The sequence below is a fragment of the Gossypium arboreum genome, chromosome 5 (assembly GCF_025698485.1).
Source record: "Gossypium arboreum isolate Shixiya-1 chromosome 5, ASM2569848v2, whole genome shotgun sequence".
Classification (NCBI taxonomy): domain Eukaryota; kingdom Viridiplantae; phylum Streptophyta; class Magnoliopsida; order Malvales; family Malvaceae; genus Gossypium; species Gossypium arboreum.
The window spans coordinates 7175169-7294857 of record NC_069074.1 but is presented as its reverse complement, the minus strand read 5'-3'; the positions used below and the strand labels follow the sequence as shown (position 1 = coordinate 7294857).

Genomic DNA, 119689 nt, shown 5'->3' with positions numbered 1-119689 from the left:
ATTTATTTTAATTACTAAATCTGATCGTTATCAGTGGAAAATGCAAGCACGAAAGAAATTGAAGCCCCTGTGGTTTTTCAAATATAAATACATTTTAGTTCATGAAAAGGAGAAAATATTAAAATTATACTAAACGCAAAAACCTAAAATATGCCCCAAACTTCTTTATTTTTTGGTATACTTATAATTTGGTCTTTCTATTTTTAGATTTTAAAATTTAGACCCAAATATTAATCTTATTCAAATTTTCCTTATAAATTTGCTGGTTTAATATTTGAAATTAAAAGAAAAAACCACTTAATAACCTTGTAAAAAAATGACATTTTGCAATGAACCTTAATTTGAAAAAAATAATGATGTTGACAATAGAACATATTTTAAAATTTAAAAAATAAAAAAATTAAATTACGTACATATGCAAGTGTTATAGTTACTAAAATTTTTGAAAAAGAAAATATCTATGAAAAGCCCATCAACTTCTTGTTCTAAACTTAAAACTTGAAAGTAGCTTTACTGATAGATCACATACTTGCCCACCCAAAAAAAGGCTCAATTTACAGGTCTCTTTTGGACCTTTAAATCCAGGGCTTCATATTAGGCTTGGGGAATAGGATTTGGACCTTTTACTGTGATTTTGAAACGCCCATAAGGCTGAAATATATAGTAAAGGTGGTAATTGGTAAGAGATTTTCAGGTGATTTGAATGGTTTATTACCAACATATTTCATAAAAGTCAAGATTGCATATGATGGACACTTGATTTGGACGTATTAATTAGAAAAGGATTAGACTAATCTGTAAACCCACTTTGCGATTTATGGTACCCACTCTGAAAATTTAAACTAATTTCAATTACACAGGCTTTAGTCGTATATAGGCAATCTGCAAAATGATTACTTCTCTTTTAACTCATTTAATTCTTAAATTCATCAATAAAAAGTTATATTATAAATCTAAAATTCATAATTAAATTCGAGTATAATATTTTGTAATTACACAAAGGATGTATATTTGCGTAATTATTATAATTAGGAGTCCATCAAATTAGGTTAATTACACTTTTTAATTTTTAAGAAGAGTGAGAATTGAAGTAATTAAGTTGATAATTACACCCAAATCTAATTTTAAAAAATTACTTTTATATATGTCAAAAAATTACTTTTATACAATTTATAAAAATTATATTATAAGCATAAACCAGTACCAATATTTGGAATGGTTATGAGAAAAATAAATTTATATTATAAATCCTAAAAATTCATTATAAAAATAATTTGTGTTTTATAAAGTTATAAAAAATATTTAAATACTTAAAAATTTTAAAGTTATGGCCAAAAATTTTATTTTTATAATATATTTATTTATAAAAGTCAAAGCAAATAAATATGAACATAATTTATTTACCTACCCATGCTATATACTATCAAAATAATACACTTAATCGTAAAAAAATGTTATAATTTTTTATCAAAATTTAATTATAAAAAATAAATTTATAAAATTATGACAAAAATTATATTATTTATAAGTGTTATGAAAATTTTGGACAATTTGTAAATTTTTTATAAATGTTATATATTATAAATTTTATATTATATTTTTATTTAATTTACATATTATAAAGATATATAACCTAACATGAGTCTATCTTCAAATTAAGTTTATATAAATTTTTATAATTAAATTCACAAATTATTTGGACTATAAACCTAAATATTATAAGGTCGATGTTAATTACACAAATAAAAAATGTTTTCTTGCATCATATTATGAGGTATGATACCATTTGAAATAATGGTGCTAGATACAAACACCATGGACAACTTGCAAACTCTTTAATATGAGACATTCAGGGCTTTGGAATGTGGTTGAGAAGACATTTTTTATTCTAAAAAAATATTTATCATATTAACATCACTTTAGTATAGCATAAAAAAGCAATGTTGGGTCGTACTAGCATGTTGCATATTCATACCTTCAATCATATGTGGATTTGAAATGATCCATACTTCGAAAAGTACATAGAAGAATGATATTTTGACAATCTTAATGATGTAGGTTCAAATTCAGATAATTATGAATTCTATCAAGGATCAATAAATAATGATACGGAGCATACGTTAAATATTAAATAGGGGATAACCCAACAAACATGCAGTAAAACAATTAGATAAAATTGCATATGATCATTAGGTTTTTTTCTTGTTATTTTATTAGTAATCGTATTATCCATTAATTTTTTATATAATTATAATGCATATGATGATTTTAATTTTAATTTTTATTGTTTAGAAATTATTTTTATCATATTAATAATTTTTATAATAATTAATATTTTTAAAATATAAATTATATAATTATATAATTATAATTTGTACTACCAAATATGACATATATAACTACGATGTAAGTATATTAATACACTATATTAGTTAAACAAATTTAAAGAATTATAATTCTTTATAATTATAGTTTCTATTTAATAATTAAACTTTCATTTAATTGTTTTACAATATCAAAATAGACTCCTACCAAGCTATATTTAAAAAACAATTGTAGGGTTAAAACGATAGCTTTCGCCAATAAATGCTCTAAGGACAGTTAATTTAATTTATTAAATAAATTATTATTTTCGGTGTGAATTTAACAAATTAACTACAAATATTGTAATTAATATAAAAGGTAATTATTTGGTACGTGTGTATTTTTTAAAATATTTAATTTTAAATATTTTATTATAATCTATTTTTAATCTTTTATATTTATTTGTTAATGATAATGTACCAAATAATTTCTATAAATATAAAATTTTACTTAACAAAATCCTAAAATATTTTACCTCTCAGCATAAGAGTTTGAAAGAAAGTAATTTGCCTAGAGGAAAAAAATGGAAAGGCAGAGCGAACAGCTGGACATCCGAAAACAACTTTCTTTTTCAAAAAAATTACCCCCCGTCCCCCCACCTTGCAGTTTCCATGATAATCTTAAGGAAGTTTTTAACATGGAAACATCATGACAGAATGCACGCGTCAGTAAATGCATGAAAACGCACCTGCCTGAAAGCAAACTACCAACCATAAGCACCTGATCGAAGGCATATAAAACTTCCAGCAACTCAATCCACAAGCATTCTCGGTCATCGTGCATCTGAAAAATTATGCAGCCTTTGATATATATATATATAATACAGATATTGACTTGCTTTTTTCCGCCAGTGACTTATCATTTTCTAAACTAGTGACATGAATCAATGATAAAGGCTGCTAAACGAGCTTACCTGGTAAGTCTTCAAAAGTTTTCAGTGCACAATGGGGGGTGTAAATTTGCACAAATAGCGGCATACAGCAACTCAGGAGCCGCATTTGCATTGGTGGGTCCCGACACCCATGCCGACAGCAATGCTCAAAGCACTCAACAAAAAATTAATACTAGCATAGCACAGTATGTAGTTATAAATATATATATCATGGAAGCAATGATCACCGAGGAATGATAACATATAAGTCAATTCCTAATAACTAGAAACAGAGAGATTTCTCAATCCAGTATATAATGGCATAGGATTCCCCAGCACCTTTAACAAAACATTCCTACATCTATTTTCAAGTTTGGCTATGATTACAGTAAATGTATCAGATAAATTGCTCCTTCATAGTTGTAAGAGCCCCCCACAACAGACCAGAGAATGCAGCACATGTCACCACCTTCATAAGATGAGAGAGCAACTTCTAATCTGTCTTCTACTAGCATGGCTCCTGCTTGCTGTTTCTCAGCTCCAGGGCTCCCAAATTAATGTTCAAGCTATTGAATCAGGCAAAGCTCTCTCTCTCTCTCTCTACTTTTTGTTTACAGCAAAATGCATTGCATGCAACTATATGAAGCCGGCTTCACATACTGGTTTAGGTTCTAAACTATTTACCTTTTTCTATCAGTGCCAACAGTTCGCTTCAAGTTCAGATCTAGAAGCCCCATGCCAAGGCCACGTTTACCTAACTGGGTAAGCACTGAGTACTCTCTTCAGTTTGAACTATCGTATTTATCTTAGCTAGTATAAGAAAATCCATTAACTAAATACTTCTTGCTACTAAATGATTAAAAAAAAAACAGGTTGAAATGAAAAAGATTCATAAATCCCCATCTGGTCCCAACCCAGTAGGCAATCACCATCCACCATCTAGGCACTGAGACAGTGGAAGCAATGGCCAGCATAAATAGAATGAGGTAAACATGATTTGGGTTGGAGGTCAGATGTCATCATGTAGACTTCTTTTTTATGCTTGAGACAAAAATGAATTTTACTTTTATGATTCATGTCAGAAAACATGTATTGTTGTAATATTGTGTGCTCCTATTCTCCATTTAAATGAGCTAGCTCTGGCTTACACTAATAAAGATTAGTTTGCTATGAGAAGGAATGTTTGGTTTTCTTCATTCAGAAGGTATCCTATCTCTTAGTTATGATACTCTGCATAACAATGCTTCTAGTACTTGCAGGTAAGATAAGCCTGAAATGATACGTTACACTATGCATGCAGAAAGAACAATTGATCCTTAAGCGACTGAAACTATATAAAAGAAAAATTGACAAATATTCATGTGATAGGAAATAAATTCTAAACTAAACATACACCCCAGTTCAGTGGTTCAAATCATATCAGAGGAAGCAATGAATGCATAACTATCTACCACTCCAAGATTACTGTTAACAAATAGCTTAACAAGCCACAGAATAAAAGTGTTATTTTAGTGTTTACACAGAGGAACAAAATATTCCTAATTAGAGAAATGCTGAAATATGAAAAGATATGGGCCATTTAGAGCATGGACGTGGAGTTTTTTAGTCGAACAATTTTCTTTTTCATGATTTTGCAATAAATCTCAAAATGAATGTGCCACCATAAAAACAGTCAATATACTAAAAATAATATAATTCCTATATATTCAGGACTCTACCATAAACTACAACAATTCAGTATATAATCCTCCTATACAGCATGCTTCTGCTTAGATCTCTTGCTTCATCTTGGCTAAGAATATTAGGAACCTGTTGCTTGCACTGGAAGCATATGCTTCATCAAGAGCCTCATCACCCTGATGGAAACTTCAAATTAGATATTTTGCGGATAAGGTTCAGATTTGCACAATCTAAAATGGTGAAATATTAGAAAACAACATTACAGCTGCACATCAATATACCAAGCTTCTTCCTAAAAGCCTAAAGTTGAATGTTTCCAGATAAAGAAAAGCAAAACCTCCCAATACCTGTAGAGAGTACTACATTTCAAATACGTAATTCAAATTTAGATTAATTCTTCAAGTTTAGAACAAGAGACTGAACAATGCTATTTTAAAACCAACCACCGTCATCTGCTGAAAATTAATTTTTGCATATAAGACAAATAATTTGTGATTGCAGTCCAATGTCCCATCCTCTTGTTGCCAATTAATTCTCCTAGCATGCTCATGCTTGCACACACATGCTCACAAAAGCAACTATTTGATTTTACTACATAGTTCAATCAGTGTTGGATGTACAGCAGTGGAACCCACCTACTAACACCACAAATTCAAAATTTTGTGATCATGATCATGCTGCCATAAACATGCAATGCAGACAAACATCAGCTCTCTCCAACTATGACTAGCTTTCAATGTCATTATTTGTTTCTTTATTGCTGTCCTAAGTGACAAGTTTAGAAAGTGCACACATGACAGCAAAAAAGTAGTACTGTTCCCGCAAATGAAGCCGTACAATTCAACTTGCAAACAATATTAACACCTTACACCCACGGTCCCACTTTGAAAACTCTGTTATACATGCAATTTGTATCTTCTTGAAAGTGATAAAAGAATATGGCAAGTTCAAGAAGGTTGTAATACTAGTCCACTATCTACTCTACTTTGCATTGGGATCAGTACACATCACAATCATGTACTCTTTTGAAAACTCTGTTATACATGCAATTTGTATCTTCTTGAAAGTGATAAAAAAATATGGCAAGTTCAAGAAGGTTGTAATACTAGTCCACTATCTACTCTACTTTGCAGTGGGATCAATACACATCACAATCATGTACTCTTTTTCAATAGAAAAAGTGATCATATTTTTTCTCCTCTCATTTATGGTGTAAACTGTATGAGAAATTCCAAAAACACGTTTGGAGGCTCAACCTTCTACAATCTACATAGCCTCTAGACACTAAAACTATAAATTTACATTGCCCTTTGGACATACAGTTTGTCTGTATGTAGCTTAATATTAAGGCGTACCTTGTAACAGCAAGTTTGGGTGTTCCAACTCTTAAAAAGTAATGATGTTCTCGTAAACAAGTAATCAAGAAGACTAGAACAAGCCACATGCCTACACTACATTTAATAGGAAAACATGCAGATGTGGAAATCTAGGGGATGGCTGATCAAATTCAAATCCAGAGGGAATCAGATGCAATGAAATGGAAGTAATAAGGTACCTGGGAGGCTTCATGACCTCCATTGAAACAAATCGAAAGACAACAGGAAGCACAGGTAAAACAAGGTATGCAACAGTATGCCGACCAATAGTGGATGACCATTCTGCATGACACCTCATATGTTAGATAACCTTATCAAAGATTCAAACCTAAAACCAGAACAACATCTCAGTGCATTGTCAACAGAAGCTATATCTGAAATCTCGACTTTGCCATTCTACATTTGATCTCACCTATGCCCAATGCAGTTAAATTATATCTTTACAAATTAGTGGCTATTCCAATTACTGTTTTTCATCCATTGCAATCAAAGGTGAAACAGAATCAGTGGCTTTGAATCTTTGATATATCAATAGATTTTCAGGAACAACTAGAGGATTGTCTCGAATAAGCAAAGTAACCAAAAAAGAGAACTGTTAAACTTATAAGTTTGGAAAGTAAGCTTATTACCACAAATGGAATAAGCCAAGAAATCACAGACCCACATTGCCGAGCAGCAACTGTAGTTGGGCCACCCAAAGAAGGGATCCAAAAGGAACCTTCGGTCCACTGACCCTTTGAGTTATAGAAGTTTGCATCCATCAGCAATGAAAGTTATTTAACATCCAAAAGATTTTTCCTACATCAAACACAATGCCCATGCTACATCCACCACTATAATACCTCATTTGCCACGTTTGAAAGAGCTTGAAACAGGCATATCCAGACTGGAATACTGGCTAAAGGTGGGAAACAACCTGCAGATATGAACGAAAAAGATAATACTGAGCACCACCTTGTGAAACTAAATGCCATATGACCTTCAAAAATAAACAGTGACAAGGCCCAAAGAGAAAGAATGGCACAAGAAACCTTTGCATTATCAATTCATAATTCTTTTTTTTGATATAATAATACAAACGCCTAATTTCAAGTTAATTGCTACACCACCATCATAAATTTCACTAAAAAGCTAAGACATCAAAGAAGCAAAGAATCATCTTTCCATAAATTTGATGGAATATGAAAAATAAACAGAATCCAAATGATTAATCAAAAGGATACCTGCCTGAGAATTAATCCTAGCCTACTTACACCGCTACACGAGCAAGATGTTTCAATTTGTATTCCTCCTAACTAACACAAAAGATAACAGTTAAACTAAAAAGTAAATACTCAAATTCAAACTCCATCATTACATGGTTGCCTGCATATCTTTTTTTGATAGCATCTATTTTTGGTTGAAGATTTTGCATAGCTAGTATTGATTCCACGCCTAAACATGTAAAAACCATCGCCAAGTAATAGTTAACTACCGAATAAAAAAAGTCAAGACCAAAGTTAATGTAACGTCCCCTAACCCTATACCGTCGTCGGAACAGGGTTACGAAATATTACCAGTCAGTATAGTCCAATTTTAGTCATTAATTAAAATAAATATTCATACTCATCCTAGTTTTAAGATGTCGTCCATTTAATGGGCCCTCGCGGTCCAATATGGACAGTAAATTCAATTTGGAACTAATTTAGAATCAATACGAATTTTTTTTTTTATATTTCAAAATTCATACTATATACCGTTGCCAACCATAATTTACTTATTTCATCAATACTTTTACAACTTAAATGACTCTCATTAAACATCCTAGGTACATGCCATTATCAATACTCAACATACTTTACCTCATTGAATTCGGGATCGGCCTGGAATGCTGATTCAACAGTCTAGCCTTAACTTAACTGCATGACGAAACAAACCGACGTTGAGTATACACTCGATGGTATTTCTATAATCCGAACACTTGATAATATAACAATTAAACTTAAAATCACAATAACAAATATAACTATTCATTTATTTATTTTATAGATAAGTTTCATTTACTTACCATAAAAATTCTATACAAGCCATATAACAAACACAACAACATATTTGCTCAATTCTTTTCATTTGCTTACCGTATAAACTTTTTACAATATATTCATAATTCATTTGTATTCACACTTTACTTCTTAACAATATACCATTTTAATTCATTCTAACATCAATCATCATCCATTTGAATTTCACTCATTTTATGAACCTTTTGGTTCATGTTTTCAATCTCATATCTCAATTTCAATTCTCAATTCAATTTCTCATTTCATTCCAATAGCTCAATCAATCAAATTCACTCGATTTATCTTTTCACTTATTTACCCCTATTAACAAGACTCGGACTCTGATAGATACGTGGATTCCTCCCAAACACACCAGAATATCCAACCCAAACACACCCGAAATATTATAAATCCTCCATAACACACCAGTATATCATATCCTCCCAAACACACCAATAAGGCATTAAATGCCTCTTCAGATAAACCAAGTATATAATAATGAAACATCTTCTCGGCGAACTACAAATCTCCTCATCACATCATAAATCCAATGGCATGCCATTTGTATCCAATCTGTCCGACATCGTTAATAGGGTATTTGATTCACTTTCTCAATTTAATAAATCTTTCATCAATATACCATTCTAATAATCACATATATTCACACATTTTCATAATTTCATATATTTTCATTCAATTCAACAAATATATTTCAATTATTCACATTAATTCATAATTCAATACAATTCAATTCACTTTTCAATATCAAATATTCAATTATCACAAATCTCATATATTCATATCAATTCCCTTATATTCCAATCAATATAATTTTTCAATATAACATTCATTCAATATTCAAATTTTACACAAATCATATATATAATACATATTTCAATCAATATAAATTCAATCAAAATGATTTCAATCAATATAAATTTGATAAATTCATCACATACCAAAATCAATCCATTTCAATTGTAAAACATCATAATTCTAACACTAACAATTGTAATATGTATATAAATATAACAATTAATGACTGAGTTCGGATTATAGAAATACAAACCGTAATTTTCAAGCTAACTCCCGTTGACTTTGTCTTGTCCTTCCTTAGCCGAGATTTTCGGTACCACATTGACTATTAAAGTTTAAAGCTTCAAAACCTTGATTTTCCCTTTTCTCCCTTTCTTTCCTTTCTTTCTCCCCTGTTCTTCTCTGTTTCGTTTGCCTTTTTTTTTCTTTTTCATTTCTTTTATTTCATTTATTTCTTTATTTTATTATTAAACTATTATAATATTTATTATTTATACATGTGTATATTTATTAATACACATGTATTAATTTTTCACCTTACACTTGTCATAACTTTTATTTATTTAATTAATTAATATAAAATAATATTAATATAATATACTTTAATTATTATTATTTTACTTATAAAATAAGTAAATACACATGTATAATACATGTGTACTATTTATATTTGTACACATTTAACTTATTTTAACCATACATTTGTCACCCTTTTGACTTATTTCTTATTTAGTCCCTTCACTTTTCTTTATTCTATAATTAAACTTTCACACTTAATTCAATTTAATCATTTCCACTAATTACTCTTAATTAAGCTAAATTTACTTAATTAAAGTCTAATTAACCATTCAATTGACTTCGTAAATATTTTTAATAAATATTTACGAATCTATTTTTTTAGAAATGGAGACCCGAAAATTCACTTTCCCGATAACCGTAAAATTTGGGTCATTACAATTCTCCCCCCTTTAATGAATTTCGTCCTCGAAATTTACCTGAAAAGAGGTAGGGGTATAAAGGTCTCACTGTTTCTTTCGGTTCCCATACTGCTTCATCAGTATTGTAACTTCACATTGCAATCTAGTATCTCAATCGATTCTTCTTCTTCATACAATGAATCAATTTAAATTTCAATATCCCTTGTCAAGCTAACATATAAGAGATTTGACCTACATTTTCTGAGCATCACAAATTTTGTGTAGCTTCGGAGGTGAAGCCAATCAATTCATTATCGACTAACTCTTTCTATAATTTTAGGTACCCAAGCAGAACGAGAATCCGACCTTTCTTTTTCAATCTCTTCCACTCTTATTCAATTTCACAAATCAAACAGCCTTGTATTTTTATTTTCTCACCATATTCAATTAGATACTGTGAAATTTTACATTTCAACATGTAGAGCTTCATGCAGTGCGGTAAACTATTATTACATACCTCAAACTTCTTATATTTGTTCTAGAGTCAGAATATAAACCATGTATTTCAATCAGAAATAATAAAAATTACCATACCATGAATCTAACGATTTCAAAAACCCATATTTCAGACAGTTATTAAGTAAGAAATTTATTCATACCAGAACAAAATATGCAGACTTCACCATACCTTTGATGATCATTCAAATATCATCTTTCTTTTTGAAGATAGAGATGATTTCAATCCAAACCCATATAAATTCTATTCCAGTTCCATTCTATTATCATCATTAGTTGTAACAGTTCTGAAGGTATCTGTATTTGATATAAACATTTATATACAAGTTCAAACTACCGTTTTTCATTCCAAGTCATCACCACATCTGCTTCGAATCACAGTACAACTTATTTCTTCCAAAATGCATAGACATGTTACTACTATAAATTTCATACAAAAATCTTCTGTATAAGTTTCTGAATTCTTTGGTACAGCTTCTATCTCTACATAACAGGCAATCATTAGATTCAATCTAAAATATTTAATCAAAGGTCATTTGTATACTATACCCATTTAACCGATAACTCGTTATCACATTTTTGAGCTTTGCAGACCTGTTGTAAACAAGTCAGTTTAACTTTTATCTCAACTACACTTGAGCCATCATCAAGTAATAACAGTCGGATGTCCATAGCTTATAACACAAAACAGAACTTTCAATTCTAAATATACATACCTTCATTTACCTTTTCCGGATGATAATCAATTATCATTTCTTGATCTTTTAATGCAAGAACAATAACTATTATTTCTAAATCAAGTATCAAATAATTCGTCTCATGTAATTCTAACTTTCCAAAATATAATTTATTAGTTTTCTTTTTTGCATCAAAACACTGCTATCTCTGTAAATCACAAGTTTCTTGACTGGATTTCAGACTAAACCAAAACAAATACTTTAGTTAACTGAGTTTTCAACTAATCAGAACCTTGCTAACGTCTATCAGATCATTCCAATTCCACATCTTTCTATATATTTTTCACTATCATTTCAGTCACAAAATCTATAGCACATTCAACTTCTTCAATCAACAGTAGTTCGGGCAACTGTTCTGGAAACACATCAGAACTCTCTCAACTATTGTCACTGATTTAAACCTTAACTTGAATACTTTAATATTCAATACATAAGCAAGGTAAATACCATGACCCCTTTCTGGCATATATCTGTGTCGGCATGTTCAATATCACAATAGACATTTAGTTCAATCTTCTCTGATTCAACAAAACATTTCATCATCTTGATCTTGCAACATATTATACTTGTGCTTATAATTTATCACAAACATCGTGCAAAATTAACCAGTCCATTCTCAGAATCACATCGAACAATAATAATATCAAATCGACCAGAAAACAGTACCTTAGTATCATTATCATATAGTTCATACAGATTCTATCAATCAATAAATACTGACCTGGAAATTTGATACTTCAACCAAAAATTCAACGAACTCAACAGGAAAATCTTTAATGGATGCTGTAATGACATTCGACAGAGAAATATCTTCTTTTATACGATTAACATATGCCGTGGCTAATGTTCATGCTCTAGATTTTTCAGTGAAGTCCTTTATCACACTTCGACTATCACCCATATTTCCGAAGTTACAGAGTAATCTACCTCTGATAGCTGTGTTACTCGGTCTTGAATTCTGAATAATATCTTTTCAACTTTCCTCGAGCAATCACTAAAATAATAATAAGAAGAATCATGTCTAACACATATTCCATTCCTTATTCTATATTATCCAGCTTCTGTCTTCATTTAAACCATCTTCAAACCATTTGTATCATACGATTTCTATCGGAATACACCCTCTGCTATACTTATTCAATCAAACAAATTCCCTTCATACATCGTTACGATCATATGATCCTGTTTAAGCTTCAAGAATTCTGTACATTTTTTATCAAGAAATCTCCAACTGATGTATATATCTTTCAGAACTCATCTCAGAAAATTTCCAAATAACCCTTTCTGAATCACAACAGAAATCAATATTTTCCACACGGCAAGTGAATCTTTTAATGAAATATCATACCTTTCTAACATTTAATCGTTGAACAGAATAATTCATTTACAATCCCGATAATATTCTCTAACTAGATTTCAGTTCTTTCAAAACCATTTTCAGCTTTAATTCTCAATTCATCCACACTATATTTACGAAGTATTAGCAACAGATAACTTACCCGTTTAGACAAACTCCTACCTTGAAGCACTTCGGGAACCGATTGAGAAACAGGAGGGGTAGATGTCGTAGCAGATACAATTTCTTCTATTCACTGTGCAGCATTAGTTATAATTCTAAACAGTTATATATTATCTATTTCTCTATTATTTCATCAGTCAACATTCAATAATTAATTACTTATTGAGTTAATACTCAATATTACCGATTCAGTTTTCATTTAATTCACCAAACTATTCATCTCCAGTATATAATTCGTAATCAATGCCATCGATATGTTCATCTAACATTTCAACTATAAAAAGTACCAAACAAATATATCAGCATCTGATCCCGACTCAATTTCGACTCAATCATGGCATGTACCTCCAGAATCTTTTCAGTACTTGACTTAATCCTAGAATCGGCTAAACTCGGTTAGCTCTGATACCATTAAATGTAACGTCCCCTAACCCTATATCGTCGTCGGAACAGGGTTACGGAATATTACCAGTCAGTACAGTCTAATTTCAGTCATTAATTAAAATAAATATTCATACTCATCCTAGTTTTAAGATGTCGTCCCTTTAATGGGCCCTCGCGGTCCAATATGGATAGTAAATTCAATTTGGAACTAATTTAGAATCAATACGAATTTTTTTTTTATATTTCAAAATTCATACTATATACCGTTGCCAACCATAATTTACTTATTTCATCAATACTTTTACAACTTAAATGACTCTCATTAAACATCCTAGGTACATGCCATTATCAATACTCAACATACTTTACCTCATTGAATTCGGGATCGGCCGGAATCTTGATTCAACAGTCTAGCCTTAACTTAACTGCAAGACGAAACAAACAAACATTTGAGTATACACTCAATGGTATTTCTATAATCCGAACACTTGATAATATAACAATTAAACTTAAAATCACTATAACAAATATAACTATTCATTTATTTATTTTATAGATAAGTTTCATTTACTTACCATAAAAATTCTATACAAGCCATCTAACAAACACAACAACATATTTGCTCAATTCTTTTCATTTGCTTACCGTATAAACTTTTTACAATATATTCACAATTCATTTGTATTCACACTTTACTTCTTAACAATATACCATTTTAATTCATTCTAACATCAATCATCATCCATTTGAACTTCACTCATTTTATGAACCTTTTGGTTCATGTTTTCAATCTCATATCTCAATTTCAATTCTCAATTCAATTTCTCATTTCATTCCAATAGCTCAATCAATCAAATTCACTCGATTTATCTTTTCACTTATTTACCCCTATTAACAAGACTCGGACTTTGATAGATACGTGGATTCCTCCCAAACAGACCAGAATATCCAACCCAAACACACCAGAATATCCAACCCAAACACACCCGAAATATTATAAATCCTCCATAACACACCAGTATATCATATCCTCCCAAACACACCAATAAGGCATTAAATGCCTCTTCAGATAAACCGAAGTATATAATAACAGAAACATCTTCTCGGTCGAACTACAAATCTCCTCATCACATCATAAATCCAATGGCATGCCATTTGTATCCAATCTGGTCCGATGCTGTTAATAGGGTATTTGATTCACTTTCTCAATTTAATAAATCTTTCATCTGTAACGCCTCCACACCCGAGACCGTCGCCGGAGTCGAGTATGAGGTGTTACTAAGCTTAGTTTAACATTTTTAGAACTTTGAATTATTTGTTTCTACATTCACAGCTTTTAAGCTACTTGCGTCATAGTCACAAGAAAAATCATATCTCGAGTTACGAAACTCGAAATTAAGATCCGTAAATTTTTCCTGAATCTAGACTCATAAAACTATCTACTAATTTTTTTCTAGAATTTTTGGTTGAGCCAATTAGTACAGTTTATTAGTTAAAGTTACCCCTGTTTCAAGACTCGACTGGTCTGACCTCTGTTTACTACGAACCACATTTCTCTCTATACAAAATTCATATGACTATGAGATTTGTTTATACTAAAACTAGACTCAACAAGGATTCTGAGGATATAAAATACACCACCTAATTATATCTTTACAATTTATGGTGAATTTCTAAAGTAGGAACAGGGGATTCAGAAACTGCTATGACTCTGTTTCACTAAAATTAAAATATCTTCTAACATATACTTCCTTTACTTGTTTCATTTGTTTCATGTGAAACTAGACATAATAAGCTTCAATTTGATATGTATTTCACCACCAAATTCAATTTCTATGATTTTAGTAAATTTTCAAACTCGCGTTAGTGTTGCTGCGGTATTCTGTTTATGGTAAATTTCATCCTTTTATGAGTTTTATGCACTAAGTATCTTAATAGTTTTCCTTAACATCAAACATAATCTAAACTAACCATTTTCATAATTTATCATTATCAAGCATTTCCTCAACCATTTCACAACCATACCATAAGATCATTTACACAAAATGGGTATATTGCTATACATGCCATACTTAAATTTACAAGCCATTTACCAAAAATCTTCGGATAGTGTGGTGAGCCTTCGACCTATCCCGACTCTCGAAATGGCTTATCCAAAACTACAATGAGTAAGAAGGAGGAGTAAGCATAAATGCTTAGTAAGTTCATATGCAAATAATAAGTAACATAACAAACAGTTATACCGTCAACATTAGCATACATCACTAAAACACATATCACATTTTAATCATTCTTCATCATCTTATTACCTTATCGTGGTTGTATCAATACTCAACCCGAGGGTTAAATACATACCTGTCCAAAATATCCATTTCATATCACTTACCAATACGTCTCTTTACATCTCGAAATTTTCCTCCATTTGAGTAGAACTTTACCCGTTGAACACATCGAATATAATTCGGATACATGGATAACTTGCACATAAGTGCCATATATGCAATCAAGCAATCATGTAACCCGCCCATAAGCGAACTCGGACTCAACTCAACGAGCTCGGGCGTTCGCATCCATAAGTGAACTCGGACTCAACTCAACGAGTTCGGATGCCTAGTTACATCTCACGAACTCGGACTCAACTCAACGAGTTCAGACATTCGCATCCATAAGTGAACTCGGACTCAACTCAACGAGTTCGGATGCTCAACCATCCTAGTGACATGTCACTTGTATCCTAATCTATTCCTAAGGTTCAAACGGGCTTTTTCCTCGAACACTTATCCTTGTCGTCTTGGTACCAAAATACAAAGATTTTGCAATTTAGTCCACAATCTTTTCTTTTCCTCGATTGAGGTCGATTCCACGTCTTTCTTGATTATGGAGCTTGGAAGCTTGAAACAAACCCTAGCTATGGAGAACCCTTGAAATTTCGGCCTAATGAAGAAGATGGACAAAAATTGGCTTTTAATTTTGTTTTTAATTCATTTTAATAACTAAATGACCAAAATACCCTTACTACTAAACTTTCCAAAAATTCCTTCCATGTCCTAATTTTGTCCATGAACTTAAAATTGGTAAAATTGCTATTTAAGACCTCCTCATTAATATTCCAAAACAATTTCATACTAAAAACTTCTAGAATGCAAGTTTTGCAACTTATTCGATTTAGTCCCTACTTTCAATTTAAGCACTTTAGGCATAGAATTTCATCACGAAATTTTCACACAATCATGCAATCATATCATAAACATCAAAATCATTGTAAAATAATTATTTCTATCTCGGATTTGTGGTCACGAAACCACTATTCCGATTAAGCCCTAATTTAGGATATTACATCATTAATATATCATTCTTGTAATAACCCGAAATTCAAGGGCACCGGAAAAGTGAGTTATAGGGCCTCCGTCTTAGTGAAATAAGTTCGAAAATAATTATTAAAAATATTTATGAGCCTAGTGGTGTGTCTAATTAGGATCTAATTAGGTGAATTTAGCTTAATTTAGAGTAAGTAATAAAAAGGATTAAATTGAATAAAGGGTAAAAATTTAATTATAAAGCAATAGAAAATAAAAAGGATTAAAATGGCAATTAAGCCATTGACTACAAATGAGGCGGCATATTGGTGAAATAAAATCAAAGATTTTTTTTAGGTTTTATATATTATAATGATTATTATTATGGTTTTATATTAAATTATTATAATTATTAATTAACATTATGGTTTTATATTAGATTATTATTATTAGCATTATTATTAAATAAATTAAATAGAAGACAATTGTATGGTAATAAAATATACATGTGTAAGAATTGTATTGGTACAATTGTAATTTAAATATTTAATTACTTATAATTTAAGTATAAAGATATTTTATAATTATTAATTGTATTAATTAAATCATGAGATTTTTATTTGATAAGCAAATTAGATAATGACATTTGTAATAATATAAATATGTACACTTGTTATATAATTATTAATTTACTTAATATTAAAGTAAATGATATTTTAATATATGATATTAATACTATATTATGTTAATAAAATAATAAAGCATAAAAAGAATTAAGGAAACAAAAAAACAAAACAAAAGAAACAGAATCGAAGCAGGGAACAAAACGAAAACAGGAGAAGAAAAAGGGAAAGAAAATAAAAAGGGAAATTGGGATTTTAAAGCTTCAAGTTTAATTGGTAAGCTTAATTAAGTCCTTTTCTCTTAATTTTGATATTTTAGAAGCTTTAAAATAAGTTTTGAAGAAATTAAGTTGATAATTCAAGAGTTTATATGTTTCCAAATATGGTTCATGTTGGATAAATTATGGAATTAGGGATTTAATTGAATGAATTCTAAGTTAGAATTGATTAAGGGATTAAATTGTAAACTAGGCTATAAGTTTTATGTTGAAGGGACTAAATTGAAGAAATTTCGAAATTAGGGAAATATGCTGGAAATTTTATAGTTAAATATAAGTTTAGACAAAATTTGAATAGAAAAGAGAGTGAATTAGATTAAGAAAATAATTAAGTTTAGTTAGGATTAAATTGGGAATAAGGTAGGAATTGTTTAGAAATTTAATTATTTATTATAATTAATGCTGTAAATAATAATATAAATTACTATTATTTTCGTAGCCAACAAAGAACCTGAAACGTCAGCATCGAAAGGAAAGGAGAAAGTCATCGAGGACTAAAACGGGAGAATTACGGTGTGTATTACTATAATTCAAATTTTAATTATTATTGATTGCTGAAATTTTAATTGTTATGTATGGTAAGTAAGACTTGAGGTAAGTATGTGATTATTTGAAAAGTGTATTGATTGAAAAATAAATAAATAAATGGTGACAATTGTATGGTGTTGATGGTATACACTTGTGTGAAAATTAATTTGTATATGAATTAATATAATAGATATTTGAATTGAATGAGTATTGAAAATTTTGTGTAAGTTAAATTGAAATTAGAAAAGTAAAATAATACCCTATTAACTTGTCGGACTAGATTTGATACAAATGGCATGCCATTGGATTTGTGATGTGATGAGGAGATTGTAGTTCGCCGAGAAGATATTTCGTTATTATATACTTGATTTATCCGAAGAGGCACTTAATGCCTTCTTGGTGTGTTATGGAGGATTTAAAATATTCGGTGTGTTTGGGTTGGGCATTCGGTGTGTTTGGGTGGAAATCCGCGATATCTCATCATAGTCGAGCTTTGTTAATAGGGTAAATAATTGAAATGAAATTTTGAAAATGAGATTATTTGTTTTAGCACTATTGAAAAGTACGAGAAAGAATGTATGAACAAAATTATGAATTGAGTTAGTATGAGAAAAATGAATTATGAATTTAAGATTTATGAAGTAAAATAATTATATATAAAAGTAGTTTAAATAATTATAAAATTTATGGTCGATGTTTGTAATTTATTAATGTTAAATAGTCTTGATTTATAGTAATACCATTGAGTATATCCATACTCAACATGACGGTTGTTTCGTCATGAGTTAGTAGAAGTCAAGTGTCCCTCAAGATCCGAACAATCCCGACTCCAACACAAACTTGGTGATGTATATTTTCTTTTGGGTAAAGGTGGCATGTACATAGGTGTTGTTTAGTCACTTGAATATGTATATTACTTTGAGTAGTGAAGGATGAATTATAAGAGTTAGATGGTTAAATGAAATGGTAAGGAAAGTACATGATATTTTGATACATGAACATTAAGTCGTTAAATGAATGAAGTTTATAATCAATTTTGAATGATGCTATGATAGTTATTAAGTTAAAATTATGTTAATGATATAAATATTAGTTATATGAATGTGAAACATTGGTGTTGGTGATTTTAGTTTGAATTTGCAGGAGGTTTACGTAAAAATAAGCAGAAATGCTGCCGAAATTTTTTTATTAAAAAAAAAATTGGAATACTCGAACAAGTCCCGTTCTACTTTTAATACGTATTTGAATTTCGAGAGTTCAAGATAGTGACTTAATTATTATATTATACTATGAAAGTTATATTAATTGTAAATTATTCGTAAGTTGTCTGATATGTCCGGTAATGCTTCATAACCTTATTAAATGACGGTTTGGGGTTAAGGGTGTTACAATTCTAATAATCATATATATTCACACATTTTCATAATTTCATATATTTTCATTCAATTCAACAAATATATTTCAATTATTCACATTAATTCATAATTCAATACAACTCAATTCACTTTTCAATATCAAATATTCAATTATCACAAATCTCATATTCATATCAATTCCTCATATTCCAATCAATATAATTTTTCAATATAACATTCATTCAATATTCAAATTTTTACATAAATCATATATATAATATATATTTCAATCAATATAAATTCAATCAAAATGATTTCAATCAATATAAATTTGATAAATTCATCACATACCAAAATCAATCTATTTCAATTGTAAAACATCATAATTCTAACACTAACAATTGTCATATGTATATAAATAGAACAATTAATGACTGAGTTCGGATTATAGAAATACAAACCGTAATTTTCAAGCTAACTCCCGTTGACTTTGTCTTGTCCTTCCTTAGCCGAGATTTTCGGTACCACATTGACTATTAAAGTTTAAAGCTTCAAAACCTTGATTTTCCCTTTTCTCCATTTCTTTCCTTTCTTTCTCCCCTGTTCTTCTCTGTTTCGTTTGCTTTTTTTTCTTTTTCATTTCTTTTATTTCATTTATTTCTTTATTTTATTTCTTTATTTTATTATTAAACTATTATAATATTTATTATTTATACATGTGTATATTTATTAATACACATGTATTAATTTTCACCTTACACTTGTCATAACTTTTATTTATTTAATTAATTAATATAAAATAATATTAATATAATATACTTTAATTATTATTATTTTACTTATATAATAAGTAAATACACATGTATAATACATGCATACCATTTATATTTGTACACATTTAACTTATTTTAACCATACATTTGTCACCCTTTTGGCTTATTTCTTATTTAGTCCTTTCACTTTTCTTTATTCTATAATTAAACTTTCACACTTAATTCAATTTAATCATTTCTACTAATTACTCTTAATTAAGCTAAATTTACTTAATTAAAGTCTAATTAACCATTCAATTGACTTCGTAAATATTTTTAATAAATATTTACGAATCTATTTTTTTAGAAATGGAGACCCGAAAATTCACTTTCTCGATAACCGTAAAATTTAGGTCATTACAGTTAAATTCTAAACGCTTCCTTTTTCTAATAAAATGAGACCAAATTCAAACCTACGGCTTTGTCAAAGCAAATATAGCTATCTTGACAGTAACTGTAAGCAATTTGACCGGGAATACATTTGCGTAGGACATGTCTAATGCGGATAATCCATCTTTCAACACCTACATAATATAAATCAAGAAATAGTTGGTTAGCCAATTAATCAATTACTTGATTGATTCCTCGATTATGTGTTTATACGTAGGAGAGAAGCTTTACCTTAAGAACAAACTCTATCAAATGGAAGATGAAGCCGAAGCAGACGCCATTTATTTTTAGCGCGGCAGAGTCAGTGGACCAACTGCAAGAGCAGTTCCGGCGACAGTGTATAGGAGGCTCTCTGCTTTGGTAAAAAGTTTTTGCAAATCGGCGGATGAGTCGAGTGACGGGGAACCGGAGGGATGTCGTTGAAGATTTTCCTTTCCCTTTTTTTTTTTAACTATCCTTATTTTGATGATTCCTTGAAATGAAATTTACCACCAAAAGTTCCTGAGCGGGCATGTTTTCGGCCAGGCAGTCCTTCCTTACTCGAATGATAAAAGGGAAGGGAGAAAAAATTGTTCGTGCAGGTTGATTCGAGCCCATTTCGTCAAAATCAAAAATTTATTTTATAATTTAAATTATATTAGATTAATGGGTAAACTACACTCAAGGTCACTAAACTATTAGTATATTTATGTCTTGGTCACTCAGCTTTAAAAATTGTAAAATGGTCTTTAAACTATTTAAAAGTTTTCATTTAAGTCATTGAACAATTCAAAAATTTTATTTAAGTCACTAGGCTGAGAAGTTTTGTTTTAGAAAATTTTTTGATTAGCTAGCTCCAAACTATGATTCGAAGATCGGTAGATGGATCGGTATCTATCAACGAGTAGAAGAACATACCTTAGATCTTAATTGATCTGACGGCCAGTGTCGAAAATCAGAGAAGAAAGCTGTTTGGACTTTGGTTCGTAAATTCGTGACACTCAAAGCTATTTCATAAAAAAATTAAACTGTAGAAAAGAAGGTGAACTAGAACTTTTGATTAGTACAAACAGTGCGAACAGAGAAGGTCATACAATAGCAATTTTATTAGCCTAGTGACTTAAATGAAAATTTTCAAATATTTTAATGACCATTTTGTAACTTTTTTAAAATTGAGTGATCAAAATATAAATTTATTAATAGTTTAGTAATATCATGTATAGTTTACTCTAAATTAATTAAAATATTATGAAATTTATTTAATAAAAATTAGTTATTAAATAATAATTCTCTAGTAAAAAATATTAAAAATAATATTGGTCCCATAATAGCTATTCTTGGGGCTATGACAGCTTTCATCGTAGCATTGTAGGAATGAACCATTGCAAGGAATAAGCATTCAATCCCACAATTTTTTGCTCACAGTCGACTCTCTCGCTCGAAATAACAAGACTTTTTCTATTTATATATTTCTAATAAAGTTTAAATTTTTATAAAAGTTTATCAATTTAATAATTTATATATATTATATTTTTAACTTTTAATAAAATTTTAATAATTTCTAAAAGCTTTATAACATTTTAATATTATTTCCATAGTATTTTACCATTTTTAAAGTTTTAATAATTTAACATAAGTTTTTAATAATTAATTTAAAATTTTAAAGCTTAAATGCTAATTTAAAAGTTAATTAAACTATAGTTTTTGCATGTTACATTTTTCATCAATTATAATGTTATTACTTAATAGCTGGTTAAAAGTTTTAATAGAAAAAAATTCAGTACATTCAAATTAGGTGATTAATCAAATGTGGTTATAACTCTGGTTATCTAAATCAAGGAAACAAAATAAAAAAATTAATTCCACCACTCAGATTAATCCGTCCCAATAGGATAAGGAAATTCCAGAAACCAATCAGAAGTATCCTACCCGCCAAAAGAAAAAGGTAGTTTACCGTTTCTTTTCAAACGGGTAAAAGATCTCAGGGGCGTGTGGTCCACACTGTTACACTAGATTTCGAAATCGAAACCTCTGGAACTCCCTAGACAACCTTACTGGTTGACACCCTAAGAAAAGGAGCGGGAGAAAGGAAAATGAATAATCTTTACCCGTCTCCAATTCTTGATCTAACGGATGCTATCACACGATCAGAACTTTCCAGAAACCGAACTTCCTTTATAAACAACCAATTTCTCTTCTTGCGTTTCATCGAAAATCGAATCAGTTGAGCTCTGTCAAGTTCTCTCTCAAATTCTTCAACATTTATTTTTTCTTTCTATACTTGTTTTGTATTTTGTTTTGAGTTGATATGGCTGGCAAAGGCGAAGGTCCGGCGATTGGTATTGATCTCGGCACCACGTACTCGTGCGTTGGTGTTTGGCAACATGATCGTGTGGAGATCATAGCTAACGATCAGGGAAACAGAACCACGCCGTCTTACGTGGGTTTTACAGACACTGAGCGTTTGATCGGTGACGCTGCTAAGAATCAGGTTGCTATGAACCCTACCAATACTGTTTTCGGTAAGTTCTCAGCTCTTTTTAGACATTAGATTGGTTCTTTGGATGCCGTTTAATATTACTTATTTACTGCATTTTTAGTCGTATAATGCCTTTTTTTTTGGTTTTTGGTAATCAGTATAGATTTTGAAGTTTTATTTACATCTTTTTGTTAAGAGTTGGAATATAAGGATGACTGTTAATCAGTTAGATGAATTGGTTGTGTTAGTCTGTTACAAAAAAGCTGTTCCTAGTAGTTAGAGGGCTCTATATACATTAAAAGAAGTGTATTGACGCTTCTTGAAATTGAAAGAAAAATCAGATATTGCGTTTCCACTCGTTTCTCTTTTTCTCATTTACTCTGTTCATTTCTCACAGTTCCATGTTATTTTCTACTTGATTTCTCGTCGTTTCTTCTTTGTTCTTGCTGGTTCATTGATTGGTTTCCCGTAAAAAGCTTAATACGACAGGGAAATCTAAATTTCGGAAGTTCTATTATCTATTGATATTCAATGGCGTTAATGTTTCTGAATTTTCTTTGAGGGTTTAACAGATTAATGATTATGTTCTTTAGAATGAAATATAGATTGAGCTTGGTGAACTTTAAGCTTTAAAATTTACTACTAGGTTATTATGGAGTGAACTTTTGCTTATTAATTGATTGGTGTTGTTTTTTTATTTTCTAGATGCTAAGCGTTTGATCGGTAGAAGATTCAGCGACTCTTCTGTCCAAAGCGACATGAAATTGTGGCCATTTAAGGTCATTCCTGGGCCTGGAGACAAGCCAATGATCGTCGTCACATATAAAGGAGAAGAGAAGCAATTCGCTGCTGAAGAAATATCCTCTATGGTCCTCATGAAGATGAAAGAGATCGCTGAGGCATATCTCGGGTCCACCATCAAAAACGCCGTCGTCACTGTACCAGCTTACTTCAATGATTCCCAGCGTCAAGCCACGAAAGACGCTGGTGTTATTGCTGGCCTCAATGTCATGCGTATAATCAACGAGCCAACTGCTGCTGCCATTGCCTACGGACTTGACAAAAAGGCTGGAAGTTCAGGAGAAAAGAATGTGCTTATTTTTGACCTTGGAGGTGGGACTTTCGATGTCTCATTGTTGACAATTGAAGAAGGAATCTTCGAAGTGAAAGCTACTGCTGGAGATACCCATTTGGGAGGTGAAGATTTTGATAATAGAATGGTGAATCATTTTGTGCAGGAGTTTAAGAGGAAGAACAAAAAGGATATTAGCGGGAACCCAAGAGCTTTGAGAAGGCTGAGAACAGCTTGTGAAAGAGCTAAGAGGACGTTATCTTCAACTGCCCAGACTACAATTGAGATTGATTCTCTGTACGAGGGGATTGATTTCTACACGACAATTACTCGAGCTCGATTTGAGGAGTTGAATATGGATCTGTTCAGGAAATGTATGGAGCCAGTAGAGAAATGCTTGAGAGATGCTAAGATGGACAAAAGCAGTGTTCATGATGTGGTTCTTGTTGGTGGGTCTACTAGGATCCCAAAAGTTCAGCAATTGTTGCAAGACTTCTTCAACGGTAAAGAGCTCTGTAAGAGCATTAACCCGGATGAAGCTGTTGCTTATGGAGCTGCTGTGCAAGCTGCAATTTTGAGCGGCGAAGGCAATGAGAAGGTTCAAGATTTGCTGCTTTTGGATGTCACCCCACTTTCCCTTGGTTTGGAAACTGCGGGTGGTGTCATGACTGTGTTGATTCCAAGAAATACCACAATCCCAACCAAAAAGGAACAAGTTTTCTCCACTTACTCTGATAACCAACCTGGAGTTTTGATTCAGGTTTATGAGGGTGAGAGAACAAGAACCAAGGACAACAATTTGCTTGGGAAGTTTGAGCTTTCTGGTATTCCTCCGGCTCCTCGTGGTGTCCCTCAAATCAATGTCTGCTTTGACATTGATGCCAATGGTATTTTGAATGTCTCTGCCGAGGATAAGACCACTGGACAGAAGAATAAGATCACCATTACTAATGATAAGGGTAGGTTATCCAAGGAAGAGATTGAGAAGATGGTGCAAGAAGCGGAGAAATACAAGTCAGAGGATGAGGAACACAAGAAGAAAGTTGAGGCCAAGAATGGTCTTGAAAATTACGCTTATAACATGAGGAACACGATTAAGGATGAGAAGATCAGTTCCAAGCTTCCAGCTGCTGATAAGAAGAAGATTGAGGATGCGATTGAGCAAGCAATTCAATGGCTCGATGGAAACCAGCTGGCTGAGGCGGATGAGTTTGAGGACAAGATGAAGGAGCTGGAAGGCATTTGCAACCCAATTATTGCCAAGATGTACCAGGGAGCTGGTGGTGATATGGGTGCTGGACCTATGGATGATGATGGTCCCTCTGTCGGCGGTGGAAGTGGTGCTGGGCCAAAGATTGAGGAAGTGGATTAAGCTGGAGATGGCTTTTAGAGGGCTCTTGTTATAAGTGATGGAATTTGTTATTTTGTAATCACCTCTTAAAAAAACCCTAGTACTCGCTGCCAGAGGGTCTAAAACTATATGTAAAAGCCACCTGTTTCCGCTTGAATCAACCATTTGCTTCTTTGCTTTAAAAACTTTAGATGCATAATTTGTGTGTTTTTTAGTTGCTGCAATCATATTGATATGCTCCAAAGTAGTCCCAAATCCATACAAGACAACATTATAAGAATCAAATATGAGGTGAGATGGACAGCAAGAGATCAATGAGGAAAAATGTAGGTTTATTTCATTAAAAATTTCCTTTTGGTACAAATAATAGAAAATTGACCACAACACCAATAAAAGTCTCAAGATCAAAAGTCATGACAGCAATAGCTCCTTTGGTCCGAGGTGAGGACGAAGGCAGACGCGAACCTCGTGTTCTTCAGGACCTGTACGGTGCTTTGGCACCATGATTTCAAGACCTGTTCCGGTCTCATCACCATATGCCTCAAGCTTAGCATCGTCAGGAATCCTGGTTGGTAAAGGTATTTCCCTTATGAACTCTCCCGGAGGACAATGCTCAGGCGATGGATCTGTAAGCTTGAATGTTCTATCGTTTCTCTTTATAAAGGGCATGCAAGCTGTGCTCATAGACGATATCTTTACAACACCATGCGTTAGATTATTCCACCAACTAACTTTCACCCTTTTAAGGTCTGCAAAAGGCAAGCTGATGATAATTAGGTATCCTTCTTCATCCTCATAAATAGTCTTTGCAGCCGTAACCGGCCCATACACATTTCTCATTACTCCACTAAACTCATTTAACCAAGGCGGTTCGATTGGGTGCATCTCTGTGTCATTGACCCTATCATTATGCTGATTAATGAGCAAACAACAGTCTTCATCGTCTCCATTTAGAAACAAATCTTTCTTCCTCTTGTTGCTGACGGGAGAGAGATCCATGACACAACCGTTTGCATGGTTTGATGGCCGAGTTGACAAATTTAAACCAGATCCATTAAGCAACTTTTTTTGATGCGGCTGTGGGTGAGTTTTCAAAGGAGGAAGGGGTCTATCAAGCTCAAATTCCGTGCTAGTAAGGTTCCTCCAGGTACAAAATTCACTTGCTTCGGGTGGGATTGTGAAGTTCAGGTCCCTTCCGGTAAGTTCCATCCACCTCTTTTGATCTTCTTCATCAAGACCTTTGAGGTTGGGTGACGGAACAACTTCAATTCCATGTACACATTGTGGATTAGAGAGACCCCTATAATGCTTTCGCTGCATCCTATGTGATCGAATGAATCCCTTATTGGTACTAAACGGAAAAGGGCGCTCCCCTTGACGTGAATGCCCATTCATGTAACTCCTCAATTGCATCTTACCCAATGCATTCTCAGGCCTCTCCTTAAAAACCCACATATACATGTTCTCCATATCATGCTGTACTAAAAACACATCTAGCTCAAGATCTGACTTATCAAACCCTGAAACTCCACTTCCATCCCTAGTCACCTTGACTTTGGATTTCTCATTGAAGACAGGCTTAAAATAATAGGTAAAGAAAAACCAAGCACCCCAAACACTATCCAATCTCTTGGCACATTTACGCCCACTTTTGGAAACCGTGACCAAAGTATCAACCTCATTGACTTGAGTTCCAAGACCAACATCTAACATATCTAATGGATCAGAGTTCCAGGATTGTGGTGGACTAGGCTCAGCTGATAGAGGAATTAGATTAATATCAGGTGGTCTAGAAAGAGCAATCGGCCTGTTCATCTCTCTGTCTAGTTCCTCATGAGAGACTGAACTTGAATCCATAGATAAAACCGTTGATGGGTGGTGATTCTCAATAGACAAGCTTGTGAGCAAATCTTCTCCCATTATTTAAGACCTTATCCACTATAAGAGTAAGCTGGGAGTATTCCTTTTAAGTCTAAAGAACAAGTTTTAAACTCAAAAAACCCAACTACCTTTCACTTCAACACATCCATAAATATCCTAGAAATTTTCGCTGTTTTTCTTCCTTATCCACTAGAGAGTTTTCTTGTTTTATTCCCAAAAAACAGCTCCGAATCTCGTCAAATCAAACCCCAAGTTCAAGGAATTAACAAAATCAAAGAAACCCGACAATATTTGACTTATGAATTAGAAACTAATGAACTTTCATTGATGAATATCATCAAAAAAACTTATATCACCCAGTTTTTCTTGCCTTATATAGAGAAGAATCCTACGAAGGGTAACAAATAGAAGTATTAATCCAAAACAGGGAAACTGGAAGATATTTTTTTCAAAAAAATAAAATAGATATTAGAAAAAAAAATACCTTTCCAAGCGTTGGCCTAGAATCCCGGAAGAGAGATCTCCTTAGGCAATTATCATCTCTGACAAGCAAAAGAGTCTTAGGGCGAGAGAGAGGAATTGAAGAGGAAAGCAAAGACAACGTCTACCGTTAAAAATACCGTTTGAAAACGTCAGCCTGTTAGAGACAGACATATGAAGTGACGGTGACGACCTTTAATTTTGGTATTGGAAAAGCAAACTAGAGATAATTGGAAATGAAAATAAAAATGAGAAGCTGATAAGTGAATGGAATGGTCAAAAGGATAGGTTTTAGTATAAAAATTATATAATTTTTATTTATTTGGGTCATCGGCCACTGATGTCCCTTTGTTCAAGGGAAGAGCCACAGATTTTGGGTTATGTGGGTCTTTACATACGGATTGCTCAATGAGGTTAAGGGCCCAAACCAAAATCTTGGGCGTGGAACATGAGTTTTTCATTCTTTTTCTTATATTTCTTCAAACAGAAGTCAGACATGTTATATTTATCCAATTTCAGTGTTTCTTTTCACATTTTTTTAATTTAAATTTAACTATAAAAAAAATTACCAGTCATATTTGTGTAAAGTTAAGGAAAATCACATGGAAAAAGGGTTGATCACACATAATCAGAATATGATTATTTTATAATCACCTTTAGTTCATATTACATAAAATAGAACACAGCTAGATTTTCATGGATGACGGGTGTATTATTCTTTTTCCATTGTCTTGTAATTAAATCCAGTTAAGGTTTATGTGGAGGCTACCGCGTGGGCTTATGCGTTCACTACCCATTTTCCGGTTTTTTTTTTTTTGTCCATCTTTTCTTATCAAAAACCTTTGTCTGTCCATGTGAGTTGCTTATTGCCATTTTCCACACACTTCAAAGTTAAATAAGCTATTGTACAAAGAATTTGCCCATACCCCGCCTCCCAATCATATATACCTTTATTTGCTTTCTCTTTCTTTTTCAATACTTCTTTGTTTTCAACTGTTCCAATCTGTATTTCAGCTTCCACAGAATAAAAATTTCCCTTTCTGTTTCCACTGCCTATATCCACACTGTTTTCATGTTTGCTGAGAAAATTTGGAATGTATAAGGTAAATTTTCCTAGCTTGTGAACTGCAGTAAAAGTCAAAAGTTCTCTGGTTCTTTTTGGTTCTTTTTTTTTTCTAGCTACTTCAATATTCCATTGTTGTTTCCTTTAGAATATGTTTGTGTAGCTCACATGGAAGTTGTAGCATGATGGGAAAGTAATTTTTTGCTTTCTTGTTCTTACATTTTTTTTCTATATATATACATTTGGTACAGAGCTGAGAGGGAGAAAAGCTAGTGGAGTTTGCTAAACAAGTTTAGATAGAGATATATGATGTGAATTGGGAAGCAAAGATGAAATCTTTCAGTGGATTAGGGATTGGTTTAAGTTTGGTATTTGGTTGTCTTGTATTGGCTCTTGTTGCTGAGCTTTACTATTTGCTTTGGTGGAAGAAGAGAATTGCTAACGCTGAAGTTGAATACGATTACACCAACTATGCAAAGGATCTTGTTCAACTCTTGTGCTGGAAGAAATCGGCTTCTTTACATGCAACCACAATCCCCAACAGCAACCAAGATAGCAATGGTGTGGAGCCAGACCTGGAACTAGGGTCAACCAAGGGTCTGATGCTAAAGGGTTTTGGAGAAGAGGGTGTTGAATCAGAGCTGATGAGGCTCCACAATCTGGCTGGTCCACCTAGATTCCTCTTCACAATCAAAGAGGAAACAAAGGAAGATTTAGAATCTGAAGACAAAGGATCAAGAAGAAGGAACTTGAATGATGTTATGCTACCTACTGGTGGCACACCTTTCCATAGTCCTTTGTCTTCTTCACCATTGAAGTCACCTTTGGGTTCATACCACCACCAAGGATTCAATCCTCTCTTTGAATCATCGACGGATGCAGAGTTGAATAAGCTGAGATCTTCACCTCCTCCAAAATTCAAGTTCTTAAGGGATGCAGAAGAGAAACTTTTGACAAGATTGATGTTAGAAGCTGAGAAAAGGGTACAAGGAAATGGCAGTTCCCTTCAAGATTCTGGTGTTAAAGCTGTTAACACTACAACAATTTCAACGGATGGGATAATAGAAGGGTCTTTCCTTAAATTCATGGTCGGTAAGAACAGGGAACCTCTCCAATATTTACCACACTATCCTTCAAGTTCGTCTCAGGTACTGCCATTGTCTTCTTCTCCTACAACATTCAGACCACCAGACAAGAAAGACAGTAGGTATCAGATTCCTGCTAGATGAGTTTTTTTTTTTTAATAATTTATTCTTTTACTCTACCAATTAATTCCTAAAGATGGTTTACTTTACAATCTGCAACATTTTGCTAGGCAGTTCATCTTGAATTAAGACAAATTGACAAATTCTAAGATTGATGTTTAGGATGTTGGTTTGGTTAGTTCAAAGTGGGAGCAATCTGATTTTGCCCCATCTTCCATGTCCCCTCCTCCATTGTGCTGCTACCAGTTCTTATTTTCTTAAAAGTAAATTCCTATTAGAGATGAGCAATGATAGAAAATGAAGCTTTTAGACAATGTATTTGTACGAGCTAATGATATGTCGAAATGGTGTACAGCTAATCCTTTTGTTTTTCCCAATTAAAACAGTTGGAGCCCTCCCTGATTACGGTTTGTCTTTTTGTTAATCAAAAGGCAGCAAAACACGCATGGAAAACTAAAGCTTTCCCACTGTCACTATTGATTAACACGATTTTTAATAATTGTATTAAATAAGATGCTCCATTATTGTGCAATTTTAAAAATCAAAATTCAATTATTGTATTTAAATTATAAGGTGTCACATTTTTAACTTGTGAAGTTTACCAATTTTTTTACCCATAAAAATTTATATTTTGGCTGCAATAAATCAGCAAAGTTGGCCAAAGTTGATAGGCTGAGGGAGTTGTGAGATTTTACCTAAACAACAAAATTTTTTCATTTTTTTTATCTCGCGATTTGGCCGAAAGTTTGCCCCCACCTTGACTTGACATCTTCATTTTTTTGTTACTTAATAAATTGCTAAAGAACAGTGGTTTTTAAATTTTAAAAGCTTAAATATGAATGCAAACAAATGCTGCAACGTACAGTATTTGAATTGGGTAAAGGAAAAAGATTGAAGGAGTGAACAATGCAGTGAAACCAGACACAGTTTCAAAGTTTCATGTGAGAGAGAGAAGCGGACAATGCATGGAAAAGTGGACCAAGTGATTACAGGTCAATTTTTGTTGTCTTTCGTTCAATCAAAACCTTGAATGACTTGTTTTCTTTTGTGGGTCTTCACTGCAGTCTGGATTTTTAAAAAAAGTTAAATTACAATGTCATTTTAAAATGTGATTTATCTTATTTTGGTTTTTTTTAAAAATTTAATCACTATAATTGTATGAATTAGTCACTGTTATTAAAGTTTTTATTTTCAAATTAGTCCATTGAATGATTGACATGTGACATTCTTTTTATTGATTTTTAACTGCAATTTAGGGACCTCCCTAAAGTTTAGTGAGAAAAGGATTTGGATTAATTATAAGGAAATCCCTACACCTTAGTCAAAAGTTAATCAAGAAATGGCATGTGTTTAAAGTGATTAATTCGCATAATTAATTTATTTAAAGTGATTAAATTAAAAAAAATTAAAACAATTAAAATAAAATAAAATAAAATAAACCTTATTTTTGAGTGACCATAAATATAGTTTACCTTAAAAAAAAGGTTGGAACCAGCCCGGTTCATTCATTCATTCAGGTTTCCATAATATTGTGGAAAGATTAAAATAAAATGTTATTCCCTTCTTGTTGTCTGGATCTAAACTGGAATAATTTAAGTTTAGGATTACCTACAGAAGCTGATAAGATTGGCTAAACCAAAGAAGAAGAAATAGATGAAAAAAGGGTATATTTTATATAATATTGAGATTGAATAGTGGTGATCCCTGATTTCACCGGACAACAAACTTCTTTGCCTGATTCTCTTTCTTTTGAGCTTCAAAATTGAACTGTATAAAAATAACTGTTCCTTCGCATCAATAAATTCGTAGTTTCTGAACTTGCTGGTTGGTTGATTCCAATTATCTCCTCTAAATATATATTTTTTAAATTAAGAGTAAATTATAAAAATATTAATATGTTAATGTTATTGAAATTTAATATTTTGGTCACACTTCTTTTAAATCATTAATGATGATTTTGATGATCTTTTATTAGCATAATAATAAATTTAATTCTCTGTTGTTTACATATTCTATCAATTTAGTCATAAATCTAAAATAATCAATAAATTTAATCCTCAACTTTATACATTCTATCAATTTAGTCTTAAATTCTTAAAAAATTAAAATTTAAAAACTTTAAAAATAAAATCATTTAAATTTTTATTAAATACATACAATATTATAAAATATTTATAAATAAATGAATATATATTTCTCATTTGTTAACAGAAATTTATTTATTAAAATAATAGTTTTATAAATAAAATAATAATCTTATAAATAAGCAATTTAGGAGGCCATGAAGAAGATTTACGTAAATTTAACTTATTTACGTAAATTTAACTTTTTTTTTCTTTTTAACATTAACAGTTATTATAACGACCTAACAAATCACGAGTGTCGGAAAGTGCATTTTCGAGACTCCGTTATCGCAAATCGAACTTAAGTTAGTTACGTAGTTAATTAGATTTTAGTTAGGTGAAATTGCATGAATTAAAAGTAATTAGGTAAAAGAACTAAATTGTAGAAAGGGTGAAAGTTTAATTATATATTAAAGATAAATTAAAAAATTAAAGGGACCAAAGGAGAAATTATGTCAATGGTCATAATTGAGGCGGCATAAATGTATATATATTATAAATATTTAAAATTAAAATATATATTATTATATTATAATAATAAAGTAAAAGAAAAAGAAAAAGAAAAAGAAGGAGAGAAAGAAACGAACAGAGAGAAGAAAAGAAAGAAATTAGGAGAAAAGTTAGGGTTTTAAGGGTTTAAAACTCAATTGGTTAGTTAATTTAGTCTTTTTTATAATTTTTTATATTTGGAATTCCATATTAAATACTATCCAATTCATATCAAAATTTTAGAAATTATTGAGTTTTTAAATGTTGTTAATGTTGAATAATTTTAGTATTAGGCACTAAATTGATAGATTTTAAGCTAGAAATGAAAAAGGATTAAATTGTAGAACAAATAGTAAATTTTGTGTAATAAGGACTAATTTGTGAAAAATTCAAAATTTAGAAATTTATGTGAAAATAGGGAGTTGAATTTAGTCTAAAGTGGAAATTGAATAAAAATATAGAATTGATTATCAAAAATAAAATTAGTCTCGGTTTAGGGACTAAATTGGAAATTAGGAAAATATTGAGTAAAATTGAAATTTTTAATATGAAATTAAATTATTTTTACTAATGAATTTTAATTGTTTTAATTCCGTAACTAATGTCGTACTGGAATCCTAGACTAAAAAGGGGAAAGAGAAAATTGACGTAGAATAGCTCAGAATTCCTGATTTGTATTTCTGTAATCCAAATTTAGTTGTTAACTGTTATAATTTAATTTAATATACATGGTAAGTGTTGAGGTGAGAATTATTGTGTTTTGCAATTGAAATGGATTGATTTAGTATGTGTTAAATTTATTGAATTTATATTGATTGAATGAATTGAATTGGTAGATATATATATTGAATGGATTGTTTTTGAATTGAAATGATTATATGTGTAATTATGTGATTATATGAAAAATTAGTATTGGATATTTATTATATCTGAAATGTGAAATTAAATCCTATTAATTGTATCGGGCTGAGTCGGATATAGATGGCATGCCATGGGATTGGAAGAGTTTAGGGATTTCTTCGACTTCGAGTCGATGAGACACTGGGTGTCAATTTACTACTTCGGATTACTTCGATGAGGCACTGGCTGCCAATTTACTTCGGTTTAGCCGATGAGATTCTGGGTGTCAATTTATTACTTTGAATTATCCGATGAGGCATTAGGTGCCAAACTGGTGTGTTTTGGTTGGATCCGTGTATCCATCCGAGTCCAAGTCGTGTTAATAAGGGTAAATGAATAATAAGGTTTTATAATTGACATTGAAGTGGTATGGTATGAGAAATGGAAGTGAAATAGTGAATTGAAAATAGAATGTGAAATGTGTTGCAAATATATAGAATATATGATTTATATACTCATGAAATGACTATGGAATGGATATTGAAATTGTATAATGAAATGTGAAATAAATTGCGAAAAGCTATTTATATAGCAAGTGTGAGAATTGAGATATTTGTGAAACAAATGAAATATGATATCGTTGTTATAATAATTAAATATTAATATGTGTTTATATTTAAATTGTATATTTGTAATTTCTTGTCTTTAAATATTCGGATTATAGAAAAACCACTGAGTTTATACTCAACGTACGGTTTTCTTTTCCGTACGCACGTTAGGTACTTAACTTTTGATCGTCGATTTAGCATCCAATAACGATCCCGAATTCAAACGTGGTGATGTTTTTCCTTTTGTGTCGGCATGTACACAAGGTGTCTAAATATTAATCATTTTGTGGATTAATTGTAAATAAGATTATAAGTTAATATTGGATGGTTATATACATATAAATATGTGTTTATGTTTGAGGTCATATTATGACAAGTTTAAAAGAACATGAAATAGGTAAAATAGATTAAATTTGACATGTTTACAAATTGGATTTGAATGATGTTTTATTGATATGTTTTGATGATATAATTGTGGTACCTATTAGGATACATTGGTTAGACACCTAGGATGATTGTTTTGACATATTTTGGATGTGTTTGATTGTGTTTTGAATTGATTAAACGAATAATTTTTGAGTTGCTTATTGTTCAAGCTTGCAGAGAATGATAAACTTGTTGTTAAAGGTACATTTTGAGTCCACACGACCAGACACACGGGCATGTGACTAGATTGTGTGAGACACATGGCCTAACCACACGGGTGTGTGAACCCTGCAGCTTTGAAAATTTTTAATATTTTTAAAAAAATTTCTGAGTCTCTGAATTAGTCCCGATTTGTTTCTAACACATATTTTAGGCCTTGAAGGCTCAAATAAATGACATTATGTATGAATTTAATTGATTTTTGACAATAATATTATGTGATATCAATGTATAAATTTATGTTTGTTTGATCGATAAGTTTCGGTAATGCTCCGAAACCATATTCCGGCAACGGATGTGGGTTAGGGGTGTTACAGTCATCGTGTTTAGGATGAGACAAAATTATTATATGAAGTTAAAAAAATCATGAGAAGTCGTTGTCTTTAGGTTAAAGTCGATGTGCTTGAAGGCAGGGATGATTGGGATATATAGATAAAGATAACATTTGGGAAATCCAGTAGGTGGAAGACCATGCCGATAGTTCCACAACCAAATCCTACTTTAATGGTGCAATGATGAAAGATGTGGAAATTAAGGAATTTGGTGTAAGGGTTATTAGTGTTAGTGGTTGTAGGTAAAGGTGGTGCTCAACGCTTGACAAACTTGACAAGGATTAAGGAGCAAAGCCAGATGTATAATAAAGTTTATTATTTATAAAATAAGTTAAAAAAGAAGAAGAAAAGTTCGAATCAAGTATTGTTTGAGTTTTTAATATATTATTTATAAAAGTATTATTTTATTAAATAAATTTCATGTAAAAAAAAAAAAAAAAAAGGGTAATCATTGATTCATAATTTTGTATACATTTTGTAAAATATTATATATTTTTATCAAAAATTACTTTTAAATATTTTTGTTATTTTTTGAATTGTTAAGAAGTTAAACTAAATTGCCAAATGTGTAAATTTGATGGTTAAATTTGTAGAATTTTGTAGTATTAAAACAAAATTGATAGAATTTGTAAATATCGAGGATTAAATTTATTATTATGTCAATAAAATAGGCTATTTTAGTGATTTAATGGAGTGACCAAAATATTAAAATTTGATAAAGTCATTGACTAAAATAAAAAAAATTTAGACCTGGATGACTAAAATAAAAACACGCTAATAGTTGGATGACTAGTTTTACAATTTACCCAAAAATTAATTACAATGTTAGAAAAGAAGATTGATGAATGGTTGATATTATGGAAGTAATCGTCTGTAGTTGATTATTTAGGGTAGTTGATATATCAATGTTTAGGAAAGAAAGAGCATAAAGATAGGCTAAACACAAAAGAAAACAAATCATTTTCATGAATGGGGACGTCTATTAAAACTAGTGTTGTAGGTTGATCAAAAATCAGAATCAAATTTAGAGACAAATCCAAACGCAATGGTCATATTCATGCCTACACTAATTATAATGCAAATAAATCGATGTTTCGTCCTTTTGAAACAGGGTGTTGTCATTCACCTTTAAAAAACATAGATTGAAGTTTTTAGTTATAATAAAGACTATTCATAGATAATTGTAGTATAAATTTGATGTATTCACCAATATTTAGGGAGAACACAGCTGCTTTTTCTGGGTGATACAAAGCACACATTATTAAAATGGCGAGGAAAAACATCTCAAAGAAACATAAATGGAATTTCCTATATTTTTTTATTTTTAAAATTTTATTAGAAAACTAAAATGTTTAGATTTTTATTAATTTTCTTGAACTAATCACATTAAAAAAATGCATAGAAGCCCATAAAGATTATTGTTTCGGGCTGTTCAAACTGAAACAACTGACCCAACTACTTTATCTTCGATTAGGATCCGACCCACAACATAGTTCCATATATATATAAAAGGCCATACAGGCCGAGGCCGATTAATCCGTTCCTCTGTTTGTTTGCCTTCGAAGGTTGCCTATTCTCTTGTTTATTCTCCTTGTTATGTATGCATTATGCTTGTATCTATTTCCAAATTGTTTGAGAATTATTTCTATGCAGTGTTCAAAGTACATTTTTATGGTGATTGTCTGTTTGATTTAATGTTAGTTTTAGCTGAAAACTTGGTTTTTATACCCGAATAATTTGGAAATTTTGACGGTAGATGGATAGTTTTTGTTATACTCTCATTCATGTCAAGACACGTGGCAAGTCAAAAAGGCACTCAAATAGTAAGCCTACCACCGGTGAACCAAAAGGTCAACTGTGAGTTTTCTCTTCCGGGATGACCATTCGAACAAGTGCAGGCCATGTGGGTCCATAAGCTTCATTAGGAACATAAAGTTGTTGGTCACCAAACACTACGTGTATTCAATTACTCCATATCATCAAGTCAGAATAAATGATAGGATTTGTTCCATCACAGACCTCCTCATCCCTTTGAAAACATTCACTTGACGCGTCTCGTAATGATGGCTTAATAGCAAGTCCAACACGTTAACATGACCTTATATGAAACCCTTGCCTATAAATACCTCTAGGAACAAGAAAGAAATTATCGATTCCCTAAGATACCAAGCCTATACTCTGTTAATTCACCTTTAGCCCTCAGTTTTCATACTCTCCTTATCTCCATTCTTTACAACTTCTGACTATTCGCCTCGACTGAATAAATCAGCCTCCAAAATAGCCACCATTTTCTCCTACATATTATCTCCTTGTTATATCATTGTATCAACAATTCTTTGATTTATGCAATATTAATGCATTTTCCTTGCTTGTTTTAGTGTTTCCCTTGCAGACATTTAGTTTTGTGAATGGGAAAATAAATGATGTTGAGAAGCACAAATAAAAGAAAATTCGATGTAAAAGGTACGGACTTGGGCTCATATATGATTGTTACTTTTGTCAAGATTGTGCTTAAATTTTACTAATTTTGTTATAGATATGAATTCCCTTTGCTTAGGTCATAATAATAGTTTGAGAATTAGCTGTGATTGTGTCAAAGGATAGGAAAATGGACAATTTTGATATATCAGTATACAAGATTGCAAATAGCTTAAAATTCGTTATAAGAGAGTGCATGGTTGTTTTGTGAATAAGTTGTGCAAGTAATGTCTACCTAGTAATCACCATTTTCAGCTTAACCCACCACCTATGAAACTGGCTGTCCTTTGGAGTTCATGGTCTTTTCCTCCTTGCACAGGTGTTTAAGAACAAGGAGGAAACATGCCCTTTTTGGTGTTATCAAACATGTTATGCTGAGGTCAGTATTTAATTTAGGCTATCATGACTGAAACCAAACATTGTGGTTTATTATCTTGTGGTCTACCAAGAATAGGTAACCCTGGGGTAGCATTAATGATAACCTACAGAGGCTTAACAGGGAAACGAAGTAGCTTAGGTTTCTTTTCTTGTCGCAGAGAAAAATGATAAATTTACGCATCATTCTTCAAGTTCATCGATTTCAGTGATTCGGTAGAGCAAACAAGTATATTGGGTTGTTGGCTAGAGGTACATTGATGTATCAATGTCTAATAGTTTCTTTTTTATTGGTGGTAAAAAAAAGATTGTGGATAAAATTTTATGTAGCTCACACTAAAATTTTCCACTATTTATCAAATAAATAATCTATCGGCTAAATAATTTTGGGATTTTTCACCTAAATATTATAAAAAAATAAATTATTTATTTATATAATGTGTTTTTATTAAAACCATACAAAATGAACAATATTTTAATAAAAATTAACAATAAATTGTCATTATTCATGGAGATTTGAGATCCTAAGGTGGTATGTCATACATGGATTTAACAGTCATTTTGAAATCTCAAATCACCAGCGTCATTATTATTAAAAATAATATTTTGATAAATAATTTAGACCGTATGTATTTTTATATTACTTTTCATATATTTAACACGTGTCAAAATTGAGTGTATATTGGTTATGCGGTATTATGTCTTTACTTCAAAATTGAGTGGTTTAAAATTTGGGATTTTAAGTTCCACACCCTATAATGAGAATGATTGTGATTCAAAAGAAAATATTGTTAACATTTATTTAATTGAAAGAAGGAAAAGAAGAAAAGGAGAAAAGTTGCGGCCAATTAATGTTAAAAGCAGAAAGCAAAAAGCTGAAACTGAATTTTCTTTTGGTGTAGGATGTGGGGAAAAGCAAACATACCCCGTCCCTTATCCCTTTTGCTTTTCAGAAGAGATTGATATTTGAAATGCATACTTAATTCCAGCCGAACTTTGGGCCAAATGACTACTGCTTGAATTTGATTGGCAATCTATTACATAAAATTATAGCTGATAAGACAGGCCACTACACTTGAAGCTCAATATTACGGAAATCATTGTGAATTTGGACTCAAATTCAAACACAAAGTTGAGCCAAATTGCTTTGAAATCCAATGAAAGAATACAAAAGAAAAAAAAGGAAGACCATGTTTTTGGCTGACGTTAGCTATGAATTATTAAAGTAATGGAAGTGTCTTTTTCTGCATGCATCCCCAGCTCTTTTAACCTTAAGAACTGAGTCTATGGTAAAAACCATGGCCTAACCTGATAAATTACTGATCTTCTTATTAATGCATGTTGAATACCCTACAAATCTCTATCTCAAAGAACGCTGATGAACGATATGGTGAGGTACAGAAACAACGTTGAAAACTGTAGTATTGCATAGCTTCTGTTTGGGACCTAAAAGTGACAGTGTATCATGTTGTTGTTGTCAGATTTTCATGTGCAATTATTACGAGGTAAAGTTTCGGTCAATCCAATGGAAGGTATCCAATCCAACTTCAATATCTACATTTCTCTTTTATTTTCTCCATTACGATTTACTTCGTGTCCAAAAAAAACAAACAAGATTCGGTTGGCAAGAGCTTGAATTTTTGTGAAGGGTCCAAATCCAAAAATTAACGCGCTGCCACATGTATTTCAGTGTTTTGACAGCAGATAAGGAACTGTATCTTTCGTTTTTGCAGAGTGGGAAACCATGTCTGCGGGCCTTATCTAGTTGCCCCCCTCCCCCTCTCCTCTTATTCCTCCATTTTCTACCAAATAAGTACATAATATTCTTATATATATATGTGTGTGTGTGTAAAAGAAATAGAGTTCATTTGCAGCATCATCTAGGTACAGACCATCCTTGGCCCGCGGGTTAGCTATACATTCAAAATTATAACAAATAATAATGTTGAAACCGTGGTTGGTGCATGAGTTCATAGGGACAGAGAGAGGAGAGTGGAGACGCGTCTCATTGTCTCAGCTAAAACCCTGGTTAATTAGATTGCAGGTGAGTGGTGGTGACATCCATATGTGTATATATATATGTGTATATAAATAAAGTATACGCGGATTTGCACTTTTCCTTTGAAGTAAATGCTGGCGGAGGGAGGGGACAGACAAATGTGTTAAAGCTGCAAATTTACTTCCTTTCCAACTATAATTAAATCTGTACGCGACAGCTTTTGAGTATGAAATTCAGCCTAAGGTCGTACTCTGTCCATAAATTGATAGGGAATTAGATTCCAGGGCCATCAACTCCATTTCTTGTAAGCTTTAGTTAATATATTCAATGTGTGTATATATATGTTCATCATCATGCATGCAAAGCAAAGCAAAACAAAGAAAAAAAAAAGGAAAAAAGAAAAGTTAAAGAGATTGAATAATTAATGGCAATAAAACAAAACTACATGCACGTGGAAGATAAACTGTATAACCCCCACTCGAGAACTATAGCTATAAAGCAATGATAATATTAGATGTTTGCTTCTTTTTTTCATATTGAAGAATATATAGGTTAATATATATATATATATATATGCATGGCTAATGAGCTTCAAATATTTTAAGAAAAACATGCATTAACTTTAAGAAGAACAAAGAAAATTATTCAAACATCTAGAGTTTAGCCAGCCTAGAGCTTAAAGAACAAGGCTGAGGAAAACTAGGCTAAATGTCGGTGCTTAATTATGAATGATGATATGTTATGCTTTATAAACATTTATACATAAGCTGCCCTAAAGTACTAATAGATAAAGAACAAATATATATATATATTTAATTAAGGCTTTTTATTGAAAAGTTGATCATGTTTTCAAGGAAAAGGAGACGTTAATGGGGAACTCGAGAATGTACAACTGTAATAAAAGAATATATACATAGAAAATCAAGTGCAATATTTCTTTTACAGAAACATTATTTTTTACATTCACGAGTGTAATTCTATCGTTAAATTCAATGATGAATTGTATAGCGTTTAGTTGATGAATACGTATCGTGGGTCACTTTGATTGATTCCGAGAAAATAATGGTGAAATGAAAAGGTGATAATTTGTTGAGCACTAAAACTAATAGTAATGAACAGTGGACAAGATGAAAAAAGAAGGCTTATAGGTGAAGAAAAAACTTCACCCACTCAAAACCCTAATAATATAATAAAACAAAAAGGAGAGATGAGAGAATAATGAAAGAATAATAAGAACCGAAATAAATAAATAACTAAACAAAAGCCATCTCCTTCCCCCCACCTCCCCTTCTTTTTATTTCTCTTTTCTCTTTGCTTTCTTGGCTTCTGGTATTCCCTTAGTGTGATTCTCCGCCTTATTTTTCCTAAAGAACATATCAACCTTTATAAAAGAAGGGGAAAAAAAAAAAAAAGAAAGCCAAAAATTAACCATGGTTTTCCCATCTGTTCCAGTTTATTTAGATCCTCCCAATTGGCAGCAGGCAAGTTTTTGTTCTCTTATCTTTTTCTTCATCAATTTCTATCCACAGATAAAAGCTAATTGAAAAGATAAATATTCGTATTCCTTTGTGATATTTTCCTGAATATACCAAATTTTAATTTTCGTTGTTGTATATTATCTATGTTTTTCAGCAGCTTAATCATCAACAAGGATCTTGCAGTGAAAATCCTCAGCTCCCACCTCTTCCTACTGATCATCATGTTGGAGCTTCTGGTTCCATTAGGGCTGGTTCCATGGCTGATCGAGCCAGGCTAGCCAAGGTTCCACAACCAGAAGCCGCTCTGAAATGTCCACGCTGCGAGTCCACCAACACCAAATTTTGCTACTTCAATAACTATAGCCTGACACAGCCACGTCACTTTTGCAAGACTTGTCGGCGGTATTGGACTAGAGGAGGAGCTCTCAGGAATGTCCCAGTAGGCGGAGGATGCCGAAGAAACAAGAAGAAGAAAAGTAGTAGTAGCTCAAAACCCTCGGCTTCTGCTGAGAGGCAAAGTGGTTCAAATTCAATCAATGCTGTTATTCCTTCTGAAATCACCGCTCACCTGCCACATCAAACACCTCATTTACCTTTTATGGCTTCTTTGCAAAATTTTTCTCAGTATGGTATAGGAAATATTGGCTTAAACTTTGGTGGAATTCATGGTCAGATAGGGGCAACAAGTGACGGTAGTGAGCGATCTGATATGGGGTTTCAGATAGGAACAAACTCAGACGTGAGCAATGCCATTTTATCAGTAAGGTCAGGCATTCATCAGCAGTTCCCATTCATTGAGCCAACTAATGGTTTATATCCATTACAAAGTGAGTATATAGAAGCATCACCTTCAATGGTGGAAGAAAGCCAGCTTCTTCGTTCCACAAGTTCAAGCTCTAGGGTTTCTCAGCGAGGTCCGGTGAAAATGGAAAACAACAACCAAGGGCTAAATCTATCAAGACCACTGCTGGGTGTTTCGGATCAGAATAATCAGTATTGGGGAGGGAACAGCTGGACAGATTTATCAGGTCTCAAGTAGTCATCTCGTACTGATCATCTCTTATAGCTAGTTTCAATCTTTCTTGATTGACAGCAGCTTAAAGCTGGCCTTGAAGCTTCGGCTGCTTCATTCAAGCTTTAATGGCAAATGATAGTTGACATAAAGTAGCAATGTCCCTTTATCAGTCTTTCGCAAACTCCAAGTCTACGGTAAATTTGCAAGGTGCAATGTGGAACTTATCTCTTATCATCATCATCATCTTTCTGTCGAAGGAAAAACAAAGATCGGTAAAATTAACGTTTGTTTCATACTCTATGCTTTTAATTTTGGGTTTTCTTAAAACATGTGTTTGGCTTTTCTTTTTTTTTTTTTTTTTTTTTGTTTGCATGGGCTTGTTTGCAGATTTTTCCTATATTTGTGTTTGAAGTTATGGGATCTCTTATCTGACTTGAATGGTATAAGCTAATTACTCTGAAATATCCTTTAGGGTAACTTCATTCTCTTGATTGTTTTTCTTCTTTCATTATTGTTTTTACGAAGGAAGCAACACCATGAAGATTGAAGTAAGAAAGTAGTCCTTTCGGCATTTGTCACCCACATTTCGAAAATTACAAGAATAAGCAAGAAAATAATCTAACACTACTGTATGTTGCATAAAATCATAGTACTAAAATTTGCTTCCCATATATTTTTCCTGTTTTTTTAAAGAATATTGTTGGAATTGTAGCTGAACATGAAAGTTGATGAAGCCGTCTGCAAATTGGTTTCTCATCAACCAAATGCAACTAGAGGGTGAAATTTATGATCATGACACTATATATATATATATACATGCACTTGGAAATCCGTTTGGTTTCATTCATGATTCATGAATTCCCAATCCCCCATTTGAGGTTAAGAATCTCTCACCATGTTTATTGGCTTAGAATCGATATTTCATGTTGCAACTGGCACTTGTTGGTTGTCAAATATTGATTCCTTCTCCCATGGCTTTTCCATTTCCTTTCTTTTATATAAGTACGTGCTTGGATAGAGGTCGAAGTAAAACCACTAGTTCCACAATTTTAACTAAGTTTTTATCAATCAAACCAAAGTTTGAATACCTTTATATCATTCCCAGGGGAATCTGTTCATCTGCATGGATCTGATCCTTACCTTTTATTAATAGTTTTGCATGTATACAAGCATCATTAAATTGAGTGTATATGTATATATAATAGGGACTTCAAATTTTTAAGTTAAATTAAGACAAAGAATCCAAGAAAAACGTCAACAATCCCACCAAAAACCGAAGTTGATTGAAGTATTCTAGCTGTCTAGAAGCTTTATAGAAAGAATAATAGGTAGTAATGTTTTTTTTTTTCTAGTATATAGGAATGGGACGGTCAAAAGAAGTGAACATATCTGTTTTGTTTCTCTTTTCTTTTCTTTACTTTTCTTTTGAATGAGGGTAAGCTTTCAAATAAGATCCCAGAAAACTAAAGATCAGATTTGATAATTAAAAGAAATTAAAGGTGCAAGATCTTTCACTAACAATAATTACAGAGTAAAAGATGAAATAGGGTAATATTATAAGATTTAGAACTCAAAAACTAGGGTTGGTTTTGTCTTTAAAGGAAAAAAAAGGGGGGGAATCAAAGATTCAAGGGAGGGGAAATTTGCTTTTTGCAAGAACCAAGACACTGCCTGTAAGAATGAATAAAGCAAATCCAAACCCAACAAAAAAGACCAAACCAGTCTCCGTCTTTCTGATAGTCAGTTGGACATAGAACCTAGAAAGTAATAATAATAACAAGAAAAAAAAAAAAGCAAGTTCAATCACTTTGGCGACGAATTGTAAAGAAGAAAGCCACAATGTTAATTTGATCATATTTGGGTGGGAAATGGTGGGGATTTGTGGTAATAAAGAGCAAATCAAACTATGAAACGAAGCTGGCAGGCCCAAAGCTCCAAGGTTAACTCCATCACACTCATATATTATAACAACGTTTCGTTATAATATTCAATTTTTTAAAAAATAATATTTTATATTTTATTTTAACTCTTTATAATTATTTTTATTTATAATTGTAAAGTACAATCTTTATTAAATTAGTTATATATTACAACAAATGATCTAAATTTTTAAGCGAAGTTATAACTATTTCATATAAGCAAACTTAACAATTATTATTTATTAAATGAAAACTATTTTAATTAAAATATTGTTTAAATAAAATGATTAAATTTCACATGAAGAAATCTAATAATCATATTGAAAAGAATCTTTAATTAGTGAAATTAAATATATCAATTTAATAAACTATTAAGTTTCCTAATTAAATACTCTACTATGAACTTGGAACATCATAAACTTATAAATTGATTACTCGAATTTAGTAACTCATGATAAATTAATTTAATTTGATAACTCATTGATTAATTATAACTTGTTAGATTTATGAACTTTATAATTAATCATGTGAAAGAATGTAAAATAAAATATGCATAAAAGCAATAATACTTACACCTGTTATATGTTTTTTAATTTTGTTGATTTGATTTCCCCTTTCTTTCTTTGTTTGATGAAAATTCAAAATGTAACGCCCCCTTTACCCGAGACCGTCGCCGGAGTCGAGCACGAGGCATTACTAAACTTATTTGAGCACTTAAACAAATTCAAACAATTTATATCACACTTTCCAGACAAGCTGTCCAACTGTGTCATAGTTGCTAAATAATTCATATCTCGAGTTATAAAACTCGAAATCCAAATCCGTAAATTTTCTCTGAATTTATACTCATATATATACTTACCAATTTTTTCTAGAATTTTGGTCAAGCCAATTAGTACAGTTTATTATTTAAAATCTCCCTGTTTCAGGGTTTGACTACTCTGACCTTTGTGTATTACGAATCAGATATCTCTCTGTACAGAGCTTCAATGACTATGCCGTTTGTCTCTAATAAAACTAGACTCAATAAGGAATCTGTACATATAAAGTATGACTTCTAATTATCTTTGTAAAATTTATGGTGAATTTCCAAAGTCAGAACAGGGGATCCAAAAATCGCTCTGGCCCTGTTTCACAAAAATTTAAACATCTCATAAAATATAGCTCATATACCTGTTTTGCTTCTTCCATATGAAAATAGAATCATCGAGATTCGATTCTATAATTTATTCATTATTTAATTCCATTTCTACTATTTTTAGTGATTTTTCAAAGTCAAACTACTGCTACTTACCGAAAACTGTTTTAGTACAAATACTGTTAACTAGTTTATAACATCTTTACTTCAATTCATTCAAACTCTATACATGCCATATAAATCTTCAAACTTGAAACAAAAGCTACCGGAATTGATCTGGATAGTGTGCTTTGTTGTGTTGATCCGATCTACCCACTTCACTTCAAGTCAATCTACATAAAAATATTAAACACACACAAGTAAGCTTATTGAAGCTTAGTAAGTTCATAGGTTAAAAGTAATGCTTACCAAACATAATATTTCCAAACAATACCAAAACATTTACTAAAGTTTCCTGCGATTCACAACCATTGTTATAATAATTCACATAGTTGAGCTCAACAAGTAATAACTACTCAATCTCTTTCATTTGGATCACTTCTCTTTTATTTCTTATAATCAAATTAGGAACGACTTACGAAATTGAGTACGTCGTTGCTCAATGCCACGATTCACAACTCAGTATGGTTTTCCTCATTGAAATACCATACCTACATTTTTAACTCAGTATGGGAAATGCCATACCTACATTTCTTAACTCGGTATGGATTTGATAATACCATACCTACATTTCACATTTCAGTATGGATAATACCATACCTACATTTCACAACTCAGTATGGATGATACCATACCTACATTTCACACTTTGCCATGGAACAACCATGGTCTTATCAAATCAATTCATCACACGTCACGATCTGAACGTACTCAATCTGTGTTTTTCCTAATTTGCATTTCCACATTTATTCTTTCATTAACAAAATCTACACAATCCCACAACAAATTAGTATATAATAACACATTATATACTTCAATCATTCACAAATAAACATCTAATTTCAACCATATGAACTTACCCGGCTAATTTGTAGAAGATATTGAAATTTTGGGACTATTCGCAACTTTTTCTTTTCCTCGTTCTTCTTTGGATTCTTGATCTATAATATAAAATATTTCTACTCATTAGCATTTATTTGATTTCTATTTCACTTCACAATTTATGCTGTTCAAATTTCGAAATTGCACTTTTACCCCAAAATTTACAGTTTTCACAATTTAGTCCCTACTCAATTCACCCATCAATTGAACTAATTTTCTCAATTAACACTTTATTTTATCATTATAAACTATTTCAAAACCTTTTATATTCTGAATTTCAACAGCAACCTTCAATTCACAACTTTTTCACAATTAGGTCCTAAATATCATTTCCTATCAAAATCACTTAATAAAACCACCTTAATATGAAATTAGAACTTAAATTTCATAATAATTCATCATAAAATTCCCTTATCCATCCAGGGTAACTTCCAATTTCACCCATAAAATCAAAAACTAATGAATTCTACAAGTGGACCTAATTGTAAAAGTCATAAAAACATAAAAAGTATCAAGAAAAAGCAAGAATTAGACTCACATGATGTAAAAATATGAAAACCAGCTTTCTCCAGACCTTCTATGGCGTTTTGGCTGAGAAATTATGAAGAAAATGTCTAGATTTTTCAATTACATCATTATTTAACTATTAACTTTTATCTATTTCCAATTTTGCCCTTGTTCACATTGTTTTCTTGCTTATTTCATACCCAAACCGTCCAGCCATTAACCTTTGGGTCTAATTGCTCTTTAAATCCATCTTTTAAATACTTAAGCTATTTACTCACAATTTAACAAATTTTGTGCTATTTTCAATTTAATCCTTTTCAATTAATTAGCCATCCAAGCGTTAAAATTTTCTAACGAAACTTTAATACTAACTCAATGACACTCCATAAATATTTATAAAAATATTTATAGCTCGATTTTCAACTTTGAGGTCTCGATACCTCATTTTTGACCCGTTTGACCTAATAAATTCTTTTAATTCACTAATTTCACCATTTCACAAATTCTTCTAAATTCTTACTTGACTCATAAATATTAAATTACTATCTTGTTCAATCTTATTTGTCGAATTTAGTGATCTCAAATCACCATTTCCGACACCACTGAAAATTAGGCCGTTACACAAAATGATTATCTCTCTATAACATGTGTTATAGGTGTATAATAGCTGCCTCTCACTAAAATCTGGATGGAAAAATGAGACTATTATAAAGAAGGTTAACTACATTTTTTTATATAATGTCTTTACTCTACAAAATCATAATTTTTTTTTATAGAAATAATAGCATTACGCGATTACAATATTAAAACATAGACTAAAGTATTGATGAACTATTTCTATCCCTCAACAATAAATCATGCATCGAACTTGGAGGCTCTTCAAAGTAGAATAATCCTGAGACATCATTAGGAGCATATTTTTCCATTTGGTTTGCAACTTCGTTTAGAGATATCAGAAAATGGCGAAATCGGACTTTCCAATTCCGGGTTAACAATTGATCTAAGTTTTATTCATGAACTTTTTGTACATTTAAAATCTAGTCATTTTACTTTTATTTGAAGGACTTTGGTCTTTGATCTACTTTTTGGATTTAAAATGCAAGTCTATTAATTGTTAATGCTATTGAAATTCTTTTGTTAAATTTGAGTTCATTACCACACCATTTTTTTTTTGTTACATGGCCTCAAGTGAGTATATTTTTATTTCAAAATGTCACACTAATGAATCTAACAAAATATTTTAACGATGTTAAAAATTAGACCTAAATTTTAAAATATGAAAAATATAGTGATTAAATTCACGAAAGTAGAAGTAGAGGTATTAAATTCCAAATGTATGAAGAATACAAGGATTAGGACCATATTTCATCCACAAATAAAATTAGTATTACTTAAAATTAACAACTTATTAATAATAAATTAACTTTTGTTAATAAAAACATCAATAAATATGTTAAATTTAGAAATTTACAGCACATTCTAGTAAAGAATTTATTGAAATATTAATATAAAAAAGTACCAAATGCCACCTAGCTAATTGGGTAAAAAGACCTTCGGTTGCTCTCAATTTCAATATTTAGTAATTTGGCCTCTCTTAAAAAAATGAAGCAATTTAGTCTCTTTCAATTTTGAAAGAGCAGTAAAAGACAATTAATCGTTATGTTAATTTCTTTGGCCAATTTATTCTACTTTTTATTGATATAATAGCCCTAATTGTTTACATATTTTGTCAATTTTGTCTTAATTCTAAAAAATTAACAATTTTAACCCTAAACATTTACACATTCTATCAATTTAATCCTGATTCTAATTTTTTTGATATCCAATGAGGGTTAAGTTTGTTGATTTTTTTAGAATCGAGACCAAAATGACAAAATTTGCAAGTATTGAATGTTAAATTTGTTATTATACCAATCAAAAGTAAGATAAATTGACTGGAAAAAAAAAGTCACCATTAATTATCTTTAATTGCTCATTTTCAAAATTTAGAATCTAAATAATTCTGATTTCTGTAAGATAGACTAATCTGCTTTATATCAAAATTAAAAGGGATGGAAAAGTGCTTTTTACCGGCCCAATAGTTTAGTATCTACATGATACACTCAAGGAGTAAAACAAACCGTTAGATCTAACATTCCTGTTTTTGAAAACATAGCTGAATCCCTATCTCTAATTGTTCAGAGTCTTGGGTTAATGGAATCTGGTATGAAACTAACCGTAGCTTTAAAAAGAAAATAAATCTAAGGCGCTCCATTACTTACTCTAATGTAGACTGAGTTTGTGTTAAGCATTAGTCATTTCTTTCCATACTAGATACGTACTTGCTAACAATCCAACCAAGGGGTAGTAGTGGCTACATGTTAGTTGAAGCCCACTCAAGTTCATTATTCTAGCTAGTAGATTTTTTTAAGCTACTATATCGATGTATATATGGTTGGGTTGAAAAATATTAAATTAATTTTATTAAAGTTGTCAAAATTGGTCAATTTATTATATTTAAATGAGACTTAGATATTTTTTAATTGAGATGCTTTTTAACTAATAAAAGAATTGTTTATTAGCTTCAAAGTGCAATTTGAACTAACTTGTTTTGACTCCAAGAGCTTAATATATGATTGTTTCAGTGAAGATTGTGCAAACACAATTATATAAACTTGATTAAAGTGGGAATAACAAGTTTTAAATTTTATTTAGCTCTTAAATTTGATTATATATAAGCTCATTATTGTATTTATGAACTTTTCTGTGACAGCCCTATTTTGACCTTAGTCGGGAAGTGATTTCGGGACCGCTAAACCGAGTCACTGAAATATTTGAATATAATATTTTATGTCTAAAATATGTGTTTATGCCTGTGTGAATTTTTAAATGCTTTAATTTTTGCAAATTGATGTGAAATTAATTGAAAATGGACTTGTGTGAAAATTTTGAGAATGTGTTAGGTAAATTTTGAAATGGCCTTGTATTATGTGACTTTAAAACACAAGGACTTGCATGTCAAATTGACATGTTTTTTTTATAGTGGCCGGCCATGTGGAATAATCATTTAAATGTATGTATTTTATACATATATTTGTATTATAATATAATTATAATTATATATATTATTGGTGTTAAAATAAAATAAATAAAATAGAGAAAGGTGAAAAGAACAAGGCTTAGTTCATCTTTTGTTCTTCAGTTGCCGAATATAGGAGGGAAAGCTAGGCTTTCGATCACTCTTTGATTTTTGCTTGATTAAGGTAAAAATTTCATGTTATTTCCTTTGAATTTTTTTTTTAAGTGTGGTTGATAGCTAAGTATTTAACTTAGCCCATTTTGAAATTTTGAATTCTATGGTGATTTGGACATTCGGCCATGATATGGATGGTAAGAAATGGTGGTTGTTTTATGCTCTTTTGAGTAAAGGTCGATAAGTGAGGTTTAAACTTGTTAGATATGCATAGTAGTGGTTTAGGTGCTTTGGGGAATTTTGGCTAACATGTTTGTGCTTACCGAAATTGAATTTGAGGTTTTGAGCATAATTTGTGTAACTTGTGAATGAAATACTTGAAATTATGAATTAGGAACATGAATTTAGTCGGCTACTTAAGACAAATTGTCAAATAATGCTCAACATTAGTGTTGTTTACTTAATTGGCAAATTGAGCTTAGAATAGGTGAATTTGTGGGTTTGGGGCAAAGTATTTATATTCGGTCATTAGCTAGATTTTGTTAAGATTTGGATAATTGAGAATTTAGTCAATATGCTTAAAAAGAAGCTTTCATGGTTGCCGAATTGTAAAGTGAGAAGTTGCTAAGTAAAATTGATGTTAAAATCAATGAAATAGAGAATGGTAGGTTTAATTGAAGAAGTCATGCTTTGTGTGCCTTATTTGCTTATTGAACATTCGGCTTTGTCCCTAGAGAAGGAATGAATTGATGATAATTGTTTATGGGAATTAGCTTTGCCATGTTTATGTTAACAAGACGAGAAATGAATTAAGATGGTCCTAGTGTGCCGATTGGGAGCTAGGAAATTGAGTTAAAGATAGAAGATAGTGAGTAAATATTTCATAGACATTTTTGACACTTAAGTTCACATGAATTTAAGCTTACTAAGTGATCACATATTCGGCTCTTGATGATTATTATGTCATGAATAATGAGTTTGATTAAAAGATTATGTAAACTTGATCAAATCAATAATTTAGTTGTGACTTGTAACATAGTTGTATTTGGCCGAATGTGTATGTAAAGGAAAATTGTGTGTGTGTGTGTGTGTGTGTGTGATATTGGAATGAAAGTGTAATTATTGAATGAGAGGTATGAATAAGGTTTAATATAATTAAACTTGTTTAACATAGCTCAAGAGCATAGAGGGGCAACATCGGATAAGGGAAAAGCTAAAGTCACGGAATAGCCAACCCGAAATTTGTTCAGAAAGATACAAGGTAAGTCTTTGAGTAATGGAACTTAGCTTATGATTTGATAAAATCATGATATATAAGCATAATAAATAAATTGTGACCTAATGGTTCTACTTGAATTACGTAGTGAGATAAATAATTTGTGCATATAACTTGTAGCCGAATGGTTATAGAAATCATGTTGGATAGCGAAACGAAATCATGTTCTTTGTATGTGGCTATTGAGCCGAAAGTGGAATGGTTGATAAGCATGTTGTGCTTGTGTTCTAGTAATGTAAATGAAATGCTAATGTGTTATGATATATATATGTGCATGATAATTGAGGATTATAACCAGGCTAAGACCCGCAGGCCTTGTGTGAGATTTATATCCGGGCTAAGTCCCAAAGGCATTCGTGCTGGTGTTATGTCCGGGCTAAGTCCCGAAGGCATTCGTGCTGGTGTTATATCCGGGCTAAGTCCCGAAGGTATTCGTGCTAGTGTTATATTCGGGCTAAGTCCCGAAGGTATTCGTGCTGGTGCTATATCCGGGCTAAGACCCGAAGGCATTTGTGTTGGAAATGTGTGATCTTACTGTAATAATTCCAATTAATGTGCTCACAACCCTAAGATGGTCAGGTATGTACCATATATACGTTGTAAAATTTGATTCGGTTTAAATTGTGATTATTCATTTGGATAGTGCTCTTCCGGCCATTGCTTAGGGTTGTATGAAGTCTATAGCTTATTCAGGATACATGAATTTTGATTCAAGTGGAAATATGTTAAGATTGGCTCTGAGTGTAACGCCCCAAAAATTGGGCCTAGAAGAGTTGGACTTTGAGTCTGGGATTCGGATAGAAGAAAACCTGAATATTGAGAAGTTTTAAATATTACTAGTGTTTAAAAATATATATATATTGATAAAATATTTATGTTATTACTAATATTTTAATTTTTATGAAAATTATTATCATTATAATTATTAGATACAAATATGTTTATAAAATTATTGTTGTTAATTTAGTGTTTAAATTAAATTATTATTAGAAAATTTTCTTGTATCTATTTTTATTGATTTATGGAAATTATAATTATTATTATTAGGAAAAATATATATATATTATCGTATTTGAAATTTTCATTATTATGGTTATTATTATTAGTTTAGTTTTTAAATAAATTTAGAAGTATTTAAAGTGTGGGAAAAATTCGGTCCAAGACTCTAGCAAAAATTTTTTTTTTTTTCTTCAGGGGATCTGGGCATTAAGGTTTATTAATAAGTTGGGCTAAAATTGGACATAATGAGGATTCTGGCCTAGTGGTTAGGCGTGTAACACTCCTTACCCGAGACTGGCGTGTTAAGCAATAGGAAGGGAGCAAGGGTTCGATTCCCTGAGTGCGCAAATGTGAGTTTTTATTTTAGAAAAACCAAGGGCTGTCGCAGGTAGGCCTTATTAATTGTTCAGGCTAATTCATGTCAAAAGCAAGCATTTGGCCTAGTGGCTAAGTATGCTAGGAGGGCGGAAGAGGTGCCTGGGTTTAAGGCACGGCGTGTGCAATTTGGGTGTTTTTTTAATATGCAGATCGCGGCTAGAATAAGGGTTCAGAGGAGTTGCGAGTATAATTTAACACAAAAAGAGCTTATAGCGCAGTGGCAGTAGGGTGCTAGGAGTTTCACAAGGGTACGGGTTCAAGTCCAAGCGAAGGTATGTTTTAATATTATATTTTTAAAATGAACGGGACTTTAGCAGGTAACCTTTAAGATAAAATGTGACGGTATATTATTGAAAACAAATGCGCGTCCCAGTGGCCAGCAGCGTGCAGGGCAACCTGGAGGTCCCAGGTTAAAACAGCGTTATACGCAAAAAGGTGCTTCTTTTTTGTCTGCAGCGTATGGGAGGACCGTCACGGTATTGAAACGCTACCTGACACCGGGAGGAGTCGGTGAGCGGTGGGCTCTTTGCTCGTGATAGGGAGTTTGAATTAAATTCAAACTTTGAATTTGGCCATGAATTAAGGAGATAAGGAAGGAATTAAAATTGGAAAAGGATTTTATTTTATTCTAATCTTATCTTATTTCTTTTGCTCATATTCTTTTCTATTTTTCCCAAAAGCTGAACAATTCTCTCCTTTTCTATTTTCTTTCCTTCTCTCATCTCTTTCCCTCTTCTCTTTTCTTTCTCCTTTTGTCGATTTTCATCCTATCTTTTTGTCGAACCTAAATCCTTCATATTCTTCTTCTTCTTTTTCTCTCATAAATCCTCAACAAAACTGGTTAGCCGAATTTCCATTGAAGCCAAACCTCGTATTTTTTTTTCTAAAACTGAAATCATACTACTTTGAGGTACTGCAAAGGCCGAACCCTTGGTTGAGTATTTTCCCTTCTTGTGTGGTGGTTGAATCTACAATCGATTGGGAGTAGTTTCATAACGATATAGTTAAACGCTCGAACCTTTCTTTCGTTATTCATGAATTAGGGTAAAAGCCAAAAAAACCTCTATATGCAAAGGGTGCCTATTGATTGTACTCAAAGGGTTTAGTGGTGATATTTGATTTGTTTTCCTATAGTGTGGATTAAAGGCAACTGATCGAAGGCTTGGATAATTGGAACGATTGAATCTGGATCTAGTTCATATTTCGGCAAAGGTAAGAACACTAGTGCCTAAAGTGTTAATGGTCGATTTTTGGTAAGGAGTTTTGCAGATAAGTTACTATGGATTCATAGTTAACGTATTAGTAATTGATTGTAGGCAGTTCGTGTGTGGAACTCGTCAGCGTTTCATCGCAAACAGGTATGTAACTGTCACTCTTTCTTAGCCTAGATCGGCAAAAGCCGAAAAGCCAAAATGCCGAAACATCGGTATTTTGTAGATTTGCGAATGTGCGAATGCTCGTGAGGTAAATCGATTAATATTTTTGGTAAGCTGCAATGTTTGGACTGCAAAGTGCATAATTTCTGTGCCCTCGATATTTTTAGGCTTAATGGGCCAAAATTGGAATAATAAGCCAACGGGTCCAATTCGGTAAGAACCCTCGGTAAATGATTCTGTTAGTACGTGAAAGGTAGGAATATGTATGAAAAACCCTAAAATAGATAAATTACTAAAATACCTTTAAAAGTAAAAAATTTACAGTTTTACCCCTAGGTGTAAAACGACCGTTATACCCCTAGGGTTAATTTTGACTGAAATGCATGATATTCTGATTTTGTTTGTTGTATACCATGACATGTATATCTGTTGCATGGGGTTGGGTTTTGTTATGAAGGAAGAACCCGTTCTGGTGGCTGTGCTATATATTCTGATATAAGCGACTTTTTGCAGATTATAGTTAGTGCAAGAAGTGCTAACTAATTGTAAGTGTAGGGATAGCGTGGGTGATTTATTCCTCACAGGAAGTGTAGGGATGGACGGAGGCAAGTGCAGGGTTAGATGAGGTTATCATGCATTAATCATATGAGACTGTATTGAAATGGGCTCAACTGTGTTGATATGGGCAAGGCCCAATATATCTCGACTTGTATAGGGCTACGGCCCAGATTGATACTAATATGGGCTAGGCCCAGTATACTCTGTTACTGTAAGGGGCTATGGCCCAGATTAATATTGATATGGGCTAAGGCCCAGTTAACACTGATTTCTGAATAGGGCTTAGGCCCAGTAAAGCTTGAACCGATTTGGGCTCTGGTTGGGATACTTTACACACTGAGTTTTCCAAACTCACCCCCTTTCTCTTCCATCCTTGCAGGTGAGCCCTAGTTGGTGGACTTGGAGCTGGGCGGGGTTCAGAGTGGCCACGAAGATTAAGTTTCTGTTTTCTTTAAAATAAGTTTCGCATTTATTATTTTGATTATTTTTATTCTGGTTTAAGTTGTAATAAGGCCGCTCTTTTTATTATTTTTAATATTTTGGGTTATTAAATTGGTTAGCTCTAGGGCGCGTTTTATAAAAGTTACTTATTTTCAAAATATCACGATTACCGAGTAAAGCTTCCGCAACGTATATGTTTTCAAAGGAAATAAATATTTTAAATGGACTTAAACTTAATTTATTGTTCGTGGGCAAGTAATATGCTTTAAGTGTGGCAATGGATGTGTGCATGTCTAGGATTGGATCCATGAAGAGCTTGGTACTTAAGCAGTCCAATAGACCCACCTCCTCTTTTCTGGCTTCCTACCTGGTGCACAGCTTTCATTCACTTTAATCTATAACGAAACTATTATTTTCAAAGATTTTTAATTAAAACATGAGTTTTACAATAACACTCCAATGAGTTTTACATCAAGAAGGGTTTTCAATGAAAACATGGTTTTCGAAAAATACTTCAATGTGACACGCCGAATTCGGCCATAACGTCTGGGCCGGGTTTGGGGTGTTACATTTAGTGGTATCAGAGTCCGGTTGCAACAACTCGGCTGTGGATCGGGTCCAAAAGTTTTTATAATTTTGAAATCTAGTTCTATGGAAAAACACTAAAATCGATTTTGCAAAAATGTTAGAAAATTCTTTTAAATTTTGTTTTCAAAATGCACAAAGAATAAGTTTGAATTGCTGATTTCTGATGAAGTGGCACACTGGATCCCGGGCACCAAGTCTGTAAGTACATTTTCTGAACTTTACTAAGTATCTGTTATATTACTGAGACTCTGCTATGACATTGTAGTTAAAGATATATTGAGACTATAAGATTGAGACTGTAGCTAGGCTGAGATTTGCGAAAGCGAACTCTGAAACTCTATCTGTGCATAAAACTCTTAATACAGACAATTCGATAGATACAATGAGCACACGTGGTACTCGTGGACGGGGTACTAGGGGCCGTGGTAGAGGCCGTAGAGGGGTTCGAGCTGAGTCCCTTGCCTCTGATACTATACCTGTGGTGGACGCTAGTGAGACACCGGTATCGCCTACGACAGATAGTGGGACAAGACCGTATGATCGTACGGCTAGGGATGACGCACTGTCCCAAGCCATGTTTCGTATTCTGAAGATGGTCGCTAGACCCAACACTGGTACCGAAAGTCGTGGGTCAGTTCCGGAACGTCTCCGATCGAATGGAGCAGAAGTTTTTAAGGGCGTTTCTGGAGTAGCCCCAAATGTGGCTGAGTACTGGTTAGAAGCCACGGAGAGAATAATGGATGACCTGGGTAGCCTGAGAATCATGAGGGGGTGGAGGTCTAACTGCCGGATTCGTACGAACGAACTCGGCAAACAAATCATTCAAAGCTCGAAAGAGAGCTTCTCGAGTCACTCCTCCCTGATCAACTATTACTGGCCTATTCTCAGATGGCGCTGCCCCTTCTGTGGAAGCAGGCGCATTACTTTCTACATCATCATCACCGGCTGCTTGGGATCCATTACTATAAAACAAAATATTTAAAAAAAATCGTGAGTCGTCACACTATCAAAATACAAGTATGGCATGTATAGCTAGACTTTTCTCACACTAACTGTTAGAGAACCGACTAAACCTGCTCTGATACCAATAAATATAACACTCCTTACCCGAGACTGTTGCCAGAATCGAGCACGAGGCATTACTAAACTTATTCTATCCCTTAAATAGGTTTAAATTGTTTATTTAAGCATTTCGGAATGTGCTGCCATTCTGCGTCGTAGTCGCCCAAAAATTCATATCTTGAGTTCCGAAATTCAAAATTAAGATCCGTAAATTTTTCCTGAAACTAGACTCATATATCTATCAACTAATTTTTTTCATAGATTTTTGACTTGGCCAATTAGTACAGTTTATTAGTTAAAGTTTCCCCTGTTTCAAAACTCGACTGCACTAACCTCTTGTTACTACGAACCATGTTTCTTCCTGTACAAAATTCATATCACTAAGCCGTTTGTTTCTATTAAAACTAGACTAAACAAGGATTATAACCATATAAATTATACCTTCTAATTAGTTTTTTAAAATTTATGGTGAATTTCCAAAGTTGAAACAGGGGTTCTAGAAATCGCTCTGACCTTGTTTCACTAAAACTCAGATATATCATGAAATATAATATCTTTACCTATTTTTCTTATTCCATAAGAAAATAGACATAATAAGCTTTAATTTCATATATTATTCATCTTCAAACTATGTTTATACAATTTTTAGTGATTTTTCAAAGTTACGTCGTTGCTGTTACTTGAATCTGTTTTAGGTTACTTTCACATTTTCATAATTTTCATGTGATAATCACCATTCAATCATACATATTAATAAACATGCATATCATCGGCCATTTTATTAGCTAATCACTAGCAAGTATTTACACATCATTCATTGTTCATATTATACCAAAAGTGGCTAAGTTTCTATACATGCCATACACAAAACAAAACGTCTAATTATACTGAGTTATTTCTTTGATAGTGTGATCGGCCTCCGGCGTTTCCTTCGATCCCGAGTGGCTAGATAAGTACTATAAGAAGAAGAAAATAAAGAGATTAAGCACTAGGCTTAGTAAGCTTACAAGCAAATAAATCACAACATTCAACATAATGGATAATTATGCATAATATCATCTAACATCATAAATTTCTTTACTTCTCAATTTCTATCTTCTTCTTTATTCCTTACCTTCTTTCTTACGACCTTTCCTTTTCATAAGTATAATCTACTTTTCCTTTGCTGTTAATTCACTGTAATTTAACTCGTATCCTAACCCGTTGAACCACTCGGAATACTAAGGATACTAGGTCGTTCTGTCTATCAATATCACGCCAATGCCATGTCTTTGACATGGACTTACATGAATTATTCTGTCTCCAATGCCATATATAATATGGACTTACATGGCTCAATCCTGTCTCCAAAGCCATATTTCTAATATGGACTTACATGGCTCATTTCGTTCTGTCTTGTCAACCCTAATATCCTAACATTCCTAGGGTTCAACCGGGGCTTTCTAACACTTTTCCTCTGTCACTTCACCTTAAATTCGACTTTAAATATTTTCATAACATAAATATATATATGCTGAAATTGACAATAATAATGTAAAATAAAAGAATATTGCATTTATTTACTGTAAACTTACCTCGATACAAAATGTGACTAAACTTTACAATTTAGTCCTTTACTTTTCTTTTCCCGATCTACTCTCAATTTCGCTCTTCTTGATCTATAATAGCAAATTTAGCTTATTTAATATCAACATTTATCAAAACAACCCTTTACTCAAACTTTGGAAAAATTACATTTTGCCCTAAACTTTCACATATTTGCACTTTTGCCCCAAGGCTCGTAAATTAAACTTCATCCTATTTTCTTATGTTTTATGACATGCTGATCATTTTTCCTTCTATGGCAACATCAAATTCACACACTAACATGTACTTATGACTATTAGGTATTTTTCCGATTAAGCCTTTTACTCGTTTTCACTTAAAACCAAGTAGCACAAGTTGTCTAACATAATTTAAAACCTCATATTCCATCATAAAACATCAAAATACACAAATTTCACCTATGGGTATTTTTCCAAATTTGATTCCTAACTTAAATTATTGCTAGCATAAGCTTTATCGAGCTACCGGGACTTCAAAAACGTAAAGATCATTAAAAACGGGGCTTGGAATCACTTACTATGAAGCTTGAAAGTTGAAGAAACCCCAGCTATGGAGAGAGGTAAGGTTCTGCTGGTAACTTGAAGAAGATGATACAATTTTATCATCTTTTTACCTTTTTATTAATGTTAATAACCAAATGACCAAAATGCCCCTCCTTACTAAACTTTCAAAAATTCCTTCCATGTCCTAATTTTGTCCATGAACTTAAAATTGGTCAAATTACCATTTAAGATCTCCTAATTAATATTCCAAAATAATTTCATACTAAAAACTTCTAGAATGCAAGTTTTGCAAATTATTCGATCTAGTCCCTAACCTCAATTTAAGCACTTTATGCATAGAATTTTATCACGAAATTTTCACACAATCATGTAATCATACCATGAACCTCAAAATAATAATAAAATATTTTTTTTTTACCTGAATTTGTGGTTTACATAACCTTTATTAGTTTAGGCCTATTTGAATGTTACAAGGCGTGTTAAGCAATAGGAAGGGAGTAGGGGTTTAATTCCCTGCGTGCGCAAATGTGGGTTTTTATTTTAGAAAAACCAAGGGCTGTCGCAGGTAGGCCTTATTAATTTTTCAGGCTAATTCATGTCAAAAGCAAGCATTTGGCCTAGTGGCTAAGTATACTAGGAGGGCGGAAGAGGTGCTTGGGTTCAAGGCACAGCATACGCAATTTGGGTGTTTTTTTAATATGCAGATCGCTGCTAGAATAAGGGTTAAAAGGAGTTGCGAGTATAATTTAACACAAAAAAGAGCTTATGGCGCAGTGGTAGTAGGGTGCTAGGAGTTTCTCAAGGGTATAAGTTGGAGTCCAAGCGAAGGTATGTTTTAATATTATATTTTTAAATTGAACGGGACTTCAGCAGGTAACCTTTAAGATAAAATGTGACGGTATATTATTGAAAACAAATGCGAGTCCCAGTGGCCAGCAGCGTGCTGGGAAACCTGGAGGTCCAAGGTTAGAACAACGTTATGCGCAAAAAGGTGCTTCTTTTTGCTGTACGTGCTTGGAAGGGACCGTACGGTATTGAAACGCTACTAGCACCAGGAGGAGTTGGTTGAGCGGTGGACTGCTGCTCAGCAGTGGGGAGTTTGAATTAAATTCAAACTTTGAATTTGGCCATGAATTAAGGAGATAAGGAAGGAATTAAAATTGGAAAAGGATTTTATTTTATTCTAATCTTATCTTATTTCTTTTGCTCATATTCTTTTCTATTTTTCCCAAAAGCTGAACAATTCTATTTTCTATTTTCTTTCCTTCTCTCATCTCTTTCCCTCTTCTCTTTTCTTTCTCCTCTTGCCGATTTTCATCCTATCTTTTTGTCGAACCTAAATCTTTCATATTCTTCTTCTTCTTTTCTCTCATAAATCCTTAACAAAACTGGTTAGCTGAATTTCCATTGAAGCCAAACCTCGTATCTTTTCTTCCAAAACCGAAATCTTACTACTTTGAGGTACTGCAAAGGCCGAACCCTTGGTTGAGTATTTTCCCTTCTTGTGCGGTGGTTGGATCTACAATCGATTGGGAGTAGTTTCATAACGATATAGGTAAACGCTCGAATCTTTCTTTCGTTATTCATAAATTAGGGTAAAAGCCGAAAAACCCCTATATGCAAAGGGTGCCTGTTGATTGTACTCAAAGGGTTTAATGGTGATATTTGATTTGTTTTCCTATAGTGTGGATTAAAGGCAACTGATCGAAGGCTTGGATAATTGGAACGATTGAATCTGGATCTAGTTCATATTTCGGCAAAGGTAAGAACACTAGTGCCTAAAGTGTTAATGGTCGATTTTTGGTATGGAGTTTTGCAGATAAGTTACTATGGATTCATAGTTAACGTATTAGTAATTGATTGTAGGCAGTTCGTGTGTGGAACTCGTCAACGTTTCATCGCAAATAGGTGTGTAACTGTCACCCTTTCTTAGCCTAAATCGGCAAAAGCTGAAAAGCCAAAATGCCGAAAAATCGGTATTTTGTAGATTTGCGAGTGTGCGAATGCTCGTGAGGTAAATCGATTAATGTTTTTGGTAAGCTGAAATGTTTGGACTGCAAAGTGCATGATTTCTGTGCTCTCGATATTTTTGGGCTTAATGGGCCAAAATTAGAATAATGGGCCAACGGGCCCAATTCGGTAAGAACCCTTAGTAAGTGATTCTGTTAGTACGTGAAAGGTAGGAATATGCATGAAAAACCCTAAAATAGATAAATTACTGAAATACCTTTAAAAGTGAAAAATTTACAGTTTTACCTCTAGGTGCAAAATGACCGTTATACCCCTAGGGTTAATTTTGACTGAAATGCATGATATTCTGATTCTGTTTGGTGTATGCCATGACATTTATATCTGTTGCATGGGGTTAGGTTTTGTTATGGAGGAAGAACCCGTTCTGGTGGCTGTGCCATATATTTTGATATAAGCGGCTTTGCTGCGGATTATAGTTAGTGTCGCAACCGGTGCTAACACTGTAAGTGTAGGGATGGCGTGGGTGATTTATTCCGCACAGGAAGTGTAGAGATGGACGGAGGCAAGTGCAGGGTTGGATGGGGTTATCATGCATTAATAATATGATACTGTATTGAAATGAGCCCAACTGTGTTGATATGGGCAAGGCCCAATATATCTCGACTTGTATAGGGCTACGGCCCAGATTGATACTAATATGGGCTAGGCCCAATATACTCTGTTACTGTAAGAGGCTATGGCCCAGATTAATATTGATATGGGCTAAGGCCCAGTTAAAACTGATTTCTGAATAGGGCTTAGGCCCAGTAAAGCTTGAACCGATTTGGGCTCTGGTTGGGATACTTTACACACTGAGTTTTGCAAACTCACCCCCCTTTCTCTTCCATCCTTGTAGGTGAGCCCTAGTTGGTGGATTTGGAGATGGGCGGGGTTCAGAGTGGCCACGAAGATTAAGTTTCTGTTTTCTTTAAAATAAGTTTCGCATTTATTATTTTGATTATTTTTATTCTGGTTTAAGTTGTAATAAGGCCGCTCTTTTTATTATTTTTAATATTTTGGGTTATTAAATTGGTTAGCTCTAGGGCGCGTTTTATAAAAGTTACTTATTTTCAAAATATCACGATTACCGAGCAAAGCTTCCGCAACGTAAATGTTTTCAAAGGAAATAAATATTTTAAATGGACTTAAACTTAATTTGTTGTTCGTGGACAAGTAATATGCTTTAAGTGTGGCAATGGATGTGTGCATGTCTAGGATTGGATCCATGAAGAGCTTGGTACTTAAGCAGTCCAATAGACTCACCTCCTCTTTTCTGGCTTCCTACCTGGTGCACAGCTTCCATTCACTTTAATCTATAATGAAAATATTCTTTTCAAAGATTTTTAATTAAAACATGAGTTTTACAATAACACTCCAATGAGTTTTACATCAAGAAGGGTTTTCAATTAAAACATGGTTTTCGAAAAACATTCAACGTGACACGCCGAATTCGGCCGTAACGTCTGGGCCGGGTTTGGGGTGTTACACTGAGCATGTGAGTATATTGGTTGAAGTGTGAAGTAACATGAATATGTGAATATGCGTGTATGTATTTATTTAGCCTTGTAATTGAATTAGATGTATTCGACCAAATGATGAAGTTGGTTGGATAAAAAGAAGTTATCTACGTGATATGAATTTGTGTTTAAGGAAAAATTTAAAATGACATGCATGAACAATAGTGGTATATTTAGTCATGGTTACATTCGGTCAAAGAAAAGATGATAAGCCTTATGAATGCTATGCTTTAATTTTAAATGATTTCATTGCTTAAAACTTACTAAGCATAGAAATTCTTACTCTGTTGTCCTTAATTCTCTGTTTTATAGATCTCGTTCGTTAGCTACAGTCTCGGGAATCTCAAAGTCGAAGTCGTCCACTCTATCTAAGTCCATTCGGTACTCTAGTAGCTAAACTTTGATAATGGCATGTATAGGCTTGACTTTTTGATGTTAAATAAGTATATTTTTGATGATGTATATATGTATAGCCATGCGAAAATGGCTTGTTAAGTTACTATATGTGTTCCACATAGTTAATGTGAATGTGTGGTTGATATTCGATTAATGTTTTCCATGTTTTGATGTGAATTGAACTTAAGAATGAATCAATGTACCCATTAACTTGAGATGACTCTTTTGTATATCGTATAATTGAAAAAAAACAAGTTGGAATTCGGTTTTGTAAGTGTGCCAACGGCAGTTATTCGAATAAAGTTAAATGGAATTTCGTGCTTGTATGGTAATACTCCTTAACCCTCGGGCGACGGGTACGGGTTAGGGGTGTTACATTTTCTATTTTAAAGTTTTATTTATTATGAATTTTTAAGTATTTTAGATATGACTAGATTAATTGCTTGAAGACATAAGTAAAGGATTAAATCGAATTTTTATAATTTTAGGGGAGGACCAAAGTACAATTTTACCTTTACTAATTTAAAATTTTTAAAAAATTTTAAAGGCCAAAAGAGCAAATTTACATTTTAGGGGGGTCGGGGCCCATGCCAGCCCCCCTCCCCCCTGACTTCTCCCTTGCCATCGTATACATTGTATCTTGATTATTTTTATTAATAAAAGTTTGATTAATACAATTATTTTAAGGGAGTTTCAAGTTCACCAAAAATAACTAAATTATCTATTCAACTATTTGCTATCCATTCATTTTATTTCTTCTTTTCATTAATCCATTTATCACCTTTTATTTCTTTTCTTTAATTCTTTAATTATTTCTTTCTATTAATTTATTATCTAATTTTATTAGAAATTTTAAATTTGAATCTAAAACTTTAATCTAAAATTACTTTACAAATAATAATTCAAATTCATTATCTTCGAATTAATTGTTAACACTCGTAAAATCTAATCCTTGCACATTCCATATGTTTTTTAAGAAACTACGTTATTTCAATTTCAGCTTGATGGACGGCACAAATACTGCCCATCCTCTAACCCCCCATGCGGTAAGTTTGTGTTTGGCAGGTAGCTTAATCCGAATAACCCTTTCATCAATCTTTAGAAATTTAGAGAGGAAATCATTTTCCTGCATTTAATATTCTCAAATTTATTCCGAAACTTCCGCCTTGAGTATCTGTTACCTATGGATTTCCTTGCACTTCTTCCATCCAAGATTGCTGTGAATTGTGCTGCCACTTCTCTTTAACACCACAATCCCTTTCGCTAAGGCTTCTAGATATCATAGGAAAATATATGAATATATATACAACTGCTTGGAAGTTCAAGGTTGACAAGTTTGCGCTTGAGCAACCACATCCCCTCTTTTGGTTACATATATATATATATAACACTAATGACTTTGGAAAACAAAGTACGATCTGAATTTGGAAAACATCTCTCGTATAAAAACTGAGGATGATTACCGTCGTAACATATGTTATAATGGTACAAATTCAAGTTCATGTCAAGTACAAATCAGCCCTTTTCTTTTCTTTCCTTTCACTTCCCTTTATCTTTAGGGAACTTTGAAGGTTCTATGAATAATGTATTCTTCCACACAAACAAATGAATAACTTACAGGTTTGATAGGTGATCTTTCATCTCTGAAGCAAAGCCGCCTCCTTCGATACTGAAAAACAAACAAGGTGATAAAAGGAACAAAAATTAAGGCAATTTGAACCTCATCTATTAACAGTGTATGCCACAGAGGGTGGGTGTGGTTGTTGAATCTCAGACTGAGACTGAGACTGGGACTGTTGAGCATGGGCCTCAGCTTGCGCCTGTGCAAGCTTTTGCTGCTCAACAAACCTGCTCATGCGCTCAAGCAATTGAGCAGCCTTCCGCTTCCCCCTATCTGTACCATTTTGAGCCAAGTCCAACAAAGGACCCATCACTCCTAGTTCCTGGGCCTCTGCTAAATGCTGTTGGTCTCCGGCACAGAGGTGCACCAAAACCGCAGCTGCATTCTCCCTATTCCTAGGAGATCCATTACCAATAACATCTACCAAAACTGGCACTGCCTCTGCTGCTCCTATGGCAGACTTACCTTCCGGGTGGCTAGAGAGTATTGCAAGTATGGCTAATGCCTCATCCACCATTCCTCCTCCAGGTTCTGTCAACAAACGCATTAATGTTGGGACAACTCCGGCTCTCACTGCTTTTCCCTTGTTCCCTTGGTAAATGCACAAATTAAAGAGTGCTGTTGCTGCATCTTTTTTCCCCCTTTGTGTGCCTTCACTTAGCAATGTCACTAGGGGAGGAATTGCTCCTGAGGCACCAATTGTCACCTTATTTTCATCCACTACTGAGAGGCTGAAGAGAGCAGCTGCTGCATTCTCTCTAGCTTCCATGCTTCCCTTCTTAAGCACCTGGACTATACTGGGAACTGCTCCAAAAGATATGATACTTCCTTTGTTCTCTTCACAAATGGAAAGGTTAAGGAGTGCCGTTACAGCATGTTCTTGGGTCCGTGAATCAGGTGTCGAAAGGAGGGTCACAAGGAGAGGTATGGCCCCAGCTTCAGCAATTGCCACACGATTATCTGCATTTCGTTTGGCAAGAAGACGGATTTCACCTGCAGCCATTCTTTGATCTTCAGGACTGCTGGATGCAAGCTTACAGAGGAGAATTTCAATCTTGGTACGTTCAGCGGGTGAGCAGGCAGATGTGACTTTATTGGGTCGAGAACTACCGGGTCTTTTAGGCGGCTCAATGCCATTTGCCTCACACCATTGAGCTATTAGACTACGCAATACATAATTGGGCGTAAGAGCAGGGCTACTGAGGGTCTGTTGTGTCTTTGGACATGTTCCGTGACCTTGCTCCAGCCATTTCTCAATGCAAGAACGTTCATAAGTCTACAGAAGAGAATAAGGAAACCTGTTAAAAATATAGCACAAAAGTAATGGAAAACAAGATTTCAGCATCTGCTTAAATGTGCAATCATCCAAAGTACGTATTTGAAGACACAAGTTTCTTAAAAACACCTTTTAGTTAGCATCTGACTTCTGTTGCAACTTCAAGTCTAGTTACTTAAAGCAATTTAAATAGAGAACAAATCTATGACTAGAACCATTTCATGAACTATCCCTTCGCCAATGCAAGATGCTAGGTGTATAGCCAAACAAATTTAGCAAGCAAATTTAAGCATTTACAGACAGACATTTAAGTAAAGGAGAGAGAAGTGGTTTTCATTTTTCAAGGCTGGAAATGATCTAGAAATAAGAAAAAAGATTGGTCTATCAGGGCAGGAAATCTGCAACAAATGTACCTGCCCTGTGGAAACAATGACAGGGTCCTTCATCAACTCCAGGGATATTGGACAGCGGAAATCATCTGGTATAACTGGAGTCTTGTGATTTCCATCAGTGGTTGCTTGCCCACTACTACTAGGAAGATTCTTTTCCCTTGCAGAAGCATCCAAATTAGGATTTTCTGTCTGTACAAAATCCTTGATTATCTTTAGTAAGTTTGACATCTTTTCAAATGTTTCCCCAGGATCTCCACAACTGGCAGAAACCATCTCATGTAGAGCTAGTGATTCTTGCGTAAGTTCAGCTATCCCAACCAATTGTAACTTCTCGGCTAATCTCCTTAGAACATCTGGATCTGCTGCAGCATCATTGCTTTTATTGTAGAGTGATAATAGATCCTCGTACAGTTCAACATCCGGAACATCAACCCTTCCTTTAGCTCTCCTGAACTGAGCTAGAACAAGCTCCACCTAAACATAGAAATATTCTACATGTAAAACCTTTTTTTTTTAACAAAATGACATATGAAGTAACTTAAAGTTTCTTTAGAGCTTCAAACTCTAGTTGAATAGTTTTAAGATAAAATGATATGTAGGTTTCGTTCCCCTCCTAGAGTATCTCCATGCTTATAGTTGCTATCCATTTGGTTCCTCAAACCAATTGCCACTCCTTTAAAACTCAACCGATCATGATTGTTGTGATATCTTGAGGTCACTTTCTTCCATGTCAAAGATGACTACGGTTCAAGTAATCATCTTTTGTCATACAGAAAAGGACCTATGACATGGCAAGAGCTACAGTGGAATTCTTCAAAAGACGTGTCTACTGATAAATCTATACCTGTTCCTTAACTTCATCTGATATGTCAAGATTCTCATACGAAATTCCACTCAAAGCTTGCTCCACCCGAGCTGTCACTTCATGAAATTTATGCATAATCTGATCCCTCTCTAGAACCTGTAAGCAGAATAAAAAGAGTTTATTGGTCAATAGCCAAATGCAGTGGCAAAGGGTTCACCAACATATAATCAGTTTGGGGTAAAAATTGTCATTTAAAGTTGAACTTGAGTTTCAAACAGTTGATTTTAGAGTAGATAGATGTAGCAAAAATTAACAATATACAATAATATTTATTCAAACAAAGAACATAGAAACACCTTCTCTGGAGGCTATGAACTCATGGCTTCCATCTCAAATTATACAGTGACCAAATATAAGAATAATACAATCATTGGCCATTTTCAAGGATTGATTTTCTGAGACCGTAATTTTCTTAGTAGGCAAGAGCAACACTGTCAATCTCAACCAGAACCTAAAAAACAGTGTTGTAATACAATTCCAGCTTGAAATCCAAAGCGAAAACAGCAACTATGCCCACCCAATTAAGTATCATCGCTTCTGCCAAAATGTTCAAAAAGTTATCACCAAGGCAAGAAACTTAGGATCCATATATTGGGTATGCTACTAGTACCAAGTACCACCTCCCGGCTCCTTTCCCTTTCCATCTCTCCTCTTTTTCCTCCATTCACTCTCAATTTCACAACCTCAAAGAACCTCCGGAAACAGAGCAGGCAGTAATATGTCTGCAGAAACAAATCTCCATAATCAGAATGAAAGACTCAAAACGTCCAGCGGTAAAACTTCCTCCTTAAATTTCACAGGCTCTCGAGCATATCATGTTGGCAATTACAGTAGGGATGATGATACCACTTAGTTTCATAACCTTATAAGCAAAGTAACAGAGGCTGAGATAAGGATGTAAAAGACAACTAATGGAAACAAAAGAGGATCAAAATAGTTATATAGTTATATTAAATGAATGATTCAGAGTTGACAACAAGTTCATACACAAAGGGACAATCCTATAAATTTAATCAACAACGTTATGCAATTTTTATGAAGTAAAACCTATTGCAGGACTACATATTATACTTTAGCCTTGTATTTATCGATGACTGTGACGCTTGAAAATCTTTGAGATGAGAATTTCTTATATAATTATCTGAATGTGTAAAGGGAAATTAAAGATAATAATAATCAGAGATGAATGCAAAGGGAACTTAAAATAATAATCAGATGAAGTTGTGACTAGAACATCTACTGAATTGGCTTGAGTGGTTTTTTTTTTAACAATATCGTTTCCTAGTACTATTAAAAAAAAAAAAACAAGGCATATCAATTTCCTTTATGAATTAATAAGAAAATGTAGCAGTAATTATCATATTAGAATTTCAATATTCCATTATCTTCCGCTGGGCTAAGCTAAAATTAAGCGTAATATATTATCAATTGATTTTAGATAATGTTATGGTAAGAAATGTTCACACTTGAGAAGCTAGTTTTCCTCGACATTTTCAGCAACCAAATAGATCCAAAAGAAATCGAATAACAATACTCACACACCAGGTAAATCTTGCTGCCTTCACTGCCAAACCTGAGCAACTCCTTAGCCGAAACCAAAGCTTCTTTCAGCGAGACCAGAGCTTTAACAGTTTCTTCGGGGATTTGCTCTTTGCTTTCTCTAATCTCCTCGAACATTGGCGTCAACAGCTTCAATCTCCTAGCGAGATTGCAAAACTCCTTCTTCACGGCGCATCTGTAATCGCCGATTGGAGCTATCTGGTTCACCGCATCGATCAAGCTCCGCACCAGCTCTCCTTTCTCTTCTTCCATTCTGAAATCTGGATCTTGCTTAAACACAGCGTTTTCAAACTTAAAGGCTCTGATTTGGATGGAGATTCAGCTAAGTTTCCGAAAGCTAAAATGAGAAGGAACTCGCCTCCGTTGAAGAGAACACTTTGACGGGCGAGAAAGATAATTTATATGCAGCCTACTTGGACCTTTTTCTTCCCCCAGCTCGGCTTAGTGAGCTGAACCGGACCGGATTGAAAGAGGAAGAAAATCGAAGAGCGGAGCCCGAGAGGGCTCAGAATTAGAAATAGATGTTAGATGGACTCATGTCATGTGGTCTTTTACCTACGACTCGTTGCAAAGTTCAGCTTGGCTCGGCTCGGCTAGGATTGGGACTGGACGTTGACTTTGTGTTAAACTAGCGCCGGTCGTCTTGCGGTCAGTGAAGACCGAAAAGGAGTTTAAACAGTTAATTCTTTACAATTTCATGTTTAATTTTGCCGAAAAATCTCAAATTTTCATAACAATTTTGGTTTAATATATAATTTTTTATAAAAATTTTAATTTTATATAAAATTTTAATTTAATTTAATTTTCATAAATTATTAATACAATTATTTTTTTACAAAAATTAATACAATTATTCAGATGCAAAATATTTCAGTAATTTGTTAATTTTGTTTGTTATTACTTGATTTCTTTTGAAACAATTTAATCCTTTTAAAATCATGCATATTTTTAAAGGCGTAATTGAAAAAAATTAAGGTTAACGTTTATGATTGTTAATTTAATAAATAAAACCAATAGTTAGAGGGTTTTAGAATTCTTAAAAAAAATTTATTATTTAAAGATATAATGATAAATTTAATTTTAATTATTTCATCTTTTATTTATTTAGTATTTGTTCTTTTTTAGCTAAATTTTATTATTATTGTTTAAAAGAATAAAATTATTTTTATGAAAATGTTGATTATAACATCAATTATTTAACAATATTAGTTTAGTAACTTGTGTGGCAATCCGCATGTCTTTTGTACTAACATAATAATATTTATCATATATGACACATCAACAAATAATTTAAAATTTATAAAATATTCAAATATAAATCATTTATAAAAATTCAAAAAATTATATAAATAATGTCATGCGAAATGTTATATTTAAAATTTTAATATTTTAATCAAAATTTTATTTTTAAAAATGACAATTTAACATTTTTAAAAATATTAATGATCAAATTCGACTTATTTTAAAATATTTAATATCAAATTAAACTATAAAAATAAAATTAAATTGATAAAAGACATAAACATTAAAAATTAAATTTATCATTTATTAATTAAATTGAAATCAAACAACCTATTATGCAACATACTAGGGAAAATTTTGGTTAACGAAGGCCGTGCGAGAAGGATTCAGAGCTGAAATTTGTGTGTATATTCTCCACTAATGTGCTGTAAAAATTTTAGACTGCACATAAACTTTGTAATGTAATATAAAAAAGTAATTTTGTCTATTCTACATATAAAATGTTAATTAATTTTCTATTATTTATTTATTTACTAAATATATTAGATTTTTTTTAAACTGCATAAGTTATAATTTAGGAGAGAAAGCTTATATCAATAAAATTGGAATAAATCTTAACCACTAAACTTGTATGCCGTGGACACCCCTAATGGTGCCGACCGAAACTTGAATAGAAGCTTTTTTTAGGGACAAAGAACTTAAAAGGCCAATTTTTTAACATTTGGAAAAATAAAAATGAAGAAGACATTTAAGCGGTTGGCTAAGATCCTGTTTAGTATTATTTTTCTAAACTGGCTTTTTAATTAAACGTATTAATATCAGTAAAAAAGAATGATACGGTATTGAGTACTTTAGATTGACAGTACACCGAAGGATAATGCGTATAAATAGACTGTCTTGTAAGGGTCAATGGGAATTTGATTATGATGGTGATTGGCCTACTTTGTCAAGTTGGCTTGTCCTCTCTTTCACATTCTCTTAATTAATAAACCACGTGTCTGGTTAAGTAATAATTATAAACCACTTGTGCCCTCAGTATTAATACTCGGATAAGACCAAACCCATTTGTTATTTCAAAATTCATGACATACACGATAGGTTAGGTCAGGATATGCATACATACATAACCCCAAATCCATTATGTGCACTTTCTTTTTTTCAGATTTCTACTAATTAAATTTAAATATAATTATTTATAATTAGATATGAGTGACATATTTAAATAATCACGGTAAATAGCAAGTCACACTAAAATTAGTATAAATCGATTTTCTCAATTATACTTTTCAATTGTTAGGAGGAGGTTAAGATTTGAGATAATTACACAAGTGATTAGAGGTAATTATCCTATAATTTTTAAATACTTACGTGATTTAAATTTTTAAAAATATTATATAAATTTATAAATATTATTTTATATAATAATATAATATTTTAATTTTAAGAGATATATTTTATTCTTAAAAATTATGGTTATATTTCGTTATTTGATAAAAATATTTTGTTATTGAACATAAGTTCAAACATTTCATCCAATTTTTATCTAATAACAAATTAGATTTATAGAAAATGTAATATGAATTTTATATTTGTAATCTCTAATCCGTATTCGTCGTCAGAACAGAGTTATGGAGCATTACCGAACAAACGAAACATTAAACCAATCAAACCATACATTAATACAAACATAATCAAATTCCATTCAAATACATCCATAATGTCCCTTAATCGAGCCCTCGATGCCCTAAAAATACTATAGAAACAATCCGGGACCAAATCAAAAAAATTTAAAAATTTTGGACTGCAGGGTCACATAGCCATGTACCCATCAAAATAATCTCACGCCCACGTGCCAGACCGTGTGCTAGGCCGTGTAACAGCCTAACTTGCGTACCTTAGACCTATAGAGGACACATAGCTGAGGCGCACGCCCGTGTCTCAAGACGTGTGGCCTCAAAATAAACCTTAAAACATAAGTTTACCATTTCAATTTACTTGAACCTTAAAAAACTCAAATACTAACTAAAATATCAAATCAAAATGACATTAATCAGGTCAAAAATGCATCATAACCAACCTAATATGTGCCTAACCAATGTACCATCATTGGTACCACAATTATATACAACTTTACCTCAAAATACACATTAATTCAATTCATCAACTCATTCAAGCAATACCAAAACAATATACCTAATAAAGTTACCACAATCACAACAATTCAAATATATACAAGCCACACATACTAGCATAACAACTATACTTCATTCTCTTACCATTTGCAAATTGGTTATTTGCACAAAATATCATTCATCACATTTACATAAGTCAAACATTAACCAAAATAGCACAAGAGCCCTATACATGCCATATAATCTGAATTAAACGTTTCAAAAACTACCAAGATAAGCTGGATAGTGCGACTTAAGTGCTAATCCGATCATCCGAACCTTTCAAAAATCTACAATGACACTAAACAACACAAGTAAGCTTAATGAAACTTAGTAAGTTCGACGAGTTAAATAAAATCTTATCGAACTAACTATAATAAATCAAATAATAAATATCATCCAAGTATACTCCCTGTCATTCACAACTTCAATCGATAAATACATTCGTATTCAAATTAATACAAAAATAAATAACATGTCTTTCAAATTCATTAAATAAATCACCTTACCGGTATTTTTCCATTCGAAGAACGACTTACTGGTAAGAGTACATTGTCAACAAAAGCTCATAAGAACTTGTCCTCCTGAATACACCAACAAAAGCTCGAAAGCTGAACAGAAGCTCATAAGAGCTGAACAAAAGCTCGTAAGAGCTGATCTACCCAATCACGCCAAACAGAAAGTAAAATATGAGAGTTCGCAACAAATGCTAAACCCCAACTTACCTAGGTAAACTGCCAATATCTCCTTCCAATACCATCTCCACTCCAAACCCCCGTCATACACCAAATCACGAATATACTCAAATCCCATGTTCAATTCAAACCGAATGTCAAATTCAATATTATAATTCAAACAATATAATATATGCATAACATCAATCATCAATTTATAAAAATTTTAAATTTTAACCGTACGAACTTACCTGAACTGAATTGTAGTAATTGCAGAAGTTCAGGGACTATTCTGCTATTTTTCCATTTCCACGAGTATTTATGGGATCTTGATCTAAAATATAAAATTACTTATTTATTAGCATATATTTCATTTCCAATCTATTTTACAATTAATACCCTTTTATTTTTCAAATTTATGCAATTACCCCAACTTTTACAATTTTTGTAATTTACTCCCTTAATTAGATAATCTATCAAATTAACTAAAATTTTCAAATCAATAATCTATCCAAATATTCTAAACCCTCATACAGTCCCTAATAAACCTAAAATTCACTATCAAACCCTAATATTTTGACATTTTTACAATTTAATCCTAAAATCAATATTTAACAAAAATCACTTTACAAAATCATCACACAACACAATCAAAGCTCTAAATCCATGCTATTCATAAAAAATATCTAATACTTATCAATGGAAACTTCTGAAATTTTTAACAGAATAAAAAACGAAGGTACGAGCTAGCTGGACCTAATTGCAACGATTTCAAAAACATAAAAATTATAAGAAACGGGATCAAAATGACTTACATGCAAAGAAATAAGCCAACCAAAGCTTTCTCCTCACCCTAGTTATGACATTCGGCTATTTGAAGAAGATAAGGATAAAGTTTTGTTTTTCATTCTTTAATTTAACTTTAATTTAATTAAACTTCCATTTATTTATAAAATTGCCATCCAATTCGCACTGTTTTATTATTTCCTATTTAATTGCCATCCCATTATTAAAGGCATAATTGTCACTTAATTATTATAATTAACATATTTTGTACTTTTTACAATTTAGTCATTTTCTTTTAATTAACTAACTAAGCGTTAATATTTCAAAATCAAATTTTAATACGACTATAATGACTCTATAAATATTCTAAAAATAATATTTATGAGTCGATACGACAGAAATTTGTGGTCTCGAAACCACTATTCCATCACCACTGAAAATCGGGTTGTTACAATATTGTTCTTATACCCACAAGTATTTGAGCACCCTAGTATAATTGTTATAAATTCTATATAGTAATTGAGATATTATAACAAAAACATATATAAAGGTGGTTTATTAACTGACTATAACACCCTCTAACTCTAAACCGTCGCCGGAACAGGGTTACGGGCATTATCAGACAATCGAACAATTTACGATTAATATTCAAATAATTATCAAACATATTATATTAATAAAATTATTTTAAAGTCCCTTAATTGGACACTCAAAGCCCAAAATACGTATTAGAGAGGAATCGGGAGTTGTTCGGGTGCTCCGTGGATTTTTTTTTTAAACTCAATATAACCCCTTTATAAATATCTAACCTTCCCTGCAATTTCAAACAGGGACCAATCCAAAACCAATATTTCAACCAATGCAATTTCATGTTTAATCGTATTAAAATCATACCTATAACATTAATTTTGTAATTTACTCTATGAACATTTATGTCACCATTAAAAATTAAATTAGAATTTCATTCATCCATTCTAAATTTAGCACCAATTATACCATGTATATCATATAAATTTTCATACCATTTCATTAGTTTAAACACCAAAATATCAAATTCATTCTTTACAACAAAAAGCATATAGCATTTTAAAGTGATCAAATTAACATTTATGTACATGCCACTTTTACTAAAAGAAGAATACATCACCGAGTTTTGCGCTGGAGTCGGGATCGCCTAGATGCTGAACTGAGACTCTGAATACCTATTAACCTGCGCAGTAAAACAACCGTACGCTGAGTATTTTATACTCAGTGATATTACCATAATTCAAATTATAAGCATAATAACCATATCATTAAATCATATAACTTTATTTATTTATATATATATTTTTTACTAAACTAATTCAAACATAAATTTGTCATTCTCAATATATTCATACAATTTAATTTAGCTAATCAACAATTGAAATCATATACATTCATGTTGAGCCATTATCCATCTCATGAACCATTGGCTCATGCTTTCCATTCTCATACTCACATTCAAATCACATTTTTTTTTATTCGCGTTCCATTTTCACATTTCTTTTAATGGCTCAACCAATTCATTTTATTCAATTTAACCTTTCCTTTAATTACCCCTATTAACAGACTCGGACTTTGACGGATACACGAATCTAACCAAACACTCCAATATAGCACCCAGTGCCTCATTGGATAGTTCGAAGTAAATAATTGATGGCCTGTGTCTCATTGGCCAAGCCGAAATAAGTTGGTACCCAGTACCTCATCTAATCTATTCGAAGTAATATAGTGACACCCAGTGTCTCATCGACTCGAGGTCGAAGTATCCTTGAACTCTTCCAATCCTATGACCATGCCAACTATATCCAACTCAGCCCGACTAGTTAATAAGGTATTCGATTCACTTTCTCAATTCAATATTATTTTCAATTCATTTACGAATCAATTCAATTTCACTTTTCATCAATATTCAATTCTATATCAATACTTATCCATCATCAAATCAATTTCCTTTTCAATTTCATAATAATGCTTACCTCATAATTTACTTACCGTACATATAATTAAAAATTTAACATTTAATAAAAATAACTTGAATTATAGTAATACAAACCCGGATTTCGCGATTACTCCTCGATAACTTTCTCCTTTCCTTTTTGTGTCAATGCCTCGGGTTATTTGTTAGTTACGAAAATAATAATAATTTACACTATTAATTACAGCACTAATTAATAATAATAACTAAATTTCTATCTAATTTATACCCTAATTCCAATTTAATCCTAATTATCTCATTTACTTTTCTAACTCAATTCATACTTTATTTCTATTCAATTTCCTTCCATATTCTACATAACTATATAATGTTCATAATAAAACCCTAATTTAAAACTTCTTTCAATTTAATCCCTACAACACAGAACTTATAGCCTAGTTTACAATTTAATCCTTTAATCAATTCTAACTTAAAATTCATTCAATCAGATCCCTAATTCATTATTTTGTTCAACATGAACTATGTTCAAAAACCTGAAAACTTCCAAAACTTCAACTTAATTTCAATAAAACATTGTTCTAAAACTTCTAAAACATCAAAATTAAGTAAAAAGAACTAAATTGAATTACAAATTTAAGCTCCAATTTCCCCTTTTCTTTTCTTTCCCTTTTATAATAATAATAATAATAATAATAATAATTTTATAATAAATATCTATTTAATAACTAATATTGATGTTACATTTGTACACACATATATTTTACACTTGTCTATTATCATCACCAGTCAATTGTCCTTATTTTATTTATTTTATATAATTTAATATTTTAATATAATAAAATCTATTTACTTAAATAAAAATTAATTAAATAAATATATTACAATTGTACAAATATAATTATTACACATGTATATTTTTATTACCATACATTTGTTTTTATTTTAATTTACTTCATAATATAATAATATAAAATCTTAGATTTTTCAATTCATTTCCGCCTCAATTAGGACAAATGGCATAATTGTCATTTTGGTCATTTATATTTTCTTTTAATATATAATTCGACTTTTTCTCTTTATTCAATTTAGTCATTTTTCCTAATTATTCTTAATTAAGCTAAATTCACTTAGTTAAAGCCTAATTAAACACACAACTAGACTCGCAAATATTTCTAATCAATATTTATGAACTCGGTTTACTAAAACGGAGACCTATAACTCACTTTTTCGGTGCCCGTAATTTTTTAGGTCATTACACTGACACCTTAAAATAAGTTAGAAGCAAATTAGGTTTATATAAATTATTACAATTGAATAAATACGAAATTAGTTTACTTGAAAAATGTTATTTGGTAGAAAACCCTAAATAAGTTAAAAAAAAAAACATATGATAATTCAAAATTTTGATTATGTAGTACACAAAGTTCTCTTGTATCATGTAATAGGATACAATACCATGTGAAAGAATGGAGCTACACACAATCACTAAAAACAGTTTGCAAACTCTTTAATCCCAAGACATTCGAATATCCAAAATGTGATTAAAATGACATTTGTTATTAAAAAAATTTATCATATTAACAATATCATCTCAATATAGTATAAAAAATCAATATCAGATAACATGTTACATATTTCATAACTTCATTAATAGATGGAACTAGGATGATCCAAGCTTTGAAGAGTACATATAAGAAGTTCATGGTAATCTATATACATTCATATTTCGAATGAGACGATGAAAAAAAATTGGCCAAGCATAAGGGCGGAACTAGGGGGTTGACAGGGGCCTCGGTCCTCTTAAAATGAAAAAAATTCCTTTTAGCCCATTTACAACTTATAAAAATTTAAATTAGTATATGGTAAAAGTGCATTTTACCCTCAAATGAAAAAATTGATTTAGTCATTTAAAGATTATAAAAATATAGGCTATTAAAATTATGAAATTGTATTTTTGCTATTGTAAAAATATACAACTTAATTCGACTCCAAAAAATATTTTATGACTTTGCTCTTAGGCAAGGTCTAATAGATTAATGAGTAAATGTTAAATGTCAACGAGGAATAACTCACTAAATGTAGAATGGTAGAGCAATAAGATAAAATTACATATGATATTTTTTTTTATTATTGTTAGTTGCAAATGCATTATGACTATTTTCATAGATTAACATATGATTATTTAATTTTAATTTTATTATTTATTTAGAATTTTTTTACAAGTATTATTAATATTTTTATAGTAAATATCATGTTTTAAAACTTTAAAAGGTAAGTTACCTAGTTGATGATCTAAATTTTTTTTAATATTTTCATTTTCGTCGTTTAAATAAAAATACCTACAATTTAGTCAGGTAGTCAGGAGAGAAAAAATTCATTTTAGTCGCGCAAACCGTTAAATCTCTAAGGCACGCCTCATCATATTTTTGACCCACCACTACTGTTCATCATCTTCTTCCCCTCCACCCCACCCCTACTTCCACCGTTCTTGTTCTTCTTTCTTTGTTCCCTGCTTCCAACCACCACCCCATCTCATTTTTAAATGGGACAAGATTTCAACTCTAAAGTTTACAAGTTGTTCCAATAAACAAAGAGAAAAAACCCGGTTTCTAAGGATTGCAGTAAGATAGGGAAATCAAACCAAAAACCCAGTAGTAAAATCTCAAAAACAAGACAGTGATTCAGCAAGAATACTAAAAGAACATTCTTACTTCACTTCAAATACTAAAAAATAACTCAATTGCTGTTTATCCATTAATATGAAGAAAACCAACAATTGATCCGAAATCAAACTATATATTAAAAATAAATAAAAACCTCGAAAAATTCAGACCACAACCCCCCAAAAGAAAGGATTTCTTTTTCCCCTGTTTCCCACTGCGTGTATGGAAAAAAAGTATGACATTACGGCTAAACTTCAAAAGAAAGGATCAAGGCCAACAATGGCAACACAGGGAAGCAAAATAAACTTATAAACTAAAACACCCCCATCAAGAGATAAAACAACACTCTTACTTGAAACCTGGAGTATGCATATATGAATATGTATTCTTTTATATACATAATAGTCAAATTATGAAATTGTCTATCTATTTTAGACAAAAGACAAAAGATCAAATATAAAAAAATAGTTAGCTTTCTGTTGAATGTAGGTTTCCATAAGTGAATAGTAACGATTGCTTCAAAACAAAACGAGAGGCATAGATTTTTGCCTGTCTACTCTTTCTTACAGTTTCTTCAACAGTCGGCCGGAGACTCTCATCTACGATTTTGGTAATGAGTTTCTCGATAAAAACGCGGCGTTCCAATAACATCGACCACATTCCTCTTCCTGTCAACTTTGACATCCTCTTCTTCTTTGGTAGCATCTTTTAAAAGCTTGTGATCGAACAGTGAGGTTCTTAGGCGCTTAAAAAATTATATTGTAATTTTCAATCTGTTAATCAAACACATTTGTAATTCTTTATAATTTCTAGAGATACTAATTACATTTTACGTCCTCTTAATTCAAAATATATGAAAACTAACAAACAAATTACAGTACTCACAACCAAATCATTATTATTTATCATTTTTAATAAGTAAGAATTCAAAGGTAATATTCAAAAAAGAAGCAAAGATTGGCTTTAGATGAGAGGTAAAGTCTGGGTTTACGTGTCTCGATTCTAGTGTATATGCACTTGGCTCAGCTCAGTCCGGCTCTTACAAGTAACAACCGAGCCGCTCTATAGGGATAAGGCGATAAGCTACGGAGAAAGTTCATGTCCCTTTCGTCAGTGGGTCCCATTGCACAGGGAAAGAAAACCGCGGCACATGGTCTACGCGGACGTAATGATTCTCTTATCCCACGTGGACTATCTAATTTCGGAGCTGGACGACAAAATATCAAATTTTCTTTCCGTTAATTTTTTTTACATGATTATTTATTGTAATTTAATTATCATTTATAAATATAAACTTACAATTCATAAGCAAATATTACACATATAAATTTCGATAATTAATATAATGAAAATGTAAACCGAATCTCAGTTCAGTATTAAATTTAGTTAGCGATCGCATGTAGAATCTTGCGTTAAATTCAATTATCCACCGTCCATTGGAGCGTGGGTTATGGGGGCCACAAGACAGTGACGAAGGTGCACGTGATCCGCCGGAAGGACAGCTCAGATTTCTAATACACGTGAACTATATATATGATTTTCATCTAGAAGTTCAGTTAAGGCTTTAAGCTGGAAGGGATATATTCAAAGTTTTAATTTTTTTTTAAATCCGTTTCAAATGGAGAATCAAATTTACCGGCTTTTTATTTTATTGTAGGCGTTGTTTCTTTTTGGTGGTTGAATTTTTGTCATATGATTCGAAAGCCCATTGAACCCGACAATTTTGAAATTCCGTCCAATTGTTCGCTGGAAATTTCCATATTTCTTACTTGACATCAACAATACTAATATATGGAAAAACTTTGGTGTTTATTTGTATTTTATTGGTAGCAAGTCGTTGTAATTATCATACTAAGTCGATGCAGGGAAATTCCTGTGTTTTCTATTATTGAAGTGGCATTAATTGTATCAAGTTGTGCATGTAGTATCAATTTCTCAAGTCATTAGTATTTCATTTTATTTCATAAATTTTAAAAATAATTTGATAGGTGGTATATATAGTGTTGGAATTAACTTAATTAAGCAGCGAATAAATAAAAATTAACGAAAGCAATTGAGAAATTGAACAGATAAATTTAAGTGAAAAAATCTCTCCAAAAAGAATAAAAATCACATGTAAATATAATTTTACTATAATGATAAAAGAACAAAAAATATAAAAATGAAGATAAAAATTAAACCTCCGAGCCTGAAAACAAAAAAGACTCAAAATTCTTCAAAAATGATATGAGTTTTAATGATTGTAAAGAAACCTATTTATAAACTAAAATTCAACCAAAATAAATAAATACAATTTAACTGTGAGTTTATCTTTTAAATTTAATTGAAATATGAAATATACTCAATATATAATATTAAATTTAACTATTTTTGTAGCATTTCTTTGTCTCGATGCCTGAGCTCCTTTTCAGATGAATTCTGTCTGGAAAAAAAAAATGAAACCAAATCTCAATCTGCTTCTCTGTTATATACTTATATAGGGTTGAAAGGTTTACTGAATATCATGATACTGCAAAAATTGGCATAATCAAGGCTCATGGCATTGTCTGCATCAGTGACCGTTCTGCAATCATGAAGCATTGACAAAGCCACATTAATTTATTCATAACTCAAACACCTATAACACACTGTTACTGTTACATCATTTTCTAGGAAAACACAGGAAATATCTCACGTACAAACAAAATACTTCAACACCCTTTGCTTATTTTTCTCCATGCATTAGTGAAACCTAGAAACATTTGAAATGTTTTAGCCAGAAATATCGACAGTCTTGACCTGAGGTTTCTTGTCTTCTTTCTTAGGGACAGTCACAGTTAAGACGCCATCTTCCATGCTAGCTTTAATCTGATCCATCACAGCATCCTCCGGCAACCTGAACCTCCTCATGAACTTGCCACTGCTTCGCTCAATGCGATGCCATTTATCATTCTTTTCTTCTTCTTCTTTGCTTCTTTCTCCACTTATCTGAAGAACCCTACCTTCTTCAACCTCAACTTTCACTTGCTCTTTCTTCAGCCCTGGAAGGTCGGCTTTGATAACGTGAGCTTGGGGTGTTTCTTTCCAGTCGATCCTTGCATTAACAATGGCTGCAGTCTCACGTGCTGATGAAGGCACATTGTTAGCCAATGCGGAACTGAACAAAGGATCCCATACGTCTAAAGAAAATGGATCAAACACATTGGTTCTTCGACCACCAAAAAGGCTAGGAATGAGTTGGGACATCCTGCAAAACTATGGGAAAAGCTTAACAACCAAACGGAAAATGTCTACGAATCCAGCTACTATTCTTCTTCAGGATGGAACTCGGTTGAGATCGGAATGCTATATATAGAAATGGTTCAAAGTGAAAGAGGGTTCTAGTGTTTGGTATTCCGGAATGGAGAATAATGTATAATAGTTTATTAGTTGCAAGAGTTTTCAGGTAGTTTCATGGCCTTTCTCCCATTATATTTATTCATCACTAACTTTAGCAAAAGAATAATTGAAATAAATGTTCTTTAATGGATATGATTGCATAGCCTAAATATATATTATTCTTCTACGATATTCTACAACATTCGCTAGATTGTAATATGGAAAATTAGGTATTTTTGAGACTATTAGCTATTTCTGAGCTTTGAAATATAGTTATATAATTTTTGGCATTTAATATATTTTAGGATCTAAAATAAATCAATTTTGAGTTTTTTAAATACATTAAATCTTTTGTTTTTAAAAAATTAAATATGTTAATATTAAAGGATTACATATATCAGAGTGAGAGAGTAAGAAGAGATCCAAAGCATGATTTTGTTTGCCACCGTTTTATGTACAAGTTATATTCTTCATTTTCTTGCCTTCTTAGTTACCTTAACCTGGGTTGTTGGGTGGCCCAAAATTGAACGACTTAAGTAAGGCAGTGGCCTTATGAGAAAAGAAATAGGCTGCGGTCCAAGGTTTTTCAGCTAGAATCATTAAGCCTCAATCTCATCACACTGGCTTTAGGTCTTCTAGGCTTTAGCCTAATTTTGCAGCTTATATCTTGTGGTTCATGTTACAGGATTCTTTTCTGAATTTATGGATATCTAATTTGGGTAATTTTTCATGTCTGAAAAATCATAATTTCATATTTATATTTCGGATGCAACATGTGGAATCAGACGTAAATCTTTTAAAGAAAATGAAAATTTTGAGTGGCGTAGTCTGGAGTTTATTAGTTTTGAGCTAGGTATAAATCTGCGTCTTAAAAGGTTCATCCTTGCCATCATGCTCATGCATAAGGGATGATAAAATAGCATATATAAAATAAAAACACCACCAACGGCGTCAATGTTGGAAAAACTTACATGAGAAGCCGAAACCAAACACTAGTGTTATTGTGAAACAAGTTAAAAATCCATAGTGAAATTCAACCAAAGGATAATCTTTTACCAAACAAACTTGAAAACATGATTCAGCTGACAAAACAGCAATAAAAATCAAACACTCTACCCTTCAAACTTGTAACCATCTTGATTATTGCTACAACAGTTACGTAAAAGATCATGCAAGCCTGAGAACAGGGAAGAGAAAGATTGCATGTAACCTTCCAGGGCTTTAGCATCCACAATATAACTTGTTATGTGAGCGTACAAGCAAACATCAGATCTTCAAATGGTGGAAGATCCATGATGTCCCACACTAATTATTATATTATTTAAAAATCATCAATAATGCCCCTTACTTTTTTTTACTAAACCGATAATCAAAGCTTAATCAATCAATATCATTAGTCTTTTCCATGGGAAGAAAATTAAAAAAAAAAAGAAAAGAAAAGAAAGTAAAAGTGGTAGTTAGATGTTGCATACTTCTTAAAAGAAAAGAGCTTGGTGAAGCAAAATATCTTCAAATATTAGGAATTAAATAGCAATTTGAATTTAGGGCTTTGGCAATGCTTGCATCATGTCAGGTGTAGCTTTCAACGATTGATCTGATAGGAAAAACAAAAATATTTATGATACCTGGAGAACAAACAGATGTAATCTTCCATTAAAATAAATGGTTTGAAGCTTATAGATATAGATATAATAGAGAATGATGTTGCTGATGCAGATATCATGTTTATCAAATTTTATATAGTGATGAGGTCACAAATCATACTTAATTAATAACAAATTAATTATAGATTTTTTTCTAAATTAATGTGTTTAGTTGTCCAAATGGATAGAACTTGAACTGAGATATTTATATTAATTATATATTTGAATGAGTCTAAATTTCAAGTGTTAGAGAATATGAGACTTGCGTTTTGAAGCTCCTTAGCTCTAAAATATTGAATCAACCATGTAAACAAATTGACCAGCCGTGAGAAGAAATTAATATTGTTGATGGCAGCCATCGGCAATGTGACATATTTTCTACATGTTATAGTTAATTAAAATTATATTTTACTCAAAGTTTAAGGTGGGAGGTCTCTTTGGCTTATAGTTATACATGTATAAAATAATAGTATTAGGTAATAGGTATAATTTTCTTTGATTGTACATATAAAATGTCATCTAAAACTATATTGTCTTTTATCTTCTTTGACGGTAGGCAAAATCTCACCATCTCTTTTCCAAAAACATTTCTTTCAAACATCAAACTACATATACAAACACATCAAAAAGGGAAAAAAACCAATGATATCAAGAAATCTAAGTTGTAACCCAAGATTTATTTTGGCGTTTCTAAAATCCTAGAAAGGCAAATTTCTTTTAATATTGTAGGTTAAGTTAGTTAAGAATGGGGTTGAAGTTGGTATAATAATAATAAAAAAAAAAGCATTGTATGGAGCAAAGGGATTCAATAATGAGGATTTTCTACAATGATGGATACAAATATAAAGTGGCAGTAGTAGAAGGCAATCCTTGTGAACCATTAGTCATAAGGGGATAAGCTTCACATTCCATTTGACTGATATGATTCGGGAGTAGCATAGCCATTTGTAGTTGATAATGTGGAGTGAAGAGAGAAAACACATGGCCTCCATAGATAGCTTTGGATCCACACGTAGAGGCTTCTAACTTGGATATGCATATATTATTAATTAGTGTATGATTGATGGGCATTCTCAAAATAGGGAACCCCACCAATAAACAGTGAAACTAAGTGACTTGTTATGGCTTCTTATCTTTAAGCTTTTTTCCCAAAATTATTTCAAATGGACAGTTTGCATTTGTTTTCATTTTCAACGTAATAATTCATATAACTACTGTTTTACTTTTCTTCACTTACATTAATCTTATAATCGAAGAAGAGAATTTGATACCATTTGTTAATAAGTTGGTTTCATTCATCACTAGTATTAGCTTGAGAATTGAGATTGGTCCCAAATGCTTTGCTTCGGCTTTGACATCAACCCAAGGTTCCAAAATGGTGGTTAAATTAAACAAGTTTTATAAGAGATATTATTTAGCAGTTTATTTAAATATATAAAAAAGAAAATACTGTAATCCAAATTGTAAATACACAAAGGGATAAAAAAATCCCTTCCTTGAAATGTTTTCTTTAGATTGCTTTTTGCTTTTTGCTTTCTGGGCGAAAAAGAATGCTTATACTATACAAAATGTACATTCCGTTTAAGGAAATTAGCCTTTACACAACAATTAAAAAACAATGGAGTAATAAAACTTTTATTTACATTTTTTTACTGTTTAATTTAGTAATGAAGTTTCTTTTCACGGGTTAAACGACGCCGTAATTTTGTCTTTCGACACACACTGTCATTGTCTATTTGGTAAAAGATAATAGGAGGGAATTGACTTGACAGTAACCAGTAGACCGAAGACAAATCGATAAAATTTTACAATGAGGGTATTTTAGGTAATAGAACCTTAACTTTGACTTACTCGCTGCTACTTTATTGGCTGAAAAATTCGCTTTCTTTATTTAATCAACCTATCCTCCCCTTTTTACCCTTTACAATCGTACGGCTAGAGCCCACTTATAAAAGAAATCTACGGCTGAGATCTTTCATTTGGATTTTATGTACAATAATCTAATTTGATATATCTGATAACTGCCTGACAACTCTGTCCCGGTAGCTGACACGGGCAGCTAAAAAGAAAACTCCAACATTTATAAAAAAGGAAAAACTAAAAACTAAAATAGAAAAATACTTTTTTTTTTCTTTAAAATTTTTTTCCCATCACTCGCTTTTAAAGACAAACTACTTGAATATGAATTTTTTTTTCTAAATTAAGAGAGGCCAGACCACCACCCGCCACCACAGGAGGGCGTCGCCGGCGACGGTGGTGAAGGGTCGTAGGAAGTGTAAAGCCCGTTTTGTTATCTTAAAAGATGGGTCAAGGGCTGAGTTGTGGAGCGAGTCAAGAGAATGTATTGTTTAGTGCAGTTCAAGTTGGAGACCTTGAAACTGTGGAAGCTTTAGTAAAGAGAGAATCCAATCTTTTACATCATACGACTGTTTATGATCGCCACTCTGCTCTTCATATAGCTGCTGCTTATGGCCAGATCGAGGTGGGTAGTCCTTCTGGAAGTTTTTGGAAGATAGCTTTTTGAATTAAGTTTTGTTCTTTTTAACTTCATTTACCTTAGTTTTGAGCTGTTGAATCCATATTTGGTTTCATTCGCTTGATGGGTAGATGAATTTTGTTTTGGTAGATTTTGGCTATGCTTTTGGAGAAATCCGTGAACCCGGACGTAGTGAATCGTCAAAAGCAGGTCATTTTTTTTTCAAAGTTGTGTTTTCTTTTTGGTTATATAATCTTTACTTAGTTCTTTCCCCCTTTTCAATGGGTTTAGACTCCCCTTATGTTGGCTGCAATGCATGGGAATATCTCTTGCGTGAAGAAGCTGATTGAAGCTGGGGCAAATGTGAGCCATTATTTTTTTATTTTTCTTTAAGTTACAATCTAATGCATTATGTGTACTGGAAATATAATAAAAATTGTTTTGAATGGTCTTATATATGCTTTTCAGATCTTAATGTTTGATTCAATTCATGGAAGAACTTGCTTGCACTATGCAGCCTATTATGGTCACTCTGACTGCCTTCAGGCTATTCTCTCTGCTGCTCAATCTAGCCCTGTTGCTGTTTCATGGTGAATTTTATAAAAAAAAAAATCCAAATCCATTTTGATTAATTGGACTATTGATCTCAGTTTACATCATGTTTTATTTTTGGATCGGATTTGATATCAGGGGATATGCACGTTTTGTGAATATAAGAGATGCCAAGGGAGCTACTCCCTTGCACTTAGCAGCTCGTCAAAGGCGGCCTGATTGCGTACATATCCTGTTAGACAATGGTGCTCTTGTTTGTGCTTCAACTGGTGGATATGGGTAATAGTGCTGTGAAACTCTTGATCATAATTGTTTTTTTGCCCCCAGTCTTTCTACAGATGAAAATGACTGAAAATATGTTCATTTTCAGTTGTCCAGGAAGCACACCTCTTCATTTAGCTGCTAGAGGTGGATCTCTTGATTGCATCCGCAAGTTGTTGGCATGGGGTGCGGACCGTCTTCAAAGAGATGCATCCGGGTATAGTTTGGTTTCATTTTATGTATCTAGATTTTTAAGTTGCTACCTTATCAAAGTTCTATTGTTCATGTAAGGTGCTATTTGGGCTGTAAGTTTTGAGCTTTTGTTGTATATATATGTTTTTGTTTCGGCTTATAACTATGTTTTGTTACGTTGGTATGTTTACAGGAGAATACCTTATGTAGTTGCTCTAAAGCACAAGCATGGGGCATGTGCAGCTCTGCTAAATCCTTCATCAGCAGAACCTATTGTCTGGCCGGCACCTTTAAAGTTTATTAGTGAGCTTAATGAGGAGGCAAAAACACTATTAGAACAAGCCTTAATGGATGCAAACCGGGAAAGAGAAAAGAACATCCTGAAGGGAACAGCTTCCTCAATTCCATCACCTTCACAATCTGATTCTGGGTTAGATGACAATATCTCTGAGGTAAAATATCAAATATGTCTTCCTTGAAATGATTGCATTGCTTTTTCTTTCACATTTCTAACTCCCAACCAAATAAAATTCATTAAAACCTTTTATTTTGATTCCTAGGGGCAATTCTTGAATATTTCAGGTTGATTCATAGCTCAACTAGTCCGGTTTTTTGTTCATAGTTAGTGTTCGTTCATAGTTAGTTTTCCTTGTCAGAAGTAATTTGTGTATAAACTTAAACCTTTTTGTCTTTGCTTGAGATCCCTACCATTCAAAGTCGTGCCGCCATCAATGGCTTTAATTCTTCTTAGTTTTCTTTATGATTATATGTATGGAATAATAGACTGGTCCATGACCCTAGGTTTCCGTTTTGGTCCTCACACCAATTAGTACAGTCCCTGGCAAATTGAGATGCTATTCAAGGTCTTGAGTTTCGTGGTCTACAATTTACAGAATACACTTTTTTTTGAAACTTTAGAATGCTCTAAAACCTATATTAGCCCACTGTAATCCATTTTTGGTTTGACCCTATGATTTAGCAGTTGTCTGCTAGGTTTTTGTTATTGAATAAATTGTGAAAGATTGTATTTTCCTTTAGTATGTGAACTATTTATAACAATTGGATGTTGGCTGTAACGGAGCTAATATATTCTCCCGGAAATATTTTATGTAGGCTAGTGATACTGAACTATGCTGCATATGCTTTGAGCAAATCTGCACAATTGAAGTTCAAGACTGTGGTCACCAGATGTGTGCACAATGCACACTGGCATTATGCTGCCACAACAAGCCAAACCCTACAACTGCAAGTCTAACACCCCCCGCATGCCCCTTTTGCCGGAGCACCATTGTCCGATTGGTGGTAGCCAAGATAAAGAATCATGATGATGTGGATCATGACATCGGAGATGTTAGTTCCTCAAAGCTGAGAAAAACAAGGAAGTCAAGGAATTTTAGTGAAGGAAGCAGTAGCTTCAAGAGCTTATCTGCAGTTGGTTCATTCAGCAAGATCAGTGGCCGAGGCTCCGGAAGGATTGCTGCAGAAAATGAATGTATTGATAAGCCTTGAAAAAACATGGGTTGTCAGTCAAGGACATTCTCTTTCACACAATGGGAGAAAAATCGAGCAATCATGGTCAGTGCTAGACCCATTAGTTATATATGTTAGATGGAAGGGAGGTCCATATGTAGATTTTGGGGGAAAATAAGCGAAGGAAATAAGTTTCATGGACTTGGTAAGTTTGAAAATAGCTTCATTGGGTCCTATATTTGTTGTAATCTTTTGTTTGCTTTAGATTGAAGTGGCGTTGGCCTTATTGAGGGTGTATTAATTTAAATGCCTGAATTAATAGTGAAAAAATATATACCAAAAATAAAAGAAATTCTTTTTTTTTTTTTTTCTTCACCTTCTGAAAGGCAACTTTCAACATGCTCCAATGGCTACCTCCTAAAACCGACGAGGAAATGTCAAAGGATATATATAGTCTTCAGTTGGTCTTGACACTAACGAAGTCCCATTTTCTATTTTGAAATATATAAATAGAGAAAAGTGTTTGAGATATAATGTATAAAGCAGGATTGGATGTTGATTATCATGTGATGATGTGTCCATTTCTTAAATAACTTTAGCATCACATTAATACATATAAACATATTTCTTCAAAAATTTGCACGGATCTTTGATTTTTTTTTTTTTAAAAACCTTTTCTTTTCAGATCATTAAATGTATTGTTGTAGTGTCAGACCATTAATTTATAATCCATGAATGAATTTTTAATGTAAAGACAAAGAGGTGGGGAAATTGACGTAGATGGTAATAGTAGTAGGGTCGATGAGTAAAAGAGCGGGCAAATTAATGGGGCAGACACCTAGTTAAGAGCAAGGGTCAATTTTTTGTTGGTATTTTGTTTTTATTCTTTTGTTGTATGCAGGACATGTACTGATGTACCAACTTGTTTGTTATGTGCCATGGATCATGGATGATGATGAATGAAGGATAGGGATGTGAATGGCACGACACATGGCTACAGTCAGACCAACCCCATTCAGCTATGGGGGAAAAAAAAATCTTGTTTTAACTAATGAGAATTTTCTTTTGGCACAAAATTAAAATCAGCAAGTAATACAATTACTAGCAGTCAAAGACGGCCACAAATTTCCATCATTGTTGGTTTTGTTTCAGAGTTCAAACTTTTTTTTAGAGAAATGGAACTCATTTTTATTTATTTGTAATGTAAGAATTACCGGTTTCTGTTGAAATATATAATTTTGTTAGAAGAGTTTGAATTTAGAACGGTCCAACTATTCTTAATTCAACATTATTAAAATATCAAAGATTAAAAAAAAAAAAAAGTATCTACCGGAGAGGTCATTGTCATTGGGTCCTTTAAAATCCTTTTGTTAATTCAAGTCTGAACCACTTTAAAATAAAAAAGGAAAACGCCAAATTAATCCCACTTTCAATTAATTGTTGAGTATTTAATTTTATTACGTTTCCCGGGCTTTTTTTTCTTATATTCTACAGAAATTTGGGCACGTCAGGATTGAAATATTTGGAGTTTTAAGTAGGTCAATTCATTTTTTAAATGGAAAAAGTCAAGTAACAAATAAACGGATTCATTGTTATTATAGGAAATAATAAGAATATGGTGGCCAAATTTGTGGTTCACGACAGGTTTTGGCCAACTGCATTATTTACATACGAAAGTGTTTGGAGCTTTTGATCATCTAAGAATCTGATTATTGATAATAATTTTTGAATTATTATTAGATTTAAGAGGACAATATTTATCGTTATTCGGATTTTTAAAAATGGTATAATTCATATTGTAGTTAAGCTAATGAATTGGATTAACTGACACATAATTTCACATAATGAATCTTAAATTAGATAGTTAAGATCCAATAGATTAACTTTTACAGACTATATTAAAATTTCATTGGCCCTTTATCCCGACTTCAAATAAATAAATAAATAAATTGTGTATCACATAGTAAGTTTTGAATTATAAACTTACTGAATATTCGCATTTTAAAGTTTAAAAATGATTCCCTCAAAATATATATATATACCATGCATCAATTGAATTAATGTACTTTGAATTAAAGCTTGAACTCGTTGCGGACACTAAGATCATGGGGTTTAGATGGAGATGATCTTGACCTTGGATAATTAACAAGATTAGCCGTGGGCTTGACCCAAGCAGAGGATGCTGTTGGCCTTGTTTCGTTAACTAAATTCTATGGTTATTAAACACTCAAATGTTAAGTGCATTAAAAGTGATCAAGATTCAAGGAAGAGTGATTCCATTTCTATGCTAAAAACTGAAGAAAAAAAATGAAGAAATCACAAAGGAAATGAACATTAACAGTTCCTAACACATACATAAAAACTCAATCAGAATATATGAGACCAACAAGTTAGGTGCCAATGCAAGGCATATTTAGAGGGAGGGCTGTCCACACATGCATGAAAACAGCACTGGAACTCCATAATTGTTATCATCATCTGCAGCGTGACAAGAACTTGTTCGAGGAGGAGCGACGCAGCCATTAACAAATAGCGTGTTCGATTCTGAATTAGGCTGAGCCAAGGCAAGCTCATCCGGTCCATAGGCAGTAGTGGTAGGACTGTGGGTCCTTCTATATTCACCGGCGGCCCTCCTTTTCTCTGTGAGGAAGTGGCCGAGCGATGGTGCATCAACATCCTCAGCATCAGTACTATCCCTTGAGCACAAGGAAAATAGCCCAACTTTTGACCTGTTATTGGTGTTGCTTCTTTTTTCTCTGGGGGCTTCGATTTTCCTACCTTTGACAGATCTTTTAGATATTTCCAAAATGCTAGAAACACCAATGAGGCTCCCAAGTGTAACGCTCTTGTCATGGAAAAAAGACCCCGTCGACTGAAATCAAGCAATCGAAGAGTTAACAAACCAGAAATGGATGCCTTTTGTGTGAAGTGTACAAATGATCATCTAATACATCAATCTACAGAAATCACTGCTAGATTGGTGGAAAATCACTAGAAGAAAGATGCATAGGGTTGTTCTTTCTCAAAATCTATCAAACAAGCCAAGTGTATTTTGCTACAGAAGCAGAAATTTTCATCCCAGAACCAAACCAAAGCAATTTAGTATCCTATTACGTACAATCTTAATGAATCTTTAAGAGGTAGTGCAGAGTTTTGGGCTCCGTTAGCGGCTTTAAGTGACATGTTTAAGACTGTTATCGAACAATTATATGATCAGATAGAATTTTATCATTACACGTTTATAAAAACTTGTACCAGTTTGTTGACATAGGGATGATATATGGCATCAAATCCAGACAACAGGACATGAATTAAACCAACAATGTTAGGGCACCCTTTCATGAAATAAAGGGCCTAAAATGTGTACCATCTGACTTCTATATGCTAGGAGCATCCAGCAGCAGTGTTGCTCAGTGTGGTCACACCTGACAGTACTATCTGTAATCACCAGCACCAGTTATTACAAAAAGTAATGCCATCTACAGTTGTTGCCATTATTAAGTGGTGATAGCTCTTGAAGACCTCACTCCCAAGGAAACCATCAAATAGCACCCGACTATTAAAACTATGGTAGAAGCTAGAAAACACCAAATCAGGTTCAAGGTGCCAACCTAACAACAGGCTCTAAAACAGCCTTTACTCATAAATATATACCAAAACTTGGTCTAAAGCATTATATGTTATGGAGGACAATAACTGGGGGAAAAAAAAGGCTATTTAAGTACAATACAATCATATAATTCATTAGTCATGAAAGGTGATATGTAAACTGAAAAGGGGGGTTAAAAAAACAAAAATGATTGTCAATGCAGGAGCATTGAAAATGTAAGAAATATAGGGGAAATATTTGAACTAAAAATGCTGCGATTACGACTGAGTCACTGACCTGTGTGTCTAGATCAGAAGAGGAATCTGCAGAGGAAGTTGGAGAAGCAGTGAGTGTAGTGTTGAATGAAATTGAGCCAGAGTAATCATGGTTTCTAGCCAATCCAAGTCTCACATTCAGGGGCTGCAATCCCAGCGGCCAACCTCCTTCCTTCAATCAAATCAAATCAAATCAGAAATTTAATTCAGTACCCTCCGATCAAAGAACATCACTGTCAATAAAATGAAAAGAAAAAAAAAATGAACTTAGCATAACTGTACTGTCATGAGAAACAGAAGGCAATACGACAAACGAGAACTGGACACAATCAGAGAACTTATGAGAAGAAAGCAAGGTGACCCTCAATTATAAGATAGAAAATATATATAAAAAAAAAAATCTGGGGCAATCCACAAGAACTAGAGTGAAGACAGTCATTACCTGTATTGCCATGTATCTGCCAAGCTAAAGTACTTTTGAAGTTGGATGTTTATGCTTTTTATTGTTCTTAAGCAAAAGAGGTAGCTTGGAAGTTGAGCAAATGGAGTTAAACTAGTTATAGATGTTCATAACTTCGTATGTAATAGCGACATTGAAGAACAAGACAGGTTACATGTCATGAAATAGAGTGGAAACTGGAAGGTCAGATTAAAAACAAGCCGAAGATGGTCAAAAGAATGGAATGAAAAAGGAGTCTTATCAAATGGAAGGGTTTTTTTTCCCCTTCTTCCTTTATTCTCATTGGTTTTGTTGACTGAGAAAAAGAAAAAGAAAATCATTATGAGCTTTGAGAAAAATTAACTAATCAAAAGCCAATGTCCAGGAGAACTTCAGATGTTGTCCTCCACAAAATTACTTTTATACCCAACTTGCTATTAACTGCCTTATTTTCTTTGAAGACTGTAAAATTTTTTCCATACTATTGAGTTATCGACCATCATCTTAGCTAAAAAATATTTTTTCTATCTTTTTAATATATTTTTATATAAAATAATAAAATTTTACAAACGGTTAAATTAAAACCTAAAAGCTGAAACACCATAATTTTAATTACTCAACTTTATATTAATACTTACATAGATTTTAATATATATTTTTACATTTTTTATTCGCATATGTGACCCAAAACGAGTAAAACTTTAGTAAACCAGATAAAATTAATTGCATCTGTTCATATGGTGGTCTGTTTGATTTTGTTTTCCCATTATTGAAGACAGAGAACTAGATTTTGAAGTAAAAAAGATTATTATTAGAGTTGAGACATTCTTTAATTGTCCAAATTTTGTTTATACTTTCGCATTTAAAAATTAATATGAAGAATTATAAAAAGAAATAATACGAAGAAGGGTATCACTCGACACTCGGTGAAAAAGGCACGTTGCAAAAATATCAAGGCAGAATGGTGATGTAAGAATTTAATGAGACAATCCAAGAGGATCCGAGGTAGTGGAAGAGCACAGGGACAACTTTTACGAAAAATTAAAATGGAAAAATATTAAAATTATATGTACTCTTATTATACAATCTTTGGTTTGCTGTAGGGTTAATAAATTTTTTTGTATTTTATATAATTATAAAATAAAATAATTGAAAATTACTTACCCAATGATGAAACGCGTATTTAATAAATTTTATGAATAATTCTTTTACCACCCTAATTGTAATCATTATTGAATAACTTTAAAAAATTACATAAAATGTTTTCTAACATAATCTAATAACATATAAATTAGATTATAGCTTTTCCTTTGGTCGACAAACAGTAGAGTCAGCCCAAGCTTTTCAACTTGAAGGGGCCACAATATATGGGCCTCAAGGAACCCAATGAACTGCCGTTTTCACGGTATCTTCGATGTCATGCCCCAAAAGAAAGCCATATCTGAGTTTTTAAGTTACCAGAAACTGGTGGTCTAATTAAAAACAGAAAAATGGGATATATCAGGGTCCACCTAGGGACTTTACAGCAAAAGTTATAGTGTTTTTTTTTTTCCTTTCATATCTGAAAGGGATTTCGGGATGATTTATTTTCCGTGCAGTTAAGTAGCAATTGGAATCAACCAACTCTTTGTTGTTTCGCATCATAATGTTTATTGCCTATGATTCTGCCACATTGGCTTGCAGAAAAAATGGATAGAATATTTCTTCTCTATTTTAAAATATAAAAAAAATGATTAAGAAATATAAAAGGTTTAAATTAGGATGGCGAATATCGTTTCTGTTGAATCAAGATGAATATAGTTGTCTTGTTGATCATTATGACAAACCCACTGGCCCCAAAATCTATCATTTTATTATTATTATTATTATTATTATTATTATTATTATTAGTGTGTTTTTACATGAAATTAATAAAAACTTAAACTCAAAAACTCTCATTTAAAATATTCAACTTTATCTATTTAACCAAAAATATATTTTACCTAATTGTTTCTCTCCTAAACGCGATCATTCCTGCTCAACTAAATGACCTGATAAGTTAAATATAACTTTTTTTTCTTTTGGAATATTATGTCTAGTTTTGCTCATGGAACGGGTCATCCAACTAAGTTCAAAAGTACGCTCAAAAAATTATAAGTTTGTATAAAATACGACACTTAAAAAATAATTTTGAGTAAAATTTAAAGCATTTTTTTATATGGGCTGAATGTTGGGTGATTTTTTTGGTCCGAGCCCAATACGACTCAACTTGAATATCTTATGTTATAAAAATATTATATTAATTATATATGTTAAATAATAATATTATATAATTGTAACGACTCGAACTTTAAGGTTATTAGAAAAGTGTATTTTCGGGTTACTGCTTCGAAAATGGATTAGAAAATATTTATTAAAAAAAGTAAAAATATTTATGAAGTTGAGGGAGTGATTAATTAAAGTTTAATTAAGTAAATTTAGCTTAATTAAGGATAATTGGATAAAAGATTAAATTGAATATAATGTGAAAGTTTAGTTTTAAAGTAATAGAAAATAAAAGGATCAAAATGACAATTAAGCCATACCCATGAAATGAGGTAGTGAATGGAAGAAAATCAAGATTTTTCTTGAATTATGTATATTATTAAATTATTAAATATATATGTATATATATAAAAAAAGAAGAAAAACAAGTGTATAAAATGATTGGCACAAGTGTTAAATAAATATTTGTTATTAAATAAATTTTATTATAGTTATTATTGTCATTATATATATATAAAAGAAACAAAAGAATAAAAAGAGGAAAGAAACAGAATAGCAGGGGACGAAACAGAGAAGGGAAAAAGGAAGAAAAGAAAAAGGGAAAAATAAGGTTTTAAAGGTTCCAAGTTAATTTGCTAATGTTGTCTCGGGAAACCTCGGCTAAGCAAGGAAAAAAAATGGCAAAGACAAAGGGAGTTAGCTCGAGAAAATACGGTTTGTATTTCTATAATCCGAACCTAGTTATTAATTGTTATATTTTTTTTATTCAATGCATTTAATAAATGTTGAAGTGAGAATTATTGTGTTTATAATGGACATGGATTAATTTGGTATGTGATGAATTTATATTAATTGAATTAAATTGAATTATATATTATAAATATATATATATATATGTGTGTGTGTGTGTGTGTGAATGAGATATTATGCAATTATGATAATTGAATTTTGGATAAATATTATGATAAATAATTAAGATTGGGAATTATTTGTATTGTGTCTTTATAATTGAAATGAATTGATTTAGTGTGTGATAAATTTATATTGAATTGATTTATGAATATCATTTTATTGAATTTATATTGATTGAAATTATTTTGATTGAATTTATATTGATTGAATTATATAATATATATGATTTATGTAGAAATTTGAATATTGAATGAATGTTATATTAAAAATATATTGATTGGAAATATGAGGAAATTGATATGAATATATGAGATTGTGATATTTGAATATTTGATATTGAAAATGAATTGAATTGTATTGAATTATGAATTAATGTGAATAATTGAAATCTATTGTTGAATTGAATGAAATTGTATGAATTGTGAAAATGGGTAAATATATGTAATTATCTGAATGAGATATTGATGAAAGAATTATTAAATTGAGAAAGTGAATGAAATACTGTAACAGTCTAATTTTCAATGGTGTCGGAACAGTGATTCGAGATCACTAAATCCGAAAAATAAGTAGGAAATATTATTAATTTAGTGAGCATAAATTAAATGTGAAGTTAGGAAAAAAAATTGAAAATAGTGAATAGTGTACTAAAAATAAATATTAAAATAATTAGAATCGAAAACGAGGTATCGAGACCTCGATAATTTTAAATTGAGCCATAAATATTTTTATAAATATTTATGGAGTGTTAATATGTTAGTATTAAAGTTTTGTCAAGATATTTTAAAGTTCTGATAGTTAATTGAACAAAAAGGACTAAATTGTATCAAATGCAAAATTGTGGAAAATGATTAAATAGCTTAATTGATAAAAGAAAGAGGGTTTAAAAGGAAAATAGACCCAAGGTCTATTTGGGCTGGACGGCAAGGGCATGAAATCAGCAAGAAAATAAGGAGAATTAAGGGTAAAATTGGAAAATTGCAAAATTTACTTAATAAAGCTAGGACTAAAGTGGAATTATCTAGATTTCTCTTTATTTTTCTGCATTCTCATCAGAAAAACGCCATGGAGGAGTTCTATTAAGCTGGTTTTTCATATTTTTTACTCCAAGTAAGTTCAATTCTTGATTATTTCTTGAAATTTTTGTGTTTTTGTGACTTTTACAACTAGGTCCACTTGTTGAATTCATTAGTTTTTGATTCTATGAAAGAAATTGAAAGTTTATATACATATGTGCTGGAAGTATATGATGATTTGGCATGGAATTAGAGTTTTAAATTGTTTATATGTTGATTTTATTGTAAGAATTGAATAGAAATTGAATGTTTGGGACCTAATTGTAGAAGAGTTTGAAGTTAGAGTTTTATGTGGAAATTCTGAATTTAAATAGTTGTGAAATAACTTATAATGTTTAGGAAAAGTATTAATTGAGAAAATTATCTTAATTGAGGGGTTAATTGAGCAATGACTGAATTGTATGAATTGTGAAATTTGGGGCAAAATGGAAATCAACATTTTGCACTAAAACTGTTTTGGACAACAGCAGTAGTCTAACTTTGAAAAATCACCAAAACTTGTAGAAATGGAATTAGAGGATGAATAAAATATGAAATTAAAGCTTATTGAGTCTAGTTTCTTATAAAAGAAATTATGTAAGCAATGAAATTTTAAATCATGAGATACAATAACTTTTGTGAGACAAGATCAGAATGATTTCGGGTTCCCCTTTTTTGAATTTGGAAAATCATCAAAAATTGGATAAAAATAATTAGAGGCTTAAATTTATATGTTTAGAATTCTGAATGAGTCTATTTTCAAGAAAAACAAACGAGGACATCATTCGAATCTTGTACGAGAAGATAATTATTTTTTGTGAAGAAGGTCGGAACTATCAGACAGCAGAACAGGGGAGACTTCAATGAATAAACTGTATTAACTGGCCCAACCAAAAATTATGAAACTTTTATGGTAAGAATATATGTGAATCTAGTTTCTGGGAAAATTCATAGATCTTAATTTGGAGTTCTGTAGCTCAAGATAAAAATAATTTAGTGACTATGACACAAATGGACAGCTTGAATATTCATATAAATAGATAGTGAAAATTATAGATAATGTTACCTACAAGTGTGTTGTTTATACTAAGGATGTGGATGGAGAGGAGGAGGAAAAATATACAAAAATATATGAATGAATCGTATAAATTTTGATTACATGCCCGATTATAATCGATAAGTGTTGAATTAGAAACGATATAATATTTTATTTGGAATATTTATTATGAAATTATGATTATCGCTATAATACAAAAATCGAACTTGTGAGTTTATATAACTAAATTTAGTAACCATTTGTTAATATTATTAAATTTCAATATTATTTTATGAATGGTGATTAATATTTATGTATGTTAATTGTTGAAAATAAGTAAATTATGTACAAAAGTTATGAAATTAAACTGAGAATTTTGGAGGAACGAAACGCAGGAAATGAGTATAATCTTTCAATGAAAAAGATGAATTGATTGTAAATTACCCAAGTAAACCGAGATTCAAGATTTGTTGCAATTCTCGTGTTTGCTTTCTGCTTAACTCGACGAGCTCGTTAACTCATATGAGTTTCAGTTAACCCTTTTGGGTTTCAGTTCAGCTCGATGAGCTTGATTAGCCTCCAAGCCTGCTTAGCACTTATGTGCTTGATTAGCCTTCTCTACAGTAATACCTGAAAATCTTTACAAGAATATATTATCCTTGATATAATAAAATAAGGAAATAAAGTGATAAAAAGGAAGTTTTGAGTTATGGCAACATTGGGAAGTAAATTATGATATCTTGATTCAAGAAAGGACTAAATTGTAAAAGTTAGAAAAGTTTTGTTGCCTAAGAGTAAATACTCAAGACTTAAAGGGTTAAAGTATAAATATGAAAAAGTTGAAGGACCAATAGTGTAAATATTTTAATGGTAGAATGATCTAGAAACTAAGGAAAATGGATGAATTAGGACCAAATTGAATAAGTGAAGAATTATGAGGGACTAAATTGCAATTTTACCAAATTAAATGATGACTCAAGGATGGAATTCTAAAAGATCATGAAGGGCAAAATGGTCAATTAGTAAGAGAGAGAATTCTAGAATGTAATGATTATGTTAATGATATTTTAAATTAATTAATTAGATAAATATTATTTTATTAATATTTTATGAGATATTTAATATTATTTTATTATTATTTATTTAGTATATAAGGAAAGAAAGATGAAGAATTTTCATCATCTTTCCTTTCCATGCAAACTAACGCGAGAGAAAGAGAGGAAGAAAGAAAGTTTTACTTTCTTTACAATTTGGTCCTTTTACCAAAAATTCACCATTTTCACCCAAAAATCAAATGAATTTCCATAGCTACCAAGAGAGAAAAATGTTAAGCAAAACATGGGGAGTTAGAATATCAAGTTGGATTCAAGAAATAGAAGCTGGAGGAGAGAGAAAATCAAGTTAAAGATTGGTATCAAGAGAATAAGGTAAGTACATCAAGATTTCAATATGTTTTTAAGTTTGTTATTGTTGATAAATCATGGAAATAATGTTATAGTAGAGTTTTATTACATAAGGTCCTATGTTCTTGATATGTTAGTGAAGAGAAAATAAGAGAAAGTGATGAGAAATGGTGTAGAAAAAGAAAATAAGGGTGTTATAACATGGTAATTAATATCTTGCACTAAAACAGTTATGGACAGCAGCAGTAGTCTAACTTTGAAAAATCACCATAAATTTTATAAATTGAATTAGAAGATGGAAAAAATATGGAATTAAATCTTAATGAGTCTAGTTTCTCATAGAATAAACAGTGTAAGCAATGAATTTGTAAATTTTGATATATAATGAATTTTGTGAGACAAGGTCAGAATGAATTTGGGTTCCCCTGTTCAGACTTTGAAAAATAATAAAAAAATGAAGAAAAATAATTAGAGGCTTAAATTTATATTTATAGAATCCTGAATGAGTCTAGTTTTATTAGAAACAAACTAGAACATCATTTGGATTCTGTAAAAGGAGATAACTAATTTTTAGAGAAGAAGGGTCAGAACTGTCAGACAGCAGAACAGGGGTGACTTTAATGAATAAACTGTACTAATTGGCTTAACCAAAAATTCTGAAAATTTTATGATAATAATACATGTGAGTCTAGTTTCAGTAAAAATTAACGGATCTTACTTTCGAGTTCTGTAGCTTAATATATAAATAATTTAGTGACTATGACGCAAATGGACAGTTTTGAATGTACATATAAGTAAATAGTGAAATTATTGATAATGTTACTTGTTGTATGTTATATAAATTAAGGATGTGGAATGGAGAGGAGGAGGAGGAAAATATGTATGAATATTCATCTAGCATGGCTAATTTGCATGTTTTAGGCTCGGGACTAAATTGAATAAAAGTAAAATTTTATGGGCAATTTTGTAAAATGTCGAAATGACTAAATTGCATGAAATAGATTATTTTATTATTTAAATTAAAAAATTTAACGAAATTATCAATTTAGTTCAAGATCGGGAAAACATGTTTTAGGGATTAAATTGAAAAGTGTTGAAATTATGGAAAATTTTGATATTTTATAGAATTCATGGACTGTTATCATTATATATGAGAATAATAGTTGGAAATAAGGATTAAATTGCAAGAATTTTACTTTCCGTCCCTAAGGATGAAATCGTCATTAATTAAAAGTTTAGGGCAAAATGGTAATTTTTCCTAGAGCATTAATTAAATGTATTAGAATATGAAATGAATGAAAATGATGATCAAATTTATTTATAAAGATCCGGACGACACAAATACGAGACTTGATTATGGAAAAGAAAATATATCAGAATAATGAAATAATAAACACGAGCAATCAATGAGGTAAGTTCGTGTAACTTGAATTATATTCTTAAATGCTTGAGATTGTATGTTATTGATGTGAATATGATTTGAATGTTCATTGTATGAAAATGAATGAAACATTGATATATTTGATAAAATGGGAAGAAATCCCGGTTGAATGAAAGGAAAATTCGATGGATCTCTGAAAAGGAATTGACGGTAAAAAGGATCTAGCCCGGACGGGTGATCCTATCCTGATATAGCCCTCCCGAAGAATATGTGTAAAATGGATTTAGCCCGGACGGGTAATCCGAATTAGGGTCTCAATTTAGCTCGACTGGTAATTCAGATCCAAGCTCATTAGAGTAATTGTCGCTAGGATTTAGCTCGACCGGTAATCCCGACAATACTCTATGAGTTTATATTGCAGGGGATTTAGCCTGGACTGGTAATCCCGCTGCAAGGATGAGGTTCGAGGGAGTGTGCTCTCTGATATGAAATGTGTAAGACCATGGTTGAAAGATACCATGGCAACTCGATATGAATGTGTAAGACCATGGTAGAAAGATACCATGGCAACGTGATATGAATGAACAAGACCATGGTTGAAAGATACCATGGCAACATGACAGAAAATGAGTAAGACCATAGTTGAAAGACACTATGGCTTCATGTCAAAGATAAATAAGACCGTGGATGGGAGCCGCTCTAGCATCTGTTGAACAATTGATATTCAGGTAATATGTATCAGATGACGAATGGTTATATGAAATAATTATGAAGATAGATAAACGAAATAAGTACAAGTACATGAAATATAATTTATGTTAAGTTTGATATAAGCTATTATCGGAATAAATATACATAAAATATATGGAAATGATGGAGCATGAAATATTAATATAATGAAATGAATGATATATGCTTATGAAGAAACGGTAAGAGCATGATATGTTTCATGACATGTACATATATGATTATCTTTGATATGTTGATACAAGGAAATTATGTAATTGAGACTATTATTAAACTCAAGTGCGATATGTCGAGAAAATAGATATATCAGTGTTGAATTTATATGAGATATGTGCAAGTATACTAACAATGTTGCTGTTTGATGCTTATACAACTGTCAAACTGTTGATTGAATGGTAATATATTTATTTATATGATGCATTGAATCGGTAAGTATTTAAATTTTTTTTAGTGATCTGTAAATGGTAGTAATGCTCCGAAACCCTGTTTTGGCAGCGGATACGGGTTAAGGGTGTTACACGGGCTGCCATTTAGCACTTATGTGCTTCAGCTAGATTTCGGGCTTCAGATCACGATGTACTCAAGTCCGTAAGCTGTTCCTTGGATGGACAAGTTGGTAAGCCGTAAATGTAACATGTGGAAAAAGAAATGTAAGTAATGTTATCACTATTATTATTGAGCTCAATTATGTGATTTTATCATTCAGAGATTGTGTTTGACAAGATATGTTAGTAAATTATGAGTATGTGAATCAAAGTGACAGAATTTAAACACCTAATGAGGTTGAGCTGATTCACACGAATTTGTCATTTGAAATTGTGATTGACAGGAAGAAACAGTGAATTACATGCTTATCAATGGTTACACATAATTATTGTAACGCCCCTTACCCGAGACCGTTGCCGGAGTCGAGCACAAGGCACTACTAAACTTATTTGAGTACTTAACCAAATTTAGATAATTTATATAATACTTTTCAGACAAGCTGTCCAACTGTGTCATAGTTGCTAAATAATTCGTATCTCGAGTTATAAAACTCGAAATCCAAATCCGTAAATTTTCTCTGAATTTATAATCATATATCTAGTTACCAATTTTTTTCTAGAATTTTTGGTCAAGCCAATTAGTACAGTTTATTATTTAAAATCTCCCCTGTTTCAGGGTTTGACTACTCTGACCTTTGTGTATTACGAATCAGATATCTCTCTGTACAGAGCTTCAATGACTATGCCATTTGTCTCTAATAAAACTAGACTCAATAAGGAATCTGTACATATAAAGTATGACTTCTAATTATCTTTGTAAAATTTATGGTGAATTTCCAAAGTCAGAACAGGGGATCCAGAAATCGCTCTGGCCCTGTTTCACAAAAATTTAAACATCTCATAAAATATAGCTCATATACCTGTTTTGCTTCTTTCATATGAAAATAGACTCATCAAGATTCGATTCCATAATTTATTCATTATTTAATTCCATTTCTACTATTTTTAGTGATTTTTCAAAGTCAAACTACTGCTACTTACCAAAACTGTTTTAGTACAAATATTGTTAACTAGTTTATAACATCTTTACTTCAATTCATTCAAACTCTATACATGCCATATAAATCTTTAAACATAAAACAAAAACTACCGAAATTGATCTGAATAGTGTGCCTGTTGTGTTGATCCGATCTACCCACTTCACTTCAAGTCAATCTACATAAAAATATTAAACACACACAAGTAAGCTTATTGAAGCTTAGTAAGCTCATAGGCATATAAACACAAATCATATCAAATATCGTACACAATCATATATCTATTAGTTTAACTATTTCATCCTCCAAATCACAATTTCATTAATAACTCATTGGAATAATTTCCATATGGCAACTCACAATTTAACTCCCTTAGGCCCATTTCTCATTTACTTCATTGTCAAATTAGGGAACAATAAGGAATTGAGTGCTTCATTATCACATTGCCATAGTAAACCATGGACTTTCACATTGATACGCATCACACACAAGCCATAGCCTTGCCATGGTCTTACACGGTTCACATATCATATGAAGCCATATCCCGACATGGTCTTATACTAATCACATTATCACATTATACCGATGCCATAGCCCACTATGGTCTTATACTGAGTCACATTATCACATTGCACCGATGCCATAGCCCAGCTATGGTCTTAAACGGGCACACTTGTCACATATGTTTCAATCAACTCATCGTGGTCATGAATAGAAGCACTCAAATCCATTGTTCCTACTAATTTGTACTTTTAGTTACACATTATTCATTAGTTAATGCAAATTGATAGTATTCATCAACAATAAAATACTCTAACAATCATAATATTTTCATATCAAAACATTGAACTTTGCCATATGAACTTACTCGGACTAATTTGTAAAAGTCGAGAAATTCGTGGACTATTCTTGAATTTTCTCCTTTCCACGATTCATTGCTTTTCTTGATCTATAATTATAAAATCATTCCTTCATTAGCATCCATTTCAATTCTATTTCACTTCACAATTTATGCTGTTCAAATTTCGAAATTGCACTTTTACCCCAAAATTTACAATTTTCACAATTTAGTCCTTCTCAATTCACCCATCAATTGAACTAATTTTTCTCAATTAACACTTTATTTTATCATTATAAACTATTTAAAACCTTTTATATTCTTAATTTCAGCAGAAACCTTCAATTCACAACTTTTTCCCAATTAGGTCCTAAATATCATTTCCTATCAAAATCACTTAATAAAACCACCTTAATATAAAATTAGAACTTAAATTTCATAATAATTCATCATAAAATTCCCTTATCCATCCAGGGTAACTTCAAATTTCACCCATAAAATCAAAAACTAATGAATTCTACAAGTGGACCTAATTGTAAAAGTCATAAAAACATAAAATTATCAAGAAAAGTAAGAATTAAACTCACATGATGTAAAATATGAAAAACCAGCTTTCTCCAGACCTTCTATGGCGTTTTAGCTGAGAAAATATGAAGAAATGTCTAGATTTTTCAATTACATCATTATTTAACTATTAACTTTTATGCTATTTCCAATTTTGCCCCTTGTTCACATTGTTTTCTTGCTTATTTCATACCCAAACCGTCCAGCCATTAACCTTTGGGTCTAATTGCTCTTTAAATCCATATTTTTAAATACTTAAGCTATTTACTCACAATTTAACAAATTTTGCGCTATTTTCAATTTAGTCCTTTTAATTAATTAGCCATCCAAACGTTAAAATTTTCTAACTAAACTTTAATACTAACTCAATGACACTCCATAAATATTTATAAAAATATTTATAGCTCGATTTTCAACTTTGAGGTCTCGATACCTCATTTTTGACCCGTTTGACCTAATAAATTCTTTTAATTCACTAATTTCACCATTTCACAAATTCTTCTAAATTCTTACTTGACTCATAAATATTAAATTACTATCTTGTTCAATCTTATTTGTCGAATTTAGTGATCTCAAATCACCATTTCCGACACCACTGAAAATTAAGTCGTTACAATTATCTGAAAAACAAGAAAAATGACGGTTATTGATTTATGGAAATGTAAGACATTGATATATGAATATGGAATATGTTTGATAAATGTGTTCATTCTTAACTATGGAATTATGTACCTCATGTGTGCTATTTGCATAAAGATGATATTTCAAATACTTTGGTGAGTAAAGCTTAAATATGAAATAGTATGAAATCGAGACAAGTTGTTATGAAAATATATTTAAATTATCTGTAAGTGTTTTTGTACTCCTCGGTAATGCCTCGTACTCTATTCCGGCGACGGATACGGGTAGGAGGTGTTACAAATACCCTATTAACTAGTCGGGCTAAGTCGGATATAATTGGCATGCCATAGGATCCGAAAGTGTACGGATTTGCCACTTTACCGATTAGGCACTTTATGTGTCGATTTCAGGCACCTCGTGTGTCGATCAGGCACCTCGTGTGTCGCTTTTAGGCACTTTATGTGTCGATAATCGATCGTGTACTATGTACCGCTTTAGGCACAATGTGCCGCATGGTGTGTTTGGGTTGGAACTGTATCTCACAAAGTTCGGGTTTGTTAATAGGGTAAATAAGTGAAAAGATAAATCGAGTGAATTTGATTGATTGAACTATTGGAATGAAATGAGAAATTGAATTGAGAATTGAAATTGAGATATGAGATTGAAAACATGAACCAAAAGGTTCATGAAATGAGTGAAGTTCAAATGGATGATGATTGATGTTAGAATGAATTAAAATGGTATATTGTTAAGAAGTAAAATGTGAATACAAGTGAATTGTGAATATATTGAAAGAATTTATACAGTAAGCAAATGAAAAGAATTGAGCAAATATGTTGTTATGTTTGTTATATGGCTTGTATAGAATTTTTATGGTAAGTAAATGAAACTTATCTATAAAATAAATAAATGAATGGTTATATTTATCATTGTGATTTTAAGTTTAATTGTTATATTATCAAGTGTTCGGATTATAGAAATACCACTGAGTATACCATACTCAACGTACGGTTTGTTTCCTTGCGCAGGTTTAGTAAAGATAGAACGTTGAATCAGCATCTCAGTCCGATCCCGAATTCATTAAGGTAAAGTGTGTTAATTATTTGTAATGGCATATACCTAGGATGTCTTATGTGTATGTCATTTTGAAATTGTAAATGTAAGGATGAAATAAATAAATTTAGATTTGGCTATGGTATAAAATAGGATTTGACTAATTTGGTATGAATTGAATTTTGTGAGACAATGTCGATTGATTTTGGAATTCCTATTCTGAATTGGGAAAATCATTAAAATTGTATAAAAATAATTACAGGCTATAATTTATATGCTTAGAATCTTTAATGAGTCTATTTTCAAGAGAAATAAACGGAACATCATCCAAGTCCTGTGCTATGAGATAATTAAATTTTAGTAAAGAAAGGTCGAAACTGTCAAACAGTAGATCAGGGGTAACTTTGAGGAATAAACTGTGCTAATTGGCTAAACCAAAAATTCTGAAAATGTTATGATAGAAAGGTATATGAGTCTAGTTTTAATAAAAATTAATGGAACTTAATTTGGAGTTTCGTAGCTCTAGATATAAATATTTTAGTGACTGTTACTCAAGAAGACAGTTTTGACATGAACATAAGAAAGTAAATGAAATTGTGTGTAATTATTCTGTAAACTCCGGTAATGCTCCATAACTCTCTTCTGGGACGGTTTGGGGTTAGGGGGTGTTTCAATAATTATATGCATATTAAATCATTGATCCAACAACAATTAAATTCATTACCCAAAATATAAAAAAAATTATCCAACTAAATAACTCGACCCAAAATATAAAAATATAAAATTTATATTTAATACTATAAAATATATTTTTAATATAATTTTTAATTTATTTTAATATTTTAAATGTTTTAAATGCATTTAGTTATTATATTTTTTAAAATATTTTAAATAAAACTAATATAAAAATTAAATCTAAACAAGTTAGGTCTATCCAATTTAATTTTTTAAAATTAAATTGGGTTGGGTAAAAGTAAATTCATTTTTGAGGCGAATCCAAATTAAAAAATAAATCTTAATATGAGCTCGGCCCAAACTTAACTTAACCTTGATGAATACATGCTAGATGAAGTATGTATGTATGTACGTACGAGACACTCTTTCTTTTTAAGATGGATGGGACACCGGTTTTACGGGTTTGGACTTTGAAGCGCTCCTTAACCTGGAAAGAAGCATGCAACCGAAGGACCAGGTAAATATTAGAAAACAAAAAAGTTTCCGATTCGTGCTTTAAATTTAAAAAACGTTTGATTTTTTGGCTCTTTTTCCTTTTTCGTTTCTCCTTCTAGAACTCAAAGGGCGGGCAGCCGAGAGGTTATCTTGCTCTAGTTTTCCTTTCGTCTCCTAATTTCCAGTTGCTTTTGTGGCGGGTGATTTCTCTTTCACTTCTGTTTGGTTCCTGAGAAATTATAAGGAAAAGAAAAAAAAAAAAGAGAATACAAGATGTGAGTATATCATTTTTTCGTTTATTATGTAATATTACGTTTCGTTGATCTTATCTGATTTTGATTGGAATTGTTATTAGATTGTAGGATTTTATTTATCCATCCTCAGTTTAATTCATTTTAATAGTTCCTGTAACATTTGGATAAGTTATGATTCTTTAGCTTCTCGTGTTTTGATCCTGGATGGTTTATGAACATTGTTGATCTTATCCGATTTTGATTAGTATTGCAAATATTTTGTAGGAATTTATGTATCCGTTCACAGTTTAATTCATTTTTCTGGTACTTGTTTGGAATCTGTGTATACTTTATTATTCTTAGCTTCTAAGTTTTCGATCTAGAATGGTTAATGGTTTCTTTTACACTAGGGTTCCATGAGTTAGTTTTTTTGTTTTATTTTCCTTTTTCATTAACTAGACTACAGGATATAACACTTATCCAATTTCCTTTTTGTGTTTTCTTTTGGTATTATACTTGTAAATTTTTTTTGTTGTTGATGGAGCTTGTCTTTTACCGCCTACAATGGGTGTTTGTTGTTTTTTTTGTTGTTGTTGTTTAAATTGTATGATCCGAATTAATAAATTTTCCTTTAACAAAAAATCATGCTTATTGGCCTAAGGGTTTACTTACCTTAATGTTGTGATGTTTGGTTTTAACTGGTGATACAAGATCAAATGGTGAGGATATTCAGCTACTTGTATTTTGATGTGATAACGGAACCGGAATGGTTAAGATAACAAGTTATCTGGTGGTGCTCTGAGAGTTTTGTTTTAGATTCGCATATGTTTTTTTTTCCGCGATACATTTTGCTCTTTTTAGGCTGGATTTTGTGAGACGATGCTCCAAGAGCCGAGTTCCCTGGCATTGTGGGGTCGTGCATGACACACGGGTGTTCATCTGTCAGAAAGATGCATATGTTGCTGATGAGGCTCAATCCAAGTAAATACCCTATTGAGCAAGGTATTGTTAATAACTGGGATGATATGCAAAACATTTGGCACCATACCTTCTACAATTAACTCTGTGGGGCTACAGAAGAATACCCTTTTCTTCCTGTCAACCTGAAAGCCAACAGGATGAAAATCAAATCATGTTTGAGACCACCTTCAATGCTCCTGTCATGTAAGTTACTATCCAAGCTGTTACCTCAAGTTAGTTGCAATTTCTCCATATTATAGTTGCAATTTATCCATATTATAAATCCAACACCATAATTTTTAGTTAAATACTAGGATCAGTTCTTATGTACTATGTGTTTTTTCTGCTCATTTTTCATTCGACTAACTGTTTTCACCAGAAAGGAATGTTAATATCAAGAAGGATAGTATGGAGACATTGTTCTCAGTGGTGGATCTACTATGTTCCCAGAATCCCAGGAATTGCAGACAGAATGAGAAAGGAAGTCATGGCCTAAGCATAAAAATTAAGGCGGTGGCTTCCACCAGAAAGGAATATAGCTTCTGGATTGGAGGATCCATCTTAGTATCTCTGAGTACCAGGTATTATCTTCTTCTGATGCTTGCTGCATGGAGTCCATTCACGTAGCTTACTCTATGCTTTTACCATTCACATAGCCAGTACTAATTTTGGAAATTAGCTTCTTCTGCTTCTTCAAAGGCACTTTAGCCAGATATAGTTGGGTTTGGTATATTTTCCGTCACGCTTCCCGTTTTCACTCTCAAACATATAGTAATACTAAAATGAGATTTTCCAAATACATATTTGATCAAGCAATCACTTCATCTGTAGATAAATAACTAAATACTTTTCCTTGTTAAACCAGACAATCAAAAACCTTATGTTGAATTAAACATATAAATTTGAAGCTTCTATTCTTCAAAAAGGTAAAAAAGAAATTAACCTAAAATTTTCAGTTTAGATATCTAGCTTCAAGAACAAGGAAAGATTTTTATACCCTGAGGAGCAAAAAACCATGGATGCTTAGTTCGATGGCATATGTACAAGGTCTAAAAACACTGGTAAAAACCTTAGTTATAGCATAAAAATCGATAAAATCTCTCAAAATCCTTGAACAATGCCATCTCTAGGAAGGAGCATTGAAGAAGCAGTTTGATTCTCATGGCTGTTGAAAGGGTGGTGGACATCATCTTCTATCATTATTCCTCTTCTCAGTTCATTGTTTTCACTGCCCAAAAGTGGGTTAGACTCTGCAATTGCAGTCCAATTATGAAATTGTTCCTTGATAACAGCCATGTTTTCTTTGAAACTTGTTTGAATTTCAGGTTTTTTGACCCCATGTCCTTCATTGAAACAGCTCCAAGACTTGAAATTCTCATGTTTGTTTCCTACCTCAAAAGGTGCGTTGTCATTGTAGTGCTTTGAATTGTGAGTTTCATTATGGTTGAAGTCAGAATTACTTCTTCCATATGGTGAATCCTTTAAATTTCCTTTTTCTGACGAGGATCTATAGCTGAAACTCCCAAAACCTTGGATCCCTCTTGTCAGCTTCCGAGCTCGGGCTCTCTCTTCTTTCAAAACAGGTCCTTTCTGAAGCAATTTCAGTATTCTCTCTGATTTGTTTCTAACAGCTAAACCCCAATTGAATCTGCAGATTAAAAAAGTTAAAGATCATACAAATGCAAAGACAAATGAAAAATGAAGTTTTTAGGACAAACCCTTTCTCATCTATGCATTGGAAGCCTTGCATCTTTATTATAACATCTTTATCACCCTGAAACTCCTCTGCTGTACTCTCTGGTCCATGAGTTAACAAATGCTCAAGAACTATCAGAGAATTGTAAGAGATTCGCCAATTCTTTCTTTCAAATTTCTCCAATCTGATTTCATACAAAGCAAAAAATCAAATGGAATATCACATAAAACACAAACTAAAGAAAATGAATTAGAGATAGATAGTTCATAAAACACAAACTTATTGTGTAAAATCTCAACAATTCTCCAGTAATCATCTAATTCAAAAGCAGCCCTTGAAATAGAACCCAGGGTACTGGTGTCTGGTGTCCATGTATTCCCATTTGTAACTTCTTCAGTCAATCTACCGAAAACAATAAAATGAACCCAGAGGAAATACAAACAAATTCAAAACTATATATTGGATTTAATATGCCAAAGACAGGAAATATGAAAAAGAAAAGAAAAGAAAACTTACAGCTGAGCAGGAGTAACATCAGTTAAAGCTAACCGAGCAGTTCTAATCTTTTCCTTGAGAAAAAATGAAGCTTGTTTCTTGAATTCATGGAATAAAGGAGAACCCATTTTTGGCTGCTAGCTTGCTACTGCTTAAGTTGGACTCTAGACATGATCAATGATAAGAAAAAAGAGGAAAAGTTGGACTCTGGATCAAGATTTTGGATATGGGTAGACTTTATATAACGATCAGGATAAAGAAATTCAATGAAATATCGGAAACTACACCAAATATATAGCAAAAACAAGCACTATAGGTGGAAAGGAAATGGATAGTTTAGATTGTGAGAAGATCTCAATGATGGTTTTAGGTGGATTTTGAAATGTATTAGTTTCCCATAAACAGGGAAAAAAATTGCTGTATAAAATTCACCTTAAAGTTTGGAGTTTTTGTAGAATGGATTAATCAACTATGGAGGTAAAGTCAAGATCTGCACGAGGTTGAGCGGCGGGTGTTTTGCTTTTGAATATGTAGAAGGCAGTACTATTGCTAGGTACAGGTAAGTTTCACTACTTCCAGGAACTGAGATACCACTATAGTCTAGAGTATCTAATATATGACTAATAATATTTTTGTTAGTTTTTTTTAATATGCAAAAGGTAGTACTGTTGCTAGGTACAGGTAAGTTTCACTACTTCCAGGAACTGAAATACCACTGTAGTCTAGAGTATCTAATATATGACTACTAATATTTGTGTTAGTTTTTTTTTTGTATTTTTTTCTTTAATTTCATTTCATTTTGTTTTAAATAACTTTCATATCACGTTTGTATTCCAAAATTTTATATATGTTATTTGATATATGAGAGTTGAAAACGAAAATATTAGATTGTCTATATTTTAGAAGATAGAAGAATACGAAAGCCAAGGTTTTCACAAAACTTCATATCTTCCAACATCAAAATTATGATTTTTACTATATAAAAGGGTAAAATCACATCAATTTTGCATGTCCCTGGTCATTTAAAAAAAAATCCTAGTAATAAATGAGATTTGGAAATTTTCTCACATGTTCTTTTGGGGAGTTGACTTTGGGTACAATTTTGCAACCAAACTTAACATCAAGTAATGTGCTTCGACTTTAAAGTCTTTAGTTATCATTTAATTAGAAGGGTTCATTTTAAGAAAATGTCAACAGAAAACGGATCTGTAAGATAAGTGATAGTTAAAGTTGATTTTATTTTTAAATATATTTAAATAAATTAATATTCAAATTGTCATATTTAGTCTTTTTTTTTTTTTCCAAATTTGTCCGGAGTAGTATGAAATTTTATATTGATAAATAAATAGTTTTAAATTTATTTCTATCAAATAATATAATTATATTATTATTTAATTTTGCTAATTTATGAAATTTATAATATAATTTGAATACTTCAATGCTAATGTTCCTGTTTATCAAACAACGGGCTAACCTTTCTTTCTCTTATTTTAATTATCAATCATATCGGCCCCAACCCAAATGTGGATGGGCTTGGTTTTCGGAGCACAAATCAATAGGTCCAATGAGCCAGTTGAACACGAAAATGATTAAACTAAAAGAAGACCGAAGCCGATGAGCAAACATGTTTACAAATTAGATTGGTGTAAGTCAGATTCATAGCTCAGAAACAGTTTTCTTACAACAGCTGACAGCCGAAAGTATCTGACCTAGCAACCAAGAAAAGGCTCGAGATAGGCTTTCAATTTATAAAAGCCACAATGACTGAAATCTTTGGTCAGAAAAATTAATAGAAAATGACGGGCTTTTATAAAAAAAAAATCTCTTTAATGATCCCGAAAGTAGTTAGCAGTTATGAGAAATATGGCAAAATTTTAGTGAAGTAGGGTCTCCTGTAAACCTCATCCCCGGGCTGTTATTGTGCTACGTAGAGTGAGCCATTGGCATACATCATTACCGGTGTTTGTCCATTTTGTTCATTTTCTTCTACTTTTTGAGGAAGAGGAATAGTCCTCTCTCTTAAGTTTTACTTGTCTTCTATTTGACCTGACTAACTTACAACTGAAATCATCATAACTCAAAAATGAGAGGGATTAGGTGGGTTTAGTTGAGGCTTGGGTTGGTGTAGGGTCATTCAAGAGTTTGACCTTACATCAATAAATAAGCGTATAGTGTTAGCACTTCATAGTTCATATTGACCGAATGGCTGCCGCTGCTTGACATAATACAAGGCATGGGAAAGGTTTTACTTTTTAGTTTCTTTTGGTCAAGCAGCTGTGTTTTGAATTGTAGTTTTTAGTAGAAGATTGATGATGGCTTTAATGTAAGACGAATCAATTTCAATATTTTGTCAGTTAGATTCCCCAGAAATGCTTCCAAGCTTTTAATCAGCCAATTAAAACAGAAAAGGGGGAGAAAATGGCATAAAAACAAGTCAAAAGCCAAATATTTTTGTTGAGAAACAATCTCAATTTTCCAATATTGAATTGTTTACTAAAAGAATGAAGCAAAAAGGAACAGATGCTCCAGTAGTGTTTGCCAACACCACAGCCACTGGGCGATAATGGCGAACAAGACCCTTTTTCCAAAAGAATAATTGGCATTTACTAGTAGCAAAATTACAACTTCTACGACAATTTATAATAAACATGTACCAGCTTTTACACCTTTACACTTCCCTCACCACCCACTACATCTTCATAACTACGTTCCTCAAACCTCTGAGGAGCTTCATTGCTATGTTACACAGGTGATCAGGAAAAAACGGCAAAAACAATAAGCCAGAGTTCTTTTTTTCTTTTTTTTTTTTTTTTTTTTTTTGGGGGGGGGAGGCATATTTCCTATGTCTTCTGTCTGTGGTTTTCTCTATGACTTATACACAATATCTCCATATTCTCCCCTCTAAAGAAATAACTATGACGGAAACATCGTCATGGTACCGACGTCTATCCCCTTGGGGTATTTCGAGTAACTCGTGAAAGTCCATGCTTGCTTTCTTTGCAGCACGGAACAGCACTTCTTCAATGAGATGCTGCGCAGGGTCTCCTTCGGGTTGCAATGTGATGAAAAGTTCAACCTCAGATACAGCCTCCTCATTTGTTAAGTATTGATAGAGCCCATCGGATGATAATACCAAGAATCTGTCTTTGGGGCCTAATCTGTGGTGGTGGAGAGATGGTACACAAGTGATATATGGAGAATTTCCTTTGTAATCTATTCTGAACATCTCTAGAAGTGCATTGTTCCATTTAGGCTGCACAAATTCGAAGAGACATAAGGGTCAGATACAGAAATTTATAATGCAAACAAATTCCTAAAGCCAATGTAAATACACACCAAACATTGCTCTACATTTAAACCAACTATAATATCTCTCTTTATCAGGCGAATGATCATGACCCTCGGTCAAACTTTCACTGAAAAGGAAGACAAAAGATCTTTTTCTGTGTATACCAATCATCTCGTTGCAGAATGTCATTTGGCTCTTCTCTTCTGAAAAGCCACATTCTTCGGACTGATACCTTTAACTATGACTATAACTACTATTTCATATGTGACCGTAGTTCTATGGTTCTCAGAATGGTACTCCAAGAATCAACTATAACTTCCGCAAATTATGGACAACATTCATTTTAAAGAGGCAAACTCTTTATGTTGTAAAAACAATGGATAGGGTTTTTCCTAAAATTTCATGTCTCAAACACCAACCAGAATGAGCATATTCATCTATAAAGTAGTTTAAGAAGTTAGAGAACAGTTACCTGTTTGAGAAAACCAGCCCCAAAAGCTCGAGTGACCTTCAAAGAACCTTTAACTCGGTCGTTCATCACAGCGGAAGGATCATCTGGATGTTCATTTTTTATTCTTTGAACTTCCTGAAATGAAACAAGACATCAATCTCAATCCATCAATGATCAAAAGAGGGTATAGATATCATTTCATTTTGTACTAAAAGATTCGTGTATGGGATTTTTACCTCTTTTTCATTGGTGCTATGATCCACACTAAGCTGAAAAGCAGTTAAATCAGGAATTGAACTAAATTTATCTCCATCAAAACCTTCAAGATCATGCAGTGTTTCCTCATTAATCCTCTCCAAATCCTGTTTAACCTTCCCCAACCAGTAATCGGGCTCCGCCTTTTGCGCCAAAACCGCCCTACTATCACCAACATTCATCACATACACATCCTCACCTTTCATCAACATGACAAGCACACAAGAACCCATCAAAGCCAACTCTGGGTTCTCCATTAACATCTTATCAGCAATATCCAAATAAGACTCCTCTGTTTTCTTCAAAGCTCGAGACAGAGCTTTCAAAACATCACCGTGATTTATCATCGAACTCGATTTATCAGACTTGTTTTTATTCAACTGTTCCTTCAATTTCCTATCAAGTTCTAATCTTTCCCTATCCCATTCACACTTCCACCTCCTTTGATTCTCTTCCCACTTATTTGCCATGCTCTTATACCTCACCTTCGATGTCCTTCCCTTTTTCTTTTTCGATCGCAGATTAGAATCGAAATCAATGTCTTCTTTCTTACAGGGGTAGTTCTCTTGCTCGATACACCGGGAACAAGCATAATCGGAGCAACCCTGATCAGGGGAAGTTGCTGGGGCTTGTTCAAGCTCATCATCCCATAACAAACCCTTGAGTTCTTTATGAACATTGGAATAAAGATTTGATAACAGAAAATCAGGAGCATCAGGGCCGTTGAATCCATCGTATATCCCAACGAAAACCCATCCGCATTCCTCCGAAACGACGACGTGTATACGATCCTCACCTGCTTTCCCCTGTGCCCATTGAAGATTTTGACTTCCCATTGACTCATCATCATCTAAACTACCTTCACTGCTCAGATTCAAACTACTGACCGTCAAGTTCTCATTTTGATGATGAATCAGGTTCTTATCGGACCTGATTACCCATTCCGATTCTTTAACCGAAACCACGCCTTTGATTGGAGCCACTACGGATTTTTGGCCGCGAGATACGGTTTTTGAGATTGCTCTTTGGAGAACCCGAATTAAAGATCCTTTTCTCGTTCTGGGTTTAAAAGCAAAAGCTCCATGAGAAAAGCTTCTTTGAAACTGATCGGAAAAGCCTTTATCGAGTGGACCCGAAAATATACCTCGATTATAATTATTAGTATTATTATCAAGAGGTCCCGACATGAACCCTCTCTCAATCGGACCCGACATGAACCCTCTTTCTAAAGGACCTGAACCCGGAACGAGGCTACCCGAAAGTGGACCTGAAGAGTTAATCATATTCTTGGGAATCGGTTGCAGCGGGATCGATGAAAACGAGGCGGTGCTCTCGAAAGCCGCGGCTCGATCGAAGCAGCTGCTGTTGTAACAGACGTAGGGATCCACCAGCGCTGTCGAAAGCGGCGTATACGTGTTGGCGCTAACTGAGGCTCCCGAGATCGTACCGAAAGTCGTGGAGGATTCTTCGGAATAGACTTTGGATGAATAAAGTCGGCTAGAATCGGGTCTGACGTAGCAGAAAGAGTGACCGAGTCCTTCGTCGAGAGGATCCAACAATAACGAGGATATTTCTTTTCTAGGACGAGCTTCTTCTCCGCCATATCCACCGCCGCCGGTGAAACACACGCTTAACTTGCCCACACCATTACCCATAACATAAAAAAGACAACAAACAAATTATGCTTTCTTTTGTTTTCTCTCTGATTTTTTGCTCTTAAATTTTCAGGGGAAGGATGAGAGGGGCGTTGACTTTTGATAAAGAAAAAAGAGGAGAGGCTTTTGACAAGGGGATAATGCAACTTTTGGCCCTCAACTTGGTAAGTAGGTCCACATTGGCCCTGAATTTTTTATTCACTTTCATCCCTGAATTTAAAAAGAGTTATTCATTTAAGCCCATTCAATGACCATGAAAAAAATTGGGATAATGTAACTTTTGGCCCTTGAACTTGTCAAGACCCCTAAACTTAACAATTAGGTTTACTTTGGCACTTGTACTTTTTTTGTTCAATTTGGCACTCAAACTTGACAATTAGGTCTATTTTGATCCCTAAAGTTAAAAAATCTAAAAGTTTGATGATGTAGTACTCTGAATTTGAAAAAACAAGATATTAGATGATAATTTGGTACAATCTTAGAGAATCATATTTAATGTTTTAATAATCGAATCGTGGTTTGAATAGGTTAGACCACCTGTTCTCGATTCAACCAGTTCTATCGGTTCGATTGTCAGACCAACAATAATTAAATAATTAATTAAAAATTAAAAAAAAAATCTAAATATTGTATAAATGATATTACTTAGCTTTTTAGCTTTTTTGAATTTTTAATTAATTAATTAATTATTGTTGGTCTAACGATCGAACTAGTTAAATCGAGAATAGATATTAAAACATCGAATATGATACTCGAGATTATACCACATCATTATCTAAAAAAAATTATTTTTCAAGTGATGATATGGCACAACCTCAAAGTGTCATATCGTCAAACTTTTAGATTTTTCAAGTTTAGGGATCAAAATGGATTTAGTTGCCAAGTTCAAAAGTCAAAGTGAACTAAAAAACGTATAGGTACCAAAATGAACTTACTTGCCAAATTCAGGGGCCAAAAGTTACATTATCCCCTTTTCACAATGGAGAAACACCCCTTTTTGGCGAGTGGTGTAGGCGTTGACTAAGAAACGGGCTTTTTAAGTAAAAAAACTCAATTTGAGGTTCTCAAAGTTCAGATTAGCGGGTTTTGGTTAAGGTTTAATTCCCAATTTTATTCGACTTCCCTTTCTTAGAGCGTGGGTACACGCTCCTACACTAGTCTACGACTCGACCATTTTATAAAATGGATAGAATTTTGTATCATATTTAAATGTAAAAGCATAACTAAAATTGTATAACAGGGAAAATAATATTTATCTATTTTAAATGATTAATTATTGATATACAGTTTGAAATTTTGATTTTAAAATTATATAATTTATTTATATATTTATTTTTCATTTTTAATTTGATATATGTTATACACTCATACTTTCAACTTGTTTGTAAAATATATAAAAAATCAACATACAGTGTATGAGATATTTTTCAATTCTAATTTTTAAAAAGTATCTATAAGTAAATTAATTTCTTGAAAACAATTCTTTTCATATAAAATTTTTATCCACTCACACTTGATAATTATTTATATATTTTTATTGTATTAGTTTTACGGGTTAATCAAGTACCGACGAGAAAAAGGTTTATTTATCATTTAAAAAATAATACTTTTGTCTTTTGTGATTTATATATTCTTCAAATAAAATAATTAAAAATAAAATATCCAATAATTGAACTTTTTATCACTCTATAAATAATCATTGTTGAAATAATTTAAAGGAAACATCTTTCTACATGAAATGTCTTTTTTCATCTACATTGTGAATGTGACATAATCTAATTTATTATTTAAAGATTTGAATTATGATGGATTTTCTTTTTCTTTAATATATGATCCCTTTATTGAAAGTTATATTGTATTAAAGCCTATTCAATGGATATTTTCAGCAAAATGATTTCTATTATTTTTATTTAGGCAATTAGTAACCAAAGGGGAGAGTGAGAGAGAAGTGAGTCATCCATCAATTAAGTATAAATTAAGTTCAAACCTTATTAGAAGAATCCATCAACTTTTAGCGAAGCTTGGACAATGGGCTCATACAATATATTCCTAGGGAGTTGAATGAATTTACAGATTGTATGATTAAATTGGCATTTGATACAAGTCAAAACTTGACAGTGTTTGAAGAGTTTCCAAGGGAGGTGTTAGCAATATCGTCTATTGTCAAAACAAGTGTTGGTCTTGCTCAGAGACCCTCTATATAATTAACTTATCTTAAGTTGGTTTTCTTTTCACTAAATAATAAAAAATATATTTATTTTACAAAGCAATAAATATTATCTTAAAGATTTTATATTTTAATAATTTTATAAAGTTATATACACACAACAAGAATAATAAAATTTAAATCAAAATATTGATTTCTGTATTAACTTTACTAATTCAAGTAAAATGAAGTGAATTTTTATATTAAATTTAGGAATATGAAATTTTTGAAAGTGATATCTTAAATTTATTTTTACCTGTGAATTTGGATATTGTCTAGTTGCATGTTATATGTTTTATTAATATATATAATTTATATTAAAAGGATTTATTGATAGTTAAAAATAAACCAATTTTGTCAATAAATAACTAAATCAAATTTATATTTTGCAATAAAATTTAAGAGTGTTTATGTTTTCTTTTAAAATTTTATTACATTTATTATATTATTAAATAAAATTATTCTAAAGTTTAAAATGTTTATCAACACAATGCAGGTAGAATAACTAATTGATTGTAACTTTACATAATTTAGTTTCAAGAAATTTGAGATTAATTGATAGAAATAATAAATTGAGATAAAAAGTGTTAGCGCACGCGACAAGAAGAGGTTGGTGATGGGTGTGAAAAAGTTGAAAGAGCTCAATAAATCGTAGCAGTGTTCAAAAAGTCAAAATGCGACTGCCACCCACAGGAAAAAACACTCCTTAAATAGGCATTGAATAGCGTGCCACCATTACCGTTGGATGAAGCACAAGAGGATTGATAGAAGCAACTGTTGGGTGACATCTGGCACCTCATTATTGACCACCAATTTACACCATTTGTCAACGCTCCTCGCCAGGTTTCCCCGAGTACAATCCGCGTCTCTCCTTTGACTTTTTTTTTTTTTAATCGTGCTTTTCCTTTTCCTCTTCCTTACCCGTAAACAAATTATTCCAATTTCTTATCAATAAAAATAGTTAAATTAAATTAATTTTTTATTCGAAAAAAAATTCAAAGATGATTACATAATATACAATTTATTGATCGAAGTAGTTCTATTCGCCATTCACGTCATTTTTTACATCATAATTTATATTTAATTTTTTATTAATGTTATGATATTTTAAAAAGTTTTATATATTAATTATTGGCAAGATAAAATTATTGAAATAGTAATATAGAATGGGAAAAGCTTGATTTCCACTTCCATTAGCATAATAATATGGCACGCCCAAAGAATTCAAAGTCATGATAATTAAATATTAGAAAGTGGAGTAAAACTTATGCCACCATAACCCAATTGCTTCATCCACCCCACCTCTTCTTATTTTATCAAATTATTCTTACTAATCCTGTACGCAGTAAATAGTTGTAAAACCTAAAGCAGCTTCGTATAGGTTTTGGATGAGTAAGATAGGAGTGAGTTAATGATGAATGTAATTTATTTATTTATTTTTCTAATATCATGTAATTTTATAAACATATAGTTTATTTTGTAATTAAAGTTTTTGGATTTTTTTAATTTAGTCTTATTGGATAAATTCAGTGAGCTTGTAAAAGGATAGTAATATGAGTA

General features: G+C 32.1%; 12 protein-coding genes and 1 pseudogene across 17 annotated transcripts; 6 read left to right on the top strand and 7 right to left on the bottom strand.

The window, feature by feature from the left end:
* Window positions 1–3484: 3484 nt before the first annotated feature.
* On the top strand, window positions 3485–4411 carry LOC108452800 (CLAVATA3/ESR (CLE)-related protein 46). Its single transcript, XM_017750591.2, has 3 exons — window positions 3485–3813; window positions 3933–3997; window positions 4108–4411. Exons 1-3 carry the CDS (start codon window positions 3615–3617, stop codon window positions 4183–4185), a joined length of 342 nt encoding a protein of 113 aa, XP_017606080.2. The 5' UTR covers window positions 3485–3614; the 3' UTR covers window positions 4186–4411.
* A 593-nt stretch (window positions 4412–5004) lies between these two features.
* On the bottom strand, window positions 5005–21014 carry LOC128293206 (inner membrane protein ALBINO3, chloroplastic-like; annotated as a pseudogene).
* A 1443-nt stretch (window positions 21015–22457) lies between these two features.
* LOC108452914 (heat shock cognate 70 kDa protein 2) lies at window positions 22458–25567 on the top strand. The gene is made up of 2 exons (XM_017750706.2): window positions 22458–23002; window positions 23665–25567. Exons 1-2 carry the CDS (start codon window positions 22789–22791, stop codon window positions 25401–25403), a joined length of 1953 nt encoding a protein of 650 aa, XP_017606195.1. The 5' UTR covers window positions 22458–22788; the 3' UTR covers window positions 25404–25567.
* A 126-nt stretch (window positions 25568–25693) lies between these two features.
* On the bottom strand, window positions 25694–28023 carry LOC108452915 (uncharacterized). Its single transcript, XM_017750707.2, has 2 exons — window positions 27748–28023; window positions 25694–27651 (listed from the first exon to the last, which is right to left on the bottom strand). Exon 2 carries the CDS (start codon window positions 27300–27302, stop codon window positions 25794–25796), a length of 1509 nt encoding a protein of 502 aa, XP_017606196.1. The 5' UTR covers window positions 27303–27651; window positions 27748–28023; the 3' UTR covers window positions 25694–25793.
* Window positions 28024–28444: 421 nt separating this feature from the next.
* Window positions 28445–30394, top strand: LOC108450265 (uncharacterized). Its single transcript, XM_017747809.2, has 2 exons — window positions 28445–28846; window positions 29058–30394. Exon 2 carries the CDS (start codon window positions 29136–29138, stop codon window positions 30033–30035), a length of 900 nt encoding a protein of 299 aa, XP_017603298.1. The 5' UTR covers window positions 28445–28846; window positions 29058–29135; the 3' UTR covers window positions 30036–30394.
* A 10701-nt stretch (window positions 30395–41095) lies between these two features.
* On the top strand, window positions 41096–42722 carry LOC108452059 (dof zinc finger protein DOF2.2-like). Of its 2 annotated transcripts, none has more exons than XM_017749796.2 (2): window positions 41096–41381; window positions 41536–42722. In XM_017749796.2, the coding sequence occupies exons 1-2, from the start codon at window positions 41331–41333 to the stop codon at window positions 42415–42417; spliced, it is 933 nt and encodes a 310-aa protein (XP_017605285.1). In that variant the 5' UTR covers window positions 41096–41330; the 3' UTR covers window positions 42418–42722. The 2 variants fall into 2 exon arrangements, with proteins under 2 accessions (XP_017605285.1, XP_017605284.1); XM_017749795.2 differs by having other exon boundaries at window positions 41533–42722.
* A 21580-nt stretch (window positions 42723–64302) lies between these two features.
* On the bottom strand, window positions 64303–69149 carry LOC108453531 (U-box domain-containing protein 13-like). Of its 2 annotated transcripts, none has more exons than XM_017751677.2 (4): window positions 68576–69149; window positions 67013–67129; window positions 66190–66642; window positions 64303–65776 (listed from the first exon to the last, which is right to left on the bottom strand). In XM_017751677.2, the coding sequence occupies exons 1-4, from the start codon at window positions 68843–68845 to the stop codon at window positions 64601–64603; spliced, it is 2016 nt and encodes a 671-aa protein (XP_017607166.1). In that variant the 5' UTR covers window positions 68846–69149; the 3' UTR covers window positions 64303–64600. The 2 variants fall into 2 exon arrangements, with proteins under 2 accessions (XP_017607166.1, XP_017607171.1); XM_017751682.2 differs by having other exon boundaries at window positions 68572–68701.
* Window positions 69150–80610: 11461 nt separating this feature from the next.
* LOC108452174 (18.1 kDa class I heat shock protein-like) lies at window positions 80611–81540 on the bottom strand. The gene has a single exon (XM_017749938.2). It carries the CDS (start codon window positions 81315–81317, stop codon window positions 80844–80846), a length of 474 nt encoding a protein of 157 aa, XP_017605427.1. The 5' UTR covers window positions 81318–81540; the 3' UTR covers window positions 80611–80843.
* Window positions 81541–85088: 3548 nt separating this feature from the next.
* Window positions 85089–88395, top strand: LOC108489849 (putative E3 ubiquitin-protein ligase XBAT31). Its single transcript, XM_017794527.2, has 8 exons — window positions 85089–85574; window positions 85719–85778; window positions 85860–85931; window positions 86037–86158; window positions 86259–86399; window positions 86491–86598; window positions 86767–87025; window positions 87687–88395. Exons 1-8 carry the CDS (start codon window positions 85395–85397, stop codon window positions 88080–88082), a joined length of 1338 nt encoding a protein of 445 aa, XP_017650016.1. The 5' UTR covers window positions 85089–85394; the 3' UTR covers window positions 88083–88395.
* Window positions 88396–90259: 1864 nt separating this feature from the next.
* Window positions 90260–92734, bottom strand: LOC108452392 (uncharacterized protein At3g17950-like). Of its 2 annotated transcripts, XM_053028796.1 has the most exons (4): window positions 92350–92734; window positions 92185–92226; window positions 91930–92079; window positions 90260–90915 (listed from the first exon to the last, which is right to left on the bottom strand). In XM_053028796.1, the coding sequence occupies exons 1-4, from the start codon at window positions 92359–92361 to the stop codon at window positions 90457–90459; spliced, it is 663 nt and encodes a 220-aa protein (XP_052884756.1). In that variant the 5' UTR covers window positions 92362–92734; the 3' UTR covers window positions 90260–90456. The 2 variants fall into 2 exon arrangements, with proteins under 2 accessions (XP_052884756.1, XP_017605663.1); XM_017750174.2 differs by lacking the exon at window positions 92185–92226.
* Window positions 92735–106828: 14094 nt separating this feature from the next.
* Window positions 106829–116229, top strand: LOC128293095 (uncharacterized). Of its 3 annotated transcripts, XR_008283145.1 has the most exons (4): window positions 106829–106911; window positions 107009–108286; window positions 108462–108663; window positions 110729–111123. XR_008283145.1 is itself a non-coding variant. In XM_053028477.1 (2 exons), exons 1-2 carry the CDS (start codon window positions 108491–108493, stop codon window positions 116172–116174), a joined length of 351 nt encoding a protein of 116 aa, XP_052884437.1. In that variant the 5' UTR covers window positions 108375–108490; the 3' UTR covers window positions 116175–116229. The 3 variants fall into 3 exon arrangements, 1 of the variants encoding a protein (XP_052884437.1); XR_008283146.1 differs by lacking the exons at window positions 106829–106911; window positions 110729–111123 and adding an exon at window positions 109408–110395 and having other exon boundaries at window positions 106951–108286; XM_053028477.1 differs by lacking the exons at window positions 106829–106911; window positions 107009–108286; window positions 110729–111123 and adding an exon at window positions 115997–116229 and having other exon boundaries at window positions 108375–108663.
* On the bottom strand, window positions 108930–110406 carry LOC108453684 (uncharacterized). Its single transcript, XM_017751945.2, has 4 exons — window positions 110295–110406; window positions 110058–110180; window positions 109801–109962; window positions 108930–109730 (listed from the first exon to the last, which is right to left on the bottom strand). Exons 1-4 carry the CDS (start codon window positions 110399–110401, stop codon window positions 109184–109186), a joined length of 939 nt encoding a protein of 312 aa, XP_017607434.1. The 5' UTR covers window positions 110402–110406; the 3' UTR covers window positions 108930–109183.
* Window positions 112853–116074, bottom strand: LOC108453683 (probable protein phosphatase 2C 23). The gene is made up of 3 exons (XM_017751943.2): window positions 114250–116074; window positions 114035–114148; window positions 112853–113526 (listed from the first exon to the last, which is right to left on the bottom strand). Exons 1-3 carry the CDS (start codon window positions 115921–115923, stop codon window positions 113146–113148), a joined length of 2169 nt encoding a protein of 722 aa, XP_017607432.1. The 5' UTR covers window positions 115924–116074; the 3' UTR covers window positions 112853–113145.
* Window positions 116230–119689: the final 3460 nt, after the last annotated feature.

Coding starts and splice junctions, on each gene's coding strand:
- LOC108452800 (XM_017750591.2), top strand. CDS start 3,615: ATGATTACAGTAAATGTATCAGATAAATTGCTCCTTCATAGTTGTAAG. Junction 3,814..3,932: donor TGTTCAAGCTATTGAATCAG/GCAAAGCTCTCT, acceptor TTTTTCTATCAG/TGCCAACAGTTCGCTTCAAG. Junction 3,998..4,107: donor GGCCACGTTTACCTAACTGG/GTAAGCACTGAG, acceptor AAAAAAAAACAG/GTTGAAATGAAAAAGATTCA.
- LOC108452914 (XM_017750706.2), top strand. CDS start 22,789: ATGGCTGGCAAAGGCGAAGGTCCGGCGATTGGTATTGATCTCGGCACC. Junction 23,003..23,664: donor CCCTACCAATACTGTTTTCG/GTAAGTTCTCAG, acceptor TTTATTTTCTAG/ATGCTAAGCGTTTGATCGGT.
- LOC108452915 (XM_017750707.2), bottom strand. CDS start 27,302: ATGGGAGAAGATTTGCTCACAAGCTTGTCTATTGAGAATCACCACCCA.
- LOC108450265 (XM_017747809.2), top strand. CDS start 29,136: ATGAAATCTTTCAGTGGATTAGGGATTGGTTTAAGTTTGGTATTTGGT.
- LOC108452059 (XM_017749795.2), top strand. CDS start 41,331: ATGGTTTTCCCATCTGTTCCAGTTTATTTAGATCCTCCCAATTGGCAG. Junction 41,382..41,532: donor ATCCTCCCAATTGGCAGCAG/GCAAGTTTTTGT, acceptor TATGTTTTTCAG/CAGCTTAATCATCAACAAGG.
- LOC108453531 (XM_017751677.2), bottom strand. CDS start 68,845: ATGGAAGAAGAGAAAGGAGAGCTGGTGCGGAGCTTGATCGATGCGGTG. Junction 66,643..67,012: donor CAGATGAAGTTAAGGAACAG/GTATAGATTTAT, acceptor TTCTATGTTTAG/GTGGAGCTTGTTCTAGCTCA. Junction 65,777..66,189: donor TCATTGTTTCCACAGGGCAG/GTACATTTGTTG, acceptor TCTCTTCTGTAG/ACTTATGAACGTTCTTGCAT.
- LOC108452174 (XM_017749938.2), bottom strand. CDS start 81,317: ATGTCCCAACTCATTCCTAGCCTTTTTGGTGGTCGAAGAACCAATGTG.
- LOC108489849 (XM_017794527.2), top strand. CDS start 85,395: ATGGGTCAAGGGCTGAGTTGTGGAGCGAGTCAAGAGAATGTATTGTTT. Junction 86,159..86,258: donor AGCCCTGTTGCTGTTTCATG/GTGAATTTTATA, acceptor ATTTGATATCAG/GGGATATGCACGTTTTGTGA. Junction 86,400..86,490: donor GCTTCAACTGGTGGATATGG/GTAATAGTGCTG, acceptor GTTCATTTTCAG/TTGTCCAGGAAGCACACCTC.
- LOC108452392 (XM_053028796.1), bottom strand. Junction 92,080..92,184: donor CTGTTTCTCATGACAGTACA/GTTATGCTAAGT, acceptor ATTTGATTGAAG/GAAGGAGGTTGGCCGCTGGG. Junction 90,916..91,929: donor CTTCTGATCTAGACACACAG/GTCAGTGACTCA, acceptor GCTTGATTTCAG/TCGACGGGGTCTTTTTTCCA.
- LOC128293095 (XM_053028477.1), top strand. CDS start 108,491: ATGGAGACATTGTTCTCAGTGGTGGATCTACTATGTTCCCAGAATCCC. Junction 108,664..115,996: donor TTAGTATCTCTGAGTACCAG/GTATTATCTTCT, acceptor TTAAATTTTCAG/GGGAAGGATGAGAGGGGCGT.
- LOC108453684 (XM_017751945.2), bottom strand. CDS start 110,401: ATGGGTTCTCCTTTATTCCATGAATTCAAGAAACAAGCTTCATTTTTT. Junction 110,181..110,294: donor GATGTTACTCCTGCTCAGCT/GTAAGTTTTCTT, acceptor TGTTTTCGGTAG/ATTGACTGAAGAAGTTACAA. Junction 109,731..109,800: donor CAATGCATAGATGAGAAAGG/GTTTGTCCTAAA, acceptor TTTAATCTGCAG/ATTCAATTGGGGTTTAGCTG.
- LOC108453683 (XM_017751943.2), bottom strand. CDS start 115,923: ATGGGTAATGGTGTGGGCAAGTTAAGCGTGTGTTTCACCGGCGGCGGT. Junction 114,149..114,249: donor ATAGCACCAATGAAAAAGAG/GTAAAAATCCCA, acceptor GTTTCATTTCAG/GAAGTTCAAAGAATAAAAAA. Junction 113,527..114,034: donor GGGCTGGTTTTCTCAAACAG/GTAACTGTTCTC, acceptor GAATTTGTGCAG/CCTAAATGGAACAATGCACT.